The sequence below is a fragment of the Eurosta solidaginis genome, chromosome 2 (genome assembly GCF_040869045.1).
Source record: "Eurosta solidaginis isolate ZX-2024a chromosome 2, ASM4086904v1, whole genome shotgun sequence".
NCBI lineage: Eukaryota > Metazoa > Arthropoda > Insecta > Diptera > Tephritidae > Eurosta > Eurosta solidaginis.
The window spans coordinates 75,757,372-75,901,550 of NC_090320.1; the positions used below are offsets into that span (position 1 = coordinate 75,757,372).

Sequence of the window (144,179 nt, forward strand, 5' to 3'; positions counted from 1 at the left end):
GTCAACAGAGTTAAGAGCACCAAAGTGTCCGAATTCATATACCGTATGTTCGAATCGAGTTACAGAAAGGGGTCTTTAGGTTCATTAAGCGTGCTTGGAATGAATTACAAAAATTTGAAACGATAATCTGTAAGTGACGAATTTTATCACTTCATATAGATACATAATATAATTTCACCGAGTTGGAACGGACTCACCCAGTTTCAAACGTTGTTGTTGTAGTTGGTGTTGGTACTGTTGGTGGTTGTTGCGTTCTGGTCCGAGGTGATCGAGTGAACCTGGTGGCAATAGACTTCGTGTTGACCTTTACGAACTTGATGACTTGGTGCTAATTTTGACGTTCGTTGGGTTACGCTGCCGCGTGCTGCTGCCGTTTCTCAATTGTCCTTATGTTATTTGCTTCATATATGGGTGTTTTATGCTTGGTGGCGATAATTGGATGTTGTTACCGGAGACTGATCTTTTCCACTGCTTTCAACAATTCACCCGAGCGTGTGGGAATCGATGTATTACCCCAGTCAAAGAAAAGTGCTGTAACCTTTTTAAATTTTCTCCACACAATTGAGTGTTGTTAGATTCGGTCACACATAAATTAGCAGCATTTTTTTTGTTTGTGCTTTTCGTTAAAATTTCATTTTCGGCCATCAGCGTATGAACTTAATTGATAAGCGACTTTCTTGTCGCTGTTCTACAAAATTTTTTTTATAATAATCGTAGTGTATTATGTGCAATACAAATAGCGGGAAAACAATCGCTTATTGTTGTCCAATTTTGGGAGATTTTTCTTTTTTCTTTCCGCTCCAATCTAGCTGAACTTTCATGGCCGGAACCTCGTGCTAAAAAAAAGAACCAAGACCCAATTTTTTCTTCTTTTTTCTTTTCCTCGTGCCTATCTGCTGGCAAAAAAAAAACCATCCATTTTCTTGTGCTCGTGATGGCAGGTCTGTGTGTTCCCTTCCTTTTTGATATCTTTTTATCGCAACATTCGCCACATCGCTAGGTGTGTTCGCGTGAACACGCTCCCAAGTGGGTCGTAGCCGCAGACCGTAGCAGCGGACCGTAACAAGTTCCGATAAAGTTTCGTCAGTTTTTTTACCTTGGAATTCAAGCAAAAATATAGTAGTGTCATATATGAATAACAGAATCCGAAGATTTATCGAAATTTCTTAAGATTCGGCACAATATTTATATCGATAACTCGTCTAATTTTTGTGGGTTGGCAAAACTGGCTGTCAATTTAAATTTAATTTTCTGTGTACAATTTTTATGTTAAATATTTAATAAGGCATATGATGGATGTTTTTGAATTTGACAAGTGCTTATTGGACCGGTTGGAGGAATCCATGAATGTTTTATCGTGGAAGGATGAAATAATTCCGGCTTCTCAAGTACGATCTGAATGGTCATACTACATTGAACTACAGATTGAGCCAGCAGGTGCATATACTAGATTTCATTTTATTCAGACAATTTTGTATTCGTATGTATTGTAGGCTGGCAGGCGCTATGGAGGATTCCGCGTGTAATATGTGAAGAGCTGCATGTTCGTTATCCAACTGTTGTATTTGGTTACGTTGAACAGGTTCTTTTTAAGGAGTTGAAAGCTATATTTATCGTACAAGAGGTGCAAGATGAAAATGTTCATTTGCCCGAAAGACACGAAGTCTATTTAGAAGATATGTGGCCAACAAAGCAACAAGAAAATTCCGAATTGAACATAGAACGAACTGCAGATTGTATTGATAGTTTGCGTTTCTTTTATACTCATGTTTGGATGTCATGGGACAATGATAATGATGATGATATGAATTGGGTAGAAAAGCATTTAGAATCACGTATAAGGTTTTGTTACGACTTGCGCAAGCGTACAATGAAGAAAACATTACTTGCTCACATTCGAAAATTACTTGCCGAATCTAAATATTTGCAGCGAAGGCGGGAGTATCTAGAACTTGGACTGACAGATGAAGATGAAGGCGATCTTGAAAAGACTATGGAAAAAACTGAAGTAACCGATTTAATGAGACTGCATTTGCGTTTGGCAATGATTCGTAATGAAATAGATTTATTAGAAAATCCTGAAATGCGAAGAATATACCAAGAAATTAAATTTCCAGAGGATAAATATTTCAAAAATATAGAAAACGCGGATAAAGTAAATAAAAAGAAAATCGAGCAAATATTTTTTGTAATGATGCCTTTTACACTTGACCAACAAACAGAGTTCCTGCAGATTTGTAAGCAAAGTGTTCCAAAAACTGCTTTAGTTCAAAACGTGCCATCACTACAGGTAAGTAAAATCGACAAATATACATTGTTGATCAACAGAATAGGTTCAGGATTTTAATTACCAAATTCAACTGTAACTTTTTAATCAATTAAGGTAGTTATAAAAAGTATATAGTAAGTTCTGTCTGAATATTATGATTCAATATTCTTGTTGCTTTGTTTATAGTGCTTCTCCCTCTTCAATACGCTCAAATACGCACAAATTGTCATGAAAGTACTGCAACGAAAATTGCAGTTTCAACAGGTATAGTGTCTTTTTCGCTACAACAACAATAAAAGTTCTGTTTATTCATTCTATGATCAAAAATCTTACAGACTCGATACAACAAATTTTAAAATTAAATATAAACAGGAAATATATGTAATTTCTTGCAAACAACGTGATGTGAGTTGATGCGTTGCGCTTCCCAAGGCAGTCGGTTCTATGTACTCGGGATTTTTCCCGACCAAGGACTGTCATTTCAGTGTAACCCCATCTAATTTGTTGCGTTCTTTGCACAAATTGCCATCCTCCAAGCAGCTCCTTTCAGCGGGACTGCTCCATATTCTCTTGCTCCGGGAAGGTATCGAACCCAGGTCCGTCTCCTGACCTCGGTCCTGAGAAATGGTTTTGCTGCATCTGCCGGAAAAGAATCTTTTTAGGACGGTCATTCTCTTGTCCGTGTGTCTCGTTGTTGTTGTTGTTGTTGTAGCAGTGCTTCGCCCCACCTAACAGCCGCGACCGATCACAGATTGTCATCAATATCCTCTAACGGGAGTCCAAGGAAACTTGCTGTTTCAACAGGGGTGGACCATAAGGAAAGGGGTGTTAGAGGCGTTGGTTCCACATTACAATTAAAGAGATGGTTGTTGTCATGTGGGAATACATTGCAAGCGGGGCATACATTTTGTATGTCGGAGTTGATTCTGGATAGGTAAGAGTTTAACCTGTTACAGTATCCAGAACGAAGTTGAGCCAGAGTGACACGCGTTTCCCTGGGGAGTATGCGTTCCTCATCCGCGAGTTTTGGATACTTTTCTTTGAGTACTGGATTCACCGGGCAATTCCCGACATAAAGGTCCGACGCCTGTCTATGGAGTTCACCAAGGACCTGCTTGTGTTTTTTCGCTTCATACGGCTGGGTTCTCAGGTGCCGTATTTCCTCAAAATGCTTACGGAGATGACTCCTTAGGCCCCTAGGCGGTGCTGGTTCGTCAATCAGATGTCTGTTTGGATGCCCAGGTTTCTGGGTATTCAACAGAAACTGTTTGGTCAGCATCTCATTTCTCTCCCTGATGGGGAGTATTCTCGCCTTATTATGCAGATGGTGTTCTGGGGACATAAGAAGACAGCCCGTGGCGATTCTGAGAGCAGTATTTTGGCAGGCCTGTAGTTTCTTCCAGTGGGTAGTTTTTAGGCTTGGCGACCATATGGGTGACGCGTAGCACGTAATCGGCTGGCTAATTGCTTTGTATGTGGTCATGAGCTTTTCTTTATGTTGTTGTTGTAGCAATGCTCGCCCCACCTAATAGCCGCGACCGATCACAAATTGTCATCAATATCCTCTAACGGGAGTCCAAGGAAACTTGCCGTTTCAACAGGGGTGGACCATAAGGAAAGGGGTGTTAGAGGCGTTGGTTCCACATTACAATTAAAGAGATGGTTGGTGTCATGTGGGGACACATTGCAAGCAGGGCATACATTTTGTATGTCGGGGTTGATTCTGGATAGGTAAGAGTTTAACCTGTTACAGTATCCAGAACGAAGTTGAGCAAGAGTGACACGCGTTTCCCTGGGGAGTATGCGTTCCTCTTCTGCGAGTTCTGTATATTTTTCTTCAAGTACTGGATTCACCGGGCGATTCCCGACATAAAGGTCCGACGCCTGTCTATGGAGTTCACCAAGGACCTGCTTGTGTTTTTTCGCTTCATACGGCTGGGTTCTCAGGTGCCGTATTTCCTCAAAATGCTTACGGAGATGACTCCTTAGGCCCCTAGGCGGTGCTGGTTCGTCAATCAGATGTCTGTTGGGATGCCCAGGTTTCTGGGTATTCAACAGAAACTGTTTGGTCAGCATCTCATTTCTCTCCCTGATGGGGAGTATTCTCGCCTTATTATGCAGATGGTGTTCTGGGGACATAAGAAGACAGCCCGTGGCGATTCTGAGAGCAGTATTTTGGCAGGCCTGTAGTTTCTTCCAGTGGGTAGTTTTTAGGCTTGGCGACCATATGGGTGACGCGTAGCACGTAATCGGCTGGCTAATTGCTTTGTATGTGGTCATGAGCGTTTCTTTATGTTGTTGTTGTAGCAATGCTAGCCCCACCTAATAGCCGCGACCGATCACAAATTGTCATCAATATCCTCTAACGGGAGTCCAAGGAAACTTGCCGTTTCAACAGGGGTGGACCATAAGGAAAGGGGTGTTAGAGGCGTTGGTTCCACATTACAATTAAAGAGATGGTTGGTGTCATGTGGGGACACATTGCAAGCAGGGCATACATTTTGTATGTCGGGGTTGATTCTGGATAGGTAAGAGTTTAACCTGTTACAGTATCCAGAACGAAGTTGAGCAGGAGTGACACGCGTTTCCCTGGGGAGTATGCGTTCCTCTTCTGCGAGTTCTGGATATTTTTCTTCAAGTACTGGATTCACCGGGCAATTCCCGACATAAAGGTCCGACGCCTGTCTATGGAGTTCACCAAGGACCTGCTTGTGTTTTTCCGCTTCATACGGCTGGGTTCTCAGGTGCCGTATTTCCTCAAAATGCTCACGGAGATGACTCCTTATGCCCCTAGGCGGTGCTGGTTCGTCAATGAGATGTCTGTTGGGATGCCCAGGTTTCTGGGTATTCAACAGAAACTGTTTGGTCAGCATCTCATTTCTCTCCCTGATGGGGACTATTCTCGCCTCATTATGCAGATGGTGTTCTGGGGACATAAGAAGACAGCCCGTGGCGATTCTGAGAGCAGTATTTTGGCAGGCCTGTAGTTTCATCCAGTGGGTGGTTTTTAGGCTTGGCGACCATATGGGTGACGCGTAGCACGTAATCGGCTGGCTAATTGCTTTGTATGTGGTCAAGAGCGTTTCTTTGTCTTTTCCCTAGGTACTGCCAGCAAGGGATTTGAGGATTTTATTACGGCTCTGAATTCTTGGAACAATTGCGGTTGCGTGCGCACCAAAATGTAGATCCTGATCAAACGTCACACCCAAGATTTTGGGGTGTAGGACAGTCGGTAGCGTAGTGCCATCGACGTGGATGTTCAATATGGCCGACATTTGGGGCGTCCATGTTGTAAATAAGGTCGCGGAAGATTTAGTCGGTGACAATGCCAGGTTTCGCGAGGCGAAAAAACTGGAGAGATCAGCGAGATAGCCGTTTATTTTATTGCATAGCTCATCGATCTCTGCGCCTGGGCCTGTGGCCATTATTGTGCAGTCATCGGCGTAGGAAACAATTGTGACTCCTTCCGGTGGTGAAGGTAGCTTAGATATGTAGAAATTAAACAAAAGCGGGGATAGGACACCACCCTGTGGCACCCCTTGTTTAATTCTCCTTTGTTTTGATATTTCGTTTCTGAATTGCACCGATGCCTGCCGACCACCCAGATAATTTGCGGTCCACCTTTTAAGACATGGGGGAAGGATAGACCAGGTCTTGCAGTAACGAGCCATGGTTGACCGTATCAAAAGCTTTTGATAGGTCTAACGCTACGAGTACTGTTCTATGGTGGGGATATTGATTCAAACCGCAATTTATCTGGGTGCTAATGACATTTAGCGCGGAGGTAGTGCTATGGAGTTTTCTGAAGCCATGCTGACGAGGGGCTAGCTGCAAATGTGCTTGGAAATAAGGAAGCAAAATAGCTTCAAGCGTCTTTGCCACTGGCGATAGGAGAGATATCGGACGATATGACTCACCTACGTTAGCTGGTTTCCCAGGCTTTAGTAGCGGGACCACCTTGGCCATTTTCCATTTCTCGGGTATGACAAAGGTGGAAAGAGACAGGTTGAAGACATGCGCTAAATATTTGAACCCTCTTTCCCTAGGTTTTTAAGCATCGGCATGGCTATGCCGTCTGGGCCCACTGCTTTGGATGGTTTAGCGCGACCAATGGCGTCCTCAACCTCTCTAGCGGTGATGGTAATTGGTGACGCGCTGAGTTTGTGTTTATGTGCGTGCGTTATATATTGTCGGCAGAAAGCGCTCGCGCGTTTTTTCGCATCCGACAGCACCTTATCGCCAAAGGCGATGGAAACTTTGTCTTTGTGCTTAGTCGGATTCGATAGGGACTTTACGGTGGACCAAAGTTTACCTACACCGGTAGAGAGGTTACAACCTCTTAGGTGCTCTTCCCATTTCGCCCGCTTGTGTTCGTCCACAAGCAATCTGATGCGTTGGTTTATATCCCTTATTTGGGGGTCGCCTGGATCAAGCTGTCTTATAAGGTCGCGTTCTCTCGCTAAGCTCGCGGCCTCCGCCGGGAAGTGGGGCCGGATTTCGGGAATTCTCCCCGCGGGAATGAAATGTGCCGAGGCGGATTCAATGACCTTACGGAAGGCACGCTCCCCTTGGCGGGCATCAGTCGGGATAGGGAGGGCAGCAAAGCTGCTGTCTGTTGCAGATTTATATTCTTCCCACTTTCCTTTTTTGAAGTTTATGAAAGTGCGTTTTTCGGTGACGATGAAGTCGGCGGTACGCTCGAACGAAATAAGTATGGGCAGGTGGTCGGATGCCAATGTTACCATGGGCTGCCAGTTGACGCAGTTTACGAGTTCTGCGCTCACGATTGAGATATCTGGCGAGCTATGACAGCTTCATACCATACGTGTGGGGGCGTCTCCGTTTATTGTGCAGAACGTCATTTCGTCTATTTGAATAGCCAACATCTTACCCCTACTGTCCGCCCGCAAGTTTGAATGCCATAGGTCGTGATGGGCATTGAAATCGCCTAAGATAATGCGATTGTTGCCAGTGAGTAAGGCCTCGATATTAGGGCGGTATCCACTGGGGCAACAGGTGACAGGAGGGATGTAGATGTTGATGATTTCTAGATTTGCATCGCCTGACCGGACAGATAGGCCTTGACGTTCTAAGCCATTGTCCCTGCGGTCGATGCCAGGATCAAATATATGATATTGCACAGAGTGGTGTATAATAAACGCGAGGCCGCCTCCATTTCCGCTCTCGCGGTCTTTCCTGTGGACATTATAACCAGAGCAGGTCTGCAATGCAGATCTTGCTGTGAGTTTAGTCTCTTGAATCGCAGCAATGCGGATGTTGTGCCGCTTCATGAAATCGACTATCTCCGTAATCTTCCCAGTTAGTCCATTACAGTTAACTGCAGAATTCTGAAGTGCATGAGGGGTAACGCCGCCACTCTAGGGGCAAGTGACGGGTGACTACGCCTAGGTTGTGGAAGGCCAGGACGCAATTGCTGTTGTGGCCTTGGTACTGGGCGCCCTTGGGCAAGCATTGGGGTACCCGGATGATTTGGGTTTGCGACCTGGCAACATGGCGCGATGAAACCCGTCGAGGGGTTGCCGTCGCGGAGACCAGAACATCTAGGAAAGTGGCACCACCCAAGGCAGGAGCTGCATTGAGCGGATGTCGCAAACCTATATATTCTGTGCTGGCAGACGGTGCAAACGGAGGCAGGGACTAAGAGTCTGTTTCCCTGACCTGCACGATTGCTGCCAGAAAAGAGGGGAGGAGAAGAAGACGGGGGCAGGGGCTGATGCTCAGCATTGCTACCAGCTCTAGTACGAAGGTAGTAGTTATGAGTGGTATCAGCTGTTTGAGTTGTTGGCGCCGTGGGGCGCGATTAGCAGCGGGTACTTGTTGTGGCTTGCTGAGCAGCGAAGCTGCTGGAAGGTAGTGGGGATACGCTTAGGCGTAGACTACGGGACGCCCTTGGGCGTGAGCAGCAAGGAGCCACAAAAGATTTATAAAAGTTACGTGGACGTCGGGTTTTGGGATCAAGCCCAGAACAACCTGTCCGATGCAACCATCCCTTGCACGAGACACACTGAACAGAGTATGACCGTCCTAAAAAGATACTTTTCTGGCAAATGCAGCAAAACCATTTCTCAGGACCGGGGTCAGGAGACGGACCCGGATTGGGTTCGATACCTTCCCGGAATAAGAGAATATGTAGCAGTCCTGCTGCAAGGAGCTGCTGGGAGGATGAAAATTTGTGGGAGGGACGAAACAAATTAAATGGGGTCACACTGAAATGACAGTCCTTGGTCGGGAAAAATCCCGAGTCGCTCCGGTACATAGAACCGACTGCCTTGGGAAGTCTTTCTTTATCTTTTCCCCAGGTACTGCCAGCAAGGGATTTGAGGATTTTATTACGGCTCTGAATTCTCGGAACAATTGCGGTTGCGTGCGCACCAAAATGTAGATCCTGATCAAACGTCACACCCAAGATTTTGGGGTGTAGGACAGTCGGTAGCGTAGTGCCATCTACGTGGATGTTCAATATGGTCGACATTTGGGGCGTCCATGTTGTAAATAAGGTCGCGGAAGATTTAATCGGTGACAATGCCAGGTTTCGCGAGGCGAAAAAACTGGAGAGATCAGGGAGATAGCCGTTTATTTTATTGCATAGCTCATCGATCTCTGGGCCTGGGCCTGTGGCCATTATTGTGCAGTCATCGGCGTAGGAAACGATTGTGACTCCTTCCGGTGGTGAAGGTAGCTATCTAAGCTAAGTAGAAATTAAACAAAAGTGGGGATAGGACACCACCCTGTGGCACCCCTTGTTTAATTCTCCTTGGTTTTAATGTTTCGTTTCTGAATTGCACCGATGCCTGCCGACCACCCAGATAATTTGCGGTCCACCTTTTAAGACATGGGGGAAGGGTAGACCCTTCCAGGTCTTGCAGTAATGAGCCATGGTTGACCGTATCAAAGGCTTTTGATAGGTCTAGCGCTACGAGTACTGTTCTATGGTGGGGGTATTATTATTATTATTATTATTATTATTATCTACCGGACATAGTCCTCACAGATATGTAACAACTTAAACAAAAATTATCGAGATAGAAAAATATATGGTAACAATTTATAAATACAACGACATTATAACAAAAAATTTTTGTAAAAAATTCGCTACGGCTTAAATAAAACTACATGTAAAAACGTTTATATAGTAATACGAATACTGAAACATATTAATTGAAAAGAAAGTAATCAATAACATCAGCTTTAAAATGTTCTTTACATGAGCTAAAATCGGCATGATTGCAAACAGAGTTACATAAGGAGATCATTCTGTGAATAGGTTCATTATTTCCAAAATTCGTTCTACGCGTTTGGACGTAGAAAATGTATTTGTCCCTTAGACACCTTTCAGGTGCATAGAAGGGGAGAAGAAAAAGTAGTTCCGGAGAATCGATTTTGTTGTCGTAAATGTCTTTGATAAAGAAAATACCACAAATTTTCCTTCGAGTATTAAGGCACTGAATATTTAAAATTCTACATCTTAGTGCATAAGATGGCATCGATTCAAAAGTGAACATTCGTCGAAGCGCGAATTTAGTGAATCTCCTTTGAACTCTTTCTAACCGGCTGGAATGTGTTACAAAGTCTGAGTCCCAAATGATGCAGGCATATTCCAAAGTGGATCTTACAAGGCTAATGTAAAGACTTTTCAGCGTTAGCGGATCAAAAAAGTCTTTGGAATTACGTTTGAGAAAGCCGAGTTTTGAATTGGCAGCACTGATTATGTACTCCCTATGAAAGTCGAATCTAAGCTTCGAGTCTAAGTATACTCCTAAATCCTTAACAGTAGTTGTACGATTGAATGAGTCGCTATCGTTAAAGTAATAGCTGTTCATTATGCATGCGTTTCTCCGAGTGAATGTGATAATGTTACACTTGGAGAAGTTCAAGCAAAGACCGTTACTATTACACCATTTTATCAATTCCAAGATGTCTTGCTGTAGCTCTATGTAGTCGCTAATGTGTTTAACTCTGTAATAAAGTTTTAGATCATCAGCGTACATCAGGCAACTACAAAATTTAAAACATTGGCAGATATCATTTATAAATAAAGAAAAAAGTAAAGGGCCCAGATGACTACCTTGTGGTACTCCTGATGTAACGATTATAGGCTTGGAGAGATTGCTGCCGATCTTTACTATTAATTTCCTGTTTTGGAGATACGACTCAAGCCAACTTAGGGCGTTGGAGTGGATTCCGAGTTTCTCGAGTTTATTAAGTAAAATATTATGATTGAGACTATCGAAAGCTTTTACGAAATCAGTGTACAGAGTGTCCACTTGTTCGCCGTCCTCAATCGCATTAACCACAAAATTAACAAATATTGTGAGATTTGTGCTGATAGATCTCCCTGGATAAAAACCATGCTGTTGAGGAACAATATAGTTTTTAAAAACTGCAAATAGCTGGTCATTTACAATTTTGTCCAGCAGCTTTGGGATGATGGATAGCTTGGCAATGGGTCGATAGTTGTCTACCTTGTTTCGAGGGCCAGACTTATAAATTGGCGATAAGAATGCCACTTTCCATTCGTCAAGGAAATTACCACATTCAAGGGACTTGTTAAAGATTTTAGTAAGAGGCGGATAGAGTGAAACCGCACATTTCTTTAAGAACAAGGGTGGCAGAAGATCGTATCCAGCCCCCTTAGATACATCAAGGTTCATAAGGGACTCCAGGACTTCTTCCTCTGTAACCGTGAACTGACCAATATTTACAGACTCCGCTATGGCAGTTGTATCACATGACGTACTAACTGTCCGGAACCTGTTAAATACCGACCCGAAGAAGTCGGCAAAGAGCTCACATGCTTCCTGAGTTGAGGAAGCAACTTTGCCTCCAAACTCCATTGATTTCGGCATACCGTTATACTTTCGTTTTGAGTTAACAAAAACCCAAAAAGACTTCGGGTTGGCTTTTATGTTAGTCTCAAGCGAATTAATATATTTATCATGAAGGAACTTGGATAGGCATTCAAATTTCTTCCTGCACTCAGCAAATTTTGCTCCGTCATCAGCAGAGCCAGTTTTCTTAAATTTTTTATGCGCTTTGTTTCGTTGGTTTTTTAACCTCAAAAGTTCTTTTGTGTACCATGGGAGATTGAAAGATCTCTTTTTTCTGTGGGCTGGGACGTATAAGTTAAGGCTTTCTTCTACTACGCTCTTGAACTTTATATACATATTTGATAAGTCTAATTGCTCAAAGATTAAATTCCAATCAATGGAGTCGAAAAACGCATTCAGAGCCGTAAAGTTCGCCTTATAAAAATTGAAGTAGTACTCGGGTTCAATGGAGTTATTATCGTATTTATAGAAAGAGAACTGGATAGAGATTGCTTTGTGATGAACCGATTCACAGGTGAGTGGCATATCACACTTATAAATATCACAGGATATATCATTGTTTATAAAAATTAGATCTAACACTCTGTTTAAATCATTTCCAATGTCGTTAATTTGAGATAGGTTAAAGGAGTACAATGTATCACAAAGTAAGTCCTCGACATCCTTTTTAGATGTAAAGGGGGTTAAAAAGCCGTCATCAGGATCTCTCACCCATTGAATAGAACCCAGATTAAAGTCACCCAAAATACAGGGCGTTTGGTGAGGTAATAGAGAATCAATAATAAAGCTGATATTATCAATATGTGACTTGTACATTCCATAATTGTTATTTGGTGGGATGTAACTAGCAATAAAGAAAATTTCATTTATACTATCAAGGAACGTTTCTCCTATATTTACAGAAATACAAATTTGCTCAATGTTGGCATCATTAACGTGTAGTTGCACTTTACGACTTGCCAGAGAAGATGCTACAGCCACCAAAATACCGCCCCCTCTTGTTACCCCCGGTTGCAGTACTCTGTCCCTTCGATAGACATTATAAAAACGATCAAAAAGCTCTGATGATAAAAAATCTGCAGTCAGCCAAGTTTCCACGAGTATGATGACATCAAAGTCGTGGGTTGCTGCCGATTGAAATAGCTCATTTGTTTTTGTACGCAGACCACCGGCATTGTGATAATATATTAGGAGCTTTGGATTTTTGATAGGCGCATCACTCACTGTCCTCCCTCTGTCGAGACAAACTTTTGAAAAAACTCAAACGGCCGGATTTTGACATTTGACGGCCACAGCCCCGAGTCCATAATTTTTGCTCTATCTGAGGACGGAACTCCAATTTTGAAGTTTACTTTACTTACTGTCTCTACCGCTACATCTTTTTTTATTAATTTATAGCATGATATAGAGTTTTCTTTGATGCAAGTATGTTTTGCTATATACGTAGCGATGTCAGTAGTTTCTACGGACGGTTTGAACGATCCTACATGAAACCATTCCAGACGAGCAGCGACATCAAGCTCACAACTTGTTCTAGTACCAACAACAACTTTACGTGCATTATTGGTGTTAGCGGTAGCAGAATTATTTTCAAAAGCATTGGTATTGGTATTAGCAGTAGCAGATTTATCACGAGCACGCTCACTGGTGGTAGCGGACGGTGACGAAGCGACAGACGCAAATGAAGGATTTGATTCAAACCGCAATTTATCTGGGTGCTAATGACATTTAGCGCGGAGGTAGTGCTATAGAGTTTTCTGACGCCATGCTGATGAGGGGCTAGCGGCAAATGTGCTTGGAAATAAGGGAGCAAAATGGCTACAAGCGTCTTTGCCACTGGCGATAGGAGAGATATCGGACGATATGACTCACCTACGTTAGCTGGTTTCCCAGGCTTTAGTAGCGGGACCACCTTGGCCATTTTCCATTTCTCGGGTATGGCAAAGGTGGAGAGAGACAAGTTGAAGACATGCGCTAAATATTTGAAACCCTCTTTCCCTAGGTTTTTAAGCATCGGCATGGCTATGCCGTCTGGGCCCACTGCTTTGGATGGTTTAGCGCGACCAATGGCGTCCTCAACCTCTCTAGCGGTGATGGTGATTGGTGACGCGCTGAATTTGTGTATATGTGCGTGTCTATTGGCTCTCCGTCTATCTTTGTCGACCGTAGGATGCATTATATATTGTCGGCAGAAAGCGCTCGCGCATTTTTCCGCATCCGACAGCACCTTATCACCAAAGGCGATGGAAACTTTGTCTTTGTGCTTAGTCGGATTCGATAGGGACTTTACGGTGGACCAAAGTTTACCTACACCGGTAGAGAGGTTACAACCTCTTAGGTGCTCTTCCCATTTCGCCCGCTTGTGTTCGTCCACAAGCAATCTGATGCGTTGGTTTATATCCCTTATTTGGGGGTCGCCTGGATCAAGCTGTCTTATAAGGTCGCGTTCCCTCGCTAAGCTCGCGGCCTCCGCCGGGAAGTGGGGCCGGATTTCGGGAATTCTCCCGGCGGGAATGAAATGTGCCGAGGCGGATTCAATGACCTTACGGAAGGCCAGCTCGCCTTGGCGGGCATCAGTCGGGATAGGGAGGGCAGCAAAGCTGCTGTCTGTTGCAGATTTATATTCTTCCCACTTGCCTTTTTTTGAAGTTTATTCCTTAAGCCCCTAGGCGGTGTTGGCTCATCAATCAGATGTCTGTTTGGATGCTCAGGTTTCTGCGTATTCAACAGGAACTGTTTGGTTAGCATCTCATTTCTCTCCCTGATGGGGAGTATTCTCGCCTCATTATGCAGATGGTGTTCTAGGGACATAAGAAGACAGCCCGTGGCGATTCTGAGAGCAGTATTTTGGCAGGCCTGTAGCTTCTTCCAGTGGGTAATTTTTAGGCTTGGCGACCATATGGGTGACGCGTAGCACGTAAACGGCTAGCCAATTGGTTTGTATGTAGTAATGAGCGTTTTTTTATCTTTTCCCCAGGTACTGCCAGCAAGGGATTTGAGGATTTTGTTACGGCTCTGAATTCTCGGAACAATTGCGGCTGCGTGCTCACCGAAATGTAGATCCTGATCAAACGTCACACCCAAGATTTTGGGGTGTAGAACAGTCGGTAGCGTAGAGCCATCTACGTGGATGTTCAAAATGGTCGACATTTGGGACGTCCATGTTGTAAATAAGGTCGCGGAAGATTTAGTCGGTGATAATGCCAGGTTTCGCGAGGCGAAAAAACTGGAGAGATCAGGGAGGTAGCCGTTTATTTTATTGCATAGCTCATCGATCTGTTGGCCTGAGCCTGTGGCCATTACTGTGCAATCATCGGCGTAGGAAACGATTGTGACTGCTTCCGGTGGTGAAGGTAGCTTAGATATGTAGAAATTAAACAAAAGTGGGGATAGGACACCACCCTGGGGCACCCCTTGTTTAATTCTCCTTGGTTTTGATGCTTCGTTTCTAAATTGCACCGATGCCTGCCGACCACCCAGATAATTTGCGGTCCACCTTTTAAGACATGGGGGAAGGGTAGACCATTCCAGGTCTTGCAATAACGAGCCATGGTTGACCGTATCAAAATCTTTTGATAGGTCTAGCGCTACGAGTACTGTTCTATGGTGGGGGTTTTGATTTAAACCGCAATTTATCTGGGTGCTAATGGCATTTAGCGCGGAGGTAGTGCTATGGAGTTTTCTGAAGCCATGCTGATGAGAGGCTAGCTGCAAATTTTCTTGGAAATAAGGGAGCAAAATGGCTTCGAGCGTCTTTGCCACTGGCGATAGGAGAGATATCGGACGATACGACTCTCCTATGTTAGCTGGTTTACCAGGTTTTAGTAGCGAAACCACCTTGGCCATTTTCCATTTCTCGGGTATGACAAAGGTGGAAAGAGACAGGTTGAAGACCTGCGCTAAATATTTGAAACCCTCTTTCCCTAGGCTTTTAAGCATCGGCATGGCTATGCCGTCTGGGCCCACTGCTTTGGATGGTTTAGCGCGACCAATGCGTCCTCAACCTCTTTAGCGGCGATGGTTATTGGTGACGCGATGAATTTGTGTTTATGTGCGTGTCTGTTGGCCCTCCGTCTATCTTTGTCGACCGCAGAATGCATTATATATTGTCGGCAGAAAGCGCTCACGCATTTTTTCGCATCCGACAGCACTTTGTCGCCAAAGGCGATGGAAACTTTGTCTTTGTGCTTAGTCGGATTCGATAGGGACTTTACGGCGGACCAAAGTTTACCCACACCGGTAGAGAGGTTACAACCTCTTAGGTGCTCCTCCCATTTCGCCCGCTTGTGTTCATCCACAAGCAATCTGATGCGTTGGTTTATATCCCTTATTTGGGGGTCGCCTGGATCAAGCTGCCTTATAAGGTCACGTTCTCTCGCTAAGTTTGCGGCCTCCGCCGGGAAGTGGGCCGGATTTCGGGAATTCTCCCGGCGGGAATGAAACGTGCCGAGGCGGATTCAATGACCTTGCGGAAGGCACGCTCCCCTTGGTGGGCATCAGTCGGGATAGGGAGGGCAGCAAAGAGGTTGTCTGTAAAAGATTTATATTCTTCCCACTTTCCTTTTTTAAAGTTTATGAAAGTGCGTTTTTCGGTGACGATGAAGTCGGCGGTACGCTCGAGCGAAATAAGTATAGGCAGGTGGTCGGATGCCAATGTTACCATCGGCTGCCAGTTGACGCAGTTTACGAGTTCTGCGCTCACGATTGAGATATCTGGCGAACTGTGACAGCTTCCTAACATACGTGTGGGGGCGTCTCCGTTTATTGTGCAGAACGTCGTTTCTTCTATTTGATCCGCCAACATCTCACCCCTACTGTCCGCCCGCAAGTTTGAATGCCATAGATCGTGATGGGCATTGAAATCGCCTAAGATAATGCGATTGTTGCCAGTGAGTAAGGCTCTGATATTAGGGCGGTATCCACTGGGGCAACAGGTGGCAGGGGGGATGTAGATGTTGATGATTTCTAGGTTTGCATCGCCTGACCGGACAGATAGGCCTTGACGTTCTAAGACATTGTCTCTGCGGTCGATGCCAGGATCAAATATATAATATTGCACAGAGTGGTGTATTATAAACGCGAGGCCGCCTCCATTTCCGCTCTCGCGATCTTTTCTGAGGACATTATACCCAGAGCAGGTCTGCAATGCAGATCGTGCTGTGAGTTTAGTCTCTTGAATCGCAGCAATACGGATGTTGTGCCGCTTGATGAAATCGACTATCTCCATAATCTTCCCAGTTAGTCCATTACAGTTTAACTGCAGAATTCTGAAGTGCATGGGGGGAGACGTCGCCACTCTGGGGTTAAGTGACGGGTGACTACGCCTGGGTTGAGGAAGGCCAGGACGCAATTGCTGTTGTGGCCCTGGAACTGGGCGTCCTTGGGCAAGCATTGGGGTACCCGGATGATTTGGGTTTGCGACCTGGCAACATGGCGCAATGAAACCCGTCGGGGGGTTGCCGTCGCGGAGACCAGAACATCTAGGAAAGTGGCACCACCCAAGGCAGGAGCTGCATTGGGCAGATGTCGCAAACATATATATTCTGTGATGGCAAACGGAGGTAGGGACTAAGAGTCTGTTTCCCTGACCTACACAATTGCTGTCGGAAAAGAGGGGGGGGGGGGGAGAAGACGGGGGCAGGGGCTGTTGCTCAGCATTGCTTCCGACTCTACTACGAAGATTGTAGTTATGAGTGGTAGCAGCTGTTTGAGTTGTTGGCGCCGTTGGGCGCGAGCAGCAGCGGGTACTTGTTGTGGCTTGCTGAGCAGCGGGGCTGCTGGAAGGTAGTGGGGGGCGCTTAGGCGTAGACTAAGGTACGCCCTTGGGCGTGAACAGCAAGGAGCCACAAAAGATTTATAAAAGTTGCGTGGACGTCGGGTTTTGGGATCAAGCCCAGAACAACCTGTCCGATGCAAACATCCCTTACACGAGACACACTGAACAGAGTATGACCGTCCTAAAAAGATTCTTTTCCGGCAGATGCAACAAAACCATTTCTCAGGACCGGGGTCAGGAGACGGATCCGGATTGGATTCGATACCTTCCCGGAGCAAGAGAATATGGAGCAGTCCTGCTGCAAGGAGCTGCTGGGAGGATGGCAATTTGTGGGAGGGACGCAACAAATTAAATGGGGTTACACTGAGATGACAGTCCTTGGTCGGGAAAAATCCCGAGTCGCTCCGGTACATAGAACGGACTGCCTTGGGAAGCGAGGCACGAGTGTGTCTCGTGTAAGGGATTGTTGTATCGGACAGGTTGTTCTTGGCTAGACCCCAAAACCAGACGTCCACGTAACTTCTATAAATCTTTTGTGGCTCTTGGCTGTTCACGCCCTAGGGAGTCCCGTAGTCTACGCCTTATGCCAGGACGCATACCCAAACACACCGGGTACCCCAATGCTTACCCAAGGACGTCCAGTGTCAGGGCCACAACAGCAGTTGCGTCCTAGCCTTTCATAACACAGGCGCAGTCACCCGTCACTTACTCCCAGAGTGACGACGCCTCCTCCGTTGCACTTCTGAATTCTGCAGTTAAATTGTAATGGATTAACTGGGAAGATCACGGAGATAGTCGATTTCATGAAGCGGCACAACATCCGCATTGCTGCGATTCAATAGACTAAACTCACAGCAAGATCTGCTCTGCGGACCTGTTCTGGGTATAACATCCACAGAAAAGATCGCGAGAGCGGAAATGGAGACGGTCTCGCGTTTATCATACACCACTCTGGGCAATACCATATATTTGATCCCGACATCGGCCGCAGGGACAGTGTCTTAGAACGTAAAGGCTTGTCTGTCCGGTCAGGCGATGGTAACCTAGAAATCGTCAACATCTACATCCCTCCTGCCACCTGTTGCCCCAGTGGATACCACCCTAATATCAGCGCCTTACTCACTGGCAATAATCGCATCATCTTAGGCGATTTCAATGCCAACCACGATCTATGGCATTCTAACTTGCGGGCGGACAGTAGGGGTGAGAAGAAACGACGTTCTCCACAATAAACGGAGACGCCCCTACACGTATGGTAGGAAACTGTCACAGTTCGCCGGATATATCAATCGTGAGCACAGGACTCGTAAACTGCGTCAGCTGGCAGCCGATGGTAACATTGGCGTCCGACCACCTGCCTATACTTATTTCGCTCTATCCTACCGCCGACTTCATCGTCACAGAAAAACGCACTTTCATAAACTTCAAAAAAGGAAAGTGGGACGAATACAAATCCTTTAGATACAACCGCTTTGTTGCCCTCCCTATCCCGAGTGGTGCCCGCCAAGGGGAGCGTGCTTTCCGAAAGGTCATTGAATCCGCCTCGGCTCGGTTCATTCCCACCGGTAGAATTCCAGAAATTCGGCCTCACTTTCCGGCGGAGGCCGCCAATTTAGCGAGCGAACATGCCCTTATAAGACAGCTTGATCCCGGCGACCCCCAAATAAGGGATAGCTCCGTGTGATATTTGTAAATAAATTGAATTTAATGGTTTATGTGCAGTAGTAAAACAATATTTTGATTTTACTTGGACACTAAAATACGTGCGAGCGAGCAATGAATTGTTTTTTAATTCAAATATATACGAAAGCTCAAAAATAAAAATGTCGTGTGATAAGTGCAAATTAGCAGTTAACAGAGAAACTGGAATACGGTGCGATGGTGTTTGTGTGAAGATTTTTCACCTAAAAACGAATTGTAGTAGCCTAGATAAATATGCATCAACTGTGCTAAATCAAAATAAGTTGTTAACGGTTCCGGCGATTAGCAACGAGACTGACAGAATTTTGTGTGTGTTAGTGCAGTCGGGTGGCTTCGTGACACGTATTTGTTGTCGGTTACACGTTGATGAAAATCAAACATTTTTGATTTTTTCATTTGACGCTTGCATATTTGATAGTCACGGGGTGTGATTGACAAAACAGCAGTGTTGTATTTAGTTTGTGTCGACATTCAAAATGAACAAATGCGCGGAAGAACAGCAATTCATATTAAAATTTATTGAGAATCATCAATGTATTACGTTTTGCGTACAAGCTTTTCATCGACAATTTCTTTTTATCACTCTTTTTCATTTAATTTTCCATTTCATTTATTGATAGGTTACATTAGTACAATGAGATCTATGATCTCTTATAGTACAACAGTAGCCGTGTTTTTTTTACATGCGTATACGTTTCTTTTGCGCGTGAAAAAAAAAACGCCTTTCCTCGCTTAGATAATGCTCAGGATACCCATCTAGCGGCTGTGGTTAAACAACTAGCTACAGCAACAGGGTGTACCGAAAAGCGGAGACACAATGCTCTAATGGCCATAGGGTATAACATATAGCTGAATCAGTTGCGATGAATTGTGGACACACATAGAATACATAGAATTAGTGTAGAGGGTGAAACAAAGAGACATATTTCAGTTACATCTGAGTATAATGCGTATTGAAATTTAGTAGGACAAAATTTATGCGCAGCAATTTCAGACGTGTATTTAAAGTTTGTCGCTTAGCAGTCCATATACAGACCAATTCTAAATATTCTCGCGGAATTTTGTTCTCGCGGATTTTTTTATTCCCGCGGAAAAATTCCTCCAATTCTTTTCTCCTAGGGAGAAGAATTATTGGGGAATAGGAATTTCGAATTTTCGAAGTCAGCTGTTTTGTCAATTGAAATTTCGTTGCGCATTTCTTATTTTCTTTAAAAAATAGAAAAGTTAATTATTGTTGCGAATTTGTTTGAAATTAAGAAATAAAATATAAACAATGCATAGTATTGCATTTCATGTGGTATTCACTGAAATGAGTAATGAATTGGTGCCACAGCAACATCAACAGAGGAGCATAAGAAGAAGAAGACGGCGGGATAACACAAATCCGCCGGAGTTGCCTGCTATCATTCAGCAAAACTATTTTCTGGCGGCCAAGTCGAGTTGAATTAGTCTTTCATCATATAACAAAATCTATTTAAGCCTTCTTAAAAATCCCTGCGCAATTTCTGGATGGCTGCATTAAATATACGAAGAGCTCTTCCGTTGTTTATGATATACTTTTCGACTTAAAATAAAGAATATTGCGGCTGTTGTTGTTGTATTAAGAGTGAGAATATTGCGGTAGAATGTAAATACATATTTTAGCACAAATTTGTACAAATAAGTGTTTTTCTTAAAATAACCAATTTCCTTTAACTATTTTAATGCATTCCCTTTAATTTAACTAGTGAAAAAACTCCTATGAAATGGCAGAGAAATCTCCCTCTCCCTCACATTCATAATACCGGTTTCCGCTTTTTCGAACATTTTTCAGAATAGGAGGAAAGCGAGAAGTGAAAAAACTCACAAGGAATTATTATTTAGAATACGAGGAATGGGAGAGGGGAAAAAACTCGCACGGAATTTTCGTTTAGAATTGGGCTGATAAAGTTTAAGCGTAAACGGATATATGCGTTAAAAAACACGGCTAGTATATGGAACAGCAAAAAATACAAATAATTCTGAAATCTGGGCAAGATCATAACACAAGAAAAAAAAATACAGATATAGAAAAATAAAGCATGAAGTCAATAATCACAGACAAATTATTATTTAGATAGCGAAACTTGTGAACAAATCAACTAGAGAGTATTAATGTATTTTACCGGTAATAAGCATATAAAACTTCCCTAAAGTTGCTTTTAGTAATACTACTGCGAATGGACATTGGTATCGAGTTCCAAGTATGAATCACATTGACAAAGAATAGCCGCGAGGAGGTAAGGTAGTTATAGCTTGGTACAATCAGATCATGCGTCCGTGAGGAAAAATTTGCTTATCATAAAGATATCTAGGTTCCTTACATATAATAAGTCTGCAGAGAAAAATACAATTTCTGGCCTTCAGATAGTCAGCTATATCGCACCCTAGTAATCGCGTTCTCCAATTCGAAATATGGTCAAATTTGTCTAACCCGAACACATAGCGCGTAACGTGGTTGAAAGCTACATCGATCTTATGGGGAGAAAGCGAGCTCAGCTTACTGTATACCAGTTCGGGATAGCATATAGCCGGCAAAATTAGCTGTATTGCAAGCTTTCTCCTAACATGGGGAGGAGTAAATGCCGCTGACGTTCGAAGGTTCCTTAATATATAGTATACTTTGCAGACAATAGAGTTTACATGGTGATCGCACGTCAAGCTACTGTTGATGATAAAGCCAAGATTTGTCACTTTTGGCACCAGTTTTAGAACATTACCACCAATATATAAAGGAGGCATATTTGAGAAAGTTATAGCTTTTTTAGATATCGGGAGGATGTAAGACTTATCACTATTAAGTCACAAATAATTTCTCGTGGCCCAAGCCGAAATGGATGCTAAGTCATTTCATTTTCTTTTTATTTAATAAAACTGCTGTAGTTGCTAGTAAAAAAAATCATCACCCGATGACGACATATTCACGTCCGAACGCTACGGTTTCTCAATGCAAATATTGATTGATGTCTTTTTATTTGATAGTCGCGGGGCAATCGTCAAATACCCGACACGCACACATACAAAAATTCAGTCAATCTCATTGTTAAACGCCGGAGCCCTTTAAGATTTATGTGTGACGACTGCGTTACATACATATATATATAATATAGATTCTGCAATGCGAAACATGCAAGCAGTGATAAACAAAAATGGTGTCCTATTAGAAGAGTACAAAGGTGAATTTGAATTGGCGCTTAAACAACGAGTATGAGATAAAAAAATTATTAGAGGCGATTGAAAATAAATTTAGCGAGAGATACAAGAAATGCAAAAGGTGCAAGAAAAATATGTAGTAAATATAGGTGAAGTAAAGAAAATAAGAGATGTAGCGGAGATGTTTAAGAAAGACAGCGAGAAAATTTGCAGTGAAATTAAAAATAGTAGCGAAGAAAATAAGAGAGCACAAAAAGAAATTAAAGAGTTACATGCCAACCTAATAAAACCGCACTGCGTTTTTTTAGCGCACGCAAACAACCGGCGTTTTTTGCCCTAACCCAAATAAGCATGCGTTGCGACAATGTAAAGCATGTGTGCAAACGTCAAATCTAAATGTCACGCAGAACAGAAATTGGAAATCGAGTTAGGTTTTCACGCAGCAAATTCAATTTGGGTTGCTCTCATACAAGTTGTATGTGCATGAGACATTTTTGACAGAAAATGACTTGCGTGCGTTTATATTAGGTTGGCACGTTAGTCGGTAAAACGAAGGCGCTAACAAACAAATGTCATTTATGCGCCAAATACACGACACGAACATTTCCGCGAACATTCCCGTTATGCCATGTTTCTGCGACCTATTCTGTCGTGTATGGTGGTGTTTGCCAGTTCGCGCAAATGTTCGCCAAAAATCAAAATATTTTAATTTTTGGCGAACATTTGCGCGAACTGTTCGTGCGTGTATGGTGAAATAGCTCATAATCGTAGTAATTTCTGAACGGAACAGACGTGCGCGGAAAAGTAAAATGGACAATAAAAAATTTCTGAGTGAATTTATTGAAATGTATAAATCTTTGCCATCATTGTGGCAAGTAAAAAGCAAATATTAATTGCCACAGCGAGCACAATTGTTGCCCGTATTCATCGCTGTCTGAAAGAGAACTAATGTTCGGCCGATGTTCGCGGAAATGTTCGTGTCGTGTATTTGGCGCTTTACTGAAGTACTAAAAAAAGATAAAAGAGTGATGCCAGATATTAGATAAGGAGTGCCTTTAATAATAAAGCCTAAAGTAGGAGTCATTGGTGCCGTTTGTCGTATCGCTGTGGTCGTATCCCTAACGTTATCAGCTGTTTATCGTTACGACGGTAAACCAAAAGCCAATTGGTTGGATACGATACGGTTACGACCTTAACGGCACCAATAATCGATTGCATTGATTCCCATAAGGTTGGTCGAATCAGCTGTTATAAGGTTACCGATACGGTTACCGATAAAGCACCAATGTCTGCAGCTTAAATCAAAACAAAAAAACAATCAAACAAAAACCGAGTTAAATGAAAAAGTTGACCCGAAAGAACTGAAAATAAGCAATGTACAGTCTAGAGCAAATGGTGTGATATTAATCGAAAGTGAAAACGATACGAAAAGAAATAAAATAAAATGCGCAATCGAGAACCGTATTGGTGAAAAATTTTAAGTAAAAATACCCAAAGTTATGTCTCATAGATTTGTGATATCGAGGATGAACTTTAAACATTCAGATGAAAAAATAATTGAAATGTTAAAAAACAAAATACATTGCGGATGGAAATCTGAAAGTTTTAAAACAGTATGAGACAAAAAAGCTCAATGTAACATACTACAATGCATTAACCGAAGCAGATCCGGAAACGTTCCAAAAGACTAATGCCGCCGAAAAAGTAAATGTAGGTTGGAAAAAATGTAGAGCTTTTGATGGCCTTGAGGTACAACAGTGCTATAAATAAAGAGGATTCAACCACAAAGCCGCACAATGTAGAAATGAAGAAATCTTTGTGAATTGTTTAGAAAAACATAGTTCAAGGGATTGCAACCGAGAATTAACAAATAAATGTATTACTGCAAACGTACGAAAGCAAGGCTAAATATCGATGTGGATATTAATCACGTAACATTTAGTAAAAGTTGTCCACTATATGTGAATAAACTGGAAGCTAAAAGGCGAAAAATTTGTTACTAGCAATCAAAGTCAATAAAACTCTTTTATGCAAATACACAAGGACTTATAAATAATAAAGCGGGGTTAAAGCACATTATAGAAGAGCATCAATACGATTAATAATTCTATCCGAAACTCATGTAACTGAAGACATAGAACTTAGTGAAATACAACTACAAAATTTCAATAGTTTTCAGTGTGTATCAAGCTCTCGAAGAACAGGTGCCGTAATTATATACACGCGTAAAGAAATTAAAGCGAATATTGTAGACTGTCTAGTCAGTGATATGAAAATATGGACATTAACAATAAAATGCATCGTTGATTGTGTTGTTGTTGTTGTAGCAATGCTCGCCCCACCTAATAGCCTCGACCGATCACAAATTGTCATCAATATCCTCTAACGGGAGTCCAAGGAAACTTGCCGTTTCAACAGGGGTGGACCATAAGGAAAGGGGTGTTAGAGGCGTTGGTTCCACATTACAATTAAAGAGATGGTTTGTGTCATGTGGGGACACTTTGCAAGCGGGGCATACATTTTGTATGTCGGGGTTGATTCTGGATAGGTAAGAGTTTAACCTGTTACAGTATCCAGAACGAAGTTGAGCAATAGTGACACGCGTTTCCCTGGGGAGTATGCGTTCCTCTTCCGCGAGTTCTGGATATTTTTCTTCAAGTACTGGATTCACCGGGCAATTCCCGACATAAAGGTCCGACGCCTGTCTATGGAGTTCACCAAGGACCTGCTTGTGTTTTTTCGCTTCATACGGCTGGGTTCTCAGGTGCCGTATTTCCTCAAAATGCTAATGCATCGTTGATAACAATGAGCTGTACATTATGGGGCTTTATAGATCGCCAAATAGCTCGGAACGTGAACTTTGCAATACATTTCAAGATAAACTGGAAACAATAACGGAAATAAGTAAAGATTTTATAATAGCAGGCGACTTTAACATTGATTGGTCGAAGGATAGTTTGTACAAGCGGGAATTAGACAAAATAACAAATGATAACGGTATAATGCAGAAAATGAACGACAGTACTAGAAAGCAAGAAACTCTAAAACCTTGATCGATTATGTTTAACGAATAAAAACACACAGAGTAACAGTGCATAATTCTCTAAAAATATCAGATCATGAGTCGATAGTTATAGAAAAACCTACTCACGAAAGTGTAATAAAACCTAAGCACAAAGTAATTGAAAAATTCCACTACAACCAGCGTGATTTTATTAGAATGCTTATAAATAAAAACCTAAAACATAGTAACGCATATGATGTAAATCAAAACACTGTTATTCTAGAAAAGTGCATACAAGACTTTGTGGTAGGTAATACGAGAAGAGAACTAATAGAAATAGCTCAAGTCGCAACAAATGGTTTAACTCAACGTTAAAGAAGCTAAAAATAAATAAAATTAGAGCATACCAAGCTGCAAGAGTAATGGACGATACCAATTCATGTTTCATTTATAAAAGTGCATGTAAAACACACAAACAAGAAATAATAAAGGCAAAAAATAAATATTTTAAGCTAAAAATCAATAGCGCAACAAATCAACAAGAAATGTGGAGAATACTCAAAAATTTAATTCTTAGCAAAGATGTAAACGAAATAGGCTCTATAATTTATAAACAACGAATAAATAAGTGATGAAAATGAAATAGCTGATAAGCTCAATAAATACCTCATTGAGAGCATAAAATTAATAGATAAGTCAATTGAAAAAGAAATATATATTAACAATATTGATCATCGTCCTGAAACTTTTCATTTTAAAGAAATACAAATTTGCGAACTAAAGGCAATTTGTAAACAACTTAAAAACAAAAAAGATTGGAATATGTGAGCCCAAAGATTATTTTGGAGAACTGGAATGTGCTTGGGCCTTTCTTAACAAAGTTAATAAATCATTCATTAATGAGCGAAGTATTCCCAAATGAATAAAAGGACTCATTGGTAGTGCCGGTTGAAAAAATGTGAAGAATAAATACTCTTAAGATATTTGAAAAAATAATGCAAAGTTTTGTGAAAAATCAATTACAAACGTACCTTGAAACTAATAATATACTGTCTCTAAACCTGTCCGGATTTCGTAACAATCATTCATGCGAAAGTGCAATAAACTTCGTTTAAGTGAGTGGAAGAAGTGTCCACGAAAAACAATAATAGCAGCGCTATTTCTCGATTTTAAAAGAGCATTTGAAACTAGACAGAGGTATTCATTTAAAAAAGCTATATATGTATGGAATAAGTGGAAAAGAGCTACTTTGCTTTAAGGACTAGCTTACAAATCGTAGACAGCAAAGAAAAATAAAATCCACAAAATCAAGTTTTTCATTTGTGAATACAGGGGTGCCCCAAGGATCGATTCTGGGAGCAATTGTGTTTATAATTTACATAAATGATGTAGAAAAAGTGATATCAAAATCCAAAGTGGTTGACGATACATTGGTATATACAGAAGCAGAAACAGCGGAAGAATGTAAACGAAAGTTAGAATGTGATATAGATGAAATTATGAAATGGCTTAAAATGAATAGGCTCAAATTGAATGAACAGAAAACAAAAGTAATGGTGATGAATACAAATAGCGAAATAAATTTAGTGATAAATAATACTAGTATTGAACAAGTAACCAATATGAAATACTTGGGTGTAATAATAGACAATGAGCTCAAATTTAACAATCACGTGGACTATTTGTGTAAAAAACCTGCAAAAAAATTAACTTCTTTAGAAGAATACGAAATAATTTAGACACTTTAACAGCAATAAAAATATACAATACAATCATAAAGCCACATTTTGAGTACTGTTTCAGAATTCTGTACACATCTTGTAACCAATCACAAATAGGAAGAATACAACTGATCTCTCCAGTTTTTTCGCCTCGCGAAACCTGGCATTATCACCGACTAAATCTTCCGCGACCTTATTTACAACATGGACGCCCCAAATGTCGACCATTTTGAACATCCACGTCGATGGCACTACGCTACCGACTGTCCTACACCCCAAAATCTTGGGTGTGACGTTTGATCAGGGTCTAAATTTTGGTGAGCACGCAGCCGCAATTGTTCCGAGAATTCAGAGCCGTAACAAAATCCTCAAATCCCTCGCTGGCAGTACTTGGGGAAAAGATAAAGAAACGCTCATGACTACATACAAAGCAATTAGCCAGCCGATTACGTGCTACGCGTCACCCATATGGTCGCCAAGCCTAAAAATCACCCACTGGAAGAAACTACAGGCCTGCTATAGTGAAATAGACTATATTTTATTTAATTTAAGAAAATCTTTATCCATATTTATTGACAAATTAGAATCAACTAACTAATTACTTTTGAAGTATTTAAAATGTTTCTTGAACAAAAGTTTATACGATAAAACAAAAAAATATTCAAATTTATAAAGTACAAAATTAACAAGTAAAATTTAAGAATAATGTAAACACTACATATACTCCCCCTCCAGTGAAACGAATAAATAGTTGTTTTTAATTTTAAGGTTAATTTATATTGTGTATTGATTACTATAAGTTTTGTGTAAGTGTTCTAATAATTTGAGTTTTTTGTTGTATATATTATATAAAATTTAGAAATGTATTTTTGTGTTAATTGCGCACAAAATGTATGTTGGTATTGATGTAAGTACCCAATCTTTTGATGATTCGATGTACTTGATATCTTAGATTTTGTTATTATTTATTGTATTAACATTTTATGTATATTAATATTAGGTTGTGTTACTGCTATAATATTTTGTCGAGGTTAAAAATCTCTTCATAGCTGTTTGTGAAAATATTGTCAATTATAATGATGCGTTTGAAGAACCTAGAATGAGGTTGAATGATAGTAGATGGCAACTTTGTGAGTACAATCACTTAAAAATTAAAAACTTGTATTATGCAGAATATATGTTCAATATATAATTGTACTCTGCATAATGTATGTCCAAGTTGTTGATAAGGAATGAAAAGTTGATTCCATTATTCGTTTGAGGGTGATATGAAATTGTCATTGATTGGTGTCATGTTATTGATTTTAATATTGAGTTTTTATATGATTTTAATTTCAATATGAAAGAATTGATATTTGGGAGAATATGTCATTAAAAATAATTTTAAGAAATCTTTTGAGATTTTTTAAAATTGATTAGAGTAATTAGTTTAATTTTAAAAATTTTAAGTTATTTCTTTTTTTTTTGTTTTTTTTTTTTTTTTTGTTGTTTTCGAATTGAAAATGAGGTTATTGTTTGTATTTTGGGTTAGAAGATTTGTTGTTGGTGAAAGTTCTTGTATATATAATTGATAAATGTATTTATTTATATACTGGAGAAGAAGTTCACACAACTAAAAATACGTAATATTACTGTAATTTTGAAAAAAATTAATAACATTTTTATATTTTTAGTGATGCTATCAATAATACGTATTGAAATAAGATAACTTGATGTCTTGCTTGTATAATGGTTTAACAAAAAAAAAAATAGGAAAGGACCTTTTTTTTTTTGAGCAAACAAAATTTTTGAAAACGTGTTATTTTAGTTTTAAACTAATTATTGTTTAGAGAATGAAAATATTGTTGAAAATTAAATCTTTAAAAAATAAATTATTTGACTTAAAAATATAAAAGATATAATCTGAAAAATGATGAATATAAATAAATAAACAATGTTTAACACTTGCTGCGAACTCCAAATTTTGAAAAATTGATTGTTGTAAATATGTCAACAAAAATTTGATTGTTGTTAATAATTGTATTGTATGATGCTCCAAATTTTTGTTGTTGTAGATAAAGAAATGTTCATTGTTGTTATTTAAATTTATTTGTTTGTAGATATTTTATTGTGAATAGTTTCTAATTTTCAAGCAATTAGTTTAATTTTAAGTTTTAAATATCGATAATAAAGTTTTTGAATATTTGTATTTACGTAGATAGTTTATTTATAATTGTTATATATATAAATATATGTAGTTGATAGTTTATATCTTTGCATAATAAATTTTGATATTTGGATGTTTGTTTAATATAATAATTTCTTTAGTTCTCTTTATATAAATATTTGATGATATTTGTGCACAATTTGAGAAAGTTATTTTAGATGAACTTCTTTTAAGCATTCACTATTTAATTTTCACTACATCTCTTGTTTGGTTAGATTTGATGATAGTTCATTTCATAAATTTTGTTAAGCACAAATATTTTGAAAATATTTGGATGTTGTTGAAATTAGAATATATTCACACTCCAGGATCTAGGGTCGATTGGATAGGAAAAATTGTTTGCGAATGAAGTTAAAGTACGTAGCAATTTATTGAGTTGTGTTGTTCTACTGTGGAAAATGTTGCTTTTGCATTGATTGTAGATGAAAATTAAATTGATGTTGGTTAAACTTTCACTGGTTCCAATAGTTGAAGTAGCAGAGATTGAGATCGTAATTTTGTGAAAATGATTTTCACACAGTTAAAAAAGGTTCGCGGGATCGCCAATAATATAGTGAAATAGACTATATTTTATTTAATTTAAGAAAATCTTTATCCATATTTATTGACAAATTAGAATCAACTAACTAATTACTTTTGAAGTATTTAAAATGTTTCTTGAACAAAAGTTTATACGATAAAACAAAAAAATATTCAAATTTATAAAGTACAAAATTAACAAGTAAAATTTAAGAATAATGTAAACACTACACCTGCCAAAATACTGCTCTCAGAATCGCCACGGGCTGTCTTCTTATGTCCCCAGAACACCATCTGCATAATGAGGCGAGAATACTCCCCATCAGGGAGAGAAATGGGATGCTGACCAAACAGTTCCTGTTGAATACCCAGAAACCTGGGCATCCCAACAGACATCTGATTGATGAACCAGCACCGCCTAGGGGCTTAAGGAGTCATCTCCGTAAGCATTTTGAGGAAATACGGCACCTGATAACCCAGCCGTATGAAGTGAAAAAACACAAGCAGGTCCTTGGTGAACTCCATAATCAGGCGTCGGACCTTTATGCCGGGAATTGCCCGGTGAATCCAGTGCTTAACGAAAATTATCCAAAACTTGCGGAAGAGGAACGTTTACTCCCCAGGGAAACGCGTGTCACTCTTGCTCAACTTCGTTCTGGATACTGTAACAGGTTAAACTCTTACCTATCCAGAATCAACCCCGACATACAAAATGTATGCCCCGCTTGCAACGTGTCCCCACATGACACCAACCATCTCTTCAATTGTAATGTGGAACCAACGCCTCTAACACCCCTTTCCTTATGGTCCACCCCTGTTGAAACGGCAAGTTTCCTTGGACTCCCGGTAGAGGATATTGATGACAATTTGTGATCGGTCGCGGCTATTAGGTGGGGCGAGCATTGCTACAACAACAACAACAGGAAGAATACAAACAAATATATGAGATCCATAATAAAATGCCACAAATACACCTCAATAAGTCTCATGCTTGAAGCATTGAAATGGCTAAATATTGAGCAAAAACTGATGCTCAATACACTAATAATGATTTTTAAAATTAAACACAACATGGCACCGATGTATTTAACAATTTGCATTCAGTATGTTAGAGATACACACCAATATGCTGTCCGGAATGCGAATGACTTTCGACTAGGATTACAGCGGACCACTTCAGCCCAAAACACCTTAACATATTTAACTCGTTACCTGATTATATCAAAGGAGAGAATAATATTTTAAATTTCAAACGGCTATGCATAGATTTTATTCGAGGCTAAAATACTTTTTTTATTACTTAATATATATATATATATATATGTATATCATACACGTCTGTGAAATGAAAATGAAATTGTGATATTTTAAATTTATTGTGAAATCAAAAAATATGTAAACATAATAATAAATATCAATCTAATCTATATAAACCAACGCATCAGATTGCTTGTCGATGAACAGAGGCCGGCGAAATAGGAGGAGCACCTAAGCGGTTGTAACCTCTCTGCCGGTGTAGGTAAACTTTGGTCCACCGTAAAGTCCCTCTCGAATCCATCTAAGCACAATGGCAAAAATTCCATCGCCTTTGGCGATAAAGTGCTGTCGGATGCGAAGAAATGCGCGAACGCTTTCTGCCGATAATATATAATGCTTAAAAGCCTAGGGAAAGAGGGTTTCCAATATTTAGCACATGTCTTCAACCTGTCTCTTTCCACCTTTGTCATTCCCGAAAAATGGAAAATGGCCAAGGTGGTCCCGCTACTAAAGCCTGGGAAACCGGCTAACATAGGAGAGTCATATCGCTCGATATCTGTCCTATCGCCAGTAGCCAAGACGCTTGAAGCCATTTTGCACCCCTACTTCAAAGCAAATTTGCAGCTAGCCTGTCATCAGCATGGCTTCAGAAAACTCCATAACACCACCACCGCGCTAAATGCCATTAGCACCCAGATAAATTGCGGTTTAAAAAACCCCCACCATAGAACAGTACTCGTTGCCCTAGACCTATCAAAAGCTTTGAGTCTACCCTTCCTACATGTCTTAAAAGGTGGACCGCAAATTATCTCGGTGGTCGGCAGGCATCGGTGCAATTTAGAAACGAAACATCAAAACCAAGAAGAACTAAACATACAATTGATATTACATATCAAAGCTACCTGCGCCACCAGAAGAAGTTACTATCGTTTCCTACGCCGATGACTGCACAATAATGGCCACAGGCCCAGGCCCACAGATCGATGAGTTTTGCAACAGAATAAACGGCCAGCTCCCTGATATCTCCGGTTTTTTCGCCTCGCGAAACCTGGCATTATCACCAACTAAATCCTCCGCGACCTTATTTACAACATGGACGTCCCAAATGTCGACCATTTTGAACATCCACGTCGATGGCACTATGCACCGACTGTCCTACACCCCAAAATCTTGGGTGTGACGTTCGATCAGGATCTACATTTTGGTGATTATGCAGCCGCAATTGTACCGAAAATCCAGAGCCGTAATAAAATTCTCAAATGCCTTGCAGGCAGTAGGTACTTGGCAGAAAAAGAAACACTCATTACCACATACAAAGCAATTGCCCAGCCGATTGCATGCTACGCGTCCTCTATATGGTCGCCAAGCCTAAAAACCACTCACTGGAAGAAGCTACAGGCCTGTCAAAATACTGCTCTCAGAACCGCCACGGGCTGTCTTCTTATGTCCCCAGAACACCATCTACATAATGAGGCAAGAGTACACCCCATCAGGGAGAGAAATGAGATGCTTACCAAACAGTTCCTGTTGAATAACCAGAAACCTGGGCATCCCAACAGACATCTGGTTGATGAGCCAACACCGCCCAGGGGCTTAAGGAGTCATCTCCGTAAGCATTATGAGGAAATACGGCACCTGAGAACTCAGCTGTATGAAGCAAAACAACACAAGCAGGTCCTCAGTGAACTCCACAAACAGGCGTCGTACCTTTATACCGGGAATTGCCCGGTGAATCCAGTACTCAAAGAACAGTACCCAAAACTTGCTGAAGAGGAACGCATACTCCCCAGGGAAACGCGAGTCTCTCTAGCTCAACTTCGATCTGGATACTGTAACAGGTTAAACTCTTACCTATCCAGAATCAACCCCGACATACAAAATGTATGGCCCGCTTGCAATGTGTTCCCACATGACACCAACCATCTCTTTAATTGTAATGTGGAACCAACGCCTCTAACACCCCTCTCATTATGGTCCACCTCTGTTGAAACAGCAAGTTCCCTTGGAATCCCGTTAGAGGATATTGATGACAACTAGTGATCGGTCGCACCTATTGGGTGGGGCGAAGCACTGCTACAACAACACCAACATTAGAGATATACGCCGTCGCCGATTTTAGTAGTTTTTCGCGCGCCGCCGCGCCGTGTGCGAAAAACGGCGGCATCCGGCGCGTTATTATATTTTCTACTTGTTGTAGCAGTGCTTGTCCCCATCCAATAGGTGCGACCGTGCACGTCCTTTGCACTTGACATACTGACATGAGTGAGTATGTCCGTCCTAAAAAAAACGCTTCCCAAGACAGTCGGTTCTATGTACCGGAGCGACTCGGGATTTTTCCCGACCAAGGACTGCCATTTCAGTGTAACCCCATTTAATTTGTTGCGTCCCTCCCACAAATTGTCATCCTCCCAGCAGCTCCTTGCAGCGGGACTGCTCCATATTCTCTTGCTCCGGGAAGGTATCGGACCCAATCCAGGTTCGTCTCCTGACCCCGGTCCTGAGAAATGGTTTTGGTGCACCTGCCGGAAAATAATCTTTTTACGACGGTCATACTCTTGTCAGTGTGTCTCGTGTAAGGGATGGTTGCATCGGACAGGTTGTTCTGGGCTAGACCCCAAAACCAGACGTCCACGTAACTTCTATAAATCTTTTGTGGCTCCTTGCTGTTCACGCCCTAGAACGTCCCGTAGTCTGCGCCTGTCCGGTCGGGCGATGCAAACCTAGAAATCATCAACATCTACATCCCTCCTGTCACCTGTTGCCCCAGTGGATAGCGCCCTGATATCAGCGGCGTACTCACTGGAAACAATCGCATTATCTTAGGCGATTTCAATCCCCATCACGATCTATGGCATTCAAACTTGCGGGTGGACAGAAGGGGTGAGATGTTAGCAGATCAAATAGAAGAAACGACGTTCTGCACAATAAACGGAGACGCCCCCTCACGTATGGTAGGAAGCTGTCACAGTTCGCCAGATATTTCAATCGTGAGCGCAGAACTCGTAAACTGCGTCAACTGGCAGCCGATGGTGCTGTTGTTGTTGTTGTTGTAGAAATGTTTCGCCCCACCTAATAGCTGCGACCGATTACAAATTGTCATCAATGTCCTCTAACTGGAGTCCAAGGAAACTTGCTGTTTCGACAGGGGTGGACCATAATTAAAGGGGTGTTAGAGGCGTTGGTTCCACATTTCAATTAAAGAGATGGTTGGTGTCATGTGGGGACACATTGCAAGCGGGGCATACATTTTGTATGTCGGTGTTGATTCTGAATATGTAAGAGTTTAACGTGTTACAGTATCCAGAACGAAGTTGAGCTAGAGTGACTCGCGTTTCCCTGGGGAGTATGCGTTCCTCTTCCGCATGTTTTGGGTACTGTTCCCCGAGTACTGGATTCACCGGGCAATTCCCAGCATAAAGGTCCGACACCTGTTTGCGGAGTTCACCAAGGACCTGCTTGTGTTTTTTTGCTTCATACGGCTGAGTTCTCAGGTGCCGTATTTCCTCAAAATGCTTACGGAGATGACTCCTTAAGTCCCTAGGCGGTGTTGGCTCATCAATCAGATGTCTGTTGGGATGCCCAGGTTTCTGGGTATTCAACAGGAACTGTTTGGTTAGCATCTCATTTCTCTCCCTGATGGGGAGTATTCTCGCCTCATTATGTAGATGGTGTTCTGGGGACATAAGAAGACAGCCCGTGGCGGTTCTGAGCGCAGTAATTTGGCAGGCCTGTAGCTTCTTCCATTGGATAGTTTTTAGGCTTGGCGACCATATAGGGGACGCGTAGCATGTAAACGGCTGGCCAATTGCTTTGTATGTGGTAATGAGCGTTTCTTTGTCTTTTCCCCAAGTACTGCCAGCAAGATATTTGAGGATTTTATTACGGCTCTGGATTTTCGGAACAATTGCGGCTGCGTGCTCACCAAAATGTAGATCCTGATCAAACGTCACACCCAAGATTTTGGGGTGTAGGACAGTCGGTAGCGTAGTGCCATCGACGTGGATGTTCAAAATGGTCGACATTTGGGACGTCCAAGTTGTAAATAGGGTCGCGGATGATTTAGTCGGTGATAATGCCAGGTCTCGCGAGGCGAAAAAACCGGAGAGATCAGGGAGGTAGCCGTTTATTATCTTGCAAAGCTCATCGATCGATGGGCCCGGGCCAGTGGCCATTATTATGCAGTCATCGGCGTAAGAAACGATAGTAACTCCTTCTGGTGGCGAAGGTAGTTTTGATATGTAGAAATTAAACAAAAGTGGGGATAGGACACCACCCTGAGGCACCCCTTGTTTAATTGTTCCTGGCTTTGATATTTCGTTTCTGAATTGCACCGATGCCTGTCGACCACCCAGATAATTTGCGGTCCACCTTTTAAGACATGGAGGAAGGGTAGAGCCAAAGCTTTTGATAGGTCTAGGGCAACGAGTACTGTTCTATGGTGGGGGTTTTTTAAACCGCAATTTATCTGGGTGCTAATGGCATTTAGCGCGGTGGTGGTGCTATGGAGTTTTCTGAAGCTGGTGACAGGCTAGCTGCAAATTTGCTTGGAAGTAGGGGAGCAAAATGGCTTCAAGCGTCTTTGCTACTGGCGATAGGAGAGATATCGGATGATACGACTCTCCTATGTTAGCTGGTTTCCCAGGCTTTAGGAGCGGGACCACCTTGGCCATTTTCCATTTTTCGGGTATGACAAAGGTGGAAAGAGATAGGTTGAAGACATGAGCTAAGTATTTGAAACCCTCTTTCCCTAGGCTTTTAAGCAACGGCATGGCTATGCCGTCTGGGCCCACTGCTTTGGATGTTTTAGCGTGACCGATGGCATCTTCAACCTCTCTGGCGGTGATGGTAATTGGTGACGCGCTGAATTTATGTTTATGTGTGTGTCTGTTGGCCCTCCGTCTATCTTTGGCGGCCGTATAATGCATTACATATTGACGGTAGAAAGCGCTTACGCATTTTTTCGAATCCGACAGCACTTTATCGCCGAAGGCGATGGAAAATTTGTCATTGTGCTTAGACGGATTCTATAGGGACTTTACGGTGGACCAAAGCTTACCCACACCGGCAGAGAGGTTACAACCTCTTAGGTGCTCCCTTTTCGCCCGCTTGTGTTCATCCACAAGCAATCTGATGCGTTGGTTTATATCCCTTATTTGGGGGTCGCCGGAATCGAGCTGTCTTATAAGGTCACGTTCTCTCGCTAAACTTGCGGCCCCTGCCGGGAAGTGGGGCCGAATTTCGGGAATTCTACCGGCGGGAATGGAACGAGGCGCATTCAATGACCTTGCGGAAAGCACGCTCCCCTTGGCGGGCATCAGTTGGGAAAGGGAGGGCAGCAAAGCGGTTGTCTGTAAAGGATTTGTATTCGTCCCACTTTCCTTTTTTAAAGTTTTGCTGTTTAGGCCCTGGGACTAGACGTCCTTGGCTAGGCATTGGGGTACCCGGTGTATTTGGGTATGCGGCCTGGCAACATGGCGCAATGAAACCCGTCGGGAGGTTGCCGTCGCGGACACCTTCCATGGCAGGAGCGGCATTGGGCGGATTTCGCAAACGTATATATTCTGTGCTGGCAAACTATGCAAAGGAAGGTAGGGGTAAGAGTCTGTTTCCCTGACCTACACAATTGCTGCCGGAAAAGAGGGTGGAAGAAGACGGGGCAGGGTCTGATGCTCGGCATTGCTCCCGACTCTACTACGGATATTGTAGGTATGAGTGGGAGCAGTCGTGTGAGTTGGTGGCGCCATGGGGCGCGTGCAACATCGGGTTTTTGTTGTGGCTGGCTGAGGAGCGGGGCTGCTGGAAGGTAGCGGGGGGGGGGCGCTAAGGCGCAGACTACCGGACGTCCTAGGACGTGAACAGCAAGGAGCCACAAAAGATTTATAGAAGTTACGTGGACGTCTGGTTTTGGGGTCTAGCCCAGAACAACCTGTCCGATGCAACCATCCCTTACGCGAGACACACTGACAAGAGTATGACCGTCCTAAAAAGATTCTTTTCCGACAGATGCAGCAAAACTATTTCTCAGGACCGGGGTCAGTAGACGGATCCGGATTGGGTTCGATACCTTCCCGGAGCAAGAGAATATGGAGCAGTCCCGCTGCAAGGAGCTGCTGGGAGGATGACAATTTGTGGGAGGGACGCAACAAATTAAATGGGGTTACACTGAAATGGCAGTCCTTGGTCGGGAAAAATCCCGAGTCGCTCCGGTACATAGAACCGACGGCCTTGGGAAGCGGGCAGCCGATGGTAACATTACCGGACGTGCTTTCTGCAAGGTCTTGAATCCGCCTCGGCTCGTTTCTTTCCCGCCGGTAGAATTCCCGAAATTCGGCCCCACTTCCCAGCAAAGGCCGCAAGTTTAGCGAGAGAACGTGACCTTATAAGACAGCTCGATCCCGGCGACCCCCAAATAAGGGATATAAACCAACGCATCAGATTGCTTGTGGATGAACACAAGCGGGCGAAAAGGGAGGGGCACCTAAGCGGTTGTAACCTCTCTGCCGGTGTAGGTAAACTTTGGTCCACTGTAAAGTCCCTATCGAATCCGTCTAGGCACAATGACTAAGTTTCCATCGCCTTTGGCGACAAAGCGCTGTCGGATGCGAAAAAATGCGCGAGCGCTTTCTGCCGACAATATATAATGCATTCTACGGTCGACAAAAATAGACGGAGGGCCAACAGACACGCACATAAACATAAGTTCAGCGCGTCACCAATTACCATCACCGCCAAAGAGGTTGAGGATGCCATCGGTCATTCTAAACCATCCAAAGCAGTGGGCCCAGACGGCATAGCCATGCCGATGCTTAAAAGCCTAGGAAAAGAGGGTTTCAAATATTTAGCACATGTCTTCAACCTGTCTCTTTCCACCTTTGTCATACCCGAAAAATGGAAAATGGCCAAGGTGGTCCCGCTACTAAAGCCTGGGAAACCAGCTAACATAGGAGAGTCATATCGCCCGATATCTCTCCTATCTCCAGTAGCCAAGACGCTTGAAGCCATTTTGCTCCCCTACTTCAAAGCAAATTTGTAGCTAGCCTGTCATCAGCATGGCTTTAGAAAACTCCATAGCACCACCACCGCGCTAAATGCCATTAGTACCCAGATAAATGGTGGTTTAAATCAGAAGCCCCACCATAGAATAGTACTCGTAGCGCTAGACCTATCAAAAGCTTTTGATACGGTCAACCATGGCACGTTACTGCAAGACTTGGAAGGGTGTACCCTTACCCCATGTCTTAAAAGGTGGACTGCAAATTATCTGTGTGGTCGGCAAGCATCGGTGCAATTCAGAAACAAAACATCAAAGCCAAGAAGAATTAAACAAGGGATGCCACAGGGTGGTGTCCTATCCCCACTTTTGTTTATTTTTTACATATATAAACTACCTTCGCCACAGGAAGGAGTTACTATCGTTTCTTACGCCGATGACTACACAATAATGGGCACAGGCATGGGCCCACAGACCGATGAGCTTTGCAACAGAATAAACGGCTACCTCCCTGATCTCTCCAGTTTTTACGCCTTGCGAAACCTGGCATTATCACCGACTAAATCATCCGCGACCTTATGTACAACTTGGACGTCCCAAATGTCGACCACTTTGAACATCCACGTCGATGGCACTACGCTACCTACTGTCCTACACCCGAAAATCTTGGGTGTGACTTTTGATCAGGATCTACATTTTGGTGAGCACTCAGCCGCAATTGTTCCGAAAATCCAGAGCCGTAATAAAATCCTCAAATCCCTTGCTAGCGGAACTTGGGGAAAAGACAAAGAAACGCTCATTACCACATACAAAGCAATTGGCCAGCCGTTTGCGTGCTACGCGTCCCCTATATGGTCGCCAAGCCTAAACACTACCCACTGGAAGAAGCTACAGGCCTGCCAAAATACTGCGCTCAGAACCGCCACGGGCTGTGTTCTTATGTCACCAGAACACTATCTACATAATGAGGTGAGAATACTCCCCATCAGGGAGAGAAATGAGATGCTAACCAAACAGTTCCTGTTGAATACCCAGAAACCTGGGCATCCCAACAGACATTTGATTGATGAGCCAACACCGCCTAGGGACTTAAGGAGTCATCTCCGTAAGCATTTTGAGGAAATACGGCACCTGAGAACTCAGCCGTATGACGCAACAAACACAAGCAGGTCCTTGGTGAACTCCACAAACAGGCGTCGGACCTTTATGCCGGGAATTGCCCGGTGAATCCAGTACTCAGGGAACAGTACCCAAAACTTGCGGAAGAGGAACGCATACTCCCCAGGGAAACGCGAGTCACTCTGGCTCAACTTCGTTCTGGATACTGTAACAGGTTAAACTCTTACATATCCAGAATCAACCCCGACATACAAAATGTATGCCCCGCTTGCAATGTGTCCCCACATGACACCAACCATCTCTTTAATTGTAATGTGGAACCAAAGCCTCTAAGACCCCTTTCATTATGGTCCACCCCTGTCAAAACAGCAAGTTTCCTTGGACTCCGTTAGAGGATATTGATAACAATTTGTGATCGGTCGCAGCTATTAGGTGGGGCGAAACATTGCTACAACAACAACAACAACAACCGTCCTAAAAATATTCGTTTCCGGCACCCACAGAAAAACCATTCCTCTGGATCAGGGTTAGGTTCAACACCTTCCCGGAGCAAGATAGTATGAGAGAGGTTACACTGAATTGAGAGCCCTTGGTCGGGAAAAATCTAAAATCGCTCCGGTCCATTTAATCGGCTGCCGTGGGAAGCGTTTCGTGCTAGTCGGGTGTGATGGGTACCAGGAAGGCAGCGACCGAATGACCTATAGGGTCTGAGCCCATCATGGCGATAGGAACTCACACAATAAGGGAAGAATTCAGGCAGGAGATGGCACTCCTAGGTCTCCCGAAAGCAAAGGCATTGATAGAAGGATATAACACAAAGCGATATAAAGCGATGAATAAAAAAAAAAAATGTAAGGCGCGATAACCTCCGAAGAGATCTAAGGCCGAGCTTCTATTCCAATTTGCGTCGTGCTCCTCTTGATTTTTCCTACAAATTGGCTGGACGGGACCTACATGTTTTATGCCGACTCCGAACGGCATCTGCAAGGCAGATGTGTTTTCACTGAGAGGTTTTACAAGGCAGAAATACACCCGGAGCGCTTGCCAAACACTGCCGAGGAGCGACCCCGCTTAGAAAAATTGTCTTCTAATTGAAAAACCTTATTTCTAAAATGTTGATGTTGCTTTGCACGGGGTGTGAACCCAGGGCATACGGTGTGGTAAGCGGAGCACGCTACCATCACACCACGGTGGCCGCACGGCGATGAATAACCTCCCAAAAAGCAACCTTGGATTTTTGACAGACTTACTCACATGTCAGAGACTAAATGGCCTTATGGACAAACTAGGCATGTGGTCTAATAAGCTCTGTTGCTTCTACGACAGCGGAGATGAGATGGCAGAACACATTCTTCTCGAATCGCTAAACTGGAAAATAAGCATAAACTTTCTAAACCTGATCACTATCAAAGATTTTCTCCGGACGCTTGGCTTGGATGGGAGGCCGTGGAGAGAATGAAGGCACAATAGACCTATACGTCGCATTGCATTACCTGACAATAACCTGTCTATCTATCTATGCCAATATTTTTATCAGGGACATGCGCCGGGGGGAAAATATGATTGATTCGGTTTTGCACACCGAGTATATTAACTTCGGTAACATAACGGTTGAACTTAAGGGCATAAACGAATCGGATAAATAAATACCCCCAGCGGGTTAGGGGGTCAGAATATACCCGCGGTAGGTATGACTGTCGTAAGAGGGGACTAAAATACCAGATTCAAGGGGATCTGTAGCGCAACCCTTCAAGTTGCCAGCGCAATATATAGCTTCTCCAAACCCAATTGTCAATCTCACCTATCCGCGGCGAATCCTGTTCCACTAACAGAGGGGGCTCTGGCGACCCCAAGCTCCTCATGGCACTTGGGGGATGGGGAGGGATGGATAGCCTGAAGGTTTAATGTGGCGACATAAATCGTTCCCGAGATGGTCGGGCTAGCACCTTAATGGTGATGTGTTACCGGAGCGTACCGGATCTGTATCCGGCAAAGGACCATCACTTCGATAACACTCCCCAAAGCCTTCGGGGAGCAACTTTATCCCTACAACAACAACATAAATATAGACTTTCATATATCAAAATGCTCAGGGTATTAAGGCAAATCTGTTAGCAGAGTATTGTGTAACCGAAAATCGTTACCAGTTCATATAACTGTGATTCTGGCTACAAGGTTATAATGTAAAACAGCAAAGATGGGCAACGGAGAATAAAATGAAAACTAAATTTTGTCTTAAAAAGTATTACTGTTGGTAAGATATTGTAAGGAATTTCTGCAATTCCCCTTATTTGCAACCTTCTGCTAAGTTCGAATCAATAATGCAAAATAGCCTTTATTAAAGTACTTCACAATAACACTTATACTTCGCTTACTGATAGCTTGCTTAACTCAAACTGATTCTCGCGCCTCTACTGTTACTGATTTTATACTGTGTGATTTCCTCGTTGCATCTTCTAGGCGCTTCCAGAATATACTTAGTTACTGGTATATAATTATAACTACAGATGCACGTGTGTAGCTCTCATATGCGCGTGTATTTGTGAGCTACACTTCCACAATTACAATTGCATACTTTTGGGAGCATCTCAGGTAAGATATCTGCATGTGTTTGTACGTTGCTTCTCCGCTGCGTGTACGTACATATGTGTAGATTGAATTATTGATGTGCATACAGTCACTGCTTAGCATCGGCTTAGAGATGACAGTACCCCTTAGTGTTGCTAATATTCGTAACACTGCCCTCCACCTAAGTCTGATCGGGACAAATCTCTCGATCTACATGCTGCTAGCATCTCCAAATGAACCAGCCTTCTATTTCGTGGTTTCCCAATGGTTTGTATGTGGTAGATGGAATTACTGACCTTCTTCGCAACTTTGTACGGGCCTTCCCAACTGCACCTATATTTGGATGGAACACCTTCCCGCCGGTGAGGGTTGTATAACAGTACCAAATCTCCCTCCCGGAAACCTTCCGAATTATTGTTCTTGTCGTACCTGTGTTTCATCTTACTACTCATTACCCTGGACCGTTCCTTCACACTCTGTTGTTTGGCCAATGAACTACTTCGTAGAGCTTGCGCTTGACGGATTGGCTTCGCATAGCCAGTATCGTTCCCACGTTTCACAACAGTAGTGCGCCCGGCTTGAAACTACCCTCGCATTCTTTCTGGAAAATTCTTTCCTTCATTTTATTGCGTCCGTTCGGGTTTGTCAATGCCAGTGTTTCTCTCGCAGGTATCTTTAATTTTTTTTTTTTTGGCCCATCCGTTCCATCAACTTTTACCTTTGACTTTCGTGGTCTTTGTCGACTCTTCTCCACCAGTACTCGATTACTGCTGAACCCCTTTTCCAAACTGAAGCTAAGTGGCACATCCTGGTTCTTATAGCGCATAATCTTTCTCCGCATATCGATCCTAATGTCATGGTCAACTAAGAAGTCCACTCCCAATATGACTTCATCAACAATCTCCGCCACAATGAATTTGTGTAGAACCATGACCTTTCCAATTAATACCTCACATACCACTTCTCCTTGGACTTGATTATACTCGCCCGCGACCGTACGCAACCTTGCTCCAGGTAACGTTTTTACTCTCCTTTTGACCAAGTCAGATCGAATTAAGGAATGAGATGCGCCCGTATCTTCAGTCAGTACACGTTCTTTGCCATCCACATTCCCTCTGATGGTAAGACTGCTCGATTTTCTACCAATTTGCGACACAGATATCACAGGACATTCAATAGCTGGAGCTAGCTCTCGATCTCTACATCTTACTCGCTCTTGCTCATCCCCTCCAGCTTTGTTATTAAGGCCACCCATGCTGTTGAAACCACTAGGATCAAGATCGCAATGACGTGCAATGTGACCGGGCTTCCCGCATTTGAAGCATTTGATAACTTTTTCACTCCGCTTTTGCGATCCTTTCAGCGCCTCCAATATTGCGTCTACCCACTCTGGCCTTTCTACTTCCACACGGCGTGCTTTGAAAACTGGCTTACACAGAAGCGACGCTGTTTCCTGAATCAGAGCATGTGATACCGTTTCTGCGAATGTTGGCTTTAGGTTTGCGTATGTAGCTCGCTTTGTTTCGACGTCCCGTATGCCATTTATAAAGCTCTGAATCTTTACCCTTTCAGTGTATTCCACGGGTGCGTCCGCATTCGCTAAATGTGCCAGCCTTTCAACATCCGACGCAAACTGTTGCAATGTCTCACCAGACTTCTGGAAGCGGTTCAGTAACTCCATTTGGTATATCTGTCTCCTATGCTCAGTTCCGTATCGTCTCTCTAGAGCACCCATCAATGTTTCATAACAGTTCCGTTCGCCCTCTGGAATGGTTTGTAAAATCTCAGCTGCAGGCCCTTTCAATGCCATAAACAGTGCAGCAACTTTATCTTCAGCATTCCAGTTGTTCACTGCTGCGGTCTTCTCAAACTGTAGCCTCTACTGTTGCTGCTTTTATACTGTGTGATTTCCTTGTTGCATTTTCTAGGCGCTTCCAGAATTTACTTAGTTACTGGTATATAATTATAACTACAGATGCACGTGTGTAGCTCTCATATGCGCGTGTATTTGTGAGCGACACTTCCACAATTACAATTGCATACTTTTGGGAGCATCTCAGATAAGATATCTGCATGTGTTTGTGCGTTGCTCGTGTATGTACATATGTAACAATATTCTTGCACATTAACATGGATACGCCTTTGTTTTTTTTCTATGTTCAAACAAGTATTTAGCAAACACGTACAATTTTGCATGGTATCCGCGTCCAGGGGCTGTGTCATTTTAGATTTACTGAGCACACGTTATCTCTATTTCACATATGTTATTAATACGATTCACCATTTGCGTTGTATTTTGACGGCTTTCGGCCTAGAAAAAGGGTGTTAGTATTGCCTTTCTTGTTGCTATTACCTTTATACACAATTTTGTTGAACTTTGATATTCTAATTTTAACATAATGTAACGAATTTCAGGGAATTTCGATTATTTTGCACCTTCTGCTAACGTTCGTATTGCTGAAATGTCGAATAAATAACTCCAATATTCAGTATTGCAATATGGTCTTTATTTAGTCTACTTTGGGAGTAGTGCAATTATACTTCAATATCACGTACTTCGCAACTAATGCGTGTTTAAATCAAACTGTCATGTAACTTGTTCGCCCGCTTTTCAAAAAGGAAAAAAAAAATATTATCCGAAAAGGTAACCCTAACTCCGGCGTAGTCGTTAAGTCCTTGTAATTAGGGTTCGGTATCTTTTTATACTCAGCGTGTTTTGCACACAGATTATATTAACTTTGGATAACTGTTGGTTGTACAAGTATAAAGTAATCGAGATAGATATAGACTTCCATATATCAAAATCATCAGTGTCGAACAAAAATTTGATTGAGCCATGTCAGTCCGTCCGCCCGTCCGTCTGTCCGTCAACACGATAACTTGCGTAAATATTGAGATATCTTCACCAAATTAGGTACACGAGCTTATCTGGGCCCGGAATAGATTGGTATTGAAAGTGAGCGAAGTCGTATGATAACCACGCCCACTTTTTATATACATATTGTAACGAATTACCGCAATTCCTCTTATTTCACATTCTCTTCTAAGTTCGAATCACTTCAAACTGTTGAATAAATAACTCCACTTTTCAATAATGCAAAATGGCCTTTATTAAAGTACTTCACAATAACCAATAACGTACTTCACTACTATTGCTCGCCAGGTGGCTTATTAAATCAAACTGATTGTCGCGCCTCTACTGTTGCTGCTTTTATACTATGTGATTTCCTCGTTGCATCTTCTAGGCGCTTACAGAATTTACTTAGTTACTGGTATATAATTATAACTACATATGCACGTGTGTAGCTCTCATATGCGCGTGTATTTGTGAGCGACACTTCCACAATTACAATTACATACTTTTGGGAGCATCTCAGATAAGATATCTGCATGTGTTTGCGCGTTGCTTCTCCGCTGCGTGTACGTACTTATGTGTAGACATAATGATTGATTTATGGATGTGCGTACAAGTCACTCTTAGTATCGGCTTAGAGATGATATTATCCCTTAGTGTTTTTAATATTCGTCACACTGCCCTCCACCTAAGTCTGATCGTCCCGATCAGACAAATCTCTCGATCTAAACGCTGCCAGCCTTTCCAAATGAACCACTATCATTTTGGTTCGTCGTTTGCCAATGGTTTGTATGCGGTACACTACATCGTTGATCCGTTTTACAACTTTGTATGGGCCTTCCAAATTACACTGCAGTTTCGGGGACAAACCTTTTTTTCATTGTGGGTTGTATAACAGCACCAAATCTCCTTCCTGAAACCCTTCCGAATGAATTGCTTTATCGTACCTCGCTTTCATCTTGTCACTCATAATCTTTGATCGTTGTCTTACAAGATCGTGTATCCCTCTCTCAGCTCTTCTTCCCAGACATCAGTGGATTTCTTGACATTTCTCTCCGCATCGACATCTATCCCAAACTTCAAATCAGCTGGCAGTCGAAGGTCATTGCCAAAAATTACCTTTGCGGGAGTTTGGACCGTTGTCTCATGCACTGCCGATCGGTAAGCCATTAAGAATAATGATATATGTGTATCCCACTCCCAGGGTTGAGTCATTTTGAAATAAAACAAAAAAATAAAACAAAAAATTATTCATCATTTTAAATTTTTTGATTGATGAATAAAAAGTTATTCGTTATTCAAAATATCCTGATTGATGATAATCGGTCATTCTTATTTTTGTAAATTTTGAATAAAGAGTTGAGTTATTAATCCTTATTTAAAAAATTTGGAATAACAATAAAATTTAATTTTTTATTCAGTTATTCAAAAATAAAAAAATAAACCCTCGAGATGCCCTGAAAATATACCCATATCCGTAACAAGTTCGCTTGTAGTTCTGATGCTTCTTATGGTAATATTGAGATGATTTTGGGGAGTATTCCCCGGGGTTTTGGGGCAATTTCGGGGACACCATCTGGATCCTCCCGGGGGCTTTCGGGGTTCATTTTGTCGTCATTTCGGGACTCCCTCGGGGTCATTTGGGGGTCATTCCGGGATGATTTAGGGGACTCCTTCGGGGTCATTCCAGGATGGTTTTGGGGACTCCTTCAGGGTAATTTGGGGGTCATTCCGGATGGTTTTGGGGACTCCCTCGGGGTCATTTTGGAGGAGTCCCCAAAGCCATCCCGGAATGTCCCCAAAAGAACCCGAGGGAGAATGACCGATTATCATCAATCAGGGTATTTTGAATAACGAATAACTTTTTATTCATCAATCAAAAAATTTAAAATGATGAATAATTTTTTATTTTTTATTTTTTTCGTCAATCGTTATTCAAATTTGTTGACAACGACCATCCCTGCCCACTCCTTTTGGTACTTGTTTACTACTTTCCTTAAATGCTCCTCCAATGTTCTATTGAATCGTTCCACCATACCATCGGACTGAGGATGCAATGCAGTTGTCCGTGTTTTTCGAATTCCCAATGATTTACACATTTCCCGGAACACAGCTGATTCGATATTCCTGCCTTGGTCAGAATGTAACTCCATTGGTACACCATACCAATTGTTTATAAACACTTCTGCTACTGTTTCCGCTTCTTGATTTGGGATTGGGTATACTTCTGGCCATTTGCTGAAATAATCCATAACCACAAGCACATATTTGTTTCCGCAGTTGCTAGTAGGAAATGGACCTGCATATATGCATATCCATAGCGGTCCTTTAAAATGGCTCACCTGAGATAAATTGCTTCATCTGGCCATGAATTCGGGTTTTGGGCCCTTTCGCTCTGCTGCAAACCTCGCAATTCGCAATCCACTCAGTGACCGACTGACGGCAACCAACCCAATAGAATCTCTGTTTAATCTTCTCGAGCGTCTTCGTGATTGCAAGATGACCTCCTCTTGGACCATTATGCAGCTCGCTCAGCACGTCAGGAATCCTCTTTCTGGGGACAACTACAGTTTCTTCATGCATTGACCATCCTCACTCTCCCATACTCGATGCAAGCAACCGGATATCAATTCTAAACTGTTCCACTGTGCCCAATATGACTTCGCAATGGGACTCTCTGCTGACATCTCCACTCTATTTGGTCTTTCGTTTCGTTTGAGCCCTTGCATAACATGTGACAGATCATTATCTTCTAGCTGACACTTCCTTAGTTGTTACTTGTCCCATTCATCTGTACATGTTATAGTCGTTAGCCGGACATCTATAATGTCTTCTTTAGCCTCGGCCTTTGAACAGTGCTTGCATTCCAAACTACATGGTCTTCGTGACATTGCATCAGCATTTCCATGGGTACTACCTTTTCGATGCTCAATGGAAAAGTCATAGCTTTGTAGTCGCTCGATCCACCGTGCCAATTGTCCTTCCGGATTACGGAGCTGCAGAAGCCATTTCAACGCTGCGTAATCTGTCCTGACGCGGAATCGCTGGCCGTAGAGGTATTTATGAAAATGTTTAATGCACTATACAAATGCCAACAGCTCTCTCTGGGTAACGCAGTAGTTCCTCTCTGGTTTTCCAATTGAACGGCTGTAATATGCAACTACCTTCTCCTGTCCATCAACTAGTTGTGACAAAGCGCCTCTTATAGCATATCCACTCGCATCTGTATCTAGAATAAATGTTGCTCCTGGAATCGGATATGCCAACATTGGGTCAGTGCACAAACTCTCCTTCATTGTTTGGAAAGCCACATCTTCCTCTTTTTTCCATTCAAAAGCTTTATTTTTTCTTGTAAGCTCATGGAGGATGTGGGCTACGCTGGAAAAGTTTGGTACAAATCGGCGGTAATATGTGCACAGCCCAAGGAAACTTCTCAATTCATGCAGGTTCAGTGGTCTTCGCCAATCCTTTACTGCCTCTATCTTTTCATTCGCAGTACAGATGCCTTCTGTCGTTACCTTATGACCCAAATAGTTTACTTCCTTTTTAAACAGCGAACACTTTGTGGGACTTAGTTTCAGACCAGCACCAGCTATTCTTTGGAAAACCCCCTCCAAGTTCTTCAGATGTTCTTCGAAGTTCTTTCCCAATACGATGATGTCGTCTAGGTACACTAAGCATGTTTTCCAATGTAGTCCTTTCAGTACCTGAACCACAAGTCTTTCAAAAGTAGCTGGTGTATTACATAGTCCAAAAGGCATCACTGTAAATTGCCAAAGACCATCACCGACACTGAAGGCTTTTTTCTCTTTGTCTTCCCCTTTCACTTCCACTTGCCAGTAGCCGATTTTCAAGTCCAGTGTGGAAAACCATTTTGTACCAGAGACCGAGTCCAGAGTGTCGTCAATTCTTGGCGATGTGTAGCTATCCTTTTTCGTAACGTCATTCAACTTCCGGTAGTCCACGCAAAACCTCATTTTTCCATCCTTCTTCTTTACAAGTACTACCGGTGAGGACCATGGAATAGCTGATGGTTCGATGACGCCGCTGTCGCTCATTTCTTGTATGATTTGACTCACAACTTCCCGCTTCGCCAGTGAGACACTACTTGACGGATCGGCCTCGCATCTCCAGTGTCAATTTGATGTTTTACAACGTTGGTGCGCCCTGGTTTGGAGCCATCCTGGTCGAATATGTTCGCGTATTTTAGGAGCAGTTGTTTTGCCTTACTCTGATAGTCTTCCTCTAGTCCCTCCGTCCATGCCATGATGTCATCTGAAAATCAATATTGCTAGTTGAAACCTCCTCCTGGAGCTGTTCACAATTGATTATTACTTCAGCCTCTTGGCATCTTCCCAAGATAGCTCCTCTGGTCAGTTTGAGTGGTGACTTGAACTCATTGAGTAATCTTACCGGGATACGTCCATCTTGTTTTGTCATAGCCAGGGTTTTTCCTACAAGTATGTTCGGTGTTGATTTGTTTGCTGCCTCGACAACCCACAATTTGTTTGTCCCACAAACTCCATCAACCTTTGCCCAGATGACTGCCTCGGATTTTGGTGGTATTTGCTGACTCTCTTCCACCAGCACTCGTTTACTGCTGTAGCCTCTCTCGTAGCCGAAATTAAGTGGCACATACATGTTCTTATATCGCATCGTCTTGCTTTGCATGTACATCTTGATGCCTTAGTCGATTAAGAAATCCACTCCAATTATGATTTCATCAACAATCTCTGCCACTATAAAATTGTGTAGTACCATGACGTTCCCAATTGCTACTTCACATACTTCTTCTCCAATTACCGGGGGTCCTCTCCCGTAGCTGTACGTAATCTTGCTCCAAGCAATGATCTTATCTTCTTGTTGACTAAATCCGCTCGAATTATGGAATGAGATGCACCCGTATCTACAGTCAGTAAACGTTCCTTTCCATCCACATGTCCTAAGATTGCTTACATGACAGTAAGATTGCTTGACCTTCCAATTTGCGAGATAGAGATTATGGGGCATTCAATTGAGGGAGCCAGCTGTCGCCCCTTGCGGCTGACTCGCTTTAGTTTAACGATTGGGTGGATTTGGAGATTTGCTCATCTCCTTCAGCTCTGCGTTTACGGCCACCCACATTGCTGGAACTGTTAGGATTGGTACTGCAATATCGTGCAATGTGCCCTGGCTCTCCACATTTAAAGCATTTGACTGCACCATCGTTTTTCTGCTGCGTTCCTTTTAGTGCTTCCAAAATTGTGTCTACCCAGTCTGGTCTTTCCACTTCCACGCGATGAGCTTTGTATGCGGGCTTACTCAAAAGTGACGCTGCTTCTTGAGTTTTCGACGTCCCGTATGCCGTTTATAAAGCTCTAAATCTTTACCCTTTCAGTGTATTGCACGGGTGCGTCCGCATTTGCAAGATGAGCCAATCTTTCAACATCCGAAGCAAACTCTCATTAGCTTTTTGGTAGCAGTTTTGCAATTATATTTGGTAGATCTGTTTCCTGTGTTCGCTTCCGTACCGTCGTGCTACAGCAGCCATCAATGCTTCATAACTGTTACGTTCGTACTCTGGGATGGTCTGTAAGATCTCAGCAGCTGGTCCTCTTAAAGCCACGAACCGTGCAGCAACTTTATCTTCGGTATTCCAGTTGTTCGCTGCCGACGTCTTCTCAAATTGGAGCTTAAATACCTGGAAAGGAACAGAACCATCAAACGTTGGGGATTTTACCTTCAGAGTAGACGTAAACGTTATTGGACGATTCAATTGTAACTCCTGAATACGATCTTTTAAAGCATCTATTTCGGCTTCCATTTTATCTTGTCGACCACTGAACCCTTCCTGAAACTGCGTTAGTTTCTCTTCCATACGCGCTTCTAGTTGTGCAGAGATCTGCGATGATACCTGTGCTGAAATTTGTGTCGACATTTCTGATATACATGCCTCTTGTGCTTCAATTTTAGATGTTATTTTTGACGACATTTCTGAGATACGTGTCTCCTGTGATTCAATCTTCGCTGTTATACGGTTCTCCTGCGATTCAATCTTCGCTGTTATACGGTTCTCCTGCGATTCCAGCTGAGATGCCATTTGCGACGACATTTCTGAAATGCGTGTCTCCTGTGCTTCCATCTTGGATGTTACTGTCGATGTTTGAGCAGATATTGCAGCCAAAATCGTGTTCAAGTCTGTGCTCGTAACTGTCTGCGATGTTTCATTTTTCTCTTCAATTTTTGTTGTCTCCCCGCCATCAAGAGAAAAGACATACTCTTCCACGTTAATTCCCTCTGCACCCATTGCCTCTCGTAGTCGTGCTTGAAGTTCGATTTTAATGCCGCTTGTTTTCAATCCAGAGCTCTCCAACTCCTTCTTCAGCTGCTGGATCTTCAATTCACTCCACTTTGCCATGTCCAAGTTGTAGTCGAAGTCTTCGGAATTTATTCAACAATTCCTCTTCTGACACCAATTGTAACGAATAACTGCAATTCCTCTTATTTCAAATTCTCTGCTAAGTTCGAATCACTAAACTGTTGAATAAATAACTCCACTTTTCAATAATATAAAATGGCCTTTATTAAAGTACTTCACAATAATCAATAACGTACTTCACTACTATTGCTCGCCAGGTGGCTTCTTAAATCAAACTGATTGTCGCGCCTCTACTGTGGCTGCTTTTATACTGTGTGATTTCCTCGTTGCATCTTCTAGGCGCTTCCAGAATTTACTTAGTTACTGGTATATAATTATAATTACAGATGCACGTGTGTAGCTCTCATGTGCGCGTGTATTTGTGAGCAACACTTCCACAATTACAATTACATACTTTTGGGAGCATCTCAGATAAGATATCTGCATATGTTTGTGCGTTGCTTCTCCGCTGCGTGTACGTACATATGTGTAGACATAATGATTGATTCGTTTATGTAGATACATAATGATTGATTTATGGATGTGCGTACAAGTCACTCTTAGCATCGGCTTAGAGATGATAGTATCCCTTAGTGTTGCTAATATTCGTCACAATATATAACATTTTGTAAAACACAAAAAACCTGATTATTTAGTAAATAATACACCAGAATGTTGAAATTTGACGTGTGGACTGATATTGAGTCTCTTGATAAAAATTAAAAAAAAAATTTTAAATGGGCGTGGCACTGCCCACTTGTGCTAAAATCAATTTTGAAAATATTATTAATCATAAATCAAAAATGGTTAAACCTATCGTAACAAAATTCGGCAGAGAGGTTTCCTTTACTATAAGGAATGCTTTGAAGAAAAATTAACGAAATCGGTTAAGGACCACGCCCACTTTTTTATAAAATATTTTTAAAAGGGTCGTGGACGAATACAATAAGCTGTATCTTTGCAAAAAGAGCTTTATATCTTTCTAAATTGAATTATAGCGTTAAATTGGAAAACGCTAAAATTTTTGAAAATGGGTGTGGCACCGCCCCTTTTATGACTAAGCAATTTTCTATATTTCGGGAGCCATAACTCCAAGAAAAAGTAACGGATCGTAATGAAATTGTGTACATATATTTTCCTTATAGCAGAAAATATTTCTAGTAAAAATGGACGGGATCGGTTAAAGACCACGGCAACTTAGACATAAAACAAGTTTAAAAGGGTCTTAGACTAGAATAGTAAGCTATAACTTAGCAAAAAATAGTTTTGAGTCAATGATATTTTACTTATCAAGTTTTATTGTAAGAGGAAATGGGGAGACATTTTTTTAAACGGGCGGTGCCACGTGTTATGTAGGAAAGTAATTTATCTGAAATGAAATGTGCAATTGAAGCTCACGCTGAGTATATAATGTTCGGTTACACCCGAACTTAGACACCTTTACTTGTTTTATACTCACTTCGTTGCCGATTTGATTAATATTTCTTAAAATGGGCTACATAGATTTCAAACTGACTAATCTCAACTGTGCACGAAAGGGACTAAAGGGGATCAATTATGCCCAAATGTAGGCAAAAAAGATTAATCGCAGATCATTCTATTTAGGAATTAAATGCACGATTTTTTGCAGGGAACTTCTGCTCTTAGCTGATGACTATATATATGTATGTGAGATATTTTTCGTCGCCTTCTATGTAAATTTGGCTGTTTTTTCTTGTTATTGTGATTATTTACTAACATCATGGTGATGCTAATATTCGCCACAATAACCACTGTAAAAATTTGTATGAGGAACAAATATATAAAGTGGAAAGCACATTGCCAGACTTAGGACTTTGGAAAATATTATATCGAAAGTCTATTTATTGCACCCCACCTTTATATTTTTGTTCCTCATAAAATTTTTTACACTAGTTATGTTAAAATTTGAATATCATAGTTCAAAAAAAAAGAAGACATTTTTCGTTTCTTTTGGTCCATTTATATAAAAGAAATACACAGAAACAAATGGTGCTAGTAAAATCATCAAACCGGTTCTGTTGTTCTTCACTTAACGGAAATTCGGTGAAATTGATCGAATTATGGTTAATTCGACCCAGTTCTTTGTCAAGCGAACAAATTAGTTTAGTCATTTCAACAGAAGAGAATTTGTCGCTCTTAAGTTAACAAAATTTTGTAAAGTTGACAGATTCCTAATGAATCTAACTGATTTTTCTGTTAACACAACTGATCTTACATGACACAAAAGTCATGCGCAAATATAAAACGACGGAATTTGTGCAAATGAAAATTTTGATATACATGGCTCAAAAACACTGCGCAATATTCATTTTTAATGTATCGCAACAAATGAAACATGTGTTTTAATTGTATAAAAGAGGCACTAATTGTATAAAAAAACACTATTTATTTTCCACAGTGCTGGTAATTCACAGTATAAGTCGAAAAACTCACACCAAAGGCGTTTATTTTCCATTGTATTTTTTTTTTATATTTTAGTTGCAAGACCAGCTTAAATCATTGCAGCACTGCGCAATATTAATTTTTCAACTAGCGCAACAAATGAAACATGTGTTCTAATTGTATAAAAAACTAGCTTTACCAGGCGCACGTTGTAACGCCCGAGATCGAATGGATGTTGCGTTACTTTTTCTGTTTTGTTTGTTGATAATTTAATTTATTGTTCTGTAAATTGAATTGAATTTTGTACGCATATTTGGTGAAATTTTCTGTTAAAACATTTTATTCTTGTATCTTATTGTATCTTATTTTATATTATTGTATTGCTTTTACCGCTGATGATTGTTGCTTTGATTACATTCCGAAGAAGCATGACTGGTGAGCCAATTTTCAAAGTTGATATATGCGCAGGCATTCCTTTTGGTTCTAAGGAGTATAGAAATTCATTTGGATAATTCACAATTTTATCTTCATCTGTAACTGTGTCGATCGACTTATATTTCGTCACTTCACCAGGAAATTGATTTTGAAAACGATCATTGATTTTGTTAACATGATCATTTTTGGGAGCTAAGATAGTTCTTTCGCATAGCCAAAAAACAAAAACATTTAAATTTAAAATTCTTAATTCTGAAATATGAAAAACTTTCGTCTAGATCGAAGGAACCTCGAGCCAAAATTTGGGGATGATCGAAGTATAGCAAACACGTTTTCATAGGGAACACACACACGGAATTAGATTTTTATAGAAGATGTAGATAGACTGAAGCTAAACAATTTTTTTAACAGCGGCAGATTACTAAACGTCCAAAAGGCATACAGCTAAACTCAACAATGCAGTCAAACTTTAGGTGTTAAAATAACTTAAGTTTGTACGGCAGCCATAGTTTTTCACCATTCCACATTTTACTGAAGGTTTTAGGGCTTAACGTCACTTAGCTCCTTACCAATTTTAATTATCCTACTATTACGACATCCAGATATATGCAGTATAATATATTCCATTTCTATGGGAGGTGCCACGCCCCCTTTTTACCAATTCCATATTTTCTTGGTGGTGTTAAGGATTGACCTCAAATAACTCCTTACTGAATTTCAATGTTCTGGCATGTGTACCTTCAAAGTTATGCAGTACCAAAGATTACATTTGAATGGGAGGTTCCACGCCCCCTTTTTCCCAATTCCGCATTTCTTGATGGTGTTAGGGATTGACCTCATATAACTCTTTACTGAATTTCAATGTTCTGGCATGTATACCTTCAAAGTTATGCAGTACCAAAGATTCCATTTGAATGGGAGGTTCCACGCCCCCTTTTTCCCAATTCCGCATTTTCTTGGTGGTGTTAGGGATTGACCTCATATAACTCCTTACTGAATTTCAATGTTCTGCCATGTATACCTTCAAAGTTATGCAGTACCAAAGATTCCATTTGAATGGGAGGTTCCACGCCCCCTTTTTCCAATTCCGCCTTTTCTTGGTGGTGTTAGGGATTGACCTCATATAATTCCTTACTGAATTTCAATGTTCTGGCATGTATACCTTCAAAGTTATGCATTACTAAAGATTCCATTTGTATGGGAGGTGCCACGCCCCCTTTCTCCAAATTCCGCATTTTCTTGGTGGTGTTAGGGATTGACCTCATATAACTCCTCATTGAATTTCAATGTTCTGGCATGTATAGCTTCAAAGATATGCAGTACCAAAGATTCCTTTTGAATGGGAGGTTCCACGCCCCCTTTTTCCCAATTCCGCCTTTTCTTGGTGGTGTTAGGGATTGACCTCATATAACTCCTTACAGAATTTCAATGTTCTGGCATGTATACCTTCAAAGTTATGCATTACTAAAGATTCCATTTGTATGGGAGGTGCCAAGCCCCCTTTCTCCAAATTCCGCATTTTCTTGGTGGTGTTAGGGATTGACCTCATATAACTCCTCATTGAATTTCAATTTTCTGGCATGTATACCTTCAAAGGTATGCAGTACCAAAGATTCCATTTGTATGAGAGGTGCCACGCCCCTTTTATATATCGAAATTATTTTTAGCCTAAAACCTTCCCGTTGATCGAAGGAACCCATAACCAAAATTTGGTGATGATTGATGTGTGGGAAATACGTTTCCATAGCGAACACACACACAGAATTTGATTTTTATATATATATGGCTAAGCCGATTTCACTTCTTTTTATATATATAGATTATTATGTATTATTGAATTTGTGTGAATTCCTGTTACATGCTAGAGATGGTCCTTACGCCTGCGATATTAACATATTTAAGCAACAATTACTGATGTTATATTATCAGGAACCACAGGTAAACTGTGTAAGATTCACCACACACGAAGAAAAAAGCATGTGCAATATTTGCAGACATGCGTAAATATCAAAATCGTTTTGATTTTAGCGCAGTTCTCTCTCCGGGCAAATCCTTGTGCAAATTGGTAATTGGCACAAGGATACTTGAGCCGTGTAATTGGCGTATTACAGGTAATTTCAACGGCGATCAACTGTCAATACATGAGCAAATTTCAAAGAGAATTTTACGCTCACTGCGCTCTCTACTTTGTGCTTATGACTATGGTGCCGCTTGTTAAAAAAAAACACTAAAATAAGGAAACCACCCAATCGAAAAACACACAAAATGGGAAAACAAAAAAAAACTAGTTTTTCAGTTACCAATACAAAACGAAAAACCCTTTTTTGAATTTACCGTGCAAGAAATTATGAGATACCGGGACACCTATTTATCGGGCACAATATTGCACCCTCTCCTACAAGCGAAATGCAAAATTGCGCCCTCTTGTTGCAAAAGTTTTGCTTGAACGAACAGGATTTTTCCGAAGTTAGTAACATTTTGTTCAAGTTTTTACAAATTTTCACTCACGCGAACGAATCTAATAAGATAATATAAAACATCCTTTTTTAATGCTGATGTTTCCGACAACATAAAAGTTTGAGTTGTTTTGGAATCGTTTCAACTTAAAGTGTTACGAAAATTAAACTTACCGAATTACATGTAAAGTTACTCCAGTGGTGAATTACCTTCCTGCGATTTGATTCTTTACTTTTCTATAACTTACAAGTTCTCTATTTAAAATGTTATGTCAAACATTTATACTACAAGTTTTGTTCGAAACAATCAAGTGTGGCAACTACATGCGAGAGAAGAAATTGAGAATGAGCTGAGTTGCAACTGAAAGAATTGAGAATCAGTTTTGTGACTACTATTTTCATTTCTATTTGAAAAGCGAAGTTGAAAACTATAAATTAAATAAATTATAAAATATAAAATTTGGTGAAAGTGCGTTTAAAAATACAAAATAATAAAGTGTATAATGTTTAATGTGTGCCAGCATATTTGATGTACGCCCAATTGAAATTCGATTAGTAAGTGCGTACATATGTATGTATATGTAGCAGGATGCGTATTTATCGATGCTTATTTATGGATATTTACGTATGTATACGGTGGTCGCCGTGGTGTTATGGTAGCGTGCTCCGCCTACCACACCGAAGACCCTGGGTTCACACCCCTGGCAAAGCAACATCAAAGTTTTAGAAGCAAGCTTTTTCAATTAGAAGAAAATTTTCCTGAGCGGGGTCGGCCCTCGGCAGTGTTCGGCAAGCACGCCGAGTGTATTTCTGCCATGAAAAGCTCTCATTGAAAACTCATCTGCCTTGCAGATACCGTTCGAAGTCGGCATAAAACAAGTAGGTTCCGTCCCGCCTATTTGTAAGAAAAATTAAAAAGGAACACGACGCAAATTGGAAGAGAAGCTCGGCCTAAAATCTCTTCGGAGGTTATCGCGCCCTTACATTTATTTATTTATATGGCCACATAGGTACTTTCATACAAAGCTGTCGCAACAACTTTTTTGTTCATTTGACTACTGTATCGGTCAATTACGAATCAACGATTTGTGCGCAGTTGATTCAATATCTTGTTGCGATGGATAAAAATTGACAGACATTTCGGTTGAATTTACCCGTATTTTGGTTGATTTTACCAGCCTTTTTCTTTCAGTGTACTTAAAATTTTCGTATCTTCCTTTTATTTTCTCTTTTTATTGCATTTTCAAAGTGACCTGAATTATGTTTTTTATGTTTCATGTTTGTAACTCAGTGAGTAGTTACCAAGGCGAATCCATACCTGGTGGTGGCAAAGCGAATTCAACCAATTCGCCGTCACAAGAATGTCAAATCAAAAGAAAATGTGCTTTGACTTCGATTAATTGATTGTTGTGCAAGGCGTTGTATGGAAAACTGTCAAGAAGAAGAAATCAGCTGTTGGGATAACGACACCTGGTACTGAATTCGCTTTGGTAGTTACTTAAAAATCGATCGCAATATTCCAGAAATCTAAGTGGACTTTTTAATATCTCTAATATCTCTATCCCTGTCCCATCTATAAAACTTACTCTTTTATCATAATTTTACAACCTTATAAAGCCCGAAGTTTCGTTTAATGTTTCAGGTTGTTCTTGTTGTTGTAGCGATAAGGACACTACCCGAAGGCCTTGTGGAGTGTTATTGATGTTGATGGTCCTTTGTCGAATGCAGATCCGGTACGTTCCGGTAACAAACACTATTAAGGCACCAGCCCGTTCATCTCGGGAACGATTTAGAATGACCACATGAAACCTTCAAAGCCTAGATCCGTGAGGAACTTGGGGTCGTCGGAGCCTCGGCTGTTAAAGTAACAGGATTCGCAACGAGGGGAGGCTGGAGAATCTATATTTTGCGCTGGTAACACCTTGAAAGGGGTGGCGTTACACAACCCCTTGAATCAATTTGGTATTTTGGCCGCCTCTTCCGACAGGTATACCTGTGGCCGATATATTCTAAGCCCCCTGACTCGCCGGAGGTAACGATTCAGGTCTCTGGGCTATGTTTTAAGAATTTTCACGATCCCCGAACCACCTAGAAATGTTTTTTTCCCTCACGTTAAATTTTCACCTGGTTCTGATATGTGCTCCAAGTTTGAAGATGCTAGAACTCTGGGAAGTTACCCAAAAATGGATGCAAAAGTATACAATTTTGTATGGAAATTGGCAACAAAACGTCAAACGAAACTTATATAAAGGAAGTAGGTAAAAATACTCGAAAATAACTCGCTCGTACGCTTCCAAAGTGATATATTGATAAAACAATAATAAAATGTATAGCGAAGTCATAAACGCGTCGTCAAAAAGAGTCTCGCACAGGGTACAATTTTCTACTCAGGAAAGATTACTTATGATAGTTTTAGTACCGCAAGTGACTCGAATTATTTTTTTTATGTATATACATATGCACTTAAACTTTATATGGACTGCTAAGTGTGTAACTTTGTCTACACTTCTGAAATTGTTGCGCAGAAAATTAGTACTGCTAATTTCGGTATGCATTATAGGTACTCAGTTGCAACTGAAATGTAGCTCTCGATTTTATCTTTACACTTTTCTCCACTGCTATGACCGAAAAGTGTGTGCGTCCGCTATTCATCGCAACCGGTTCATCTAGAGGCTATACACTATGACCAACAGAGGTGCGTGTCTCCGATATTCAAAAACCCCGTTTTGTAGCGAGTTATTTCTTCAATATTTGCCGCTTGATGGGTCTCCTGAACATTAGCTGTGTTTTTTTTACATCTATATACGTTTACGCTTAAACTTTATATGGACTGCTAAGCGAAACACTTTAAATAAGCCTCTGAAATTGCGCATAAAATTAGTACTACTAAATTTAAATACGCATTATACTCAGATGTAACTGAAATATGTGTCTATGTTTCACCCTCTACACTAATTCTATGCAACTGATTCAGCTATATGTTATACACAGACATACAACAGAGGGTTTTGTCTCCGCTTTTCGGTACACTCTGTGCTGTGGCTAGTTGTTTACCCACTGCCGCTAGATGGGTCTCCTAAGCATTATCTAAGCGAGGATATGCGTTTTTTTACGCGCAAACGTAACGTTTGTAAAAAAAAAACACGGCTATGATGTAAGTGATGATCAGCGTATTTTTTACCCGCAAATGTAGATGTTAATACATGCAAAAAAAAACACGTATCTAGTACTTTTTTTAGCAAAGCACTTAATCCGAAATGGTAACGAAACTTATATTTTGTAATTCGTTCATAAAAATAAAAAGTTAATATATTTAGGTGAAAGCGGCTGCCGTTGTATATAAGTAATGTGCATGTTTACCATAACAAAATGTTTGGCAACCAGTTAAAAGTACATATTTTTACGCATCATCCTTCGACAATGGCTTGATAAGTGCTTCGAGTGTATTTCTGCCATAAAAAGCTTGCCAGAAAAAATGAATCTGCCGTTCGGAGTTGGTATACAACATGTAAAACCAAAAGTACTTGGCGCGGTGGTAAACCTAGGGAATGGTGCCAAAGCCTGGTCCTTAGGTGTTAAAATAACTTAAGTTTGTACGGCAGCCATAGTTTTTCCCTATTCCACATTTTACTGGAGGTTTTAGGACTTAACGTCACATAGCTCCTTACCAATTTTAATTATCCTACCATTACGACATCCAGATATATGCAGTAGAATATATTCCATTTCTATGCGAGGTGCCAAGCCCCTTTTTTCCCAATTCCATATTTTCTTGGTGGTGTTAAGGATTGACCTCAAATAACTCCTTACTGAATTTCAATGTTCTGGCATTTATACCTTCAAAGTTATGCAGTACCAAAGATTCCATTTGAATGGGTGGTTCCACGCCCCCTTTTCCCAATTCCGCATTTTCTTGGTGGTGTTAGGGATTGACCTCATATAACTCCTTACTGAATTTCAATGTTCTGGCATGTATACCTTCAAAGTTATGCAGTACCAAAGATTCCATTTGAATGGGAGGTTCCACGCCCCTTTTTCCCAATTCCGTCTTTTCTTGGTGGTGTTAGGGATTGAGCTCATTCCTTACTGAATTTCAATGTTCTGGCATGTATACCTTCAAAGTTATGCATTACTAAAGATTCCATTTGTATGGGAGGTGCCACGCCCCCTTTCTCCAAATTCCGCATTTTCTTGGTGGTGTTAGGGATTGACCTCATATAACTCCTCATTGAATTTCAATGTTCTGGCATGTATACCTTCAAAGGTATGCAGTACCAAATATTCCATTTGTATGGGAGGTGCCACGCCCCTTTTATATATCGAAATTATTTTTAGCCTAAAACCTTCCCGTTGATCGAAGGAACCCATAACCAAAATTTGGTGATGATTGATGTGTGGGAAATACGTTTCCATAGCGAACACACACACACACAGAATTTGATTTTTATATATATATGGCTAAACCGATTTCACTTCTTTTTATATATATAGATTATTATGTATTATTGAATTTGCGTGAATTCCTGTTACAAGCTAGAGAGGGTCCTTACGCCTTTGATATTAACATTTTTAAGCAACAATTACTGATTTATCACGAACCACAGGTAAACTGTGTAAGATTCACCACACACGAAGAAAAAAGCATGTGCAATATTTGCAGACATGCGTAAATATCAAAATCGTTTTGATTTTAGCGCAGTTCTCTGCGCAAATAACGCAACCAGTGCATACACCGGGCAAATCCTTGTGCAAATTGGTAATTGGCACAAGGATACTTGAGCCGTGTAATTAGTGTATTACAGGTCATTTCAACGGCAATCAACTGTCAATACATGAGCAAATTTCAAAGAGAATTTTACGCTCACTGCGCTCTCTACTTTGTGCTTATGACTATGGTGCCGCTTGTTAAAAAAAACACTAAAATAAGGAAACCACCCAATCGAAAAACACACAAACTGGGAAAACAACAAAAAACTAGTTTTTCAGTTACAAATACAAAACGAAAAACCCTTTTTTGAATTTACTGTGCAAGAAATTATGAGATACCGGGACACCTATTTATCGGGCACAATATTGCACTCTCTCCTACAAGAGAAATGCAAAATTCCGCCCTCTTGTTGCAAAAGTTTTGCTTGAACGAACAGGATTTTTCCGAAGTTAGTAACATTTTGTGCAAGTTTTTACGAATTTTCACTCACGCGAACGAATCTAATAAGATAATAAAAAACATCCCTTTTTAATGCTGATGTTTCCGACAACATAAAAGTTTGAGTTGTTTTGGAATCGTTTCAACTTAAAGTGTTACGAAAATTAAAATTACATGTAAAGTTACTCCAGTGGTGAATTACCTTCCTGCGATTTGATTCTTTACTTTTCTGTAACTTACAAGTTCTCTATTTAAAATGTTATGTCAAACATTTATACTACAAGTTTTGGTTTTGTTCGAAACAATCAAGTGTGGCAACTACATGCGAGAGAAGAAATTGAGAGTGAGCTGAGTTGCAACTGAAAGAATTGAGAATCATTTTTGTGACTACTATTTTCATTTCTATTTGAAAAGCGAAGTTGAAAACTATAAATTAAATAAATTATAAAATATAAAATTTGGTGAAAGCGCGTTTAAAAAAAACAAAATAATAAAGTGTATAATGTTTAATGTGTGCCAGCATATTTGATGTACGCCCAATTGAAATTCGATTAGTAAGTGCGTACATATGTATGTATATGTAGCAAGATGCGTATTTATCGATGCTTATTTATGGATATTTACGTATGTATACGGTGGCCGCCGTGGTGTTATGGTAGCGTGCTCCGCCTACCACACCGGAGACCCTGGGTTCACACCCCTGGCAAAGCAACATCAAAGTTTTAGAAGCAAGCTTTTTCAATTAGAAGAAAATTTTGCTAAGCGGGGTCGGCCCTCGGCAGTGTTCGGCAAGCACGCCGAGTGTATTTCTGCCATGAAAAGGTCTCAGTGAAAACTCATCTGCCTTGCAGATGCCGTTCGAAGTCGGCATAAAACAAGTAGGTTCCGTCCCGCCTATTTGTAAGAAAAATTAAAAAGGAGCACGACGCAAATTGGAAGAGAAGCTCGGCCTAAAATCTCTTCGGAGGTTATCGCGCCCTTACATTTATTTATTTATATGGCCACATGGGTAATTTCACACAAAGCTGTCGCAACAACTTTTTTTGTTCATTTGACTACTGTATCGGTCAATTACGAATCAACGATTTGTGCGCAGTTGATTTAATATCTTGTTGCGATGGATAAAAATTGACAGAAATTTCGGTTGAATTGACCCGTATTTCGGTTGATTTTATCAGCCTTTTTCTTTCAGTGTACTTAAAATTTTCGTATCTTCCTTTTATTTTCTCTTTTTATTGCATTTTCAAAGTGACCTGAATTATGTTTTTTATGTTTCATGTTTGTAACTCAGTGAGTAGTTACCAAGGCAAATCCATACCTGGTGGTGGCAAAGCGAATTCAACCAATTCCCCGTCACAAGAATGTCAAATCAAAAGAAAATGTGCATTGACTTCGATTAATTGATTGTTGTACAAGGCGTTGTATGGAAAACTGTCAAGAAGAAGAAATCAGCTGTTGGGATAACAACACCTGGTACTGAATTCGCTTTGGTAGTTACTTAAAAATCGATCGCAATATTCCAGAAATCTAAATGGACTTTTTAATATCTCTATCCCTGTCCCATCTATAAAACTTACTCTTTTGTCATAATTTTACAACCTTATAAAGCCCGAAGTTTCGTTTAATGTTTCAGGTTGTTCTTATTGTTGTAGCGATAAGGACACTCCCCGAAGGCCTTGTGGAGTGTTATTGATGTTGATGGTCTTTTGTCGAATGCAGATCCGGTACGTTCCGGTAACAAACACTATTAAGGCACCAGCCCGTTCATCTCGGGAACGATTTAGAATGACCACATGAAACCTTCAAAGCCTAGATCGTGAGGAACTTCGGTCGTCGGAGCCTCGGCTGTTAAAGTAACAGGATTCGCAACGAGGGGAGGTTGGAGAATCTATATTTTGTGCTGGTAACACCTTGAAAGGGGTGGCGTTACACAACCCCTTGAATCAATTTGGTATTTTAGCCGCCTCTTACGACAGGCATACCTGTGGCCGGTATATTCTAAGCCCCCTGACTCGCCGGAGGTAATGATTCAGGTCTCTGGGCTATGTTTTAAGAATTTTCACGATCCCCGGGCCACCTAGAAATGTTTTTTCCCTCACGTTAAATTTTCACCTGGGAAGAACTCTAGGAAGTTACTCAAAAATGGATCCAAAAGTATACAATTTTGTATGGAAATTGGCAAGAAAACATCAAACGAAACTTATATAAAGGAAGTAGGTAAAAAATACTGGAAAATAACTCGCACGTACGCTTCCAAAGTGATATATTGATAAAACAATAATAAAAAGTATAGCGAAGTTATAAAAGCGTCGTCAAAAAGAGTCTCGCACAGGGTACCATTATCTACTCAGGAAAGGTTCTTTATGATAGTTTTAGTACCGCAAGTGACTCGAATATGATATAAAATGCTTTTACATATGTAGAAGAGAATAGAACTCAATTTTGGTTCAACAGCATAATATAATAATGCCAGGTGTTCTACGTAGTGACAGCTCATTTTGAAAATTCACATACAGTACGAATGATGAGATAAAGGATAATAACTGAATAGACAGTTTTCTCAAATAGTAGCTGTATTTTTTTTATGTATATACATATGCACTTAAACTTTATATGGACTGCTAAGTGTTTAACTTTGTCTACACTTCTGAAATTTTTGCGCAAAAAATTAGTACTGCTAATTTCGGTATGCATTATAGGTACTCAGATGCAACTGAAATGTATCTCTCCATTTTATCTTTACACTTTTCTCCACTTCTATGACCGAAAAGTGTGTGCGTCCACTATTCATCGCAACCGGTTCATCTAGAGGCTATACACTATGACCAACAGAGGTGCGTGTCTCCGATATTCAAAAACCCCGTTTTGTAGGGAGTTATTTCTTCAATATTTGCCGCTTGATGGGTCTCCTGAACATTAGCTGTGTTTTTTTTACATCTATATACGTTTACGCTTAAACTTTATATGGACTGCTAAGCGAAACACTTTAAATAAGCCTCTGAAATTGCGCATAAAATTAGTACTACTAAATTTCAATATGCATTATACTCAGATGTAACTGAAATATGTGTCTATGTTTCACCCCCTACACTAATTCTATGCAACTGATTCAGCTATATGTTATACACAGACATACAACAGAGGGTTTTGTCTCCGCTTTTAGGTACACTCTGTGCTGTGGCTAGTTGTTTACCCACTGCCGCTAGATGGGTCTCCTAAGCATTATCTAAGCGAGGATAGGCGTTTTTCTACGCGCCATAAAAACCTTGCCAGAAAAAATGAATCTGCCGTTCGGAGTTGGTATACAATATGTAAAACCAAATGTACTTGGCGCGGTGGTAAACCGGGGGAGTGGTGTCACAGTCTGGTTGGTAAATGTTTTCGCGAAGGAAACCGCCGACACAATCGCCATTCAATTGAAAAGCGAAGGTTTAATGTCAGAGTTGTCATAAAATACCTCACCGCCAAATAGCGATATTCACGCTTGTGGGGCGAAAGTCTCGCCCAAGTAAGAGTTTAATCTGTTACATTAACCAGAACGAAGTTCCTCGTAGATTGCTTTCTTCCTCTGCAAGGGTAGGATAGTGTATATTCCTAACGAGGTTCACCGGGTTCGACCTAGCAAAGGTGTTTAGCGATTCTGTGTGGATTTTGCTTGTCTCCTCCTTATGCTTAGCTGGATCAAACGGCTGTGTAGGCAGGTGCCGGATCTCATCATTGTGCTTACGGAGATGTTTCCTTTTTCCTCTTGGAGGCGGGACTATTGATAACAGGACAAACGCGTCTTTTCATTTCTCTTTCAACATTTTTGGACGGGTTATTGTAGTCGACCTCGGTTTCAAAGTGTTTTTCGCGGCGAACTTTTGAACGGGTAGAAAAACTTAGCACCCGTGTTTGCATTCTTAATGCTGGAATAACTACGCGTCCTCAGATACCCCAATTCAAGACTTTTGTATAATTTTCTGTAGGACCCATATAGGTGCACTACATTTTCATACTAAATTCGTTCAAAAAAATTTACCACCACAGCAACCCATATCTGATATTCCGCTCCTTTTTTTGTTTCCCTGCGTCGCTTTCCACGACAGCAACCCCGGTAATTTTGACACATCGTTCAGTGTCAAACGCATGTTCCACGCAGGTTCCACAATAGTTTGACACTGACCGAAGTGTCAAACGGCAGTGTGTTAGAAAGAGAAAGGAATTGTTCCCTTCTCATACATATCATACTTCTAAACCTGTACTATGTTCAAGATGGTGGATTAGAAAGAGAAGCTGCCAACGTCAGTCATCTGTAGTAATTGCATCATGGTTTAACAGAATGTTTTTAATAAGGCTGTACCTATTAATCCAGAAATTCTCATTGAATAAAAATAATTTTGTGTGAATTAAGCGGGGATTACCCTCATAGCTTTTAAATGTATGTATGTATGAAAACATTTATTTGAAGCAATTTTTAATTTATAATTTATTTAATAATTTGGGAAAAATTTTAACAACGTGTTATCAGGAAGTTTACAACAACTAAGGCATGACGTGTCTGAATGTGTTTCTAACACTTCAACCATCGTAGGAGGCTTTGAAGAGATTTTCAAGGTATAATCGAAACAGCTGTTGGCTTGTCCGTCCTGATGTCACGTTGTTAAAATGTTTCCCAAATTATTAAATAAAAAAAAATTTTTTTCTATTTTGTTGTATTTCTTGGTGTTTTTGTTTGTTTTATTACGTTATTGTTGTTGGCGTTTTAATTTAATAACAAATTTCCCGGACGAAAACATTACGAAAAATTAACTTATCCGGTTGATCGCATGTATATACATATATGTATGTAGATCAATATTTATGTACCTATATAGTAAAACTCTTATTGTCTTGGGACGTTTTAAGGATGTTTTGAGCACATGCAGTGTCTATGATTGTATATATCTGTCACCTGGGCAACATACCGTTAAATTTCTGGAAAATATGCATGATGGTGGTAAAATTTCCGGAATTCAAGTTGCTAAGGGAAACTTTAAAAAATCTTTGGATGCTTCATCAAACGAAAATGTAATAATATCATCATCAGATGATGAAAGCATTCTGTTCGTTTTCGATGGATCTTTTGTTCTTGAGAATATTGTCATAGATTGTCGAAATGTATGTTCTGGAATATTGATAAAATGTGGTACGGTATGTCTTCGCAACTGTCTTATAATCGGAGATGGAAAAACCAGTACACAACAAGGAATTATTTGCAATACCGGAGCTTCTGTAACACTTGAAGAATGTACCGTTCAAGACTTTGCAACTGGTATTACAGTAATGGACGATGCTACGTTGCAATTAAATAATTCAAAAGTCATAAATTGCAAAGTCGGGATCGATTTAACTATTCATGCAAAGTCTCATTTCAATCAATCAAAAATAATTAATTCCCATTTGAACGGAATAAATGCAGTAACAATGTTTAATGAGCAACATGAAAAAAGTAGATACACAACACTATATAGATTCAATGAATGGAAGGAGTATGTATGCATATTATCTCTTGGATTATTTTTATTATATTTTTTATTTTTCAGCCATTTCAATACAAGCCCACCCTTTTTCGGCGAATGTGACTTGAAAAACTGTAAAAGTAATATTTATGTGCTAAACATGAAAAGATTACTTGTTTCGAGAAGCACATTCAATATATTTAGAGACGGCGAGAGCACTATTAGAAACTCATCTGTGAATTACTATGCTGACACAATCAATTATATATAATCCAAACCATAGTTAACCAAGTTTATTATGTATTTTTCATTCCAGATAAGCCAGAAATAAAGTTACAAGAATTTTCATATTCTACATAGCAAGTGGTTTCAAGTAAGTCTCTCAGAATGATAGCTAATCACAACTTGTCCATTCCCTTGTGTTTCACCGTCATATTGATGTCATAAAATCTTTGTAGTAGACTTTTTCAGTAAAGGAATGCTCCATCGTCACGGGTTGGACAATTGTACGCAATATTTTATTTTTATTAAGTCAATTTGTAAAAACCACCAGGGAATTTCCGATTATTAGAGATAGGTTGAAATGATTAAAATTAAATTAACTATTACAGTTATGGAAGAAAACTTAAAATATCTTTTTATATTTGCAAGTTGTAAAAGTTCAATAACTGTGACGGGTGGGACCAAAAATATACGCTATCTATAGCTGTGTAATCTGTTATATGCTATTAAAACTCTGCGAATATATGGAAGTAGCTTGTTTTGTTTAAATACATTTAGATATATGTACATACGAACATTTTGGAAATCCAATAGTGTAAAAGTAATTATTTTTATTGTAATTTTTTCGATCAGTTCAAATTAGATTTGTATAAATTATTCCAGGCTTGGCTGATCCATTTATTTTGGTGCAAATGAAAGAATTCAATTCACAATTCTTCCCAACGTTTCGCTGACAAATTTCAGCATCATCAGGGGCGACGCTGTTTATTCAAAAAAAAAAAAACAAAAGACATATGTGAATTATACATTGGCACAAACAACAAAAACAGAAGCAATACATGCACTTGAATTACAGCTTTCATATAAGTGTTTAATATTGTAGTGAGTATATTAGCGTTTCGGTTCATCACTATGCTGCTACTAAATAAATGCACAACAACAAGAAAGCAAGAAGCCACACATATAGCGCAGAGACGACTCAAAACGCTTTAAATTCAAAAGAAAACGACATCCGGTTGAACCGGATGCCACGGACAGACCGTTAAATTCAATTCAAAATTCAAAAATTCAAAAAAAACATCTAAACGCAAAAAAAAGTTTAACCGAACCGGAAATGACCGGTTATAAACCGCAGAAAATCAAAATGAAAAAAAGCTGAAAAGTAAAACCAAAAAAAAAAAAAACAGAAATGGGCCGAATATACATAAGGGGCGCCGCTGGTGTTGTTGCGACGCCCGGTGCTTAACCCACCCTAATTACTAACATCAGCAGGGATTCAAGGGGTTGTGTAGCGCAACATATAGCTTCTCCAACCCAATTGTCAACCTCACCTTCGAGCGGCGAATCCCGTTTCACTAACAGACGAGGCTCTGGCGACCCCAAGCTCCTCATGGAACTTGTGGGTGGGGAGGGAGGGATGGCCTGAAGGTTCAATGTGGCCATATAAATCGTTCCCGAGATGGTAGGGCCAGCACCTTAATGGTGCTGTGTTACCGGAGCGTATCGGATCTGTATCCGACAAAGGACCATCACATCGATAACACTCCCCAAAGCCTTCGGGGAGTAACCTAATCGCTACAACAACAACAACTAGCATCAGCATTCCCATTTTAACAGTATTTATTGACAATTCATTTGAAAAAAATTGTAAACTACAAAATACGCTTGTACACGATATATATTAACCTTTGAATATAAATTACAAATGTATATGAAACAAATTTTATTTTTTTTTCTTTACCTTTGTTCGATATTCATTTTTGATATAAAAAAATATTAACTCACCTATAAAAGGAGCTTTAAATGATTAAAAAAATGCAAATTTAAGCATAAGCTTTGGTTGTGTGTTTATAAACCTTAGATATATGTAATTAAGTGGTATGTTAGCTAAATTTTTATTGTATTTTATTTTACTTTATTCTATTTTATTTTATTTTTGGTATATTTAGTTAAATTTTTATCGTATTTAATTTAATAGTATTTTTATTATTATTGCATATTTATAATATTTGTTATTTCATCAAATTTTATTTCATTATAGCTTATTTTATTTGATGTATATTGGAACGATTTTCCGTCATCCCTTGTCAAATTTGGTTTTGAGACAAACCGGTTTCGGCGTTGTGCCATCATCAGTGTCGATTTTCGTTCTGATCTGTTGTTGTCATTTGTCCTGTATTTATAGTTCGTAGGTATATGAGCAGGTATTGTCAAATTGATGCTTGTGTATATTTAGTTATGTGTATGTGCTGTGTGTTCGTTCAGAACCGAGGGTGGTTTACTAATCGATTTGTGTGGCTGACTGGGGTAGGTAGAAATCTGTGATTTTAGTCGTTTGACCTTCTTTGTCGGTTTTTTGTTTTGGTGTGTTAATTGTTTTGTGTTTATTTGTTGTTGTACGTTTGTCTGTTGTACCTGTGTGATTAAGTTGTTTCCTGTAAACAAGTTTTAAAGGCTCGAATATTGTGTCAGAAATGGTGTTTATCTGTTCATTTATTATTCTACCGTCGAATGTTTTCTGTTTGTAGATTTCCATGTTTTCGAGTACGTTGAGACGTCGGCCCTTTTCTTGTATGTGAAGAACCCTAACTGTTTTATTGATGTTTGCTGGGGAACATTCATTCTCGACCATGTGATTCGCGAAGTTAGACTCGGGTATAATGTTTGGATTCCGCATTTTTTTGTTGTAATCTCTAATATGTTCTCTGAACCTCGTTCTTATTTGCCGTCCTGTTTGTCCTATGTAACTATGCTGGCATCCGCAGGTAAGCTTGTATACGCCGTGGCTGCTAAACGGATCCTCTGAGTTAATGTTAGTTCTTAGTTTTCGCCCTAGATTGTTCGATGTTTTGAATGCTGTGTTAATGTTGTATTTTTTAAAGAAATTTGCCAATTTATATGTTGCTTTTCCAGTATATGTCATAGTCGTCCAGCTGTTATTTTCTTTTTCATTATTTCTTTTTGGTTCTCCATTTGTCCTTCTGAGCTTATCTACTAGTGCTTTTTTATATCCGTTTGTTTGTTGGACGACTATGACATATACTGGAAAAGCAACATATAAATTGGCAAATTTCTTTAAAAAATACAACATTAACACAGCATTCAAAACATCGAACAATCTAGGGCGAAAACTAAGAACTAACATTAACTCAGAGGATCCGTTTAGCAGCCACGGCGTATACAAGCTTACCTGCGGATGCCAGCATAGTTACATAGGACAAACAGGACGGCAAATAAGAACGAGGTTCAGAGAACATATTAGAGATTACAACAAAAAAATGCGGAATCCAAACATTATACCCGAGTCTAACTTCGCGAATCACATGGTCGAGAATGAATGTTCCCCAGCAAACATCAATAAAACAGTTAGGGTTCTTCACATACAAGAAAAGGGCCGACGTCTCAACGTACTCGAAAACATGGAAATCTACAAACAGAAAACATTCGACGGTAGAATAATAAACGAACAGATAAACACCATTTCTGACACAATATTCGAGCCTTTAAAACTTGTTTACAGGAAACAACTTAATCACACAGGTACAACAGACAAACGTACAACAACAAATAAACACAAAACAATTAACACACCAAAACAAAAAACCGACAAAGAAGGTCAAACGACTAAAATCACAGATTTCTACCTACCCCAGTCAGCCACACAAATCGATTAGTAAACCACCCTCGGTTCTGAACGAACACACAGCACATACACATAACTAAATATACACAAGCATCAATTTGACAATACCTGCTCATATACCTACGAACTATAAATACAGGACAAATGACAACAACAGATCAGAACGAAAATCGACACTGATGATGGCACAACGCCGAAACCGGTTTGTCTCAAAACCAAATTTGACAAGGGATGACGGAAAATCGTTCCAATATACATCATTTATCCACCCTGTCGGAAAATCAACCAAACAAGATAAGTCAGTTATTGCTTATTTTATTTTTTTATTATTTTATTTTATTGCTTCCTTTTTCTTTTTTGTTGGATTTATTTATTTTAATGTAATTTCATTTTATTTCACTTTATCCTATTTTAGGTAATTTTATTTTATTTTAATTTTTTTCTTTATTTAATTTTAATGTTACTTTGTTTAATATTACTTTCACTTTTACATATTTTCCCCTTTTATTTCCCTATTTATAAACTTTCCTTTTCTATTTTATTTAATTGAGTTCAGTTCGTTTTAAATTTGTTTTCTCACTTTTTAAAAACCAAAAATTCTTTTAAAGTTATTCGATACAACTTATGTGCTCTCATCAGTTTAATTAACGTTATTGCCGGTATTAAATAGAAGAAACATTATAGTGATAACATGATCTGGCTTTAGAGCATCCATTATTTTAAATGAATATGCTTGGTATACGTGAATACAGACAAATGTATTCCTACAAATCTTTTAAGTTTTAAAACACGAACTTCCTTCAAAATACCCTGATACATATGCTAGTTAGAACTGACCGATAAACTTTTAACGTTCACGTAGCACTTTAACGTCAGTACTTAAAATTTACATTGCTACTTAGGTATACTATGTAAATAAAAATATATTGGCGGCCGCCGTGGTGTGATGGTAGCGTGCTCCGCCTACCACACCGAAGACCCTGGGTGCACGCCCCGGGCAAAGCAACATCAAAATTTTAGAAACAAGTTTTTTCAATTAGAAGCAAATTTTTCGAAGTGGGGTCATCCCTCGGCAGAGTTTGGCAAGCACTCCGAGTGTATTTCTGCCATGAAAAGCTCTCAGTGAAAGCTCATCTACCTTGCAGATGCCGTTCGGAGTCGGCATAAAACAAGTAGGTCCCGTCCCGCCAATTTGTAAAAATTAAAATGAGCACGACGCAAATTGGAAGAGAAGCTCGGCCTTAAATCACTTCGGAGGTTATCGCGCCTTTCATGTATGTATGTATACTATGTAAATTAGGCTTTCATTTAAGAATAAAAAAGATATAAGGATACAGACCGTACTTGTCTAAATTAGTTATCTCAAATATATAGTATGTTTACTTGTGAAGTCGAAAAATAAATAAAACTGTAGTATACTTATGTACTAATTTTCAATAAGGGCAAACGGAAAAGCTGACACTTTTTAAATAATGTATTTAGCTTTACTTTTGAATCCAGTGTATAAACATACAAATTTGCATTTCTAGTATTTTAAAGCTGAATATACATTTATCATGCTTATACATTTGACATCAAATCTTTACTTGTATTCATTTTGGATTTTAAATTTAATAATCCGAAATTTTAAATTGGGTTCCCCGTAGATATTAACGTTTCGATAATCATGAACAGATAGTGCAAAAATGCAATACTTATTGGTCGTCAACGACAATAGTTCACACCTTTCAAAGGTACGTTCCTTACCATCTAAATATATTTAAAACGAATGCGCCCGTACATAGATGTAGCATGTAAAGAATAAATTTTATGCATAAAAAAATTTAAATGAACTTTGTATAATTTTATGTAATTCCCTTTCTACGATTCGTGCATATATATCTATGTACATTTTAAATAGTAGTATTTCAAAAATCTAATATAAGTTCATTAAATTAAATGTAATTAGAAAAAGTTTGGTTTTCCGTATCACGGAACGAACTCACCGCTTTAGATGTTCAAAAAAAAAAAAAAACTAGCGCATATGCTGAATGCGAGCAGCAATTAAACACGCCTCATGTTTAGTGTCTAATTTACAAGAGTATTATGTAGCATAAAATTAGGCGTAATTGTAATTATTATTAAATATGTGGATGTTAACTAATGAAAACGTTTTCTTCTAAAGTGTCATCCTAAGGTAGCTTATTGCTTAAAATACTATATAATAAGTTTAAATTCAAAGGGTCACCGATTAAGTGGTACGAATTTAACTTGCTTTGACAGTCTTAGCAGTTTATTTCTATAAAATATGTTACAATAAATACATATGCACATACAAGAATAAATATGACACACTTACCGCAGTACGTCCTTCCACTTCTTTTGGCTAATCGGTGACTAAATTAAAAATACTTATTTTCGCGACTATTTATCCCTTTATTAGCAAACGGTCAAACGATTTGCATTTACCGTAGAAGCTTGGAAGTTGGAAGAATGCATTGCAGTTTACAGAAACACCAAACAGGAGAAGTGGTCACTTTGGTTGAACAAAGAAAATGCAAAAAAACAATGAACAGTTGAAATGTATGTTGTACATATGTATGTATGTTACAACATTTTAGTTGGCGTAAACAGCTTTAATATAGCAAGAATATGAATCAATAGAAACATGAAAACAACAAACCTTAGTATGTGCATATGCCTGCAAACAATGGTAATTTCAAATATAGTTGTGCGTAAGTATATAGACAAAATTTTAGAGCAGGGATTCCCAACATCTCCGCCCCGTGAATCAGGAAAATTCACCATCATCAACGTCCAGGACAGACAGCTTGGAAACTGCTCGCCGTTTTACTCCACCACTAGTTCGTATGTCTGCACGCCATATTTCCCCATCGGAGCCAGGGTACACTTGCTCGACTTTGCCACGACACCATTCTTTACGTGGAACATTTGGGTCACATATAAATACCAAGTCACCTTTTTGTATTGGCTTCTTTTGCTGGCGCCATTTCACCCGTCGAGTTAAGGTTGGCAGATACTCAGATATCCACCGCCGCCAAAACTGATCTCTCAATTGCCGTCCGATGCGCCACTGTTTACGTAAACCATTACCATTCTCAATTTCAATGCAAGCACTAGGAGTATTTGCTGTGTTTGTTTCTCCCAGTAAAAAATCGTTAGGAGTTAGTGGTTGCTCCTGATCGACGCTGATCGGCAAATGTGTTAATGGCCTAGAATTAACCACATTTTCTGCTTCAATAAGAAAGCTGTATAGCGTATGTTCTCGAGGCGCAGTCTCATTCAACGTGTGACGCAGCACCCGCTTGACGCACTGCACCATTCTTTCCCATGCGCCACCTTCTGCCGGATTAAATGGTGTGTTGAACACCCACTCCACACCCCTTTGAGACAACTCGCTTTGTAGACGAACGCAGTCAAACACTTCTGTGAATCGCTTTGCCTCTCGGTCAGCCCCAACGACGTTTTTACCATTGTCCGATCTGATGCGTATGGGCACTCCACGTCGGTTCATAAAGTTTCTCATAGCGATAATGCATGAATCCGTGCTTAGATCATGCGCCAATTCCAAATGTACAGCTCTCACAGTCAAACAAGTAAAAAGTGCCACCCATCTCTTCTCAGTGCTGCGTCGGACAGTGATGGTTACCGGGCCAAAATAATCGAAACCTGTATAGCTAAACGGCCGAACGTACGGAGTAAGCCTATCAATAGGCAAAGGCCCATCAATGGAGCCACCGGCGCTGCTTTGTTTAATCGACATACTGAACATGCGGCAATCACACTGCGCAGCAAACCTCGTAGACGCAGCACCCAGTAACTGCGACGAATGTTGCAAATCGTAGCCTGATGGTATGAGGCGGAATGATAGTGCGTTACTAATAGTTTTTTAAATGCATGGTCAGGCGGCAAAATAATGGGGTGTCGCGCGCTGATTGGCAGCTGGTTCCGTCGATGCGTCCCTGCACACGTAAAACACCCTCCTCGTCTATATATATGGCGAAAGTTGTAGCAATGCACTGTCTTTAGGGATGTTATGGCCATATTTAATGGATTCGATTTCCGCACCATATACCTCATGCTGGACTAGGCGACACAAAATACGTTTGGCTGTATCAACTTCGTTAGCTGTGAGAACATAGCATCGATCTGGCTGAACCCGGCGGCGGCAAATATCACAATACACAATCGCAATACACAAATAGAACACCTCAAAGCTGAAAATGAGGCACTGAAAGCTGAGCTAACGCAAATTAAGCACGATCGGGAATTGGATAGGGTGGAAATAAAGCGACTTATTGATGACAGAAAAAGGAACAACGTTGTAGTAAGAGGTATTCCAAAGGAAGACTCCCCAAAAAAAGCGGTAGAAAGGCTATGCATTGAGAGGCTGGGTCTACAACACGTACAAGTCCGAGATGCGCGTCGCCTGTACATTCAAAATCAAAAAATGGGCGTGATTGCTGAGTTTGCTTCTGCAGAGATGGCTACCTATGTGCTCAAAAACGCTAAAAATTTGTCGGGTCGTCTATATTTTTATAGAAGGATTTCAATGCTGCAAAACAACAGAGCAAGAAAGTATTGCTGCAATTATAAAAAGATCTTTGGAAGCTGGACCGCTCTCAGAGCATATATGTAAGAAATGATGCTATGTGCATAAACAAAAAGTGGATGGCGTTTAACGCAAACAAAGTCCTAATGTGTGACGGTGAACCGGCGGAGGCTTTACTTCGGAGTTACTATGGAGAAAACCTAAAAAAACTATATATAACGTATGATGGCATTTTAAGTAAGATGGCAGCAAAAAACTAAACGTTGCCCGGTCTGATAGTTCAAACATGAGGAGTGGTAATACTGTTAGTCAACCCAAGTATTATCATATAATATCGCCAACTTTCGTAGTAAACTTAAATTTACAAACTTTTTTAATTATATAAAATCATTCGATATCTTTTTCTTATTTGAGACTCATGGTGTTTACGAGGACAGGTCAAAATTGTCTCACCATTTTAAAGATTATGTACTACATTGGGTAGATGCGGTTAAATCATATGTTGCTGGTCGCGCTAGCGGAGGGTGTCTTTTTGGTTTTAAGAGGAGTTTGGAAGCTGTTTACAATATAAAATTTCTTAGTCTTTCTGAGTGTGTGCATGTGGTTAATCCCTCAGTATCTGAACTGCAACAAATGGGTTGATGATTTTAAGCTCATAGAGAACTTTTTCGCTTCGCAGCAACCGGTCTCTTTTTGTGTTTTGGGTGATTTAAACGCGCGCGTAGGTGAACATCAATTGTTTGACAAAAACTTACTGTCTGGTCATTTGGGTGTACAGGTAAGCAGAAAATCTAAGGATGTAGTGCTAGATGCTAAAGGCAAAAAGCTACTAAATTTTGTCGAGGATGTGGGCGGAGTTATACTAAACGGTAGGTCACCCGGTGATATGAGTGGCGAATTTACGTTTTGCAGTGATATAGGGTGTTCTGTTATAGACTGCGTTATATCTTCGTTTGAGCTTCTACCAGTCGTTAAGAGCCTTTCAGTTAGCAAAAAAGAATATTCTGATAATATGCCGCTTTGCGTAATTTTGGAGGTTTCAGATAAAAACGCTAAGGACACCTCAAGGACCTGCCCACCCAAGTTAGTGTGGAAGTCGAAGCACATGCAAAGGTATGTCAATCTTATTAGCTCAATACCCAGCAGCAGTTTTGACATTACAGATGTTAGCATTGATGTTATGGTGTCTTCCTTACAAAATAAAATAAAATCTGCTGCCCGGACAGTCCTGGAAAATCAAAATACGTCCCAGAAAATAGTTGGTTTGACAACCTGTGCTTTAAAGCCCGTAGAAAAATGTTGTACACCTAGACGAGTGGAGGAGTGGCTTGGAAGCAGCTCGTATATCGTATGTCGCATTACGTTCAAGTTACTACAAGCTTTGCTCTGAGAAAAAACTGGAATATGAAGGAAAGCATATTGACCTCTTAAGTACTGTGAGAAGCACAAGTGACTGGTGGCGGATTGCTAACTCTTCGAAAATTCAACCCCATAGGGTGTCGTGTAGTCTGTCGTTGACAGATTTCTACAACCACTTCAAGTTATTGTTATCTAGTACAGTAGAAGCACCTTGCACGCATTGGACGTTACCTTCAGTGATAGACCCTTTTCTCGATTCTCCTTTTGAGCTCCGCGAGTTACAGCTTGTATTGAAAAGTCTAAAAGACAACAAAGCTCCGGGTCAAGTCGAATTTCTTATGAATTTTACAAGTACGCCCCGCAGTGTCTCTTAACAGAATTACTGGCTTTGTTCAATGCAATATTTCTTAAGAAACAGATTCCGCAATTTTTCCGCAGCGCAACTGTTATCGCCCTCTTCAAAAAAGGCGACCCTGATCTTCCTTCCAACTACAGGGGACTATCACTGCTTGACACCATATATAAGATTTTCGCCGCTTTGCTTCTGAGTCGCATTAACGGCTTGGCTCGAATGCAATAATGTCATTACCGAGTTTCAGGCGGGCTTCCGCAAAAACTATTCAACAATTGACAATATGTTCAACCTGACCAGTATTGTACACTTGAACTTTAGTACGAAAAAGAAAACTTTCGCTTTCTTTGTCGCTTTTTCATGTGCTTTTGACAAATTTCCAAGGAATTTGCTTTTCTACAAGCTTGCCCAGCTCGGTCTATCTAGTCACGTTATTGAGGTACTTCGCTTAATTTATGAAGATACAACTTGTCAGGTTTGGATGGATGGAGCGCTTTCGGAACCATTTTCTGTTAAACAGGGTGTACGGCAAGGGTGAATGCTAAGTCCAGCTCTGTTCTCTTTATATATTAATGACTTAAGTGACATTCTCCCCTGTGGTGTAAAAGTTGCTGACGTTGTAGTTAAAGTTCTTTTGTACGCTGACGATATTGTGCTTCTGGCAGACTCTGCGACAGATTTACAGAAAATGATAGATGCGCTTTACCTTTACTGTAAGCAGTGGAGGTTGACAGTTAATCTATCTAAATCCAAAATATTAGTTTTTAGGGAAGCTAGCAGGATGTTCGCGGGGTGTTTCTGGAATTATGGTAATGACACTATTGAGATTGTAACTGAGTACAAATACTTAGGCGTGCTTTTAAATTATAAACTTTCTTTAACAAAGCACTTAGATGCGAAACTGCCAGAAGCTAAAACTGCTATAGTTGCTACATGGCTCAAATATATAAATAATCCCAGAATTCCCATCTCGCAAAAGATGCAAATTTTCGAAGCGGCGTCCAGGTCTATCATGTTTTATGGTGCGCAACTATGGGGTTTTGATAAGTTTGAGTCCGTAGAGAAACTCCTGCGGTTCTTTATAAAAAAGCTAATATTTCTGCCATCTAGCACTCCAAACTATATGTTGCACCTCGAATCAGGTTTATGTTCGCTGTAATACCATACTTTAAGCACGCACATGTATTATATCGCGCGCTGTTTTAGTTTATCACCAAATAGACTGCCCCGCATTGTAGCTGAGGAGACAGTGTGTCAAGGCTCGTACTGGGTGAAAACTGGGAAAATGTTTATGTAACACCCCTATTATGAACTCGTACGATACACGATAAACGCTTGCAATCTTTTCTACCGTAGTATGAAATAAATTCTAGCGTGTGAAACTCGATCGTTAGCGTTTATCGTGGTATTGCAATACGCTAACTATCGCATACGCTGTTCAATTTTCTACGCTAGCTATCGCTGATAAATTTTTCCACGATACGTTGGGAACTATTTAAATAAAAGTAAATATACAATTATTACATAATTTAAAATAATCCAACTACAGCCTCATTCCCAACACTCTGTTGCAACACCCTGGGCAAGAAACCTTAAAGTGGCACAAACCTTCAAAATATTTGGGATGGATGGCCTATTTTTACGGGCGCGCAAACTGCCTTCTATTTCTGTTAAGACATACTCTGGCATCAATTTTGTTTATTAAACTTTTTTTACTTTTAGTATGTCAAGTACTTACAGTGTAGAGTTCATTTCAAGAAGATTGGAAGGATCTCTCAATTTTCTTCTTTCTGTGGAATCTATGCAAGTTTCGTCAATTTGTTCATTTGAGTTTATATAAAAGGTAACAGAGGTTGTATAAAACATTTTATTATAACAGCTTTTAAAAACTTGTACGTAAAAGTGTACAAGACAAATGAATTGTTAGTATTTACGTTTTGTTTTGCTCTCTGTTTCGTATAGATTCACAAAAATTTGTAAACAAAACTCTGCTGTCATTCACAATAGTACATCTATCGGGCGTGTGGAAATCGCAATATGAAAGCTGATTTTTTACGATACGCTAGAAAGCGTTTATCGTCTATCGTATAAAATTCATAATAGGGGTGTAAGTGTTGATATGGACCCTCAGCGTCATTTCTCGCCTGCAGCGCTAAAACTGCGAATTCCTGTAGTACTAGAGAAATTTCTGCAAAAAGAATTTGCTAGCTACACCGAGAGTGCGCTGCAATCTAGGTCACACGATCTTTACCCGTACTTGACTCCTATGGACGCTACTTACTTCTCCGATGAGTTTTCAGCCTACGCCATAAGTCTGATCTTTCGCGCTAGGGGTGGCTTGCTAAACCTCAATGCAAGAGCTTTTAAAAATGTAACTTCTGTAAATTGCTCGGTTTGCAACTCATGTACTGCTGAAGACACCTTGCATTTTATTGGGATATGTCCTATTTACGAAGATATCCGTTTTCAATGTTTTGATGAGAAAGTTTTGGACCTGTAAAAGGTTTTAACTATTCTTAGTGGTGGTAACTATCACTCGTTACGCACTTATATAAGTAGTTGCGTTAAATATAGGGAACTTATTGTAACAGAATTTGCTTAAACTATTGTTTTTAACTATATGTGCTATGTAGACACACAACAATTAATGTTATTGTCTAAGATCCACTATTTATTATTTTAAATTATAGTCTTACAATTTCTACTTTTGTAATTCTTTGTTGTAATATAATAAATAACTATCTCTCTCTCTCTCATCGGGTTCGTCGTGGCTACGATTGACGACATCTTCACAAGGCCACGTAAGCTCCTCCTTCTGTAGAAACTGATTCAAGAGACTAAACTCAGCAAGATCTGCACTGCAAACCTGTTTTGGGTATAATGTCCACAGAAAAGATCGCATGAGCGGAAATGGAGGCGGTCTCGCGTTTATCATACACCACTCTGTGCAATATCATATTGTTACGAATGTTGGAGGCACTAAGGGGTACTGCCATCTCTAGGCCGATGCTAAGCAGTGACGTGAATTCACATCAATAATTCAATCATTATGTCTACCCTTCAAAAAACGCGAGTACTCCATAAATAGTGTAAGGAATACTCCTTTAGGAGTATAGGAGTATTCCAAAACTAATCTGTATTCATACAAAAAATGTACTCCAATTAACATTGCGATGTCCTAGGAGAGGAGTAGGTGATCCCACTCTCGCTTTGTTTGTGAGTATTCCATAGAGTACATACGTGAGAGTACTTTCCAAAGTACTTTCACTGTAGCACTCCATGGAGGACCCACAGAGGATCATATGCCAAAGTACTAAAGAGGAATTGTGTCGGAAAGAATTATCGGAGTGAATTTAATTTAAAATGAAAGTAAATGAAGAGGGGCAATACAACTTTTATATTTTATACTACGAATATTCTTATGTTATTTAGCATTTGCGTGAATAAAGAAACTAATATTTCTCTATACTATAGTATGTATACATAAAACCAGTGCGCGGTTGCATTTTATCAGAGTTGTCATAGTAAAATTTTATTATCAGTTTGTATTTGCACTCGTTTGTGCAACTAGACAAAAAAAACTGTCACTATCAAATTGCCGTCGCAATCAAATCAATGTGCCGCGTGGGTGGTTTAACATATACTCATTCATTTTATTCAAATTAGAAGCTTACCAGCAAACATTTGTTTCTTTGCATAGGTTCATATGAATATGTATGTACATAAAGACAGTAATGAGCGCATCTATATGTGTATTTGTGATTGATGAGCATAAAGCGAATTCAATAAATCAATACATATAATTCAAATGAGAAAATGAGTGTTTAAATTTGCATGAGAATGAATGTATAAGTAATTGTAACTATACAGAGATGCATTCATATAAAATATAAAAGTATAAAATTTAATACTTAAGGTATGTATAGAGTGCAGATATACGTTTATACAAATTTGGTTACTTCAAGAAACTCGTTAATACAATTCTTTCACTTGTGATTATGAATTCATTTGATACAAGTTAGTAATTACATGCGAGCTATAAAGATGAAATACAACAGCGAAATGAAATATGGACATATGCAGTGTACGATAATAGTAGTAATATTATATATGAAATATGAGAAATACATATGGCTGATGTTCTCCAACATTCCGGCCCCGTTGAACGATCTGCGGTCTTCAATATACGCTTGTTGGGAGCATCGCTAGTTTGTGAATTGCGCGGCGTAACACACCGGTTGCCGTTTTTACGTCTGCCACACGCACTTTACCGTCGGCGCCGGTTTTGATACCTATTACTCTTCCCACCATCCATTTTTGGGGTGGCAAATTGTCTTCGTGCAGCAGTACGAGGGTGCTAATTTCCAAATTGGGCTGCGGCTTGTCCCATCGAGTTCGCGCCTGCAGGCTCAGTATGTAGTCCCGTTGGAAGGCGGACCAGAACTGTGCCTTCAGGGACGAGAGCCGCTGCCAGCGATCTAAGAAGCGCAGTTTCTCGGTTGATTTGTGGGTTTCGGGCATTGCTGTGAGGGAGTCTCCGATGAGCATATGTGCCGGAGTTATTGCTTCGCCATCGTTCGGATCATCGGATGCGCCTGCGATTGGACGCGAATTAAGGATTGCCTCTACCTCTATTAACACGGTGCCTAGCTCTTCGAAGGTTAGTGCTGTGTCGCCGATTACGCGCACTAATAGGTGCTTGGCGCTCTTCACGGCTGCCTCCCATAGTCCGCCGAAATGCGGTGTGCGTGGGGGTGTAAAAACGAACTCCATGCCTTTCTCTGCTGCGAATAGGTATATTTCTTTGCGTTTGGCGTCGTCTTCGATTAGTTTGGTGAGTTCTTTGAGGCGTGCGTTGGCGCCGACGAAATTCGTTGCGTTGTCGCAATACAACTTCTCCGTTATTCCGCGACGTCCGACGAACCTTTTAAGTACAGATAAAAATGCATTAGTTGAAAGATCAGAAACGGGTTCTATATGTACAGCTTTTGAACTGAAACAAACAAAAAAGCAACATAAGATTTATAAGGTGGTCGGCCTCTTAACTTGTGTGTGGTATAAAAGGGCCCACAAAAATCAACTCCGCAAATAAGAAACGGTCTAACGGAGCGCAACCTATCTCGTGGCAAGTCACCCATTATTTGGCTCATCAGTTTAGGCCTGTATTTAAAACAGCGAACGCATTCATGAACTACCTTCCTAGCCACATTTCTGGCATTTATGACCCACAACTTTTGTCGCATCAAACCGATTAAAATCTTTGGACCTGCATGACAACTCTTTTTATGCAAATGTTCAATATATTTGTGCACAACGCTTGATGATTTTGACAACTACAATGGGAATTTTACATTGTTTGGAAACTCTGAATGTTTGAGGCGGCCTCCAACGCGAATCAGAGACAAACTTCGATTTTCTTCGCTATGCTCCTCTATGAAAGGGTTCAGCTTTTGGATGTTTGCTTTTGGATATTCACCCTTCTTCAATTGCTCCGTTACTTCTGCAAATTCAAATTTTTGAACTGTTTCTACAATTTTTAAAAATGCCCAATTATATTCAGTTGCAGTTATATTTGTATTTTTTGTATTTGTTAACGGCCTTATGAATCTATAAAGATATGCCACGATTCGCACAATTTTGTTAAAGGATGATATTGAGTTAATAATATTTAATATTATATTTTCCTTTAACCCTAGATTCAGTGTGGTTTTAACCTGTTTAATTTCTACCTGTGCGTTGCTCTCTGCTAGTTCAAATTTTGGGTTTTTTGGCCAATTCGTCGAATCTGTTAATAGAAAATTTGGCCCTTCACGCCACAGAGGTTGTATAAGTTGATCAATGTCACATCCGCTTGAGACGAGGTCAGCCGGATTTTGTTTACTTTGCACATGTTTCCATACAACATTGGTTGTTTTTTCTTGGATCTCAGCTACTCTGTTCGCTACGAATGTTGTTAGAGTTGATGATTGCTTTTTCAACCAATATAGCACTATTTCTGAGTCCGGCCAAAAATATACGCTTTGAACTAATAAAGATTTGAACAGTGGCTCAATTTCTTTATAGAGTCTTGTGAGCAGTAACGCGGCGCAAAGTTCAAGTCGCGAAAGGCTTTTGATTTTAAAAGGCGCTACTTTAGATTTGGCTGTTAAAAGCCGTGATGTTACAACGTTATTATGTGAGCTTCGAATATATATGCAACAACCATATGCGCGTTGCGAAACATCACAAAACCCATGAACTTGTATGCCATTATTTGGCGATATATTAACAAACCGAGATACTTCCATCTTGTCTACTCGAGCCAAATCTTCTGATAGCTTTTGCCATATTCTCTCAATACTTTGGGGAATTGATTCATCCCAAGCCAACTTTAATAGCCATAATTCTTGCAATAGTATTTTAACTTTGATAATAATTGGACAGAGCAAACCTAATGGGTCAAATATTCGTGACGACACTGACAGTATATTTCTTTTTGTGGCCTTTATTTTAAGTGAATGTCGGTCGATTTTAAATTTTATTGTATCTTTTTTCGGAGACCAAGTAACTCCGAGGGCCTTGATTGTGCCGCTGTCATCCACTTCCAACGATTTTTCTTTATCGTCGTTTCTAAATAATTTTGGATGATTGGAGTGCCACTAGGCAAGGCTGACTCCCCCGGCCCTTAAAATCGTAACGACCTCTTTTTCAATTTGCAAATCATCTGTGTTGTCAGCGCCCGATAACATGTCATCGACGTAAAATTCTTCGCGTATTACCTTACATCCTAGCGGATATTGTTGAGCGTACATTTCGCTTAACTCTTTCAAAGATCGAATGGCTAGGTATGGCGCTGGCGCTGTACCATATGTGACGGTGTTTAGGCAAAATGTTTGGATTGAACCTAATGGGCTTTCTCTATATAAAATGAGTTGGAACCTTTTGTCATCGTCATTTATGGCTACTTGCCGGTACATTTTCGTAATATCAGCGGTAATTGCATATTTGCGACAGCGAAAGCGTATCAATGTGCTGAATAATTCTGGTTGAATGGTAGGGCCAACCATTAACGTATCATTTAATGAAACTTTTGTGGAGCTTTTGCATGACGCATCCAAAACTACTCGTAGTTTGGTAGTTGCGGCGTCTGGTCTTAAAACGCATTGATGCGGAATAAAATAATGTGGTGAATTTATATTAATATCTTCGATTTGAGTCATATGACCTAAGTTAATATATTCATTCATAAATTCTTTATACATGTTATAAACTTCAGGCGTTTTTTGTAATCGTCTTTCTAATGAAAGGAATCTTTTTTGGGCAATTTCATATGTAAACCCGAGGTTTGATGGGTCTTTTTTGAATGGCAGTTTTACCTCAAATTTCCCGCTGGGCAACAGTTTTACGTTCTCTTTGAAGTGGGCTTCACATTCTTTGTGTTCTGGCGTTAACTTTGAAGCGCAACTTGCAACCTCCTCTATTTCCCAAAATTTTTTAAGCGCCTCACCTATGGTGTTATCTTTTTCATCAAGGTCTTGTACAGTGGCAACTGTTAGATCGCAACCCGCTCTTATCATTTTTGGGCTAGCTTTACATTTTCCTGAAACAATCCATCCCAATTGGGTCTTTTGTAAAGTCAGTAACTCATCGTTCAGCTTTATTTGACCCACTGATAAGAGGCTAAAGAAAATTTCAGCTCCAATTAAAATATCAACCTTTTGTCGTTTAAAGAAGAATGGGTCGGCTAATTTTATATTTGAAGGTATGTTCCAATCTGTCGTGGTAATATTGCCTTGTGGTTGATATCCTGAAATTGACTTGATAACCCAAAGATCAACAGTAACTTTGTATTCATTTACACGAGATTTAATAAAGGTTGACACCCTGCCCTTGATATTTGCCTCGATTTGCCCAACACCCGCTATTTGCAACTGTTTGCGATCTTTTTTCAGTCTTAGTCTTTTGGCCGTTTCTTCGCTGATTAAATTGATTTGCGACCCTGAGTCTAATAACGCTCTAGCTACCATGTATTCACCGTTTTGGCTTCTAATTTGGATCACTGCAGTTGCTAATACTACTACGTCATCTGAGACCGAAGCATGACTGACTGCACCATTGGTCGGATAGGTTACAGTAGCAGTGTTTGATGCAACCTGAGACGTAACGGGTGCATCATTACTTGCTGCAGAAACGGACGCCACTTGGTATTTGTGTAGCAGTGAGTTATGTGGGCGTTGGCAAACCCGACATCGTCCAGCACGACAACTAGACACGCTGTGACCTGTTTTTAAACAATTAATGCAAAGCGCATTTTTCTTTGCAAAATTAAATCGATCGGTAACCATTAAATTAGCAAACGATTAACAATTAGTGATAAAATGACCTTTTTAATTTGCAATATGCGCATTTGTTAATTTCAGATTCGGTAATACTAAATGTAGATCTTTCAGATCGCTTTTCCGATGGTTTATTTTCTTTGAGCGATGAGGGCTTATAATTTTTATGGTCATTTACTTCTAGAGACTGACAGCGCCTTATAAGAACTTTAGCGCAATCATTCCATGTTGGCAGTTTAGAGTAATCGAGTTGATCATTCCATTTTGCCCTTGTTGCACCATCAACTTTAGACATGGCTAAATGAATAAGTAGCGCATTTGTTATGTCCTTATCGTTACCCAACGAATGCAATGAATCATATGTGGCAGATATAGTATCAACGGCATTGCGGAGGAGGGACGCGTTTGGTTGAGAAATTTTAGGTATGCTAAACATTTGCTCTACACTGTCAAAAAAAATTAGACACTTTTTGTCACTTTTTCCGCTAAACGTTCTAATGCTTTCGGGTAATTTTCGGCAGTAATCTGAAACGCTTTTGCTGTATGTAGAGCTTCACCAGATAAACTGCTCAATAAATGGTTAAACTTTTCAATATTCGAGAGGGACGTTTCATCATGAACCAAAGTTGTAAAAGTTCCAATAAAATGTTTATAGTCCGCATATTTGCCGTTGAAATTTGGCAATTTTAAATTTGGCAAGCGATTTATAGGTGCAATTGTAGCACTAAACGTAGTTTCCAGTGCTGTGTTATCATGTAATCTGTTTCTAACCAACAACGAAAGCAACTTGGATTTTGTCGAAACACATAATTCCTCAATTTCACCTCGTTTCTCATCTTCAGAGTCAATTTTTTCTATCTCCGTTTGATATGCCATAACTTGCTTCATATACGAGTTTAGAATGTCTAACCTACATTCAAGGTCTATTGGGTTCGAAGCAGCTGAAGAATCATCAAGAAGATTCTTGATGCGAGTTATATTTTTGCGAGAAGAAGCACGCTGTTGTTTCAGAGTAGCAAGAGAATTGGCTACTGAATCACCGGCGTTATCGCTTGAAAGAGGCATTTTGAGCAAAGTGACTTTAATGTAATAAACGAAATGTACAAATAAGCAACAATTGAACAGGGATTCAATATACCCTTGTTCCACACCCAGCCCGAACTGTATGAAATTTACGTTTCGATTTATTCTGAAATTTATGAAAAGGTTTTCAATAAACCTTTGGCTCGAAAATATCAACAAATTTTCGATTTAATTTAGTAGCAACTCTGCTCAAGAATTTCCGATGTAAAAATTGGGTACCAATAACTCAATTTTAAACCATCAAATTATTAATTGAATGCTAATATTAGCGCATTGTCAACTTATCGAAGTTGAAAATCAATTTTGTTAAATATATGACCACCCGAATGCCACATTAGTATACCAACTCAATATTGGGTTTTACTGCTAGCATAATTGCATTCACAGTACCACAGTACCATATTAGCATAATTGCATTCACAGTACCATATTAGTCTCATATATATATTTATTAAAATCGTATGATCTCGCTAACTCGTCTTTATTGAAAAACATATATTTATGTATATGTATATGTACATATACTACTTTAAGGCATACCTTTGAAATTATATCTGCAAATTTTGAACACCGCAATATCATGCGTTCTTTACATAGTCAGCCCTTATACATTTACCGCTCTTTATATATATATATTCCTGCTCTCTTGTATACCTGTTGCTAACTCTTTGGTGGCATTATATAAAAGTTACCGGGACCTATATACAATACTGCCGCTATTTTTAATGGCTCGGCCTTATGGGTTTCTAGAAGAATCCACTAATCCGTCTTTATTATGACCTTTTCCTAATAAATACTTTACTCACATTTTTTTTTTAACTTTGAAATTTCGTTTTTATTCTTTATTTTTCTGTTTTAACGCCCGCAATATATTTTAAGTTTCAAATTTACACACCTCATCCAAACCTATGCACATTTCTTACGTGTTCACCAAACAACTGCAACAACAGGCCACAAGCCACCACACCAGCCAATTCGGATCACCAATCCCAGCAATCAGCAACAGCCGTATCAACCAGCGAGAACCCAACTCAATTGTTTTCAGCAGCAGGAGTCGACCAGGCAATCAACAACAACTCCACATGTACCACCAAATCTGCATCTATTTTTCACCGCAACCAGCAACAGTATCACTATTATATGTTTTATTTATTTATTTGTTACACCCACGCAGCAGTGATTAGAAATTTAATAATTTTGTTTTTGCCGCAGCAATGCGTATAAATTTAACAATTTATTGTTTTTGTTTTTATTAAAGCACGACACTTTCACTTTGTACTTTCTTTATAAAAACTAGGACTTCACTGTACAGTCCTGTCACGGTCGCCAAAATGTATTTGCACTCGTTTGTGCAACTAGACAAGAAAAAACTGTCACTATCAAATTGCCGTCGCAATCAAATCAATGTGCCGCGTGGGTGGTTTAACATATTCTCATTCATTTTATTCAAATTAGAAGCTTACCACATTTGTTTCTTTGCATATGTTCATATGAATATGTATGTACATAAAGACAGTAATGAGCGCATCTATATGTGTATTTGTGATTGATGAGCATAAAGCGAATTCAATAAATCAATACATATAATTCAAATGAGAAAATGAGTGTTTAAATTTGCATGAGAATGAATATATAAGTAATTGTAACTATACAGAGATGCATTCATATAAAATATAAAAGTATAAAATTTAATACTTAAGGTATGTATAGAGTGCAGATATACGTTTATACAAATTTGGTTACTTCAAGAAACTCGTTAATACAATTTTTTCACTTGTGATTATGAATTCATTTGATACAAGTTAGTAATTACATGCGAGCTATAAAGATGAATTACAACAGCGAAATGAAATATGGACATATGCAGTGTACAATAATAGTAGTAATATTATATATGAAATATGAGAAATACATATGGTTGATGTTCTCCAACACAGTTATGATCGGCTGATGGTGGTCCGCAAACGCAATGCAAAGGAGTATTGTTAGAGTACTCCAACATGAAGAAAATGGAACACGTAATCCAACAATTTTTGCAGGGTACACATACGCGTGCACGCGGCGGAGAATCAACGCACAAGCACATGCAGATATCTTATCTGAAATGCTCCTAAAGGTATGCAATTGTGATTCTTGAAGTGTCGCTCAAACATACAAGCGCGTGGGGTATGAGAGAATCTATAAAAGTTATACATCTGTGGTTGTAGCTGAGAAATTTATAACTAACTAAGTAGATTCTGGAAGCGCCTAGAAGATGCCACGAGGAAATCACAGAGTATAAAAGTGCCAGCGGTAGAGGCGCTATAATCAGTTTCAGTTAAGCACGCTATCTGTCGGGCAATAGATCTGTTCCATTTAAGCTATCAGTCAGTTTGGTTATTAAGCAAGCTAGTTGCAAAGTATAAGTGTTATTGTGAAGTACTTTAATAAAGGCCATTTTTCCATTATTCAATATTGGAATTATTTATTCAACAGTTTAGTGATTCGAATTTAGCAGAGGATTTGCAGTAAATTCGTTACAATATATTTGATCCTGGCATCGACCGCAGGGACAATGTCTTAGAACGTCAAGGCCTATCTGTCCGGTCAGGCGATGCAAACCTTGAAATCATCAACATCTACATCCCTCCTGCAACCTGTTGCTCCAGAGGATACCGCCCTAATATTAGCTCCTTACTCACCGGCAACAATCGCATTATCTTAGGCGACTTCAACATCACGATCTATGGCATTCAAACTTGCGGGCGGACAGTAGGGGTGAGATGTTGGCGGATCAAATAGAAGAAACGACGTTCTGCACAATAAACGGACACGCCCCCACACGTATGGTAGGAAGCTGTTACAGTTCGCCGGATATCTCAATCGTGAGCGCAGAACTTGTAAACTGCGTCAACTGGCAGCCGATGGTAACATTGGCATCCGACCACCTGCCTATAATTATTTCGTTCGAGCGTACCGCCGACTTCATCGTCACAGAAAAACGCACTTTCATAAACTTTAAAAAAGGAAAGTGGGACGAATACAAATCTTTTACAGACAACCTTTTTGCTGTCCTCCCTATTCCGACTGATGCTCGCCAAGGGGAGCGTGCTTTCCGCAAGGTCATTGAATCCGCCTCGGCACGTTTCATTCCCGCCGGGAGAATTCCCGAAATTCGGCCCCACTTCCCGGCGGAGGCCGCAAATTTAGCGAGAGAACGTGACCTTATAAGACAGCTAAATCCAGGCGACCCCCAAATAAGGGATATAAACCAACGTATCAGATTGCTTGTGGATGAACACAAGCGGGCGAAATGGGAGGAGAACCTAAGAGGTTGTAACCTCTCTGCTGGTGTGGGTAAACTTTGGTCCACCGTAAAGTCCCTATCGAATCCGTCTAAGCACAATGACAAAGTTTCCATCGCCTTCGGCGATAAAGTGTGTCGGATTCGAAAAAATGCGTAAGCGCTTTCTGCCGTCAATATGTAACGCATTCTACGGTCGACAAAGATAGACGGAGGGCCAACAGACACGCACATAAACATAAATTCAGCGCGTCACCAATTACCATCACCGCCAGAGAGGTTGAAGATGCCATCGGTCACGCTAAACCATCCAAAGCAGTGGGCCCAGACGGCATAGCCATGCCGATGCTTAAAAGCCTAGGGAAAGAGGGTTTCAAATACTCATGTTTTCAACCTATCTCTTTCCACCTTTGTCATACCCGAAATATGGAAAATGGCCAAGGTGGTCCCGCTCCTAAAGCCTGGGAAACCAGCTAACATAGGAGAGTCGTATCGTCCGATATCTCTCCTATCGCCAGTAGCAAAGACGCTTGAAGCCATTTTGCTCCCCTACTTCCAAGCAAATTTGCAGCTAGCCTGTCATCAGCATGGCTTCAGAAAACTCCATAGCACCACCACCGCGCTAAATGCCATCAGCACCCAGATAAATTGCGGTTTAAATCAAAACCCCCACCATAGAACAGTACTCGTAGCGTTAGGCCTATCAAAAGCATCGGTGCAATTTAGAAACGAAACTTCAAAACCAAGAAGAATTAAACAAGGGGTGCCACAGGGTGGTGCCCTATCCCCAATATTGTTTAATTTCTACATATCTAAGCTACCGTCACCACCAGAAGGAGTCACTATCGTTTCCTACGCCGATGACTGCACAATAACGGCCACAGGCCCAGGCCCACAGATCGATGAGCTCTGCAACAGAATAAACGGCTACCTCCCTCATCTCTCCAGTTTTTTCGCCTCGCGAAACCTGGCATTATCACCGACTAAATCTTCCGCGACCTTATTTACAACATGGACGTCCCAAATGTCGACCATTTTGAACATCGACGTCGATGGCACTACGCTACATACTGTCCTACACCCCAAAATCTTGGGTGTGACGTTTGATCAGGATCTACATTTCGGTGAGCACGTAGCCGCAATTGTTTCGAAAATCCAGAGCCGTAATAAAATCCTCAAATCCCTTGCTGGCAGTACCTGAGGAAAAGATAAAGAAACGCTCATTACTACATACAAAGCAATTGGCCAGCCGTTTACGTGCTACGCGTCACCCATATGGTCGCCAAGCCTAAAAATTACCCCCTGGAAGAAGCTACAGGCCTGCCAAAATACTGCTCTCAGAATCGCCACGGGCTGTCTTCTTATGTCCCCAGAACACCATCTGCATAATGAGGCGAGAATACTCCCCATCAGGGAGAAAAACGAGATGCTAACCAAACAGTTCCTGTTGAATACCCAGAAACCTGGGCATCCAAACAGACATCTGATTGATGAGCCAACACCGCCTAGGGGCTTAAGGAGTCATCTCCGTAAGCATTTTGAGGAAATACGGCACCTGAGAACCCAGCCGTATGAAGCAAAAAAACTAAAGCAGGTCCTTAGTGAACTCCACAAACAGGCGTCGAACCTTTATGCCGGAAATTGCCCGGTGAATCCAGTACTCAAAGAAAAGTACCCAAAACTTGTGGAAGAGTAACGCATACTCCCCAGGGAAACGCGTGTCACTCTTGCTCAACTTCGTTCTGGATACTGTAACAGGTTAGACTCTTACCTATCCAGAATCAACCCCGACATACAAAATGTATGCCCCGCTTGCAATGTGTCCCCACATGACACCAACCATCTCTTTAATTGTAATGTGGAACCAACGCCTCTAACACCCCTTTCATTATGGTCCACCCCTGTTGAAACAGCAAGTTTCCTTGGACTCCCGTTAGAGGATATTGATGACAATTTGTGATCGGTCGCGGCTGTTAGGTGGGGCGTAGCACTGCTGCAACAACAACAACAACAGCGATCGCTGCGGCTCGGTGACATGTAAAACGGTACGGCTCTTTGACTCCTTCGGTTGATTTTCAGCGCAAACAGTGCAGATAACTTTAGCCAGCTTAGACAACCCGTCGCAAAAATGCTGTCACCGATTAAGTGGTACGAATTTAACTTGCTTTGGCAGTCTTAGCAGTTTATTTCTATAAAAAAATGCTACAATAAATACATATGCACATACAAGAAAAAATATGACACATTTACCGCAGTACGTCCTTCCACTTCTTTTGGCTAATCGGTGACTAAATTGAAAATACTTATTTTCGCGGCTATTTATCCCTTTATTAGCAAACGGTCAAAAGCTTGGAAGTTGGAAGAATGCATTGCAGTTTACAAAAACACCAAACAGGAGAAGCGGTTAGTTTGGTTGAACAAAGAAAAGGCAAAAAACAATGAACAGTTGAAATGTATGTTGTACATATGTATGCTACAAAATTTTAGTTGGCTTTAACAGCTTTAATATAGCAAGAATATGAAACAATAGAAACATGAAAACAACAAACTTTAGTATGTGCATATGCCTGCAAACAATGGTAATTTCAAATATAGTTGTGCGTAAGTATATAGATAAAATTTTAGAGCAGGGATTCCCAACACAAAGAAAAAGAAAAAAGTTAAAATTCTTAAATTGTCCGTATTACGGAACGAACTCAACGCTTTAGATGTTGTTCTTGTTGTTGTACGGTTGTTGTTGCTGGATGGTGTTGTAGGCGGGCCCATGTATGGCGGCCTGCTGTTGTTGTGCCGGCAATTGTTGGCGTTGGCCGGTGTAGCACATGTTGTAGGCGGACCCATGTATGCGGACCCATGTATGCGGCCTGCCGTTGTTGTGCCGGCAATTGTTGGCGTTGGCCGGCGTCGTATCAGGTGTTGTTCGGCTGGCCTATGTATGGCGGCCTGCCGATGTTATGCCGGCAATTGTTGGCGTTGGCCGGCGTCGTAGCAGGTGTTGTTCGGCTGGCCTATGTATGGCGGCCTGCCGATGTTATGCCGGCAATTGTTGGCGTTGGCCGGCGTCGTAGCAGGTGTTGTTTTGCTGGCCGATGTTGTGCCGGCAATTGTTGGCGTGGCCGGCGTCGTAGCAGGTGTTGTTCGGCTGGCCTATGTATGGCGGCCTGCCGATGTTATGCCGGCAATTGTTGGCGTTGGCCGGCTGTCGTATCAGGTGTTGTTCGCCTGGCCTATGTATAGGCTGTTTTATAAGCAATTTGTTGGGTTTAATTTAATTAAAAAACTCGCATAATTTTCACCACTACCAGACACCAAAGATATACGCCGCCGATTAGGGTCGTTTTTCGCACGCCGCCGCCGAATGTCAAAAATATTGGCGCGGCGCGGTACTATATTTTCTACTCATTTAAGACTGTTTAGGCCATTTATTGTTCAAGTCGAAAATGGGTCGGATATGGTCGAAAGTGGTATCAACGGATGCGCATCACTGTCAGTTATAAGAAACTAATTGCGAAATTTAACTCTATCTAACTGTTCAAAAGTTATTTAAAAAAACAGGCGTTTTCGATGTCAGCATAACACGGACTTTGCATCACCCAATTCACCAAGTTTTTAAAACAAAACACTAAAAGAAACGTTATATAATAAATTTATATAATCACTTTGCATATTTTTCAAAAAAAAAAAAAAAAAAAAATTACCCAAGGCGTTTCAAATTGTTTTCAAGTTGTTAAAAAAAGCAAAAAAAGTGCCGATTTTTTTTTTAATTTTATATTGCGATTGGCTGAAAGAATAAGCGAAATCAGTGATGCAAAATCCTTTAGTAGGTTCTAGAGGCGTAAACACTCCTTTGAAATGTTTTTTACCTCATACTTAAGTTGAGAATATATGTACGTATGAGAAGGGTTTGAAAATCACTTGGGCTTACATTCAAACATCTGTTGTTTATTTGCGAAACTATACAATAGCGTCTGAAATGTTAATTTTAATTTTAACACTTCATCCTTCAACACCCAAGTCTCCCGGTTTGACATAAAGTTGGCGGCCATATTCAAAATTATTCCCTTGGAATTAATTACATTGATTATAGCCTATCAACCAAGTTTAAATATCACCTACACGTTACGGCTCCTTTTACAAATGTGAATACGTAGGCACATATATGTATTTACCAGGTGAGGCTTTGTCCTTCGCAAGAACACTCAAAGTGGTGAAGCAAAAGCTTTCCCAAGACAGTGGAAAAAATGACCGTGTGTGCTACTACCCTAACGAAGTGGACAGTCGAACTAGTCTGAAAACTGAAGCTACGCGGTCATCCATAATGAGCTCTTATATCATTAGGCCGGAAAACAGCAGTAAACATCATTCAACTTAAAATCGGTCGACTTTCATTCTAAAATATCGTTTTGATTTAACTAAGACTATTCAAATCAATGATGTGAATACAAACGTTTACAAAATCTGGTCTACATTTTAAAAATTTTATCCAGGGTCATTGCAAGTTTAAATTATATAGATGCGCCGAGGATTAAACGATTTTCACCCATTACGCAATGACGGCATCCTTGGCAGGACTCCCTTACGTTTCAATTTGTTTCTCTGGTGTAGCTCGGCAAAAGCATCCGTTGGAAAGTCTTCGCAGCTACACCTAGAGCTTCTAGGAAAATGACGTCGACGAAGGTATGAGTTCGAAGTCGCAGTCCTATAGCTTCTGTGCTGGCATATGGTGTGAGGGTCAGAAGGCCTGGTAGCGACTGGTGGTTGGGATTGCTACTGTTCGCACATCGGGAATTGTAGCTCTTAAAAACAGCTGAAAAACTGGAGGCGCCCTGTACCACGAGTTTCATGAGTATTAAGAGACTATTAATAGCAACCGTAAGTTGTGCATGGCCGCCAAGGAGCCACAAATGATTTAAAGAATTTGTGTTCACGACGATTATTAGGAGTTAAACCTAGGTGAAACTACGCTTTGCATGGGATATGCAGACAAAAGTGTGGCTATTTTATGTATCTCTGTTTCTTTTCAGCAGACGCAGCAGTACCAATTCCAAAGACCGGGGCTAGGTTCGAAGCCTCTCTGGAGCAAGTGAACGAGGGACAATCCCTCCGCAAGTAGCTCCTCCTGAAAATGTTTGAAAATGGCGCACCACGCCGTCATGGCGTTAAAACAAAATTCCATACATCATTGCGGCTGTGTCAACGGAAAAGCGCCGTTAAATGGCATGATTTAACTGTGGTTGCCATGGTGGAACCATACAAGGTGGTAGCAACGGTGACATACCTACGCCATCATTAAAAGTTCTATGTACTTTGTTTTTGTGAACCGATGGACTAATGTCAAAATCGTGCTGCACCGAAAGTTGATGTGTCAAATCCTATAAAAACTTGCGAGTCAGCTGTCACCTTGTATAGTTACGCAATGGTGGTTGCCGTTATTGGGAATTTTCCCACACCATTGGAATCTTTGGCGATGCCACCCGCGCGAAATAAAAGACAATTTGTTTTAACCACCCCAGGTAGGCATGGGTGAGGGTGAATCCTCACATTTTCCTTATTGACCAACCTCCTACCACCAGTCAGTAGAACGTTCAGAATGTGAATCTTCCAAGCGGATCATAACAACCTGGAAGAGTCTACCCTTCCCCCAAGTCTTAAAAGGTGGACCGCAAATTATCTGGGTGGCCGGCAGGCATCGGCGCAATTTAGAAACACAACATCAAAAGCAAGTAGAATTAAACAAGGGGTGACACAGGGTGGTGTCCTATCCCCACTTTTGTTTAACTTCTACATATAAAAGCTACCTTCGCCACCAGAAGGAGTTACTATCGTTTCCTACGCCGATGACTGCACAATAATGGCCACAGGCCCAGGCCCATAGATCGATTAACTTTGCAACAAAATAACGGCTACCTCCCTGATCTCTCCAGGTTCTTCACCTCGCGAAACCTGACATTATCACCGACTAAATCATCGGCGACCTTATTTACAACATGGACGTCCCAAATGTCGACCATTTTGAACATCCACGTCAATGGCACTACGCTACCGACTGTCTTACACCCCAAAAATACTGGTTGTGACGTTCGACCAGAATCTATATTTTGGTGAGCATGCAGCCGCAATTGTACCGAAAATCCAGAGCTGTAAGAAAATCCTCAAATCTCTTGCTGGCAGTACTTGGGGAAAAGATAAAGAAACGCTCATTACCACTTACAAAGCAGTTGGCCAGCGGGTTGTCTTCTTATGTCGCCAGAACACCATCTACATAATGAGGCGAGAATACTCCCCATCAGGGAGAGAAATGAAATGCTAACCAAACAGTTCGTGTTGGATACCCAGAAATCTGGGCATCCCAACAGACATCTGATTGATGAGCCAACACCGCCAAGGGACTTAAGGATCATCTCCGTAAGCATTATGAGGAAATACGGCAGCTGAGAACATACCCGTATGAAGCAAAAAAACACAAGCAGATCCTCAGTGAACTCCACAAACAGGCGTCGGATCTTTATGTCAGGAATTGCCCGGTGAGTCCTGTACTCAAAGAACAATACCCTAAACTTTCAGAAGAGGAACGTACACTCCCTAGGGAAACGCTAGTCACTCTAGCTCAACTTCGATCTGGATACTGTAACAGGTTAAACTCTTATCTATCCAGAATCAACCCCGACATACAAAATGTATGCACCGCTTGCAATGTGTCCCCACATGACACCAATCATATCTTCAATTGTAATGTGGAACCAACGCCTCTAACACCCCTCTCATTATGGTCCACCCTCGTTGAAACAGCAACCTTCCACAGTATCTGGATCGAAAAAAGCCATGGTCCCACGCGCGTTTCCCTGGAAAGGGAACGTTCTTTTGCGGTTACCGAAATGGTGCATCAAGCAGTTGACCGCTGGGGTGCCCCGCTTGGAAACAATTCAGTAGGCACTATTTGTTCAACATCTCATTTCCAGCGCATTTCCGAAATAATCAGCCCAATTCTAAACAAAAATTCCGTGCGAGTGTTTTCCTTCTCCCATTCCTCGTATTCTAAATAAAAATTACTTGTGAGTTGTTCCTATTCTGAACAATGTTCGAAAAAGCGGAAACCGGTTATGGGAGAAAAGTAGATATTATGAATGTGAGTGAAAAGGAGATTTCTATGCAATTTCTTAGGAGTTTTTTCACTTATTAAATTAAAGGGAATGCATCAAAATAGTTAAAGGAAATTGGTTTTTTTAAGAAAGAACACTTATTTGTACAAATTTGTGCTAAAATATGTACATTCTACCACAATATTCTTTATTTTAAGTCGAAAAGTATATCATTAGCAATGGAAAAGCTCTTGGTATATTTGATGCAGCCATCCAGAAATTGCGCAAGGATTTTTTAAGAAGGCTTAAATAGATTTCGGCATATGACGAAAGACGAATTCAACTTGACTTGGCCTCCAGAAAATTGCTTTGCTAAATGGAAGCAGGCAACTCCAGCGGATTTTCCTCTGTTGATGTTGCTGTGGCACCAATTCATTACTCACTTCATTGAATACCATATGAAATGCAATACTGTGCATTGTTTATACTTTATTTCTTAATATCAAACAAATTCGCAACAATAAACAAATTTTTCAATCAACAAAGTAAGAAATGCGCAACGAAATTTCAATTGACAAAACAGCTGACTTCGAAAATTCTAAATTCCTATTCCCCAATTATTGATCTCCCGAGGAGAAAAGAATTGGAGGAATTTTTCCGTGGGAATAAAAAAATCCGCGAGAACAAAATTCCGAGGGAATATTTGGAATTGCAATTTTTTTCAGGGTAAAAGTCTATTTGAGGGGTCGACTGCTAATACGCTACCAAAAATAACGGGAGAGGTGTCAAAAGACGCGTATTGACCTCGACAACAATAATCCGAAGGCGGAAAAGAAAAATTCTATATGTGTCCGGAGATATTTGCAGTTGAAGTTGGCGATTTTCATGTGGTTATTGTAATGTTGGTGTACCCACAAAAAAAATTGTGAACATAAGTGTTTTGCGCGGATATAGTTTTGGTCTCCAAACCGGTGTTGGACCCACCCAGGGTAATTTTTTATAAGCGCAACCGAATGCCGCCAATGCAGAAAGGTGTTCTGCGCAAAAATACTATGGATCCCCGCCCGGTTTCGGAGGGACCCGCGGGTAATTTTTCGGTTTTTCGTTAATATCTTTTGAAAGACTTAAAATTTTTATTTTCCGCCTTCGGATTATTAATACTGATGTCAAGACGCATCGTTTGACACCTCTCTCGATATTTTTGGACGCATATTAGCAGTCGACCCCTCAACTAGACTATTACCTTTTTCAGTAGGAGTAATGTTGATCTGGGGGACATTTGCTGTCAGCAAATAAGTTTGATCGCAATCGCTGACGAATGTATGTTAAAGTAGATATACCCATAAGTTTAGTGTGCTCCACAGTTGGTAACTTTAAGCCATCAACCTAAATGTCCAATTGCTATGTCTCCTTATATGTCAGGCACGCTTTACCGCAACAATATGCTTAGCCATTCACCTCATTGGGGGACGAATATTTTTATCCTGCTACCCTTCTAAAATGTTGCCTAGAGTGCGGAACGGAAACTGAAAGTCTGGATTACTAATGCGTGTTATGGTTTCTTGCCCGGCAAAAAACGACTTTCTACCGCTAAAAAAATTTTAAGTAAAAAACATTTAGTTGAATTTCAAAGAAATTTGAAAATTCAAATAAAATATATGTATATGCTTATTATTTGTGTTATGAAAACAAAGTCAAAATAAATAAAATAACTAAAAAAAAAAATTTTTAAGTTAAACGGTTTTATTGAAAACAATACTTACATGAAGTAACAATAATACTAAAAGCTAGAAAATAATTTGGTAGGTCCTAGGTACTAGTCATCACACTCCTCATCAATCTAGGGCGTTGATCAGACAATTAAATAAAAGCGTTGGGCGCGTAAAATTTCTAAAAATGTGAGGCGTAGCATAACCTGATTAAATTTCAGTTGGTCTTATATATGACTATCAATAAAAATTTGACGCGTCCAACGCTTTTATTTAATTGTCTGATCAACGCCCTAGATTGATGAGGAGTGTGATGACTAGTACCTACCTAATTGTTTTCTAGCTTTTAGTATTATTATTACTTCATGTAAGTATTGTTTTCAATAAAACCGTTTAACTAAAAAAATTTTTTTAGTTATTTTATTTTTAAGTGTTTAGTCTTTATTTAATTGTCCATTATTTCTCATTCTATTTAGTTCATTTAGTGACTCATTATTACAAGGACTCTTTCCTGACAATTTGTTACAATCTAAGTCCTCAATACATAATCCTTCCAAAGACTTTACTCGACTCTGCGCCACGTATGCTTGTCCCTCCTCCAACTCCAAAATATTTTGATGTCACTTCTACCGGACTGTATGTAATATTTGTTCCAAATATGAGCCAAATCGGACATCATAGATCGCTTTCTTTTCATGTATGTATTATGTGTTCCAAATATGGACCAAATCGGACCACAAATACGATTTTTTTTGAATATCTCGAACTTTGTGTCACCTAACGCCGATTTTTTTTATGGGTCGCTTTTTATTCTCGTATGTATTATGTGTTCCAAATATGGACCAAATCGGACCACAAATACGATTTTTTTTTGAATATCTCGAACTTTGTGTCACCTAGCGCCGATTTTTTTTATGGGTCGCTTTTTATTCTCGTATGTATTATGTGTTCCAAATATGGACCAAATCGGACCACAAATACGATTTTTTTTGAATATCTCGATCTTTGCGCCACCTAGCGGCGATTTTTTTTTCATAGGTCGCTTTCTATTCTTGTATGTATTATGTGTTTCAAATATGAGCCAAATCGGACCACAAAAAGGATTTTTGTGAATATCTCGATCCTTGCGCCACCTAGCCGTGATTTTTTTTCATAGGTCGCTTTTTATTCTTGTATGTATTATGTGTTCAAAATATGGAACACAGATACGATTTTTTTGAATATCTCGTTCTTTGCGCCACCTAGCGGCGATTTTTTTTCATAGGTCGCTTTCTATTCTTATATGTATTATTTGTTACAAATATGAGCCAAATCGGACCACAAATACGATTTTTGAATATCTCGATCCTTGCGCCTCCCAGCGGCGATTTTTTTCATATGTCTTTTTCTAAGTATTATTGTATGTATTATGTGTTCCAAATATTAGCCAAATCGCACCACAAATACGATTTTTGTAAATATCTCGATCCTTGCGCCTCCTAGCGGCGATTTTTTCATAGGTCTTTTTCTAAGTATTATTGTATGTATTATGTGTTCCAAATATGAGCCAAATCGGACCACAAATACGATTTTTCTTAACTATATTCCAAGTTTCAAGCTTGTAGCTTATCGGGAAGTTACTTAAATTTCAATTACAAAGTTCGTTCACAACGGCCGTGCCTGTCATGTCAAGCTAAATAAAACCGTTTAAAAAATAAAAACTGAGAGCGGTGAGAATTTTAAAATTCACCTCTATTACGGTTGTCAATAGTGAGAAAATTAAGCTGCAAGTATGCACCGATGTTTGCCGTACGTACGGACGTTTGTCGTACGAAACACGTTTGACCGAACCCTCAAGCCCGTAGGAATCAATCACCCTTATCGCGAAGTTCACGCGGAAAAGTGTTCGCCTTCACTTCTTTTGTTCGGGTGAACTTTTACCGCCTATCGGCAATTTCGGGCGAACAAAAGTTCACTTCGAAACAGTTGATGCTCTATTGCGAATTGGCAGTGAACAAATAATTTACTTACAATTGTGTAAATTTTGTAACCAAGCATATATTTCCTTAAAATACAACAAAAATAGAAATAAAAAATGTATAAAATAATGTTTAGTATTGCACTTAGGTTGGTATTGATTGAGCGTGAGCAGAATATACATAAATGTGAAAGCGGTTCGGAGGCAATTAAGGGAAAGTTCTAACCCTTTGGAGCTAAATGATTCACTGTAAGCTAAAAATTAGTATTTTTGAATAACAAGTTAATTTTTTTCAATTAGTTTTCGCCAATATTACAGGCTAAACAAGTCGGCATTCTAATATTTGCTAGTTATTCTTACCACTCCTTGCCACCATTGATGCAAAAATTTGGAGTTCCACTAATTGTAAAATTGTGTACATGTCTTCGTTTTTTCGCATAGGGAAAAGGCGTCGAAAAGGACCATGAAGTGGGTCTTAGCCAATCTTGTTTCAGTGAGGTGCTCAACATTTTGGAACCGTTGCTTTGGATAACTTGGCCAACTGATACGTTGTCATAACAAATAGAATTTACAGCAATACAGGAATTTCACTTCTTCCACTCAGCTTCCGATTGTGCATTATTTATTGATTTATTTCTAATAATAAAAGAACATATAATTATAAGAGTATCAAATTTCAAAACAAAAAATTACTTAAATTTTGTTTTCCTCTCGTTCGCCTGTAAAATATAATTGAACAAATTTGGGTGTTCATTTCGCCCGAACAAGGAGTTGCCGATAAGGTGAAATCTTTTTCGAACACGAAACATTTTTTCGCCACCCTCTGCGATAGGGTGAACAAAAACTGTGAATATTTCCGGGTGAAAATAAAACTCGCGATATGGGTGAATGTGTGCGTCTGTGTACAAGTACATAACATATTTGTGTGTGTTTTATTTGCAGCAAAGCACTGTTGCCATTGACCAGTTTGCATGCATGCTTATGGAAACATCAACTTTTTCCATTTAAATTTTTGACATTGTAAAAGGCTGGAGTTAATATTAAATAAATATAAATAGATTACATATTTATAATCTGCACTTTTACATAATTATTTCGAATTATTTTCACAATTTTTCAAACTTTAATTAGGTGTTTTTGCGTAAAACTGCAAACGGTCAAAAATTAGCGCACAAAAGTTAACTAGGCAACTCTGCCTAGTGAGAGAGCGATCAGCTGACAGGTTCTTACGGAAAAAATTAAAATTGTTTTGATTTCTACGTTCCGGGCTACGTACGTACGGGCATTGCACGTCAGTGAGTTTTCCTTTACATTGCACATTCATAAGATAGGTCGTGTCAGCTGACACGTTTTTAACACGCTTTTATTAGCTTGGCCTGTATCTATCTATGTATCCATGTATGTATGTAACGCAATCTTTGAGCTTAATTTTCACCGGTTTCTAGAAGTCTGATTAATTTGAAACTTTGCATACGTATCAAGGACCGATGACAATGCAATTATTTGAAAACAGATTCCCATTATCCTTATTTACTACTGTTATATAAACTCTTTTTAATTGAAAATTATTTTCTATTTTTTAGTTCGGTTAGCTATAAAAGCGTGTTTTTTTTAGTTTTTTTAAACTATCATTTATTTGTACGTACGTTCGTGAGTAACTGAGGTATTAGTGTCGACGCTCATGAATTGGTATCGGCGTTGTCAACGTCGATAACTATTGACGGGTGTTGACGCTTTTTTAGTATTGGCTAAAACAATCGCCGTCTTTCAGTGAGTTTTACAGCTCCGGCTCACGCTCAATTCTCACGGGAATGCTCTGGATCATTGAGAGACTTGAGAAGCAGATGTCGTGAAATTTTCGCACACGTGAAATGTTATAGGCAGATGTCGCCGCTGTTTTTCATTTGATTCATACGGCGAAAGGCTAAGCAGCGACATCTATTTTTGAAAAAGTAGGTATATTAAAGGCCGCGTTGCCAATCTAAAAATAAGTAATTAACAAATTATCTGGCTCACAAATTGAACCAGACTTTATCCAGGATTTATCTGGCTCAAATCGTTGTTGTTGCATTTACGTGCAAAATTATTTATCTGGCTCAGGATTTTGCCACCGGATGATAGCTAATGTTGAAGTTGTGTTGACGTCAGGCATGCTTAACCAACGAAACGATATCATTTCGTTACGATAATCAACGTTAATAAACGAAACGAAGTCATTTGGTTTCGTTTATTAACGTTAAGATCGTCAAATTAACGAAATGATTTCGTTTCGTTTTCTGCCATATCAAAACGAAATCAAATCGTTTATGTTGATTATTAATTTCAAACTATGCTGGCAAAGCTGATTGATGGCGGAGTCATTAAAGGTGAAAGCATTAGCCAAGCTGATTGCAACTTTTCTCATGAATTTTGACAGTACGAACATTTCTCAGAGTATTTTTGACATTACCACCAACGAATTACACAAACAAATTACATAGAGTTTGTGTGTGTATGTGCGCTCGTTGTTGCCACCTTACGGCTTCACCATGGCTATAGCATTGCCAGCACAATTCAAACATAAAGTATCACGTTTTCGTTAACGTTTTTAGCGTTAACGAAAGCTTTTCGTTTCGGTTAAAAACGAGATACAATTTATCTTGATAATTTCTTTATCGATAATATTTCGAAGTGTTTCAACGGAAACGGTGGAAATTTTTTGATAAACGATTAGCTTAACGTTAAGGTGCATCCCTGGTTGACGTGACGCGACACAAAATTTGTCAACACAGTTTTTGGTGACAAGCGCGGCAATACAGAATTCAGCTATTAAAAATTCAAAAAATAAGCTTTTTTATGGTCTTTATTTATTCATTTTTTATTCAATTTCAGAAAATGACCTAAATAACCAGCAACAGTCAGTTTAATTGAATTGTGTAAATGTTCTAGGGCAGCGGTCGATTGCTAAAACACGTCCACAAAACTCAGGAGAAGTATCAAAAGACACGTATTGACCTCGATTTTAATAATCCGAAGCCGGAAAATAAAAATTTTACTTGCGTTAGGAAATATTTGGAAAAAAAAACAGTTGCAAGCTTTCAAGTGGTTCATTAAAAGCTGTTTTGTGAATATTCAAGGATTTTTTATTTCCGCCTTCGGATTATCAATACCGAGGTCAATACGGGTATTTTGATACCCCTCCCGAATTCGATTAAGTTTTCCATTAGTGCACCACGCTCTGGGAGGTAGAGGAGCCGCTAATGGTGTACTAAAGAGAAATGCAATCATCTACAATATATTCACTAAAGTTCTTAAACAAATTCCGGGTTGGCTATACATTAAGGGACCAATTGGTTTTATTCGTTAACCACAAGGGGTTGACCTTTGAAATTTTGCACATAGGTTCTCAGGGAGTTCTTCAACGAGGATCAGTGATTAATTTTTAATTGTTATTAACAATTTATTAGTAATTTGTTGTGAAAGTTACAATGGTATAACTATCGCTTTTCATCTACATACGAACACTTTCACAAGAATTTTATACATAAGTACACTTTATAATGTTTATAAAACAAAAAGTAACTATTTTCTTTTGTTTAAATTTACGTATTATTGTAAAATTTAAGAATTTATTTGTTTACTTTCCGCGAACACAAGAATGAAACCATTTTATCTAATTCACTGCTTGCTTGGTGCTACCAGATGCCTTAAATAGTACCAACGAATGAAAAATGTTTTAAACTGTACCAACGAGAAAATGGACCTTCTCGTTCAACTCCATATATTTATTTCACGATTTTTTATTCCAAATTTTCGTCTGCGGGGCTTTTTATTTTTTTAAATAATTTACGTTTATTTTATAAAAAATAGAAAATTTGGAATAAAAAAGTGCGCGCTTTTTTATTCCAAATTTTCGCCTGCAGCACTATTTATTTTTTTTTAATTAATTATGTTTACTTCATAAAAAAAATTTAAAATTTGTAATTAAAAAACGCGATTTTTTTAAATAAATTAATTTTACTTCATAAAAAAATAGAAAATATGGAATAAAAAAAGGCGCGATAAAAATAGATTGAGTCGTTTTTTATTTATACATATTTTGAAGTCCGGTAGCACCATTTTTGCTCAATTCACTGCGTTTTCTTGCATTTTTTTGGTAACTTTAATATTAATGCCCCTATTACGGTTAACAACTCAACTTAGTTGGGTTGTAAATAAAACAACTCAGCTTTAAGACAACTCATCTCCTGTTTGGTATTACGAATTACAACTTATTTCAGTTGAAGTTGTATTGAGTTGCCAACATCAGAAAGTGGTGATTTGACAGATAAATGAACAGCTGATCAATTTGTGGCGGAAATTTAAGCATTTGTTAAAGTGATTTTGTTACTAAAAGCAAAACGGGTTTTATATCAAATCTATTTTATAATGGTGAAAATGTTGGTGATTGATGTCGCGAATACGAAAAGCATTAGCGTGATCATTCCAATCCCTTGGAACTACCAAGCACCAAGTAAGAAAACGTTTAAGTGACAAATGATGAGCTTCAAATGAAGTTATTTTGTGGATTTGAAAGGAAGCATTTTGCTCATTACTAAACACAATTAAGGATCATTTCTGCAAACGCGTTCGAGGGAAGGCCTTACCCCTATTTTAAAGTTGTGCGCCACACTCAGATTCCTTGCTGATGGCAGCTATCAAAAATGCTGTGGAAATGATTTTGGTGTTGGACTGGTTTTAGATGTTATTAAGGAGCATATTTGTGTGAAGTTGATTAAAACCCGAACAGCAAAAATTTTATTTTAATCTAAAAGAGGATTCCCAGGAGTAGCGATTAGCATCAATGGGACTCCCGTTCGTATAAAAAAAAAAAAAAATAATAATAATAGGTGAAATAATAAATAATTTCACCTATTTTGGCTGCATTCGAACTGCGGCCAGCCTCGTCCAACTTCGGAATGTCGCTCCATAAAGTCAAAAAGTTATTCAATGTAATCTTTCGTTTAAACGATGTTTTTTCTATAAATGTGTACAAAATTATTGATTCTTGTTTGATTAAAAAAGGTTTAACTACCGGCTTTCAATTTTTTGTTTTCTTTTTCGGTAACGTTTTATGAGACCGTGCACCATCTAATTCTTATCAAAAGTGGTATAAAAAGACGTATTTCAATCTCCGTTTTTAGGATTCGAAAGAGGAATTTAAAAATTTTATTTCTGTCGAAAATATTTACAAAAACCCACAAAATGGTCCGCAGAGGGTCCGAAATATGAGGCCCGAGCCACAGTTTTTTTGCGCAGAACACCTTTCTGCGTTGGCGGCCTTCGGCCGCGATTTGTTAAAATTACCCTGGGTGCATTCAACGCCTTTCTGCATTAGTGTGTACGAAAAATCTGGCAAAATACAACAACCACATGAAAATTTGACCCGAAATGATATGACAGAAAACAAAATTTTTAATTTTTGTTTTCGGATTCGGTCGGAGGTCGAAACTCAACCGACATTTTTTTGACAGGTTGAGTTGTAATCTGTAATACCAAATTGCGAAATTTCAACCCAACCAGAGTTGAGTTGTAAACGGTAATAGGGGCATAAATTGTGATCAAACTATAAGCCTCCGGCGGGTGGGGGTGGTGTTTTTAGAAAGGGGGTCGCCCCCCTCCCAGCACCCGCCCCCCCCCCCCCCCCCCTTGTCCCATAATGTATAGTCTACCCCAAATTCCTTGTGTGTATTTTGCCCGGAATGCCTTTTCTTACTACTTTCTTTCATTCCATTGGGAGGAACCTTCCGGTAGAGATGGGCTGTTATGGAAGAGTGAGTTTTCTTAACCATATTAGCCACAGCAGCTCTTTGGTAAGCCCCTCCCCGCTGAGGAGGTTCAGTCGGTGCCCTTTTGCTGTTTAACAGCTTAGCCCGAAGTAGACATGTGGAGACTGGTCGGTCTGCTGGTCCTGGTCATTCACTCGAAAGGTCGATCGTCTCCGGGTTCGCAACGTGTTAACTTTCCCCATATGTGCTTAGCCACATCACCGTTTGTGGATTTCCGAATGGTCCTAATTTGTTGCCTCGGTTCTATGTGGTTCGGGGCTAAATTTTCATTTCTCGTTGACACATTCTCAGACGATCTTTAAGGATCGATCGACAACGGCAGATCCCTATGTATAGCAAGAGCAAAACCTTTAACTGCTAATCATGAAATATACTCGGATTCGAAATGGGAAAGGATAAATTCCGCACTCTACACGTCTGTACCTTAAGCTTCTGTACAATCAGGGCCATCCCAGAAGACCACGACAACTTACCCACTCATTTTTGAAGAATCCACTAAATGGGGAAATTTAATGTGACTCCTTACTTTAGCGCCCGATTGCTAATACGCGTTTAAAGGTATTGTAGTAAAATTTAAGTTGTTGTGTGGTAGGTGGGTGGGTGGTTGTGGGGGTGGGTGTTTCAAGGTGGAGATGCTCTGTGCTCTGTGTTTTTTACTTTGAAATTATAATAGAAAATATATCCTAGCACACGAATACACGAAACACGAATCACGAATATAATATCATCCATCACAAGCCACAACACCCACCCAACAGAGCCGCACACAGCACCAACATGAATGACAAAACATGTTAAATTCCTCTGCCACGCACCAGAATGCTGTTAAATTCCTCTGCCACGCACCAGAATTCTGTTAAATTCCTCTGCCATGCACCAGAATTCTGTTAAATTCTTCTGCCACGCACCAGAATTCTGTTAAATTCCTCTGCCAAACACAAGAATTCTGTTATTCCTCTGGAAAATTGCAAATCTGTTAAATTCCTCTGCCACGCACCAGAATTCTGTTAAATTCCTCTGCCATGCACCAGAATTCTGTTAAATTCCTCTGCCAAACACAAGAATTCTGTTAAATTCCTCAATTCAATTTGCCTATAGATGTCGAGAGGACCTTTCCTTACACATCAATGGTGTGATGTGACATCATATATTCACATCAACATATCAAATGTTGACATCACATCCTCATAGTCGCGTGTTTTTTTTTTACACGCGTGTATACGTATTATACGTTTGCGCGTAAAAAAACGCTTATCCTCGCTTAGATAATGCTAAGGAGACCCATCTAGCGGAAGTGGTTAAATAATTAGCTACAGAACAGGGTATACATAAAATCGGAGACACAAACCTCTGGTGGCCATAATGTAAAACATATAGCTGAATCAGTTATGAATAGTGGACACGCATAGAATACCTAGAATTAGTGCAAAGGGTGAAACATAGACACATATTTCAGTTACATTTGAGTATAATGCCTATTGAAATTTAGTAGTACAAATTTTATGCGCATCAATTTCAATGGTGTAATTAAAGTTTGACGCTTAGCAGTCCATATAATGTTTAAGCGTAAACGCTATAGATTTAAAAAAAAACACAGCTAATATACCTTAAATTTTTGTATCAATAGCTGTGTTTTTTTACAACGAAGTGCGGAAGATCGCTACGTGAGCGTTGGGTACTCCCATATTAGTGGCTTAGCAATCGTCTTCCCGTTTGCTGAGAAAAATGTTCCTTACGTATCATCCTAAAAAATCCCATCTGCCAATTCCCCAGGTCATCGTATTGATGACACTACCCAGGGATATATCGCCTAGTAAAATATCAATCTTCTTCGGGGTCAAAGTGCTATCCGATGCGAAGAAATTCTCGAGCGCGTTAGGGGGCTTAGAATATAATTGCGGCAGGTATGCCTGTGTGGGGTTGTGTAGCGCAACCCTTTCAAGGGGATGTCAGCGCAATATATAGCTTCTCCAACCCAGTTGCCAACCTCACCTACCCGTAGCGAATCCTGTTTCTTTAACAGCCGAGGCTCTGACGACCCAGAGTTCCTCATGAAGCTAGGGGTGGGAGGGCGTTATGGCCCATGGCGTCATGTGGTCATATCAAATCGTTCCCGAGATGGTCGGGCTAGTACCCAGGGCCTTCGGAGAGGGTCCTTATCGCTACAACAACAACGACGTAGTTGCTCCAAAAGCTACGCAGCAAATGCAGTATTATCTTCAAAAACGGTTAATTCCAATTATAAAGATTTACGTACATCGTAAGCCGCAGTGAATTCTTCCTTGTTTTAGTCATTGTTTCGGTTTTGTTTGTGTAATGTAATCAATTTGGAGCTTCCACACAAAATGTTTTGATGGGACTAAAACTTATTTCCGTGTAAAAAGAAATTATTGTTGTTGTTGTTATAGCAGTGCTCCGCCCCACCTAATAGCCCCGATGAACAAAAAAAAGCAATTGTTTTTTTACCTTTTCCTTAAATTTCAATGAATAAAAATCTAAGCAATTGTTTTTTATAAGCATTTGCTATTTCTAAAGCAATTGCTATTTTCATTCAGGATTTGCTTATTTCTATAAGCAATTCCTGAATTCCGAATGAATAAATGAAGCATTTGCTATTTTTAGGTAACATTTGCTTACGCTTTTTTAAGGCTGTTCTACCCCATGCTAAATTTTTTTGTAATTTAGTTTTTATTCGATTTTCCTTCGCGCAACATTTAACTATTGCGCATTTTTTGACTATTCGTAAAAGAAAACACTATAATGTCCGAAGGGAATGTAATAATTATTTTGCAGAGAACGAGTTGTAATTGAACGATGTTTTGGACAATTGAAAGCAAGGTTTTCTATTTTACAATATAAAGTTCGCAGTAAGATTGAAAAAATCTCTTCAATTATAATTTGTTGAATTGTTTTGGACAATATTGCAAAGTTTTTAAAAGATGAACCCTTTGAACTGCCGGAAGAGCCCCACTACTTCGAACAGGTTCCAGCCAAACCTATTAATAACAACGTGATGAGGCAATTGGGCCTGCAAAAGCGAGAACTTTTAACGCAGCAGCTTTGTGATCGAATTTGAAATATTTACTAATAGTTAATAATTGTTTGGGCTACAAAAAAAATACCAAAAATGTAAAGAAAAAATTTTTATAAATATATTGTAACGAATTTACTTGCAAATCCTTTTATTTGCAACCCTCTGCTAAGTTCGTATCGCTAAACTGTTGAATAAATAACTCCAATATGTAATAATGGAAAAATGGCCTTTATTAAAATACTTCACAATAACACGCAAACTGTGCAACGAATAGCTTAATAACCAAACTGACTTTCAAAATAATACTGCTATTGCTCGCTAGATATCGTCTTAGTCGTAACTGCTTGACAGCTCAAATCAAACTGAATTCTTCTTACTCGCATGCCCCGCTTTTATAGTTTACGCTGCATACTTCTAGGCTCTTCGATTTCCAGAACTTACTACTTAGTTTCGGCTACAAAATCGCCAGCCACAACTACGTGCACAAACTATTGCTCTCTCTTGTGACAACACAGATAAGATATATGCATGTGTTTGTGCATTGACTCTTCGCTGCTCGTATACGTACATGGTACATATATGTAGACGCAGTTATTGTTTCGTTTATGTAGATACATAATGATTGAATTATTGATGTGCATTCACGTCACTGCTTAGCATCGGCTTAGAGACGATAGCATCGCTCAGTGCTGCTAACATTCGTTACAATATTAAATAAATGATTTAATAAATATAACTAAATAAACTTTTATTCATTTTTGAGATCTCTTTCTTAGATACAGGGGAGTAAAGTCTTTGTACAAACAAAAATGAATTCATTTAAATTATTTTTTCAACATATATATATGTGTTGCTTCAAGTAAAAGCTTAAAATTTGTAGAAAAAGCAGCAGTGCCTTAAATTCTTATTCATATAATAATTTGCAATTGCTTATTAGTTCAATCAATAGCCTTTTCAGCAAGTAAGCAATTGCTTATTTTTTATTCATCAGGCCCAGTAGTGCGACCGATCACAAATTGTCATCAATATCCTCTAACGGGAGTCTAAGGAAACTTGCTGGTTCGACAGGGGTGGGCCATAATGAAAGGGGTATTAGAGGCGTTGGTTCCACATTACAATTAAAGAGATGGTTGGTGTCATGTGGGACACATTGCAAGCGAGGCATACATTTTGTATGTCGGGGTTGATTCTGGATAGGTAAGAGTTTAGCATGTTACAGTATCCAGAACGAAGTTGAGCTAGAGTGACTCGCGTTTGGGGTCCTCTTCCGGAAGTTTTGAGTACTGGATTCACCGGGCAATTCCTGGCATAAAGGTCCGACACCTGTTTGTGGAGTTCACTGAGGACCTGCCGGTGTTTTTTTTGCTTCATACGGCTGAGTTCTCAGGTGCCGTATTTCCTCATAATGCTTACGGAGATGACTTATTAAGCCCCTAGGCGGCGTTGGCTCATCAATCAGACGTCTGTTGGGATACCCAGGTTTCTGGGTATTCAACAGGAAATGTTTGCTTAGCATCTCATTTCTCTCCCTGATGGGGAGCATTCTCGCCTCATTATGTAAATGGTGTTCCGGGGACATAAGAAGACAGCCCGTGGCGATTCTGAGAGCAGTATTTTGGCAGGCCTGTAGCTTCTTCCAGCGAGTAGTTTTTAGGCTTGGCGGCCATACAGGGGACGCGTAGCATGCAATCGGCTGGCCAATTGCTTAGTATATGATAAAGAGCGTTTCTTTGTCTAAAGAAAAGAAATTCTATTGTATTAATTAGTAAAATGTTTGAAAAAAACTGCGAAATATTAAATTTCCGCAACAAATGTAAATAAATAAAAAAAAAAATGTAAATAAACAAAAAGTGTAAACAAAGTTTGACAATAGCCATGGCTGTGTATAACCTATAGCTGAATCGGTTGCGATGAATAGTGGGCACACATAATTTTTAGAAGTGATACGTAGAATTTGTGTAAAGGTGAAACATTAGCGTTTTCTTTTCTGAAAAAAATTGTTGCCTAAGTAAATGGTAAAGCCTTAATAGAGTTACTCCTACCCCAGAAAATTTTCAACACTTATTGTGCATACAAAGAACATTTCAACTCACCATATTCACTCATATCACAAAGCACACAAGAAGATTGCGCATTGCGCATGTAAACATTAGATCAGCTCTTTTTTATGGGCAATTCTTACGTAGTTTTCCTTTAGCTCTGGTTTTTGTCTCTCTTTCTTTCATTCGCTCAAACAGTCAACTGTGACGTAGATGCGCAGAACGAAGCAATTTTGAACTCATCAATGCGCAACCTGGGTAAGTGATTTGCGTATTCATCCCTACAAGACAGGTATCCGTTCCCTAATCGATTACTTAATCGTCACCAATAACTTGTTCACCAATTATCGTCTTAATGACTTTTACATTGCTGTCGTGAAAAAGGTAACGCATGCGCTCTCTCAAAATAGTGTACGTGTGACTCGCTTTCTCGCTCTTACCTATTGTGTTTTCGACATTCCTTCTCGCTCGATGTTATTTACATTTTTAAGTTACTTCATCAGTTATGTTTTCGTTATCGCTAACCAAAACATATGCAACAACAACAATACGGGTAACTGGTCTATCGGTTACCCGTATCGGTTACCTTCTGTCAAATCGCTTTTTCTATGAATGAAAAGCGTCCTTTATGTTCAGATAATATTTAATTATAAATTATTCATATATACAATGTTTTTTTAGAATTTAAATTATTGCCTTATTACTCTAGCGAACTTTACATATGTGAATTTTTATATTTATAAACTATATAAATACATTAACGTCTATTCATAGTCGTGCCCTTTCCGAAACCTTGTTTTGAAGTTCTTATTTTTCCTGCGCTGGTAGTGTTGCTCATCAGTTTGCAGTCATATTAGTTTGGTAGGTATAGTAACATCAGACGTAGGGAAATTAGGAAGCATGTCAGGAGTATCACCAGAATCCAAAGAAGCATGGTGATTCGTCACCTCCGTTTTCTTCCATATACGGATTCATTCCATACTAGTAATTATAAATATCTTGTAGATGCCACATAGGTGTAACCATACCCTCAAGATATTTCCGGTCAAATCTTGTGGTGTACACGTAAACTTGTATTTGTTCTAAATTATTCACCACATTCTAAACATAGAAAAGATGTATTAAGTGTTTGCGTAAATAACATTGTGATTACAATATGGACAAACATTCAATTCTAAACTTTTCGTTGTTACATCAATTGTTTCAGCGTGTTGAACACGTAAATAAAAATTCATACTTGAATGTATTTTCGTCTTCCAATCGCATAATTTACATTTTAAATAATGACTATTAGGCATATGAGAAATCTCATGGTCCAATAATTTGTTGAAGCTTGGTGTAGCTGCTTGAATAACACAAAATTTACATTTTGCACCACGTTCGTTATATTTAAATTGTAAATGTTCTGGTTTCTCTACACGATGCATAAAGTTTAGATGCTTTTTCCAACAATGTGCTGAATTTAATTGAAATACATACATTGGGCATTGTCTCATGATAAATTTTCCATAAATATACTGAGCCTCTTTATGTAGGCTCTTTTCTTAACATCTAATTCTGGCCGCACAGGATATGACAGTTTTGCTTCAGGTTATAATCCACACTCATACTATTTTCAGATTCTGTTTCATAATTTTCATCATTTTCAACATTGGACTTTGCATCAACATCATTATCATCATCGTCATTTTTTGATAACTCTGTTTTAAGCTTCATATTTATCAAAGGTTCATCTTCCTTAGTATTAGAATTAGAAACATTGTCATCTTCGGTTAAGTTTTTATCAAGTTTAGCTTTTTTCCTAGGTTTAAATTCTTTACTATCCGTACTAGAATTAATACCATCATCAACATTTTTCGTGGTCTGTTTGAGTTTTTAAATTTGCCAATGGTTCGCCTTTATCAGTATTATAATCAGAATGGCCTTGGCCATCTTCACCGTGTTGCAAAGTAGGCGACACATGTTGGTGTTGATGTTTGCGCATATTGCGGATATGTTGGTGGTTCACTAGTCATTAATTGTTTAGGAGTTTCAAGTTGTTGCGTTTGTTGTTGTTGTTGCTGGCTGATGATGTGGTGTTAACGTTTGTTGTACAATTTATTCGGGTGATTGCACATATTGTTGGTGTGTTATAGTGCTGGAAATCCTTCCGATATTGAAAGTCCTTGATTAGTTTAATCCCCACGTAGTGAACTACTCCTGTGACCGCGTCCGCGGTAACTATTACATCTGAAGGCGCTTAAGTTACAGGCATAGCTGACATCGCTTATATAACAGGTTGACTCTAAAGTAAAAACCAAAACAAAATATTAGAATCAGTGTTTATGAATAACATATTTAAAATAAGCTCTTACAACAACGTGATCGGTGGCTACACGGTGGCTCCCCGTGAAAGTAGTGTGGTGTTCCTCCTTGTATAAACGTAGATACTGGATGTGCTCAACCGTGCAGTTTTCTTCTAATTTGAGCAAATGTATGTTCTTACAGCCACAGCTGGAATATTTGGGATATTTCTATCCTCACATCGTCAAAATCAAATTACCTAGAATGAAAAAGAAACTCATATCAGTAAGAATAGATTAAAAGTTTTTAATATAAGCCGAAAAGTGTTCCATAAATAGGGCTCCACACATAGCTCTTTTCCAAAGGCACAAGAGAAATTTCAGATAACTAGAATCAGGACCTGGTAAAGTAACTTCAAAGGCGATTTAGTCGCCACTACTTCGTATGCGCATTTCTCTACGCTCCCTTTCGGCATGCATCATCAATTTCGTCATTACTATAAAGGCCATCTTGCTCACAGCAATCCAACAATCTATTTGTCCGCAAATTCGTGGAACTAAATTCCTAATGGAAGGTTCCTCTCCAAAAAATCTGTTTACAGACAGTCTTTCGCCGTGAAAACGAGGGCAGTGAAATATTACATGTTCTGTGCCTTCCAATTCGGACGGACAGCTTGGACAGAAAGGATCCTCCTCTATCCCACGCTTATGTAGATATTCCTTCAAGCCACCGTGCCCGCTCAATATCTGTGTGAGATGGTAATTTAGTTTGCCGTGTTTTCGCTCGTACCATTCCGCTATATTCCGGACTAGCATGAAGGTTCAGCGCTCTTTTCTCGAATCTTCCCGCCGTTCTTGCCACCTAACTATTGTTCGTGACCTTGCGGTTTTCTTAGCATCTTCAGATGGTCGGCTGAATCCAATGCCATACAGATCGGCCATTTCACCTGAGAGTAGATCTACTGGGATTTTCCTGGATAAAACATGGATCGCGTCGTCGGAACAGCACATGCTATTCGTATAGCAGTAATGCGGTAGGCTGCTAGTATATCTTTTTGGTGGACCATTTTAGATCTGTGCCATACTGGTGCTGCATATAATATTATAGAGCTGGTTACGTTGGATAATCGCTGACGGGTAGCTTCGCTTGGGCCGCCGATGTTGGGCATTATTCGCGTTAGGGTTCCACTAACTCTAGAAACTTTGTCCCCCACCGCCCTGAAGTGCTCCCTAAAAGTTAGTTTTGAGTCAATGATTACTCCTAGATATTTCAAGGAGGGCTTTGAATTTATTTGAAAATCTCCTATGGTTAGGACCAACTCATCCACAGTCCGCTTTGAGCTTATCAGAACCACTTCTGTCTTATTGCTAGCCATCTCCAGCCCCGTGTTCGTCCTCTATTCTTCCCATTGCGTCATTACATAATGCTTGGAGCAGATCAAGTTTCTTGGCCACTGCTACTACGACAATATCATCTGCATAGTCGACAATTTCCGTGCCTCCGGGAAGGTGGTTTTGTAGCACCCCGCCATACACCGCATTCCAAAGAGTTGGACCTAGAACAGATCCCTATCTAATCTATCTATCTATCAAATTATTCGGAGCAGGTACGGAACTTGTCTTGGGACACCCAAAGTGCACCCACGCTTCTCATGGCTCCAGCGGGTTAGCGGCTTCCTAGAACTTAAGCCACTTGCTGCTTCTAGATCTGACATCTGTCAGCTGGAGTCTTAGCCCGGCAAGCGCAGGGCACGAGCACAGAATGAAATCGATCGTTTCCTCCTCCAACTCGCACTTCCTACATCTGCTATCACTGACCAAGCCTAATTTAAAGGCATGTGACGCCAGAAGGCAGTATCCAGTAAGAATACCCGTCATGAGTCTAGTCTACAGTTTAATGATAATAAAAATATAAGAATCAGTGTTTATGAATAACATATTTTAATTAATCTCTTACAACAACCTGATCGGTGGCTACATCGCCAGGTAGGTAGTGTGGTGTTCCACCTTGTATAAACGTAGGTACTGTATGTGCTCAACCGTTCAAATTGACATTAGCAGTAACATTATTTACATAAACATAGCTTGGTATTTGTGAAGGCCTCAATATAGCATACATTGGTCCAGTTCGGTGTGCACCAGCCACTGGTACAAACACTTGAATGCATAGCTTTCATATAGGATGGATGTCCAGCAGTGCTCCGGTTGTGCCAATATGTAATGGGCTGCTCCGTCTCTTGGTACGGCTGTATAGGTATAGGCGGGTGCAATGTATTACTAGGCTCAAGATCGGAAGGTACATAGATGGCTCGAAGACGCCAGAGGGGATTGGAGCCAGAGTTTTCGGACCCAGAACCAAAATATCAGTAACTCTAAAAGCACATCCGAGCATTTTCGAGCGGAAGTATTCGCCATAAGTTAGTGCGCTAAGCTGAACCTTCAGCGCTGATACCCCAAAGAAACAATTGCCATACTCAGTCAGGCAGTCAGGTTCCACTAAAGGCACTTGCGGCGTTCGAAATAAAGTCAGCACTTGTCCTTCAGTGCGTAGAAAAGCTGAATCAATTAGGAGCACACAACGTAGTACTGTTGGCCTGGGTCCTAGGCCACAGGGGAGTGGAGGGCAATGAGCAGGCGGACTCCATGTTTAATTTGTTGCGTCTCTCCCACAAATTGTCAACCCCCCAGCAGATCCTTGCAGCGGGTCTGCGCCATACTCTCCGGAAGGTATCGACCCCAATCCGGGTCCTTCTCCTGACCCCAGTACTGAGAAATGGGTTTGCTGCGTTTGCCGGAAAAGAATCTTTTTAGGACGGTCATATATATAAGGGCCTGAAATATTTCAATGAACTTCCTAATCACATAAAAAGTAGTAATAACTTCAATACTTTTAAAAAAAGTTTATTGGAGCATTGTAAAACCCTTCCAATAAGATAGTTTTTTTCTTTTATTTTTTTACATGATATACCGATACTGGAGCGCGAAAAGGGAATGGTAATAATGGTAGCAGCAAAATACAATGCATCCGGCCCTAAGGAAAAGAAAATCGGTCGCCACCTGTAACTCCAGACAGTTCCAACAACTAATTTCGCTGGAATTCGGTATTTCCAGCTGGTATTTACTGTTGCTGATCGGAATCATTCGCATTCCGACAGCATAAATATAACAATAAAATTATATAATGTGTAACAAAATTAACGAAAATAAGGCCAAATAAAAGTTGGAGCAAGAGGGATTGGAAACACGTCCTTTTCAACCTCCCATTATATGTTGAGCTGTGCTAATCGGAATCTTCATGCATTCCGACAGCGTCTTTACTAAACAAAGTTGAGGGGTGATTGGATACACTTATTTTAAATTTCCAACATCCAAAGACATGTTTAGCTTCATTGATCGGAGACTAATACCTTCCGAAAGCTTAAAATACACATATAATTGAAAAATATAAGTTCCAAATTTTGTTGCCTTAAGCTGGGAGCATTGGAGGATTGGAAACGCGTCCTTTCCAACCTTCCTTTAATGAGTGGCTCCCAGACTCGTCCCTCTGTCACGCTAGTAAATATGCTGATCGGAATCACATGGCATTCCAACAGCATATTCAATAGAAATAAGTGATTATAACAATGAATTGTACTTAGTAGTTTAAGTTTTGGGCCTAAACAGCCGTAATAATAAATAAATTAAATTAAAAAAATAAATACTCTTGTCAGTGTTTCACGTGCAAGGGATGGTTGTATCGGACAGGTTGCTCTGGGCTAGATTCCAAAATCCAGCGTCCTCGTAACTTTTATAAATCTTTTGTGGCTCTTGTTGTTCACGGCCTCATTACATTATGAGGAAATACGGCACCTGAGAACACAGCCGTTTGAAGCTAAAAAACACAAGCATGTCTTCAGTGAACTCCACAAACAGGCGTCGGACCTCTATGCCGGTGATTCCTGTACTCAAAGAACAAAACTAGCAGAGGAGGAACGCACTCTCCCTAGGGAAACGAGAGTAGTCACTCTAGCCCAACTTCGAGCTGGATAACGTAACAGGTTAAACTCCTACCTATCCACAATCAACCCCGACATACAAAACATTGTCCTGCTTGTAATGTGTCCCCACATGTCACCAACCATCTCTTTAACTGTATTGTGCAACCAACGCCTCTAACACTCCTCTCATTATGGCCCACCCCTGTTGAAACAGAAAGTTTCTTTGGACTCCCGTTAGAGGACATTGATGACAATTTGTGATCGGTCGCACCTATTGGATGGGGCGAAGCACTGCTACTACAACAACAACAGGCGGACAACACGGTAAGAGAGGCAGCAACTGCATGACCCATCGATCCCGAGCCGTTCCTGCCAGTTGGCCCACAGGGGCATCTATTAGTAGAAGAAAGGGAAATGGGGAAGAACACTGGCGCAATATGCCAGGCCTGAGTCAATCTAAGTTACTGTTAGGGGGTTACAGGACAACTCGATATAGGGCATTAATAGGCCTCTCAAAAAGATAACCTAAGAACCCCAACGGCTATTCTTACAAGACACTGTAGACTGAACAGTCACATGCAAAAGCTGGGTATAGTATCGAACAACACATACCGATTTTGTGATGGATCAGCAGACGGTGGACCATATCCTTCTAGATTGCGGCGCAATTTCAAGACGTAGGGCTAAGTTTATGGGCTCACCATGGCCAGAGCATTCCCACATTTAATCCCCCAAGCAAAGAACACTGCTGGGGTTAATCAAGGAAGTCGGCTAGGATGAGGTGCTGTGAAGGAGATGTGCAAGTCACTGTGCAATCCTCAATAAATGATCTATCTATCTACGTTCGGGTAAAAAGCACCATTGTGGTACTAGCCCCACCATCTCGGGAACTATTGATATGACTACATTAAACCTTCTAGGGATTGAATATTAATAATGCCGGCAATGCGAAAGTCTGCTAAAATGCACCATTCTCCATGGAATGCTCGATATATAACTTTCCACGTTTTGAAACAGTGATGAAAAGAGCAAAATTTACAATAATTTTAATTGGCTGTGGGTAGTAAGGTGTTGATGTCCTCTCTTAACGCAATGTAATGACAACTGTGATGCAGGGGAAATGACAAAAATCTTGCAAATCTACTGATAATAATTCATTTTTCCTCCCCTTCTATGCAGTTCTATGCATACATACATATGTATTTTTCTCTCCAAATGCTAATTAAAAAAATTAATTGGTTTTCACATGAACTTCGAACTCTGTCGTATTTGCATTCTTCAGTTGATTATCAACAAAAGCATGACAAATTATCACTAAAAAATTCATACATGTTGCTTATATATTTAATATGGTAGCCAATTTACTTACCCTTTCTGGTGCGATGATTCCTGGACAATCGGGCCTGACTAGACGCGATTTTTTTTGCCTTAAGAGAGCGTGCTTAACGCGAACCCTATCATGTTATGGCACAACTTTGGTGATGCAAAAAATCAAAGACATTTCTGCTTCTAATGCTTCTAGGATAGCAGCAGCAGCTCCCGGTGGCACCACATAAATAACAGTTGCAGGCCGATCAGTTGCCTTTTTTGCTCCGGCTACCTATTCAATTTTAATTCACATTACATTATCTACTATTGCAATTTTTAATCACTACAAATCAATATAAATTACCGAAGCAAATACTGGCAAACCAAGTTCCAGCCTTTTTTAGGGAAATACATCCAACCAGTTTGGTACCGTATTCCAAAGCATGTTGCTTGTAAAGTACCTTGTTTTTGTAGATTTCCTTTGATTTTGGCATATTCTGAGCTGAATCGCAACCCGGCGGAGATGCTATCTATTAGAATAATATAACATTTTTTTTATTATTTAAAAATGCACATACGTATGAATGAAAATCAGAAAGTAAATAATGTTGTTGTTGTTGTAGCGATAAGGACACTCCCCGTTATGGACTTTGGTGGTCCTTTGCCGGATGCAGATCGGGTACGTTCCGGGAACCATTAAGGTACTAGCCCGACCATATCGGGAGCGATTTAGTTGACATAAAACCTTGTAGGCCATCCCGTCGATTCTATACAACTTAATATGGTAACGATTTAAAAGACGGTGCACCACCCAATTTTTATCAAAAATTATCAAACGTGGAATCAAAAGGCGCGCTTCGAGCTCCGTTTTTATTATTATTTATTTTTAAATTAGGTGGTGTACCGTCTTGTAAAACTTTACCCTTAATATTATTTTGGGCGAAGGCCGCCAACGCAAAAAGATGGTCTCTGCAGCAATATTCTTAATTTCCGTCACATGTCACAACTCAAATTAACTTAATGTTATTTTGGGCGAAGGTCGCCAACGCAAAAAGGTGTTCTCTGCAACAAAATTTTTAATTTCCGTCACATGTCACAACTAAAAGCACAAGATATTTTTCGTTGTAAACAATTTATATTTTTTTTGTGTTTCAATTTTTCCGGAATAATTAATGAACTGTCATTTCGATGACAGCATGAAACGTCGATGTGTTAGTGGAGAGCGAAAAAAGCTTTGAATGTGTGAGTGAACTGGTTACCTCCGTCTTGTAGGGATATTAACAGAGTATATGTGGAACTTAAAGCGGCAATTACCCACCGACGTGTGCCGTACGTACGGACGTTTGTCGTACGAAACACGTTTGACCGAACCCTCAAACCCGTAGGAATCAATGTGTGCGTCTGTGTACATGTACATAACATATTTGTGTGTATTGTTTACAGATAAGCACTGTTGCCATTGACCATTTTGCATGCATGCTTATGGAAACATCAACTTTTTTCAATTTAATTTTTGATGTTGTAAAAGGCTGGAATTAATATTAAATAAATATAAATAGATTACATATTTATAATCTGCACTTTTACATAATTATTTCGAATTATTTTCACAATTTTTCAAACTTTAATTAGGTGTTTTTGCATAAAACAGCAAACAGTAAAAAAGTAGCGCACAAAAGTTTACTAGGCAACTCTGTCTAGTGAGAGAGCGATCAGCTGACACGTTCTTACGGAAAAAAACAAAATTGTTTTGATTTCTACGTTCCGGGCTACGTACGTACGGGCATTGCACGTCGGTGAGTTTTCCTTTACATTGCACATTCATAAGATAGGTCGTGTCAGCTGACACGTTTTTGGTACGTACGTTCGTGAGTAACTGCCGCATAAGAGCGAATTGAGAGTTTCACAGAGTTGCACTGCCATACCGCCATTTTATACAGGGTAAAAGTGTAACGCTTTTGCGTTGCGAGCAGGCAACAATTTTCACAAAAGAACGAAATACCCCGTAAAGGCGTTGCCTGTTTTTTAGAATAGAACCACAACCCTTGCGCGGCGTACAAAAAGCGTATAGCCAGAAAAGAAAACGCTAATAGACACATATTTCAGTTGCATTTGAGCATAATACGTTTTGAAATTTAGTAGTACAAATTTTATGCGCAGCAATTTCAGAGGTGTATTTAAAGTTTGACGTTTAGCAGTTGTTATGGTCCGCTTGGCAGATTCACATTCTGAACGTTCTACTGACTGGTGGTAGGAGGTATAACATTGTTGTAATCTCTCTTATTTTTTTTGTTTCTTTGCCTACCATATACTCGTATGCACATATTTTATTGATCTCCTTAACTATTGCTTAATGCAAGCAAGAATTAGAGATTTTAATAAAAGGGTGTTCCCGTATGGTATATTCTTATTTTTTTTTTGTTAGCTATTTGATTTTTTTCTTTAAAAATTATATGTAATGATTCCAGAATCTCTTTCATTTGGTTATTTTGGTTGAGTGTAGACCAGAATAAGAAATAATAGAATTTAGAATTTCCAATACAAATCACTAGGTATAAGTAAACTTGGAATTTGTGAAAATAAACTTGTATGAAGAGGAAATGAGTTATGGTGATTTTATTAGTTGGAACAATATTAGGAAAAATGCAGGCCCTCTAAGTTTTCTTTTGTGTTAGTGTGGGTGTTGCCCTTGTAGCACACTAGGAATGAGTTAGGTGTTGCAACTTACTTACGGACGATGATTTAGACTAGACCATTACAGATGGACGAACGTCAGGAAAAGGGAACTCCACTCGGTTATCGGAGTCAAAGTGGAGTTCAAGGTTGTTCGTACCTCATGAACAAGGGGCTGGGATTACTCCACCTGACACAGACGGTCTTCTCCCGCTTGCTTTCGTCTCCTTTTATTTCTCCTTATCTTCTACAGGTCCCTAGGTTTTTCTCACCTAGGCATGATAATTATAATTTTGTTTTTGTGACTGTGGGTCGAGGAAGGTGGCAAGAACCGCGCCTCAACGCCGACGAGCCTCAGCCGGGCTACCACCATGCCTACCCGCCACCCTTCTCGCCCCGGACCAAGCAGTTACATTTCAATGGCGCCCAACGTGGAGCACGAACCCACGACCCGGAGATTAAGAGTCTCATGCTTTACTGACTGAGCTATCCGGGCTCTTAATCTCAGGGTCGTGGGTTCGTGCCCCACGTTGGGCGCCATTGTAATGTCACTGCTTGGTCCGTGGCGAGAAGGGTGGCGGGTAGGCATGGTGGTAGCCCGGCTGAGGCTCGTCGGCGCTGAGGCGCGGATATTGCCACCTTACTCGACCCACAGTCACAAAAACAAAATTATAATTATCATGCCTAGGTGAGAAAAACCTAACGATGTATGAAATATTTTTCTGAATTGAATTTAACATATTTTTTTTCGATTTCCTAATTTTTTATACATACATATTTTTTTTATACACACTTACCCAAAAACACACATACCAATTATTTATTGCACAAACATTTTTATCACACCCAAGTATATATATTTCTTTTTGCACAATTACTTTACTTAGGCCCGGTTTCACCAACTCGACTTAGACTAAAACTTAGTTGTGACTTAAGTTAGTCCAGATTTGCGGCTTAGTTTTCTTTCGGTTTCACCAACTTAGTTACTTAACGAAATTGACATACAACAACCCTATCAGCTGTTTTATACATAGCAGTATTTTTTGCTACTCTTTAATTTCACGCAACCCAATACATTTGAAATATTGTCAGTTACGGCTGTCAGCTGCGTATTGGCAACTTTTGATAAAATTATTATAATAAAAATAATAAATTGTGTATAAATTTGAAGATTTTTCTAATTGCTGTACTTTATGATTCAATGAAAAGAGAAGATGTTCCAAACGCATTATATAAATTGTCAACTTTTGCCTAAAACTGGATTTAAAAAAAGGAAAATATTAAAGGAAACTTTTTTGCGACGGGTATTTACATTGCGGCATGTGTTAGCTGCTTAGGCACATCTAAATGTTGCAAGTATATTACCCTTATACGTTTGTTAACCTGGCGATTTAAGAGGCAATTTAAGGGTCCTCTTGCCATTTATTGGAATTGGAAGATTCAATTCCCAAAACTGAAAAAAAAATAATAAATATGTCGCGCAAATGCACTTTTAGTGCGTTAGAGACCAACAAATTGTTTGAAATTTGTGGTAAATATGCAGGCATAACTGAGGGAAAAAAACAGATTGCATAAATTTAAAGGACAAAGACGCCGCATGGGAGAAGATTGCTGAGGAATTCAGCGCGACAAATGAAATTTTTCGGGAGTGTAAGGAATTAAAAAAGAAATATAAAAACATAAAATTTACGACGAAAAACAAGGCAGCTGATGAGCGTAAGAGCGTTTATGGTACGGGTGGCGGGCCAGCAACAACGCACACCTTCACAGGTCCAGAGGAGAGGATGCTGTCGATATTAAATGAAAAGGAGATGGATAGTATTCCAAATGCTGCCGACTCAGATGCTGTGAAAGAAGATCGTAAGTTGCAGTAAAATTTTAGTTTTTTGTTTGAATAATGATTTACTCTCCCAGGGGCGGAAAACAATGATAATCCCCAGCCCAATTTGGAAACGCCTGCATCCGGTCCTGCCACCTTGAGAAAGAAAATGAGCATACCACTGTGGACGCCTCAAAAACAGTGCGAGAAGAATAATAAGAGGACATCTTGGGAGCATTTGGCTTCCATTAAAAGCAAATGGACGGAAGCTAAATTGGAGGCAGAGGTTTCCCTGGCAAAGAGAAAACAGGAGAGGGTGGAGCTCCAAATGAAAATCATGCGTGAGCGGAACGAGTTAGATTTTCCCCAATGCAAGGAGCGGCAGGCTTTAGAAACGGAAATACTCAACATTCGTTTACAGAAAGTCAAATTGGAAATGCAAAAATTGTATGCCGTATAAACGTGTCTCTGTGTCTTCTTTCTTTATTTGTTAAATACTATTCGATCTATAATCAGCCAAAGGTTATTTATCATCACTACTGCTGTCTTTTAATATTTATTAATTACTTTTCTTTAGTTTTAAGATTTACATCTGCATACATATATCCATACATGTTAAATTCCAATTAGAATTAGCAATTGATGCAATTGGTTTATATTCTGTAATTCATTAAACAATTAGAAATAGTTCAACTAATTCCCATTAGATTTAGTTGAACTAATTCTAATTATTTAATGAATTAGAGAATTTCGCAAATGAAGGTTAATTAGCAATCATTAGCATTACCTAATCATTAGTTAACATCTATGCATAAATATTTAACTATTATCCGTTTTATCTAATTTAATTTCGTTAATCTAATTTATTATTATTATAAATGCAATTTTTGTTGTTATATCGGCCTACTGATTTTTAAGATCGCGGGTTCGAATCGAGCTCAAGGCCTAACAATAATTTTTTTATCATTATTATTGTTATGATAAATTTTTTCTTAATTCAATTAATTGATTATTATAAATGTTCAATTTTTATAGCTCATGCTATTCATAACTAGCACTGTTAAATAATTTGTCAAAATTGTTGTGCTAGGAACAAATTTTCAAATAAATACTTACATACATACAACGTTATAATAAAAAACAAATTTCAACTATTCAAGTTCTATCCCAAAATTAATTGTTAACTATTATTTCTGATTTGTGTAGCAAAAGTCAAACCTCAAATTTTATTTTTTAGCTGGCTCTATCTGTAAGGTAGCAGAGTACCATGGCCAGCAGACCTCCGGATTCGATGTAGCCCACCACTTACTTTCACAAGTAGCCATTCAGGTCAAAAGATCCTCGTAACCGTTGCCATGAGTTTCGCCAAGCTAGGAAGCTGTTTAATAGAGCTGAACCCTTTGTATACCGGTATTTTCGAAACCCGATACCTTTTTGAAAAATGTATAGGTCTTTAACCATGCACATAGAGAGTTCGCGTCACAAATTTCATTATAATCGGTTATAGGGTCTATACAAGGTGCGTCTGAACCAAGAGTCAGTTTGAAAGTGGTAGTGAAAAACCGACAAGACTCTGGTGTGACTCATGAAAATCAAACCCTATTAGATATTGACAGCGAGTCAACACGTACACAGATGACTCGCGAGTCAGACCCATCGTGTATGAACCTAATTAGGTTGTTCTCGAGTTTTACTAGCAGAAAAATGGCATTCAAAATATATAATAGTAGATATACATGGTATGTCAAAATTGTCGTCATGGGAACTATTTTATGCAGTAGGGCGTACCACAGGTTGGTGTTCTAACTACTTATAAGGCTATTGACTGGCCGGTCATTGATTACGCGGCCCGATATGGTCGCCCAACCTCTCTGATATCAACTGGAGGAATTTGCAAGTCTGCCAAAACACTGCCATGAGAACTGCTAACGGATTATAAAGGTTCATTGTATGAACCTCCGAAAAATGGACGTGCGCTTGCTCGTCGCAATGCTCTCCACATAAAAACACCAAACACAGTATTTCAATTTAATTTTCAGTACCTTTATTTATGTTTGGTTTTAGTTTCTTTTTGGTACAGTAAATATTTTATAGTTTACTTTACACTGTATTTGGTTTCATTACTTTGTATTTAAAGAATATTTTATTTTCGCGCACACTTACTTCGTGTTGCTTCCAATGTCCGAATTTTAATAATCATGCAGAGCCGAATTGCTCTGTGTTCAAGTTGTTCCACACCCGTGGAGACAACGGGTGTTGCAGCAACTTGAACACAGGGTGACATTTTATTATTTATTAAGGCTCTGTTACATCATCCTTTTTGGGGAAAAGAAGAATTGACAAAGTGATCAATTTTGTCACATTCTTCTTTGGCCAAAAACTTATAAAAATTGTTGCGAACAAACGAATATGTATTTATATTAGGGTGTTCCTCCCCTTTTTAATTCGTTGGTTCGGAACCATTGTTATTAATAATTGAAAAAAGATTTTATACATCGAATAGTTAAATTTTAGTTACATTTTTATAATTCATTGTAACTTAAATAAAAGGTATAAATATTAATAATATACGTAAATTATGTTGAATGTTTTTTTTTTGTAAATATTTGTGCTTTACATATTCAATTTAAGTTTTACATTTTGTATTACATATTAAGTATGTATTTTTGTGTTACGGACAATTTTATAAAAAAATTTTTTTTTGAATATACAAAATTTGTGCTATTTTCTCTTTTTGCTTTTTGTTGTTTTAACAGTTTTTAAGCCTTCGTGGCTGCTTAAATGCTAGTAAGTAAATTTTGGATTTGTTTTTTAATCAAATTTAAAGTAAACGAATTGGAGGAATGTTAATTTACTTTACTTAGGCGGTTTTTATGTACCACTTTTTCTTTGTTTTTAACTTCATCGAAAATAGTTACGTTAGGTTCGTTAATTTTAGTTATAATAAACGGACCTTGATAAATATTTTCGTGCTTGTGATGTGGTTCATTTTGTAAAAGTACTTTATTTCCGATTTTTACAATTAGAGGTCGTGCCGTTTTATCGTACATATTTTTACTTTGTAATTTATTTTTATTAATTCGGTTTTGTGCCATTTTGTGCGTTTTCTGCAAATGTAAATAAATAAAAAAAAATGTAAATAAACAAAAAGTGTAACCAAAGTTTGACAATAGCCATGGCTGTGTATAACCTATAGCTGAATCGGTTGCGATGAATAGTGGGCACACATAATTTTTAGAAGTGATACGTAGAATTAGTGTAAAGGTGAAACATTAGCGTTTTCTTTTCTGAAAAAAATTGTTGCCTAAGTAAATGGTAAAGCCTTAATAGAGTTACTCCTACCCCAGAAAATTGTCAACACTTATTGTGCATACAAAGAAAATTTCAACTCACCATATTCACTCATATCACAAAGCACACAAGAAGATTGCGCATTGCGCATGTAAACATTAGATCAGCTCTTTTTTATGGGCAATTCTTACGTAGTTTTCCCTTAGCTCTGGTTTTTCTCTCTCTTTCTTTCATTCGCTCAAACAGTCAACTGTGACGTAGATGCGCAGAACGAAGCAATTTTGAACTCATCAATGCGCAACCTGGGTAAGTGATTTGCGTATTCATATTAACAGAGTATATGTGGAACTTAAAGCGGCAATTACCCACCGACGTGTGCCGTACGTACGGACGTTTGTCGTACGAAACACGTTTGACCGAACCCTCAAGCCCGTAGGAATCAATGTGTGCGTCTGTGTACATGTACATAACATATTTGTGTGTATTGTTTACAGATAAGCACTGTTGCCATTGACCATTTTGCATGCATGCTTATGGAAACATCAACTTTTTTCAATTTAATTTTTGATGTTGTAAAAAGCTGGAATTAATATTAAATAAATATAAATAGATTACATATTTATAATCTGCACTTTTACATAATTATTTCGAATTATTTTCACAATTTTTCAAACTTTAATTAGGTGTTTTTGCATAAAACAGCAAACAGTAAAAAAGTAGCGCACAAAAGTTTACTAGGCAACTCTGTCTAGTGAGAGAGCGATCAGCTGACACGTTCTTACGGAAAAAAACAAAATTGTTTTGATTTCTACGTTCCGGGCTACGTACGTACGGACATTGCACGTCGGTGAGTTTTCCTTTACATTGCACATTCATAAGATAGGTCGTGTCAGCTGACACGTTTTTGGTACGTACGTTCGTGAGTAACTGCCGCATAAGAGCGAATTGAGAGTTTCACAGAGTTGCACTGCCATACCGCCATTTTATACAGGGTAAAAGTGTAACGCTTTTGCGTTGCGAGCAGGCAACAACTTTCACAAAAGAACGAAATACCCCGTAAAGGCGTTGCCTGTTTTTTAGAATAGAACCACAACCCTTGCGCGGCGTACAAAAAGCGTATAGCCAGAAAAGAAAACGCTAATAGACACATATTTCAGTTGCATTTGAGCATAATGCGTTTTGAAATTTAGTAGTACAAATTTTATGCGCAGCAATTTCAGAGGTGTATTTAAAGTTTGACGTTTAGCAGTTGTTATGGTCCGCTTGGCAGATTCACGTTCTGAACGTTCTACTGACTGGTGGTAGGAGGTATAACATTGTTGTAATCTCTCTTATTTTTTTTGTTTTTTTGCCTACCATATACTCGTATGCACATATTTTATTGATCTCCTTAACTATTGCTTAATGCAAGCAAGAATTAGAGATTTTAATAAAAGGGTGTTCCCGTATGGTATATTCTTATATTTTTTTTTTTGTTAGCTATTTGATTTTTTTCTTTAAAAATTATATGTAATGATTCCAGAATCTCTTTCATTTGGTTATTTTTGTTGAGTGTAGACCAGAATAAGAAATAATAGAATTTAGAATTTCCAATACAAATCACTAGGTATAAGTAAACTTGGAATTTGTGAAAATAAACTTGTATGAAGAGGAAATGAGTTATGGTGATTTTATTAGTTGGAACAATATTAGGAAAAATGCAGGCCCTCTAAGTTTTCTTTTGTGTTAGTGTGGGTGTTGCCCTTGTAGCACACTAGGAATGAGTTAGGTGTTGCAACTTACTTACGGACGATGATTTAGACTAGACCATTACAGATGGACGAACGTCAGGAAAAGGGAACTCCACTCGGTTATCGGAGTCAAAGTGGAGTTCAAGGTTGTTCGTACCTCATGAACAAGGGGCTGGGATTACCCCACGTGACACAGACGGTCTTCTCCCGCTTGCTTTCGTCTCCTTTTATTTCTCCTTATCTTCTACAGGTCCCTAGGGTTTTCTCACCTAGGCATGATAATTATAATTTTGTTTTTGTGACTGTGGGTCGAGGAAGGTGGCAAGAACCGCGCCTCAACGCCGACGAGCCTCAGCCGGGCTACCACCATGCCTACCCGCCACCCTTCTCGCCCCGGACCAAGCAGTTACATTTCAATGGCGCCCAACGTGGAGCACGAACCCACGACCCGGAGATTAAGAGTCTCATGCTTTACTGACTGAGCTATCCGGGCTCTTAATCTCAGGGTCGTGGGTTCGTGCCCCACGTTGGGCGCCATTGTAATGTCACTGCTTGGTCCGTGGCGAGAAGGGTGGCGGGTAGGCATGGTGGTAGCCCGGCTGAGGCTCGTCGGCGCTGAGGCGCGGATATTGCCACCTTACTCGACCCACAGTCACAAAAACAAAATTATAATTATCATGCCTAGGTGAGAAAAACCTAACGATGTATGAAATATTTTTCTGAATTGAATTTAACATATTTTTTTCGATTTCCTAATTTTTTATACATACATATTTTTTTTATACACACTTACCCAAAAACACACATACCAATTATTTATTGCACAAACATTTTTATCACACCCAAGTATATATATTTCTTTTTGCACAATTACTTTACTTAGGCCCGGTTTCACCAACTCGACTTAGACTAAAACTTAGTTGTGACTTAAGTTAGTCCAGATTTGCGGCTTAGTTTTCTTTCGGTTTCACCAACTTAGTTACTTAACGAAATTGACATACAACAACCCTATCAGCTGTTTTATACATAGCAGTATTTTTTGCTACTCTTTAATTTCACGCAACCCAATACATTTGAAATATTGTCAGTTACGGCTGTCAGCTGCGTATTGGCAACTTTTGATAAAATTATTATAATAAAAATAATAAATTGTGTATAAATTTGAAGATTTTTCTAATTGCTGTACTTTATGATTCAATGAAAAGAGAAGAAGTTCCAAACGCATTATATAAATTGTCAACTTTTGCCTAAAACTGGATTTAAAAAAAAGAAAATATTAAAGGAAACTTTTTTGCGACGGGTATTTACATTGCGGCATGTGTTAGCTGCTTAGGCACATCTAAATGTTGCAAGTATATTACCCTTATACGTTTGTTAACCTGGCGATTTAAGAGGCAATTTAAGGGTCCTCTTGCCATTTATTGGAATTGGAAGATTCAATTCCCAAAAATGAAAAAAAAAAATAATAAATATGTAGCGCAAATGCACTTTTAGTGCGTTAGAGACCAACAAATTGTTTGAAATTTGTGGTAAATATGCAGGCATAACTGAGGGAAAAAAAACAGATTGCATAAATTTAAAGGACAAAGACGCCGCATGGGAGAAGATTGCTGAGGAATTCAGCGCGACAAATGAAATTTTTCGGGAGTGTAAGGAATTAAAAAAGAAATATAAAAACATAAAATTTACGACGAAAAACAAGGCAGCTGATGAGCGTAAGAGCGTTTATGGTACGGGCGGCGGGCCAGCAACAACGCACACCTTCACAGGTCCAGAGGAGAGGATGCTGTCGATATTAAATGAAAAGGAGATGGATAGTATTCCAAATGCTGCCGACTCAGATGCTGTGAAAGAGGATCGTAAGTTGCAGTAAAATTTTAGTTTTTTGTTTGAATAATGATTTACTCTCCCAGGGGTGGAAAACAATGATAATCCCCAGCCCAAATTGGAAACGCCTGCATCCGGTCCTGCCACCTTGAGAAAGAAAATGAGCATACCACTGTGGACGCCTCAAAAACAGTGCGAGAAGAATAATAAGAGGACATCTTGGGAGCATTTGGCTTCCATTAAAAGCAAATGGACGGAAGCTAAATTGGAGGCAGAGGTTTCCCTGGCAAAGAGAAAACAGGAGAGGGTGGAGCTCCAAATGAAAATCATGCGTGAGCGGCACGAGTTAGATTTTCCCCAATGCAAGGAGCGGCAGGCTTTAGAAACGGAAATACTCAACATTCGTTTACAGAAAGTCAAATTGGAAATGCAAAAATTGTATGCCGTATAAACGTGTCTCTGTGTCTTCTTTCTTTATTTCTTAAATACTATTCGATCTATAATCAGCCAAAGGTTATTTATCATCACTACTGCTGTCTTTTAATATTTATTAATTACTTTTCTTTAGTTTTAAGATTTACATCTGCATACATATATCCATACATGTTAAATTCCAATTAGAATTAGCAATTGATGCAATTGGTTTATATTCTGTAATTCATTAAACAATTAGAAATAGTTCAACTAATTCCCATTAGATTTGGTTGAACTAATTCTAATTATTTAATGAATTAGAGAATTTCGCAAATGAAGGTTAATTAGCAATCATTAGCATTACCTAATCATTAGTTAACATCTATGCATAAATATTTAACTATTATCCGTTATATCTAATTTAATTTCGTTAATCTAATTTATTATTATTATAAATGCAATTTTTGTTGTTATATCGGCCTACTGATTTTTAAGATCGCGGGTTCGAATCGAGCTCAAGGCCTAACAATAATTTTTTTATCATTATTATTGTTATGATAAATTTTTTCTTAATTGAATTAATTGATTATTATAAATGTTCAATTTTTATAGCTCATGCTATTCATAACTAGCACTGTTAAATAATTTGTCAAAATTGTTGTGCTAGGAACAAATTTTCAAATAAATACTTACATACATACAACGTTATAATAAAAAACAAATTTCAACTATTCAAGTTCTATCCCAAAATTAATTGTTAACTATTATTTCTGATTTGTGTAGCAAAAGTCAAACCTCAAATTTTATTTTTTAGCTGGCTCTATCTGTAAGGTAGCAGAGTACCATGGCCAGCAGACCTCCGGATTCGATGTAGCCCACCACTTACTTTCACAAGTAGCCATTCAGGTCAAAAGATCCTCGTAACCGTTGCCATGAGTTTCGCCAAGCTAGGAAGCTGTTTAATAGAGCTGAACCCTTTGTATACCGGTATTTTCGAAACCCGATACCTTTTTGAAAAATGTATAGGTCTTTAACCATGCACATAGAGAGTTCGCGTCACAAATTTCATTATAATCGGTTATAGGGTCTATACAAGGTGCGTCTGAACCAAGAGTCAGTTTGAAAGTGGTAGTGAAAAACCGACAAGACTCTGGTGTGACTCATGAAAATCAAACCCTATTAGATATTGACAGCGAGTCAACACGTACACAGATGACTCGCGAGTCAGACCCATCGTGTATGAACCTAATTAGGCTGTTCTCGAGTTTTACTAGCAGAAAAATTGCATTCAAAATATATAATAGTAGATATACATGGTATGTCAAAATTGTCGTCATGGGAACTATTTTATGCAGTAGGGCGTACCACAGGTTGGTGTTCTAACTACTTATAAGGCTATTGACTGGCCGGTCATTGATTACGCGGCCCGATATGGTCGCCCAACCTCTCTGATATCAACTGGAGGAATTTGCAAGTCTGCCAAAACACTGCCATGAGAACTGCTAACGGATTATAAAGGTTCATTGTATGAACCTCCGAAAAATGGACGTGCGCTTGCTCGTCGCAATGCTCTCCACATAAAAACACCAAACACAGTATTTCAATTTAATTTTCAGTACCTTTATTTATGTTTGGTTTTAGTTTCTTTTTGGTACAATAAATATTTTATAGTTTACTTTACACTGTATTTGGTTTCATTACTTTGTATTTAAAGAATATTTTATTTTCGCGCACACTTACTTCGTGTTGCTTCCAATGTCCGAATTTTAATAATCATCCAGAGCCGAATTGCTCTGTGTTCAAGTTGTTCCACACCCGTGGAGACAACGGGTGTTGCAGCAACTTGAACACAGGGTGACATTTTATTATTTATTAAGGCTCTGTTACATCATCCTTTTTGGGGAAAAGAAGAATTGACAAAGTGATCAATTTTGTCACATTCTTCTTTGGCCAAAAACTTATAAAAATTGTTGCGAACAAACGAATATATATTTATATTAGGGTGTTCCTCCCCTTTTTAATTCGTTGGTTCGGAACCATTGTTATTAATAATTGAAAAAAGATTTTATACATCGAATAGTTAAATTTTAGTTACATTTTTATAATTCATTGTAACTTAAATAAAAGGTATAAATATTAATAATATACGTAAATTATGTTGAATGTTTTTTTTTTGTAAATATTTGTGCTTTACATATTCAATTTAAGTTTTACATTTTGTATTACATATTAAGTATGTATTTTTGTGTTACGGACAATTTTATAAAAAAATTTTTTTTTGAATATACAAAATTTGTGCTATTTTCTCTTTTTGCTTTTTGTTGTTTTAACAGTTTTTAAGCCTTCGTGGCTGCTTAAATGCTAGTAAGTAAATTTTGGATTTGTTTTTTAATCAAATTTAAAGTAAACGAATTGGAGGATTGTTAATTTACTTTACTTAGGCGGTTTTTATGTACCACTTTTTCTTTGTTTTTAACTTCATCGAAAATAGTTACGTTAGGTTCGTTAATTTTAGTTATAATAAACGGACCTTGATAAATATTTTCGTGCTTGTGATGTGGTTCATTTTGTAAAAGTACTTTATTTCCGATTTTTACAATTAGAGGTCGTGCCGTTTTATCGTACAGATTTTTACTTTGTAATTTATTTTTATTAATTCGGTTTTGTGCCATTTTGTGCGTTTTCTGCATCCTAAACTTAACTTCTTTGGCATAGTTCTCGACATTATAAATTGGGTCAATTGTTTCTTTTGTCAATTCATTAAGCAAAGTTGCCTTTTTCCCAAAGACTAACTCGTAAGGCGAAAATTGATTGTCGAAAACTGTGCTACTCGTAGTATTGTGTAGGAAGGTAAAGTATTTTAAATAAACATCCCAATCAGAAAAATTGCCTTTTAAATATGCACGTAAGTATTCATTAAAAACTCTATGGTTACGTTCAATCGTGCCAACAGTTTCATGATGGTATGCAATTGAAAAATTATGTTGAATATTTAAAAGCTTTGTTAATTCTTCGAATAATTCATTTTTAAATTCGGTACCTAAATCTGATTTTATAGCATTCATTGTGCCGTATGTTAAAATGAATCCTTCAAAAATTGCTTAAGCGATTGTTTTTGCCGATTTGCCTGGTACAGCGACTATTACCAGGTATTTAGTCATGTCGCAAATCATGGTAAGTGCGAACTTGTTACCATATTTGGACTCAGGTAGGGGTTCTATTGTGTCAATTACTAGTATATCAAATGGTTTACAAGGAGTTGGTGTTAAAACAAGTTTTTCTTTTGTTTTAGGTTTAACTGTGTTTAAAAGACAATCCTTACAATTTTTGATATATTTCGATATATCAGGAGTCATGTTCTTCCAATAAAATTTTGTTCGCAATTTTGCGTAAAGTCTTTTCATTCCGCAATGTCCACCGGAAATGGGATCATTATGGTAAATTTTCATAAGTTTTGATTTTGTATCTTCATCTGTTACTGTCTCCACTGGATCTGTTAGTATAATTTCTAAAGATTTTAAAATTTTATTTCCAATATTTTTGAAATTTGTAATAGTATAATGTTCGAACATAATATCGTTTTTAGGCCATTCAATCTGCTTAATTTTGCCTTTGCCGGCTTCTGATTCAAGCCTCGAAAGTAATTCCTCTAAAGTCATTATTTCGTTAACAAGCTCAAAACTAAGTAACTCGAGTTTCTTATGTTTAATATGCGCAAAAATTCTTAAATTTGTTGTTTTATTATTTTTATCGTACGTAATTGCAGATTTTATTCGTGGGACTTTTTTCGAAAAATTAAATGAAAATTTGTCGTAGACATGTAAAGTAAGTTGTTTTTTATCGTTTTTGTCTGTTTTCCTATGTAAATTTTTGTCATGGCTCTTGTCTGTACTGCCAAAATTTGTTTGTTCGATTCTTTAATCTCATCGATTGTAATACGCGATAGTGCATCAGCACAAACGTTTGATTTACCTTTTATATATACAATAGTAAAGTTATATTCAGATAGTTCCAGTCTTATTCTTGAAAGTTTTGAAGATGGGTCTTTCATGTTGAATAAGTATACTAGAGGTCTATGGTCTGATTTTACAATGAAATGGGTACCATACACATATGGTCGAAATTGCTTGATTGCAAAGTAAATAGCTAAAAGCTCTAATTCTATAATGGGTTTTTTCTGTTCGGCTTTATTAAATGCTTTAGAAGCGAAACAAATTGGTAAATCACTACCTTGTTGTTCTTGACTCAAAATAGCGCCACATCCAGTTGTGGAAGCATCAACTGTAATAATGAATTGTTTAGTAAAATCTGGATATTGAAGTAATTTTGGTGAAAGTAACACTGCTTTCAAAGATAAAAATGCTCTTTCGCACTCAACATCCCATACCAATTCAACTCTTTTCCTGCTTAATCGATTTAGAGGCGCTGCCAGAGACGCAAAATTTGGTATAAACCGTCTGTAATAATTTGCAAACGCGACAAATCGTCCTACCGCGTCTTTGTCAGTCGGTTTTGTATACTTTTTAATTGCACTTATCTTAGAGTCTTCTGGCAACAAACCTTTGGCTGGACATTTATGACCTAAAAATGTAACTTCTGGTCGTAAAAAGTTGCATTTATTTGGGTTAAGTTTGAGATTGAAAGATCTACAAGTATCGAAGACTTTTGAAAGATTTTTGATGTGGTGTGCTTCACTACACCCTATGACGATAATATCGTCGACGTACAAAAATGTGACATTGGGTGGTATACCCGAAAAAGCTATTGTCATCATTCGTGAGAACGAATTTGGTGCTATATTTAAGCCAAATGGAAGCACTTTCCATCTAAATGCGCCACGGTCAGTGCTGAAAGACGTAATGTCACGAGAGTCAGGATGCAAGGGGATTTGATGAAATCCTGAAAAAAGATCTAATGTGGAAAAATACTTTGCTCTACCCAGATTGTCTAAAATATCGTCAACTCTAGCTAGTGGGAATTTATCAGCAATGAGTTTTTTGTTTACCGCGCGAAAATCTACGCACATACGATATGCTTTTTGACCATTAGAATCTTTCTTTGGGGCTACAATCAAAGGACTATTGTAATTCGAATAACTGGGTTCAATCAAATCATTGTCTAATAACTTATTTACTTGGCGATTTATTTCTTCGCGTCGAGAGTATGGCAATCTATAATTTTTAACATATACCGGATCGTTGTCTGTCAATCTTAGTTTTTGCTCGTAAAAGTTATTTAAAGTCATTTTGTCCGTGTCAAGAGCGAAAATGTCGGCATAATCTATGCAAAGGTCAATTAATTTACTATGAGAATGTTGAGGTATTTGATTTTTTAAAATCGAAATTAGTTTTTTCGTACGTTTGTCTTCTGTTTCTGTCTTGTTAATTGCATAAACATTATAGTTTGAAAGTTTTTCTGTCCAAATACTTTTTCTTTTCACATACTTTATATCATCCGTGGTATTTATAACTTTAATTATGGTGTTACTGGAATTAACAATGCACCTAGCTGTGAAAACACCTTTTTCAATTTCCTGCGAGTCCACGAAAAGTGGCTCGGGTGAATCTCCTAAATCAAAAAGTCTTAATATTTCACATCTTGGTGGAATGATACAACTGTCGCTTTCTGTTCCGTGCAGGATTGGTATCGCGACTTTTTCATTACCTACCCAAAAGGAAATACTATTTCTTTCATAATTAATAATGCATTTGTTAATTTTCAGAAAATCTTTACCCAGTATGCCATCGGATGGAATATTAAAGTCTTCATTTACTACATGTAAAGTATGTTTAATAGAAAAGTTAGAAAAATTTAAATTTGCTGTAATTTTACCTAAAGTGGAAACTGAATTTGAAGTGACACCGGTAATGTTAATAATGTCGTTCGTAGTTAAGGCAATATTTCTGTCTAGACATGATATTTTTATTAAGGAAATGTCCGCTTGAGTGTCTACTAGGAAAGAACAAAATTTTTGTGACTCGTTAAGTTTTAATTCAATGAAATCAGAGTAATTTAAATTTAAACAATAGATGGCTAATGGTGAGGGAAGTTCGCTTACTCGCTTAATTCGTCCTCCCTCAGTGTTCGCTCCTGAGGGGCGCTGGCGTTTAAAGCGCGAACGTTTGCGTTTCGACCTCTACCATTGGCTGATCTGTTACCATTATTTGTATTTGAATTGGAATTTGTAATTGGACGCGTATTATTACTGTTGTTATTCTGGTATCTATTTCCGTTATAATTTCTATATCTTTGATTGTTGTTACCGTTATAGTTACTATTATATGAAAATGAACTATTATTTCTATAACTAGTATAGCCACGGTTTGGGTAAAAACCTCGATAACTACCACGTGGATTTCTGAATGTGTTGTTACCACGTGATCGAAAAGCTAAAACCTGACGTTCAGTTACTTCATTGTTTTGTTCTACAATTAATTTTGCTACTACGTCTTTCGGATCAGTAAACGCCGTTGAGGCTGAAATGGTTTTTACTAAATTGGATTTTGTGTTTAAACGACACACGTTAACAGTTTGTTTGACTGCCATTTCATGAGCTTTCGTTTGAGTGATCCCTTCAATAATAAGAGACCGCTCAAGTGAGTCAGCTAAATCTTCAACTTTTTCGGCAAAATCTGTATAATTGTTACCGCTAACATGCAACGCTGCAATCCTCCCTGCTACAACTTTCGAGTTGTCTGGTTTGATCCTATTACGCAGAGCTGTTTTAATTTCATTAACTGAAGTTACTTGTGTTGGTATTGCTTCACGAGCTTTACCCTCTAATTTTGATTTTAAGAACGCTATAAAAGTATCGGTTAAATCTGCAGTAGCGAATTGTTCAAGTAATGCAATTTTGTCTATAAAGGAATCAAGTGCTAGTGGATCACCACTGTAGTTTTCTCTAATAGAATTAGCACATGTGTTAATAAAAATTCTCTTTTCCTCTGGAGTTGCCATGATTTGATCGTTAAGATTCAGAGCTGAATTAGAAGAAGATGAGGCCACGTTTGTACTATTTGGATCGTTAAGATCTGGGTTTACGTTAGAAGAAGGGTTAACTAAGTTTGTACTATTTGGATCGTTAGGATCTGATTTTAGAGTAGAAGTTAAAATTTCACTATTTGAATCGTTAGGATTTGAAACTAAATTAGAAGTTAAATTTTTAATGGAAGAATTTTCGAAGCCTGGAAAATCTGTTGATAAAGAAAATCTATTTTCCTGGTTTGTGACTTTTTCGGTCGAAGATGAAGCAAAACTTTCGTAGCTTGAGCCTGATTTATCTGAATCTGAAGTTTTTTGCACTTGTCTACCACTTCTAAGGTTGTACATATGAAATTACTAAAGCACTTGTTTGAATGTTGAATTTATATTTGAAATTAAATTGTTGAGGAAAAAGAGCGAAGGAAAAAAAAATTTTTATAAAAGGGAACTGATTTGCAGGCGAATAGTCGCTAAAGAAATATTTAACAATTTATTAGAAGAATTAATTGAAACTGCAGTAAATTTGTATGAAAAATTTGTAAAAGTAATTGAATTCAAAATGGCTCAAAAGTATGTAAGTAATAATTGGTAAAAGTCTTAAAATGTACTCACGGACGCACCGCTTTATTCAAAAAAATCTCAATTTGGTTTTTCACGGAACCACCGCATGTATAAAAAAATTGAATTGGTTTTTAACGGAACCACTGCATATTGTCAAAAAAAAAATTACTTGGTTTTGAACGGTACCACCGCATGTATCAAAAAATTAATTGGTTTTTTCGAAAACCACCGTATGTATCAAAAAAAAATTAATTGGTTTTCTAACAACCCACCGTTTATCAAAATCAAAAATTTATATGAATGCGAAATTACTTTTTCCTTTAATTTTGAAATTTAAAATTTTTGATTTAAATGCGAAAACACCGAATTTTATACAAGTTTCATAAATATTTTAATATGCATACATAAAGCGTAAGAAAAATACCCGTAGGCAACGTGTTAAATACATATATGTATACTTATTTTTTCTGGTCACTGCTGCTGCTGCGCTGGCAGTCCTGGATCGCTGCTGGTGCTGTTGCTGCTGCTGGTATATGTCTTCGCGTGTTAGAGTTGGTGGTGGTGGAAAATTTTTGGAATTGTGTATGTGTATGTTTTTGGGTGCCGTTACCTTCGCCGTTATGCGTGGCGTGGTGCGAGTGCCGTTATGTAAAATTTATGGCATTTATAAAATTTTGCGTTGAATTTTCATTATTAAATTGTATTTTAATTTTGCTGAATTTTGCTTTTGTTAAATTTTGATTAGTAGAATTGTCTTTGGGGTTTATTAAACTCAATGTAGAAAATTTGTATTGTCGTTTTTAAATTTAATTTGTAAAATTGAATCGTAGAATTGTTTAAAGTTGTACTAGAAAAACATATTTTAGGTTTGTTAAATTTTATTTTAAGAAATTATATCGTAGTTTAGTAGAATTTATTTAGAAAATTATGTATTGTACTTTTATTGTTAAATTTTAATGTAGGAAATTATATCGTAGTTTAGTAGAATTTTATTTTAGAAAATTGTATATTAAAGTTTTGTTGAATTTTATTTAGAAAATTGCATTGTAGTTTATTGAAAACTTTTTTAGAAGAAATTTAGTTGAATTTATTTAGAAAATTACGCCGTAGGTTTTTTCGCACCACACACACTTTCGCTTTTCGTCCACTTGAAAAAAATTTTTCCACTCACCACTGTTAAAAAAGCGAGGCTCCAGCCTCACGGTCGCCATATAAAGGTTCATTGTATGAACCTCCGAAAAATGGACGTGCGCTTGCTCGTCGCAATGCTCTCCACATAAAAACTCCCAACACCAAACACAGTATTTCAATTTAATTTTCAGTACCTTTATTTATGTTTGGTTTTAGTTTCTTTTTGGTACAATAAATATTTTATAGTTTACTTTACACTGTATTTGGTTTCATTACTTTGTATTTAAAGAATATTTTATTTTCGCGCACACTTACTTCGTGTTGCTTCCAAAGTCCGAATTTTAATAATCATCCAGAGCCGAATTGCTCTGTGTTCAAGTTGCTGCAACACCCGTTGTCTACCCACGGGTGTGGAACAACTTGAACACAGAGCAATTCGGCTCTGGATGATTATTAAAATTCGGACTTTGGAAGCAACACGAAGTAAGTGTGCGCGAAAATAAAATATTCTTTAAATACAAAGTAATGAAACCAAATACAGTGTAAAGTAAACTATAAAATATTTATTGTACCAAAAAGAAACTAAAACCAAACATAAATAAAGGTTGTCTACCCACGGGTGTGGAACAACTTGAACACAGGGTGACATTTTATTATTTATTAAGGCTTTGTTACAGGATGTCTTCTTATGTCGTCCGAGGGCCACCTTCATCAGAAGGCAAAAATGGTCAATGTCAAGCAGCGTAACAACTAAGCCGACAGTTTTTACTTAACTGCCATAAATTGGTTGCAATTAAAATAAGGGGATAGAACGGATTCCAATGTCTTGGGTATTGGTGAAAGGAGAGATATCGGATGGTATGATTCTCCTTGATTTGTTGAATTCCCAGTATCACTCTTGCCTGTTTCCATTTCTCTGGAATGACAGATTGAAGATTCGCGTTAGGTAGCTCATTCCCTCATCGCCTGGACATTTTAACGTCAGCATGGACATGGTTGAAAATGTGCGTGAGGTACTTGATTCCTTCTGTGCCGAGGTGTTTAAGCATCAGCATGGATATCTCGTCCGGGCCTATTGTTATGGAAGACTTGGCTTCTTTGATGGCTAACGCATCCTCCCCGACGGTTATGTCATGAGGCGCATCATGGTGTTTTTGCTTTTTGTGCGCTTGTCTGATGGCTTGTCGTTTAGCCTTGTCACCCGGAGGGTGCAGTATGAATTGACGGCAGAAAACGCTCGGGCCTTTTTCCGGCTTTGACAAAGTTTTATCACCAAAAGTGATGAAAACATTGTTGTTGTATTTGGTCGGATTTGACAATAGACCATAGTTTCCCGACACCTTCGGAGAGGTTGCAAGTCTTAAGATGTTCCAGCCACTTAGTCCGTTTGTTTTGGTCGACCAATCGTTTGATTTCCCTAACTGGGAGCATTTTGGCCTCAGTATGTAAATGATATTCAGAAGTCATAAGGTGGCATCCCGTGACTAGACTTGACGTGGTAGAGACTTGAGGGTTTTCCAAAGATTACCCACACCCAGGTTAACCTGGTTTGTTGTTATTGCCGGTTGTGCTGCCTGACAGCATGGTGCAATGAACACACTCGAAGGGTTATTGCGGTTGCGAGTTGGACTAATATTTACCCTTATTCAATAATACTTTCAAACACAATTCGACTTCAATGGCGCATATCTCTTTATATTGGTTTAGGTATAGCAGTTATACAGCCCAATTCTAAACGAAAATTCCGTGCGAGTTTTTTCCCTTCTCTCATTCCTGGTATTCTAAATAAAAATTCCTTGTGAGTTTTTTCATTACCCCTTTCCTCCTATTCTGAACAATATTCGAAAAAGCGGAAACCGGTTATGGGAGAAAAGTAGGTATTATGAATGTGAGGGAGAGGCAGATTTCTCTGCCATTTCATAGGAGTTTTTTCACTAGTTAAATTAAAGGGAATGCATCAAAATCGTTAAAGGAAATTGGTTATTTTAAGAAAGAACACTTATTTGTACAAATTTGTGCTAAAATGTGTATTTACATTCTACCACAATATTCTCACTGTTAATACAACAACAGCCACAATATTCGTTATTTTAAGTGGAAAAATAGATCATAAGCAACGGAAGAGCTCTTCGCATATTTGATGCAGCCATCCAGAAATTGCGCAAGGATTTTTTAAGAAGGCTTAAATAGATTTTGGCATATGGCGAAACTCAACTCGACTTGGCCGCCAGAAAATTGCTTTGCAGAATGAATGCAGGCAAGTCCGGCGGATTTCTGTTATCCCGCCGGGGTTCTTCTTATGCTCCTCTGTTGATGGTCTGTGGCACCAATTCATTACTCATTTCAGTGAATACCACATGAAAAGCAATAATGTGCATTGTTTATACCTTATTTCTTAATTTCAAACAAATTGGCAACAATAATTAAACTTTACAATATTTTAAACAAAATAAGAAATGCGCAACGAAATTTCAATTGACAAAACAGCTGACTTCGAAAATTCGAATATTCTGAACAATATTCGAAAAAGCGGAAACCGGTTATGGGAGAAAAGTAGGTATTATGAATGTGAGGGAGAGGCAGATTTCTCTGCCATTTCATAGGAGTTTTTTCACTAGTTAAATTAAAGGGAATGCATCAAAATCGTTAAAGGAAACTGGTTATTTTAAGAAAGAACACTTATTTGTACAAATTTGTGCTAAAATGTGTATTTACATTCTACCACAATATTCTCACTGTTAATACAACAACAACCACAATATTCGTTATTTTAAGTGGAAAAATAGATCATAAGCAACGGAAGAGCTCTTCGCATATTTGATGCAGCCATCCAGAAATTGCGCAAGGATTTTTTAAGAAGGCTTAAATAGATTTTGGCATATGGCGAAACTCAACTCGACTTGGCCGCCAGAAAATTGCTTTGCAGAATGAATGCAGGCAAGTCCGGCGGATTTCTGTTATCCCGCCGGTCTTCTTCTTATGCTCCTCTGTTGATTGTCTGTGGCACCAATTCATTACTCATTTCAGTGAATACCACATGAAAAGCAATAATGTGCATTGTTTATACTTTATTTCTTAATTTCAAACAAATTGGCAACAATAATTAAACTTTACAATATTTTAAACAAAATAAGAAATGCGCAACGAAATTTCAATTGACAAAACAGCTGACTTCGAAAATTCGAATTCCGCGGGAATAAAAAAATCCGCGAGAACAAAATTCCGCGAGAACAAAATTCCGCGAGAATATTTAGAATTGGTCTGATAATAAAAAATTGCATCTTGGTGCCGCTTTTCAAGCAGGATTTGAGCAAAGCATGGTCAGTAACATAAAAGGAAGCTTTCTGAATTTGCGCCGGGCTAAGTGGCCAAAAAATAATAAGCAATTCATTTTACAACACTGTGTTGGGTGTTGTTTTTTTGTCACTAAATATTATCAACATAAATTAATTACAGTGTTTATAAAGTATTAAATTATTATTATATATATTAATAATATTATGCCTTCGACTTCTGGCTTCAGCGACATATCTGCCATGAAAGAATTGAGTTCACGTAGTAGCATTGGTGTTTTCCATTTAGCTTTAATAGAATGGATCTGTGAAGAAATAATAAAATTTATTTTAAAAAGAAAATACAGAAATGCATTTCTACTTACATTCTCCTTTAGGAATATCAAAGGCTTTTGTTGACACTACAGTATTTTCATTATCGAGCTGCTGCTGTTTGTGATTGGCCGCAATGCCATCGAATATACACCGCTATTGCGAGTGTCGACTGAGAATAGATAATCGACTATTAATCGATTATCGATTATCACCCCTATTGCGAATGTCGATCGCTCGCTCATTTATCGACTGTGAATACTCTTTTGATCGATTATCTTTCTACAGCCATTTTGCAGTCGTTGAAGCGTTTAAGTGATAGAAAAAAGTGAAAAAATTTAAAAATGGAAGAAAAAAAGTAAAAAAATTTGAATAAAAGTAAAAAATGTAAACCTAAATAATAAAAAGTGGTTATTTTAATTGCAGGTCAAAAGTTGTAAGCAATAAACGGCAAATCGCAAGTCTGGTGCAGCTAATGCAAGAACATCCTGATTTAGGCAAAGGCGTGTGTGGGAAAGCCCAGGGAAAATCAAGATGGGAATTGATAGCGGCTGAGCTCAATAGCTTGGGACCACCAATGCGTTCTTGGGAAATTGGTTAAAGGTAAACAAATTTGTATAAAGCGTCCATAAAGAAAATACTGAACATTCCTTTGTAGGTGTGGACGGACTTGAGAAGTAAAACGAAGAAAAAATGTTCGCAGAACCGAATGGAGTACTAAGCAACTGGTGGAGGCCCAAATAACGTCCATACGTTTTCAGCGATAGAGGAAGCTATTATTAGTTTTTTAAGTATTGACGCCTATATTGATCCCCCTTGCGAAGAAATTGGAATGGGCAATGTGGTGGTCCAATCAAGAGTTGGTGGTAGGTCGACTGAAATTGTTGAAGATGAGCAGGAAAATGAAGTACCTGAAAGAAGCGTATCATGTGAGATCCAGGAAAGAGCTGCACTACAGGCAACTCCAGCAAGAAGGTCGAAAAATATAAGCGAAAAGGAAAAAAGGTTAGCACTGTTGGAGAAGCAGATTGACATTCAAAGTAAACATTTTAAGGCCCTGAAAAGAAATACATTAGGTATTAAGAAAAGTGTTGTAAATATAGAAGGATACATGAGGAGGTTAGTTGCGCTAAATTTTGAGGCTGTAACTTTAAAGCAAGAGAAACTAGAAATTGAAAAAGAAAAGTTTAAACTGCTAAAAGAAGAAATTATTAATAAGAAAAAGCATAGGAGAGATAAATTAAGGTTGAAAGAACAGATTTTGGAGTTGGAGAAGGAGAGAATTACCAAAGCACTAATGTGAATAGTAGTTTTAAGGCAATGTGATATTTTAAATTTAAATAGTAACTTTGAAATAATTTGATTTTTTATGTAGATAGTAGTTTTAAGATACATTTTTTATTCACACCTGAATTTGTGATATTTTTTTTTACATGAAGTGATATTTTGATTTATGTTAATAAAAAACATGAATTTTTTTTAGTTAGCCTTAGTTAATTTAAAATAAGTGTACTCTGAATTTAAAATGGACTGAATATGAATTTAAATAAAAATTGTTTGTTATCATCGTAAAACTAGAACTGCATATGTTGTAAAATATTATTTCTAACTGCCCTAGCTTCTTCGTTTGCCACTGAACCACCTTCATATGTTCTGCTATCTTGGAAATCGTCATTCGGGTTTTGATAGTCAGATATTTCTTCATCTGATAATTGAACATTATAAGATAAACAAATGTTGTGAAGAGCTGCGCATACGTTTATTATTTGTGTAGCTTTCTTTGGCTCATAGTGGAGCGCACGAGCCCCTAACAAACACCTAAAT

At 39.0% G+C, this 144,179-nt stretch overlaps 1 protein-coding gene and 2 long non-coding RNA genes across 5 annotated transcripts; 2 read left to right on the forward strand and 1 right to left on the reverse strand.

Annotated features, from left to right (window-relative positions):
• Positions 1-1,119: 1,119 nt before the first annotated feature.
• Positions 1,120-66,677, forward strand: nesd (nessun dorma). Its single transcript, XM_067765774.1, has 4 exons — positions 1,120-1,437; positions 1,494-2,290; positions 65,730-66,352; positions 66,407-66,677. The coding sequence occupies exons 1-4, from the start codon at positions 1,290-1,292 to the stop codon at positions 66,591-66,593; spliced, it is 1,755 nt and encodes a 584-aa protein (XP_067621875.1). The 5' UTR covers positions 1,120-1,289; the 3' UTR covers positions 66,594-66,677.
• Positions 66,678-113,148: 46,471 nt separating this feature from the next.
• Positions 113,149-119,466, reverse strand: LOC137239960 (uncharacterized). 2 transcript variants are annotated; one of them, XR_010949566.1, is made up of 4 exons: positions 119,246-119,466; positions 118,688-118,853; positions 118,385-118,615; positions 113,149-113,298 (listed from the first exon to the last, which is right to left on the reverse strand). It is a non-coding gene; the product is annotated as an uncharacterized lncRNA (long non-coding RNA). The 2 variants fall into 2 exon arrangements; XR_010949567.1 differs by having other exon boundaries at positions 118,688-119,098.
• A 23,086-nt stretch (positions 119,467-142,552) lies between these two features.
• On the forward strand, positions 142,553-143,929 carry LOC137242217 (uncharacterized). Of its 2 annotated transcripts, XR_010950132.1 has the most exons (3): positions 142,553-142,713; positions 142,782-142,958; positions 143,014-143,929. It is a non-coding gene; the product is annotated as an uncharacterized lncRNA (long non-coding RNA). The 2 variants fall into 2 exon arrangements; XR_010950130.1 differs by having other exon boundaries at positions 142,782-143,929.
• The last annotated feature ends 250 nt before the right edge of the window (positions 143,930-144,179 follow it).

Coding starts and splice junctions, on each gene's coding strand:
- nesd (XM_067765774.1), top strand. CDS start 1,290: ATGATGGATGTTTTTGAATTTGACAAGTGCTTATTGGACCGGTTGGAG. Junction 1,438..1,493: donor ACTACAGATTGAGCCAGCAG/GTGCATATACTA, acceptor TATGTATTGTAG/GCTGGCAGGCGCTATGGAGG. Junction 66,353..66,406: donor AGATTCAATGAATGGAAGGA/GTATGTATGCAT, acceptor TTTATTTTTCAG/CCATTTCAATACAAGCCCAC.